General features: G+C 39.3%; 4 protein-coding genes across 13 annotated transcripts in view; 3 read left to right on the top strand and 1 right to left on the bottom strand.

Annotated features, from left to right (window-relative positions):
• Positions 1-3674, top strand: part of LOC135448836 (alpha-1-antitrypsin-like) — a 9314-nt gene extending 5640 nt beyond the window's left edge. For all 8 annotated transcript variants that reach the window (XM_064715130.1, XM_064715128.1, XM_064715131.1 and 5 more), the window contains 3 exons: positions 808-1078; positions 2704-2851; positions 3427-3674. In XM_064715130.1, coding sequence (XP_064571200.1) covers positions 808-1078; positions 2704-2851; positions 3427-3615 — 608 coding nt within the window. In that variant the 3' untranslated portion in view covers positions 3616-3674. The remainder of the gene's footprint in view (positions 1-807; positions 1079-2703; positions 2852-3426) is intronic.
• Positions 3675-19464: 15790 nt separating this feature from the next.
• SERPINA10 (serpin family A member 10) lies at positions 19465-27463 on the top strand. Its single transcript, XM_064714964.1, has 5 exons — positions 19465-19529; positions 21887-22662; positions 23623-23896; positions 24607-24754; positions 27250-27463. Exons 2-5 carry the CDS (start codon positions 21927-21929, stop codon positions 27439-27441), a joined length of 1350 nt encoding a protein of 449 aa, XP_064571034.1. The 5' UTR covers positions 19465-19529; positions 21887-21926; the 3' UTR covers positions 27442-27463.
• Positions 27464-29826: 2363 nt separating this feature from the next.
• Positions 29827-88177, bottom strand: PPP4R4 (protein phosphatase 4 regulatory subunit 4). Of its 3 annotated transcripts, XM_064714773.1 has the most exons (24): positions 87427-88177; positions 86849-86922; positions 65255-65357; positions 58431-58578; positions 57679-57752; positions 56579-56685; positions 53988-54095; positions 52413-52534; positions 50753-50875; positions 48466-48635; positions 47315-47434; positions 45777-45854; positions 44884-44967; positions 43593-43775; positions 42775-42880; positions 41864-42011; positions 41218-41362; positions 40311-40352; positions 38207-38282; positions 37703-37783; positions 37281-37374; positions 36776-36846; positions 35875-36010; positions 29827-30963 (listed from the first exon to the last, which is right to left on the bottom strand). In XM_064714773.1, exons 1-24 carry the CDS (start codon positions 87538-87540, stop codon positions 30939-30941), a joined length of 2532 nt encoding a protein of 843 aa, XP_064570843.1. In that variant the 5' UTR covers positions 87541-88177; the 3' UTR covers positions 29827-30938. The 3 variants fall into 3 exon arrangements, 2 of the variants coding, with proteins under 2 accessions (XP_064570843.1, XP_064570844.1); XM_064714774.1 differs by lacking the exons at positions 65255-65357; positions 86849-86922; positions 87427-88177 and adding an exon at positions 60764-60861; XR_010440517.1 differs by lacking the exons at positions 29827-30963; positions 35875-36010; positions 36776-36846; ... (14 more) ...; positions 53988-54095; positions 56579-56685 and adding an exon at positions 60764-60861.
• Positions 88178-96808: 8631 nt separating this feature from the next.
• DDX24 (DEAD-box helicase 24) lies at positions 96809-112693 on the top strand. The gene is made up of 9 exons (XM_064715440.1): positions 96809-97146; positions 98174-98901; positions 101888-102265; positions 103901-104054; positions 104419-104934; positions 107020-107095; positions 107447-107635; positions 109986-110119; positions 111575-112693. Exons 2-9 carry the CDS (start codon positions 98181-98183, stop codon positions 111792-111794), a joined length of 2388 nt encoding a protein of 795 aa, XP_064571510.1. The 5' UTR covers positions 96809-97146; positions 98174-98180; the 3' UTR covers positions 111795-112693.
• Positions 112694-144179: the final 31486 nt, after the last annotated feature.

The following is a 144179-nucleotide window of genomic DNA, read 5'->3' on the forward strand; positions in this document are numbered from 1 at the left end:
ACTGGTCTGGGGAAAATTTCCAATGCTCCTTGCTGAAGGCCAGAAGATCCCCTAATGGCACAGTGGAGATGATGGAGGGGTAACAGCCACAGCCTCCTATGCAGCCTGAGCTGGTGTTCCTGGGTTTAACTGTAACTCCAATTGTCCCATATTCTTCTCATTTTCAGTGAAGGCACTTAGACTCATATATGACCTCATGACTCTTTTTAAATTATGCATGATTCAATAGCCTAATTTACTACATACTCCTTTTTTCCCCCTATCAGAGTCCTTTATACAGGCACACTAACATCTATATATGGGAGAAGCTAGTGACAAATGGGGGGGGGAACATTTTAAGGAACAAAGCAGAAACAATGTGCATTTCTGATGTGGGTTAGATGTGTCCTTAAGCCTGACATAACACCAGTCAGATATGAGATCGTACAATATTTTATCTACAAATATTATTAAAGTCAATAGAAATTAATTGCATGCAGTATATGAGTACATAGATGATGTTTACAGAAAGCCCACATAGATCTCCTGAACAGAAAACCTTGTAGGTTTTGGTAGGTACAGAAAACCCCACCTAATTATTTCATTACTGGCATCTGAAACATAAATTGAAAGTGGAATATAATGCACTTTTTTGAACAGGTAAAAGATCCTTGCATTAATGTGATACACATTCTAAAGTGTCACATTTGAAAATTCAGTATTTAATGCATGGAGAAACAGGTGAATATTATTACTAGCTATAAAAAACTTAGACTATGATGAGATAAAACACTGGATATTCAGTTAAATTCTCCTTCTCTGTATCAGGCAGCTGGGAAAAGCCTTTCAAAGCAGAGCATACTGAAGAAAGGGAGTTCTTTGTGGATGCTGAAACAACTGTGAAAGTCCCTATGATGTACCAGATGGGCAGATTTGACTTCTACTTTGATGAGGAGCTGTCATGCACTGTGGTACGGCTGCATTATAATGGCAGTGCTACTGCATTTCTGGTTCTGCCTGCAAAAGGGGAAATGAAGAGTTTAGAGCAAACTCTGGACAAGGAAACCATCCAGAAATGGTCAGACCATCTCTTCCAGAGGTAATCTCCTGCCAGTCAGCTGGAGTGGCACCTAATTTATAGTATTTTTTCTTTTTGGGGAATGCAAACACTGTGATTGTGGTGATTCTGGGAACTGAGTGGGTTATTTTTGGCTCGTGCGCCCTAGTTGTAAAAATCTTGCAACTGGTTGGTATTTAACTATTCTTTTGTTGGTGGAAGAGTGACTTGCAGCTCTCCCAACCAGAGCAGAGACCATCCTATTCCTCTCTAAGGAATAGCAAGCATATATTGGTGTTTCTAAAACACTCCACGGACTGAAAGGAATGGTTGCAATTTTAAGTCAAATCTTCCATACTGAGATTTCAGCTAGTGTGTTTTTCCTCTCTTATGTCACTCTTATGGGACTCAGACATAAGTCTGAACCCTAAATAAAGCATAATTTACACAGTAGCTAGTAGTGCTTACAGGCATGATATGTCCTACACAATTATCTTGCAGCATTCAGTTGTTGTTAGAAATTAAGTGATTAATTGTGGGTGTCCTGATTTTCTGGCATTTTATTTTGAAACTATAAATATCTAATGAGTTTCTGTTACCTTCAACCATTGACACCAACATCAGCTAATGCATTTTACAACCTTGTTTGTCTGGGAGAGATCTTAGCAACAGTAGATGAGTAATATCAAGTTAATACATGCTTAATTTACCAAGCTCTGCCCTAATTCACAATTAATAAGGCTGTGCAGTTCACACCCATCTATCTCAGTGCATCATCACAGAAATACCAGCACAGTTAGTAAAAACATAATGGGTAGCAAACTGAATATGAGCTAATAATGGGATACCTCAAATATCAAAATTAGAATGTATCATTCTCAGCTGCAATATCAGAAAAACCCTTATCTAAATGAATTTGTGGTGCAAGGTCATTGAGGATGAATATAGGAATAAGTTCTCTGTGGAAGAAACTGTGAGAACCAAATGGCAATTTCTGTTTTACTGTTCTGTTGCAAAGCAGCAAAAGACTTGAGCTACCTAAAGGGTAATCACTGCTGTGGGTGACTGAGGACCCCTGGACAGGGTGTGAAAAGAAACCCAAGAGAAATCACACTGAGCAGGAGCTGCCTGCAGACAGCTCACAGTCAAAGGCAAACTTGATCATGGCCAGCCCAGAGGAGGAAGACAATTAGAGGACATGGAATCCAAATGTGCAGGGAGCAGACCTTTCCTGGGGACATGCCAAATGCCCCAGTTATGCCAAAAATACTTATTTGATTTGAAATGCTGGGATTTGCCACGCTTCTCCCCAGGCAGACTTTGTCAGGACTTCTTTTCAGCTCTCCACTTTCCTGAGCATCATGGGCTATCCTTTATCTCTGCCTGTAAAGAGGGGCTCTTGCTACTGTTCTACTTAGCAGAGTGCTCTCAGATTTCCTGGAAAAAACACCAGATAAATACTATTATGATTGCTATTTTTATTATTAAGTATGATAGTTCTTCTATCACCATGAGAAGCACCAGCAATTGAATTGCTGCTCACTGTACACTCAGGGTCCAAACCCCTGGGATTTGATGCTCATGGGAATTAAACAGATTTCTCACCATCCTTTATATTGCTGAAAAATCCTTCTCACCACGCTTTGTGTTTCTCTTCTACCTAACAGATCTATGAACCTCTATTTCCCCAAATTTTCTATTTCTGGGAGCTATGAAATAAGTAACACCCTTAGGAAGATGGGAATTGTGGATGTGTTCACCGACCAGGCAGATCTCTCTGGCATCACTGGCGCCCCAGATCTGAAGGTTTCCAAAGTAAGTATTTTCCATTCATGCAGGAAAACCCATCAGTGGTAGCATCCAGGAACACCAGGTATATACAGCTCCCAGATTCCCACCTTGCCTGCAGCTGGGTCACCCAGGCCTCAGCCTGCAAGCTACAAAAGGAGATTGGCCCTTGGTGACACTGGAGATCAGATTATATTGCTGCATGTCTGTTTTTTACCAAGAATAGTATTGGCCAAAATATTTTTGGGCAGTATCTGAAACATGAGAGGAGCATCAACCCCTGACTCCTCAAGGAAAACCATCAATGCTTCCAGGCACAGCACAACCTGTCCTTCTCACCCTGCAGACTCAGTTTTGGAGGCACAGACACACAATTACAGGTGGAGCTCTATCCTTCATCCAGTATTTTGGACTTTTTTTAGGAGATTTCCATAGCCCCATCCTAACCCTCATTTAAGCAGCCATGACCACAACAATAGAGTCTTCTGCCTCTACTCACTTCTCAGTGGATCCCCCAAAGCAGAGCTGCTTTAAAAGGACTCTGATTAATTTCTCAAGGGGCTGTTGACTGCCCAGAGTGACTCTATTTTCTTTTTTCCTAGGTTGTCCACAAGGCTTCTCTGGATGTTGATGAGAAAGGTACTGAGGCAGCAGCAGCAACTGCTGTTGAAATAATGCCAATGTCTCTTCCTCCAACCATTGAATTCAGCCACCCCTTCCTCATGCTGATTTTTGACAGAGATACAAACAGTACACTCTTCATAGGAAAAATAGTCAACCCAACTAGTTGAAGTGACATATGAATTTTGTTTGCTACTACTAATTAAAGATGTGAAAATGCATGACATGATTTATTTCCATTTGTACCAGCTCATATATCGTTCTTTGTTAGTAACAGTTTTTATTTTATGTCATCAAAATCTATTGGTATTGACCATGACATTTCATGAAGAGGAAGAAAGAAATTGTTTTAAATTCACCTAGAAAATAATGCCTTTTTTACCTGACTGAAAGACAAGGAAAGACCTAAGCTTTGCCAGCATTTGGAAAGAAATGTTTATATTACAATGGAAGACTCCTGTTTAATGCAAGGTAGTCAGAGGTAAAATTATGAACATTCTTGCAAACTAAGCAGAAGTGGTTGCAATTTACCATAAGTAAATCTGAGATGGGAACACTTGGATCAACACTGCAGGGTCACAGAAACCTGAAGCTCCTAATGGAGACAGCACTGGGAATGTGAAAAGCTGCCCTCAACAGCCTTCTGTACCAAAAACCTTTTATCATTCTTAGTAGCAATCTAGCAGCAAATTTTCCAGAGTTTCTGCAGCTTAAAAGAGAGCAGGAGGATCAAATCTGCCTTGAATCTGATTTTCACCACGTGTTACCAATTTGACAGATTTAGATGGAGTTACTGGCTCCTCACATATGTATCCATCAGTGGTGAGGAGGAGGGTGAAGCTGAATGGGAAGGTGAGGTATTTGGATGGCAATAACTCAAGCATACTGTCAGCAGAGATTTGTGGAAAACCTAAAAGGAGACTCTGGAAAATTAGAGATCTTTCAAATGCTTTTGTCCTTTTACAGCTAAAGATATGAGTCAGGAGCATGCAATAAGCAAATCATCTGACCCAGGTGGGGGTGTCAGGCACCTAGGCAGAACATAGGGCAGCTTGGAGGCTGGCTGGGAACCACCTTCAATGGACTTGCTTTGGTAACTGGTATTGGAGGGAGTACAATTGGCTCTGTTTCCCTAAAGTTGTGGGGTTTGGGAAGAAATGAAATGGTGTCATGTCATTGCCAATGATGCTGGGAGCAGTCAAAGGCTTGGGAAGCCAACACAACCTCAGCAAGTTCTTGTGTGCCTGCTGTGAAATTAAGAGCAAGTGTGATTTTATTAGTGTGGTGCAAAGCATTGTCTCCCCTGTTGCAGTCTAAAGGAAAGCTCCATTTCTGCTCTGTGTTCCTAGTGAATACCCTCCTCTAACAGGATGCTTGAAGGTGTTTTTTGGCTAAATACAGTCTCATTATAGATGAATATATCAACAACTCATAGTATCAAAGGCAGGACTCACAGTGACAGAATTCCATGCACTTTTCTGGCACATTCCTGCATACTCCTCTATCTGTTTGGGTGCCTTTGCAGCTCACTGCCCACACAGCAGTAATTAACAAAATCCCCACCTGACTGCAGGCTTTTCATCACTCTTAAATACAGGAGGGTGCAACCTCAGTGGGGTCAATTTCAGCTGTTATCACTCCTGCTAAACAACGGGCATCCAGTAAAGCCACAGTAAAACCTTTAGGGGGTAGAGAGCTCAAAGAGGCGAGATCCTTATTATTAATTTAATTCCCTAAAGTTCCAGTTAAAAAAAATGAAAATAATTGATTTCAGTAGGGTGATACTCAGTTGACATCAAGAAGTGTGGAAGAAACAGAGGCCACAGATGAATTAAATATTCCTTGCTCCCTTGTAAACCACTTTGAAGCGGATGAAGACATAAACATAAAAATATAGCATAGTAGGAGGAAAGTTGTCCCCATGTGGTTCTGGTAGAAAATTGAAGAGAATTTCTCACCTAAGCTCAATCAGCTTTTGCAGGCTGTTAATCCTTATTTTTGGAAGGAGATTCCTTCCCTTCCTACCGTTAGTGCCTTGGTGCCCTCATAGACGTGCCCCCTTCGCAAGCGTGCTGGAATTGTGTTTCCCTCTCACATTCCAGGGAGCAGAGCCCACGGGGCAGCAGGAGGGAGGCACAGGAGCAGCTGGGCTGCTGCGAAGAGCCGGCACTTCTCAGTTTGTGTCTCTCCTCTGACTGCATCTCTTTCTTAGCCGATCTCTGCGTGTCTGTAAATGTGTGGGGAGGTTACGGGGACACCGAGCGGCGCCAGCCGTGGGAGGACAAGGTGGCAGCGGTGCGGAGGGGCGCCTGCCGCTCCCACACGGGATTTCCTGCCCATCACTCTGTGTCCAGGAGCTGTTTGCTAGACTTGCTTCATCAGGCAATAGCTCCTGCTGTACTGACACCATGCTGTGATTTTCCACTGCGGGATTTGCCAGAGACAGTGCTGAGAAGAGGCAGGCACCACACTTAGCACAAAAGAGCAGCAGACAGCTTGCTCCCTGCCTACATCCATACTGTGCTGCTGGTTACGTGGCCCCTTCTCATGTCTCCCCCCATCCACCAAGTCCTACTCTCTTAATCCTGCTCTCGTCGCTGCAAGCAACAAAACAGGTTTTCCTCATTACACTCACTCTTCCCATTTCCTCTCCGGAGCACCTCCTTTTCGCAGCCTCCCACTCTCCCTCCTGCAGGCTAACATTTCGTCCCTCCCACTCGCCGGCGCCGTTTGTTCACGCAGGAGGGAATGCTGCCGCCTCAGCTGTGGCGCCGGCCCCGCCAGCAGGCCCTCCTCTCTCCTGCCCAAAAAATGGAGGGCAGGAAGAAACAGGGTCCCCTGCCTTCCACAAAACACCTCCAGGGCACTTAAAGCACAGTGAGGGAGACAGGGCTTCAGGTCACTAGGCTGTTGCCATTTGCGGTGATGGGCAGTGTGGGAATGTAAATGAGCCAGGGACACATCTCAGGGACAATTAGTGACCAGGTTCATTAGCCATTGAAACAGCTGATACAGCTATAGAGTGCAATGAATGGAACTGACGTTTGTGCTTCTGGTCATCCCAGGTTTGGGTGACCTGCCTGTCACTGGGCCGGCTGCCAGCCCTGTTTCAGTGACTGCACCCCAGCAATGCCATGGGCAGCTCTGAACGGCCCATCCCGAGGCTGCCACACGCTCCTGGGCTCACACACTGCTTGCTGAAGCAGGCACTGAGGGGTTTGCTCTTCTCTCACCATCACTGAGGCTGTACCTGGAGAGAGGGAACCAAAAGTCCCCTCACTTCCCACCCCACACCCTTCAGCCTCCCTCAAAGAGGAGTCAGGGGAGAGACGCCCTATTCACGCTTCAGGCAGGTGTGATCTGATAGCTCTTGCTCCGCAGGAGGAAAGATACTGGTCACTAAAACCTCTAACTTTGCAAATACAGCCGTGCTGGTATTTCTTGTAACACAGTGCCCTGCTTTTTGTTAAACTTATCAGTACAGGCCTTGATTCTTTGCACTTGCTAGGCTGGGCTTGGACCTGCCCAGGCCTGCCTAGGGTTTTGTTTTAGCTACTTTTTGTGTAACAGTAACTATCCAGCAATTAAGTGCTATTACCCACTTAGTTTAAATTTTCCCTTAGCTTTGGACGATTGTATTCAGATATTTATGTAACCAGGAGATATTAAGAACAATGAGTTCTGCATAGAATGAAGTGGCTGTGGCCTAGAATGAAAAATGAAGGTACACAGACATGGTGGAATGATAGCAGGGAACTGGAGAGTACAAGCAGAGGATGATGCTGAACACCACAGAGCTGAAATCATCTTGCCAGTAGTCAGTCACTGGTCATCAAAGCTTTACAGACCTGGGAGCTGGGTGAAAACAGTTTGGGGCTGTTTAACTAGGAATAACTAGGAACTGTGAGAACAGAGATTGAGTACATAGTATATGTGTCCAAGTGTACTGTGTCCAGGTACTGTGTTCAAGTGTACTGTGGACCTGTGAAACATTGAAGAAAATCAAGGGAAAAAACAGGTGAGCAAATGTGTAACAGTGATCCCAAGCAGACCCCAGAGGACAGAGTTTACATCTGCGCTTTGTACTCCTCCTGGCAAGGATGTGGCCATCCCTTTCCTGAGGCTTATGGTAGGTGAAAAACTGATGTTTTGGAAAGAAAACACCCCCCCAAAACACCCCTTTGCAGTCAGTTGGTGATCTCTGCCAAGCACTTCAAACCTTGTGGATCAATGTTGGACAAAAGGCAAAAGCTGGTGCAACAGGGGGAAGAGGAATCAGAGGCAAGGAGCCAGCACTGTGTGGCAATCCTGATCCTCCTCCAAAGACCCTCCCCTGGCCTGCCCTCCCACCAAGCCTGCTGCTGAGTGTGGGCCACAGGACACTCAGAGCTGGGCAGCAAGACCGTGAGGAGGGCTGGCAGAGGGGCATATCACAGAGGGGCAAGGGGACACCCCCAGGCAGGAGCCTGTGATCTGCAGCCCAAGGACCTTCTGGGTGACCACTCTGGGGCTAACAGGCACAGAGTTCTGTTGAGATCTGTCCCACAGACAGAATTTCACACTGCTTTCTTTGTTAGTCCAGAAACCAAAGAGAGCATCAGTAGGACTCCTTTTTCTGTGCCTCCTTATCTATTATGCTGATACTCTGTTATTCAGTCACTAGATGTTTAGCAACTCCCCTGGATAGCTACAAGAAATAAGATGTCATCATTATTTATTCTGTTTTATCTTCAGGAGCTGAGCCAGTCAGCTACAGATTACTGGAAGGCACGAGCATGGCTCTACTCATTGACAAAGGAGAGGAGCTCACTGAGAAGAGGTGAAATCAAAGCTTAAAACTCTAGTAGGTTGCTTTCTTCATGGTTACACAGAAAACCTATTTAAAAACAAATCTTCACAGCTGTAAATGACTGTCAGTCCTGTGACAGCAACACAGAAGCTGCTGTGGCAAAACCCCTGTGTGCTCCTTCACATGTGTCAGAGTTCCCAGCCTCTGACCAGAACTGATGCTGAAACATCCAGTGTTGTTGGTGTTGGGGCACTGAGAACAGCCAGCATTTTTAAGGACACCTTGTTGCAGGCCACATTTGAATGTGGTTGTGCAGGATATTGGTTGTAGGAGACAAGCATGAGAGTCTGGTTTTGTTTGTCATCGCTCCCTAGGCTATCTAGGTATAATTTGAAGTACTTGGATTACAGCTTGATCTAGTTATATCCATTATTTTATATCCCTGGGTTTGCTATGTTAATTACATAGAGAAACTATTTGCCTGGTAAATGGTGCAGCTGAGAGATTATCAGACTACCTGCTGTGTCGAAATAGCTGGCTTCAAAGCACAGGAAATAACTGTTTAATCAATTTAACATGTTTGGCCACAGGTAAAAGTCTAGCATGACTTAATAATTGTATAGCATTTAAAACTTTAACAAAAGCTTGGGGGATTTATTTTGTTTTATTTCATTTTGTCTTATTTCTTGGTCAGTTTAACTTTCAATATTCTCAAAATATGTCCTCAATCCCTTATACAGTCATGGGGAAAAGACCTGCTACTGGAGTGGCTCTGCAGTGGAAATGAGCTCAGCCTGTCATGCTGGTCAGTGAGGGTGACGCCATCCCACAGAGCCCAGCAGCATCAGCCAAGAAAACCTGTCTGAATCAGCAGTGTTCCCAAACAGGCAGATTTTGTGTGCATGTTTCTTTGTCAAGCTTGCATCCTTTGAAGAAAACAGAAGAAAAACTTCCTAATGATTCCAGACTTTAGTAAAATGCAAATGCAAAGTTCAAGGATGTGTTTAAGCTGGTGGCTGCAGGAAAGCTCAGCCTCTTTGGATAGCACAGGAGGTCATCTCACTCTGCTTCTGCCCATGGCCACCAGAACTGGCAGTGCTAGGGCTCAGCCTGGCCATGTGTGAGGCCACTTGGGCAGAGAAAATGGGGGTATCCCCTACAGGGGGGCTGATGATAAGCAGGAGTTGAGGTGAAAAGAACCTTGGGTTCTTTTCAGCCTCACTGCCAGGCAGGGAGCCACTGACCTGGTACAGAATCCCAGTGCCATCCTCGGGGTGTCCCTGAGTGTGCTGTCTTTGCTTGGGTAGCACAGACAAAGGCATGAGGGGAAAGGAGAGATTTCCATGAAGCTGGAAGTCTGAAGTCAGGAATGTGGTTTTGCTGCCATATTTGTAGGCATGATCTCCCCTGTAGAAAAACCACCAATTTCCAAATGTGCCCTCTAACACGACACAAGCAAAGCCCACAATTTTTAGGATATGACAGCTGAGATCACCTTATCACTGCAGAATCAAGAACAGACACTTGGAGACAGCCAGTGCATTTTGTGTCAGCTCAGCTCTGCCTGCCATGGTATCATATTGTAACCCATGCAAGTCACATTTACCAACACAGGGCATATCTCCATGCCTCCCAAAGTGCATCAAGAAGAGATGAGCCTCAGACCTCCTGCAGCTGGGAAAGTGAACAAAACCACACATCAAGATGGCACAAAATCTGGACATTTTTGAAATTATTGGGAGTCTGTGATGACAGCACTTTATAATACAGATTTCTCCCCAGCTCAAGTGCATCACCATTGAGATGACAAAAGCAACAGTAGGGTTTAGGACTCTGCTCCCTCCTGGCTGTTTCCCCACACCACTGAGCAGTGCTGCGGCTGCTTGACATGTCAGCGGGGCTCCCCATGTGGGCTGTGCTCCAGCAAGGCATGCTGTCTTCTCAGATTCCTTCCCAAGACTCTGCACACAGAGTGACTTCAATTTGCCATCATTCCTAAGCAAACCCTGGCTAATGGACAGAGAGACACAGCCCAGGTCCTCCCAGCTCTGCATCTGTTTTCTTAAGTCCTGGCACTCAGGCTTAGTGTCCCATTTCTTTCCCACAGATGCACCCACACATAGATACACTGGCACACACTGATCTTTACTGTATGGTTTGGGGACATCAAAGTGTTAACCACTGTTAGTACAATTGAACGAAATTACTGTAAAGGAGATGGTGGCTAAGGCACTCAGTGCACAGAGGAGGTTCCAGGAGAAAATGCTTTGCTAGCTTATACCTTTGTTTTCTGCTCTCTCAGGGCAAATTTCAGATAAGGCTCATGTTTGCTTTGCAGTGAGTATGCTGACGTTGCATTGTTCTTCCCGACGCCCTATTGCTTGATTTTAAACTAGGAGATAAAACTCTGGGCAAAGACTCCATTGCACAGCTCATTTTTCTTTTCAGCAGACATGAAAAGAGATGAGGCATTTGCATTTCATATGTGCTTAGGACAAAATTTCTAGCCTGGCTTCAACTTTTGCTTTTGCAGCCTCATCTGTTAAGAGCTTGTTTGCTTGCAGACTTTCAGTGTCACGCTGTGGACTGGCCTCAGCAGCTGAATCTATCACAACTTCTTGAGCTAGACATGCTGTTACCAACATAAACTGCGGCATGTGCATAATTAATTACTGAAATGGTCCTTGCCTGAGCAAGGGCAGTTAAACCCACAGCCTGCTCAGTGGAGCGATGGAGTTATGTCATTATACCACCGTCTCATAGGGAGACTGTTTATGTTGCCTCCCTGAGCTGCTGAGCTGCACTGCTGCAGGCACAGCTGTAGTGGTGCAATTGCTCCTACAGGGAGTCTCCCCCTGGCTCAGCTCTCAGGGAGAATTCCAAACACCATGGCAGGTCTGGGCAGGCCAAGAGTAAGAGCTGCTGTGCAAGTCAGCTGAGTATGGAAGTCACACAGCCACAGAGGGACCACAGACCCAATCCTGTGGTGCTAGCTAGCAGTGGAAGCTGTGAGTTTTACAAGGCTTCACATGTTGAATTTTGGTCAAAAAGGCAGAAAGAGTTAAATCAAAATTATATTCAGTGATGTGCTGAATCATTCCATCTTCCATTACACTAGATGCACACAAAACCAAGGTTCTGCTATGATCTAAAGGATTGGTTTAAAATAATATAGTTCTAGATTGAAAAATATCTGTACAGAAGCTTTTGTTCTGACATAAGAAATCTTTTTTATTTGTCATCTGCTGAAGAGTTGAGAGTTTAACTTCACCCAAGAAGTCACTCATGCTAGAACAGAAATTCACACAAGGATTTAGGATAACACTTTCCCATCACAATTCCACTGCATTATTTTCTTAGGTAAACAGCCCTATGTCAGTTAAAATTTACTGAGATAACAGTGAAACATCCACAGAGAAAGCACTGGTAGTTTTTGTCCCCTTACTATTGGAACTGTCTGTATCTTGTACGTTTCTTTTTCATATGAAGAGCATCAGTTGTCTAGTTTTGATCTTTGTTTTGTGCTCCTGATCTGCTGCAGCCCATGATGTCACACTTACCTGGGAGGAGCAATTTGATCTGGTCACAGCAGCAGGAGGCTGAGGATCTGAGCACATTGTCACACAAGATCCACGTTGGTTGTACACAAGCCTAAGGAGCTGAGACAGGATGTCTGCAGCAGGTTAAAAGCAAAGATGTTTGCCAGACCAATCTATATGGAGTGGCAGGGTGGATTATCATTGGGTCTGACCTCCCACAAGCATCACAGTGCAATGCAATGACTATATTCTGCCTTTGGAATGGGAGCATCTTTGTGTCCAGGCTTAGATCTTCCAATGCCTACCATGGCTACCTTGTGCCTAAGCTGTAAGATAACTACAGTCAAGCAGAAGATACAGGTTTGGATGGCAAGTGTATGAACCACGATTTTAAAAGGCCTGTTCTCTTACAGTCTCTTCATACAGTCCTCAATTCTTTGCTATTACTGCACTGTGTGTTCACAAGAGCACTTGTTTGCTTTTTGGTCAGAGAGAGCAAAGTCTTGTTAAATATAGCCACTTGCTCAATAAAATGTAGCTGAAATATCATATTCACCCCACGCTTATCTTCTACTGAACAGAAATGTTGGCTGACAAGAAGTCTGACCACAGGACTGGCTGTCCTTTAGAAGGACAGTGAGTGGAACTTGAAGACACCACTGCTCACTGAAGAAGAATGAGTGGTGGCTTGTAATTTAGGCCTCCTGTCAATGCAAATGCTTCCATGCTCATTACAATGCCAAAAAGAAAAATGAATACCTCCATCAAAAGCAAATTATATGATGCAGAAATCTTGCATTCATTCTATAATCACATGCTGACCAAGGTTACTATCATTTACTATAGAGTAACTTCAGTGGGATCCAAAAATTGTTTCATTATATAGGGAGCAAAATAGGTGCTTTCAATCAAAAATGCCTGAGAAGGAACAAGTAAAGAGGCTAGATGAGGCCTTCTGGGAGGTAAGAAGGATGGCTTGGATGTGTTCAGGCACTTATTCTGATCTGGCCACAGCCCCAGGAAGTGTCTGAAGTAAGACTGCTCCCACACTAGAGATACCACTCTCTTTAAAGGAATATATAATACAGTGTATTATAGGCTTTTAAATGCTTCAGTTTGGCACAAAATCCTGACTGTAGGAGGCTAGGAATCTTTCCAAGAAGAGGCATAAAGAACAGTGCTGATACTGTAGTTATGACTGTAGCACAGAAAAGCAAAACTGACCTACAGCTGAATTGCCACTGGGGTCCTGACAGTGAAGGTGCTTTGAGCTGACCCATGGTCCACATCCTGTGGGAACACAACTTTCTACTCCAAGTGACCCAGAGAGTTCCCTGAGAGACTGCATTGTCCATGCCAACCTCATGGGAATGTGCTGGTACTAGCCAAGGAATAGACCTTGTACAGGCAGTTGTGTTTCATGGATTGGTGGAATCTTGGGCCATGCTTTGGGTACCTACAAGGTTCCTTTTTCTGTTCAATAAAGTCTCAGCTTTCTGCAGCCTTGATTGTCATGCTTTTCTTCTCTCCTCCTTCCAGCTGTCCTATCACCCTATAGGAATGGATACTTATACAAAAACTGTTAACCATGAACATATCTCACTACTCTTTGTTATCCCAGAAGTGAATATTAAGATTTTATCTGTCTCTGACTCATTGATGGGATTAATTTACCAGCATAAAAATAAATATCTGAAAGCAAATGTATTTGCACTTTTTTGGTACATACAAAGAGTTATCTGGCCTGCAGATTCAGTGAAACCTGGTTTCCATAACTTCTCTGGTGTGGATTATCTGATGTCTGACAAGGATGAGCTCACCACTTCCTCCCACAGTACAGGCTGTAAAAATGTCTGCCCTGGATCAGGTCATTCAGCTTGATGAGCTTGGTATATTTCAGACCTTTATCATTTTGTAATGGTGGATGCAAAAAGAATACTTTCAAAATACATAAAATGCAATTGAGAGAAGGCAAGAGAGAGAGAATGAGATAAAGAGAATATAACCTAAATCTCAAAAAACCCAAGCAGAAAATTTATTGACTCAAAGTTCAGAGTTGGATGGCATTTTAACCAGAAAACATCAGGAACTGGGAAGAGCAGTTCTGGGAGGAGTAGCAGCCTAAAAAAAAAAAACCTTTGAAAAGAGCTTTAAACTTAGCACCTGGTTTCCATCAGGACTGAAAGTGGTTCATGCATTTGCTCCATTTGCCAAATTTTTTTCCAATACAAATTATCCTCTCACTAGCAATGTATGTGCATCCTTAAGAAGTTCCATTTCAAAGATGAGTAAGGTTGCTAAGTGACATGAGCGCCTAAATCAAGGAAGTGAAAAATTAACACCTCACATCTGGCATTGCCCACATATTAAATGCAATATTCCTATGAAACATCAAGAAAGCCATATTTGAGTACCTATACAGCTCATAGGGGTTGCTTTCCACTTAATTATTTCACTGTCTAAATAATTTTCCTTATGAGAAAGAAAATGGAAATGTAGATACTGTAGATACTGTCTTCACAATATGGATGTAGAGATCACAACACGGATACTGTCTTTAAAAACCTCAGGAAGGGCCTGAGGTTTTTAAAGACCAGCATGTATAATGAGTAGAATCAGAGAGGCATGGAAGTCTCATGGAAGAACAGGTAGTGTAAAGTGCTGGAGCAGCTTAAACAAAGTCACCAAGTGCTGTATGAAAACTGATTCCTGCTTAAATACTTCATGAGAGCAGAGCCAAGTGGATACAAACTTTCTTGAGGAAGAAGTGTTGCTTTTGAATATCCAGTCCATGCATCCTCCAACAAGAAGAGCACACTCAGAGCCAGGCCTGCACTGGTTACTGCATTGATAATTCTGTTCAAATGGAAAAACCCCTGAGAGGCACAAGTACCAAACCCCACAATGCAGAGCTCTGCCAGTCACTCTGGACAATGCAGGTAGCACTGATTTGCACTCATTTGGTGATTAATAACCCTCAGCACATTTCACAGGTGCCAGAGGGCACCTTTTGCTACAGAGGCCACAGTGCAGAGATTTCTTCATTACATCAGGTAATTGCTTCAGGCCAGACAGTCAAACACTGCAAGTCCCAGGGACTTAGATTGATTATCACAGCAGTAAGGAGATGCATGGGCAGTGCATGTAAATATAGAATTTGGATAAGAAATAGTGGGCAAATATATAATTTTTCAAGTTCAGGTCATCAGAGGTTATTGACTGTAAAATTTTATGTCATTCTGAAGGTGCAAAAAAAAAGGTTTTTTACCCCTTAGACGTGCCAGTCTCTTACACACTTTATCATTCCTGCCTTTTGAGTTGGATTTTTTCCAGGAATTTAAAACAGAAATGCACTTGCATTTCACATCTCCTGGAGAAACTTTGAAATTCCCTCCCTGGAGAACAGAAATATCTACCAGTACCATTTTCTTAAGTTTGTGTCTCCTGCCTGCTCAAGTCCTGTCTCGTGACAAAAGCTTAGTAAGGCTTTTGAGAAGGCTTAGTAAGAGAAGGGCAGCTGTCCAAACACACAAAATTATCGTTCTTCCCATCTGAGAACTAAAGGTTGTGATGACACCTGCTGGCTCCATGGGGACTCGGCAAACACCAGCCAGCCCCTTCTAGAGCTTTGCAATACTTGCAGGTAAAAATGGAGGATAAGTAAACAATGGTGAATTCAAATTTTTCATTGCTGCAAGCCAGAGAATCACAGGGAACAAGGCTAGGCTAACTTTAAAAGGTTATTTACTCAGTTTCCTGGGAAAAAACAGGGTTTGTGCTACTTCCATCATACATCATGAATGATTGCCTCTTTTTACCTCTTACTGAAAATTGATAGTACCTCTCTGGACACGGTGTTACAATGTTTCATCATTTTTGCATTTCCTGTAAAAGATTCCACAGTAAGATGTGTTATTAACATACAATTATACTTTCATTTGTGTGTTCAAGGACAGTTAGACAGCCCTTGACTGTGAAGTTGAAAGCATCATGGAAATACTTCTGCCCTATTTATGAGCTACTGCAGCTTTGCTGCTTTGTCCAGCTTGTACAGTAGTACACCCATCCCACCCCAGGTGACAGGCAGGAATAGGTGCCTTCCAAAGAGGCTCTCACTACAGCAATCCTGTCACATGAACAGTGGCACAAAAGGGCTCAAGCTTATGAACAGTGTAGGTCTGGAGCCACAGTTGTGTCCTGATGATTTCAATTATTGTTGTGCATTCTTGGAGTGGGAGAAGCAGCAGTCACCTTGATGAATCAGCTCGTTGACAAACTAAGTGTGTTCAGAAGACTGAATAAGGAGCTGTTTCATAACTGTTGGAGCATGTTAGTTTATGTGTTATGAGTAATTTCACAGTGAGACTTCAGAAGAAGTACAGATCCCTGCAAATCATCCCTGCAAGTCATCCATTCCCTGCACTATTCCTGGGATTTTGTTTAGTCTAAGAAACATGGAAGAGGTTAGATCACATTCAGCCTAAATATTTTCCTGAACTGACACTTTTTACTTTCTCATCACTCTCCAGTATGGTCAGTATTTCTGACTGATTTCACCTAGATCCCTCAAGACAGTTGTAAATGCCCTGTGTCTGCCCTTGAGAACCAAATGTGTAGCCATTAGCTGGGGACAGAAATTTGCAGGGTCTTGACAGAAATGTATCTGTTTAGTTACTACCTTGTTTGAGCAAGGCAAGAAATTCAGTTCCCAAAATCTCCCACTGGGAAGCTGGTACAGATACAAGTAATTAAACACCCGTCTCCTTCCTAGAACCTGCTCTCAAGTAGTGCAGTCATGCCCACTATATCTCATAGCCCACTTTGCATCTCAGCTGTGATTGAGTTACAAACTGCTAAAATGGGTCATGGAATGTGGAACAGAGGCATTACTTAGTCAAGAACTAAAGGAGATTATAACTGGGAGGAATCAGACTCAGCACAGGGAACCTAAGCCCTCAAACCCTCAATATTAGGATGACGGGTTTCTTCATGGTCACAGAAGGTTTCCTAAAACTGACTGAGGAAATTAAGTAAGAGGAAAAGCAGCCATTGAAATAGAGGTGTTGCCAGTCCCGCCAAACTGCAAAAGGAAGAATTCTGTCTGTAGCAGAAACTCTCTGACTATTTGGAACAAGCAGCTGAATCTGCCTCTGCAGTATCTACCCCCAGGTACTCAGGAGTCACAGGGCTATGTCAAACAGATTCGTGAGAACCTGAACTACATCATCACTGCCAAGTTTTTCAGAGTTGCATATGCATCCAAAAACAGTTGTCTATTAGAGAACAGACCGTCTTTAGCTCAACTGCTGCCCAGCCTCAGCACTGGCACAAGCTCCCAGCAGAGACACAAATGGGCAGCAGTGCACTTGTATTGGCCTTGCTTATTCAGGTTTTAGAGATGGTTCTGTCCTGATGAACTGTGGAAAAGTGCAATTTGCAAGAGTCACACACTAGCAATCCTCTCCCAGTAAATCACTCTGAACATGTATAGTTTGGCAGAGTGTTACCCATATGTTGTGCGGAGTTTAACTGCTCAGAAAGCTCTGTTGAATCCAAAGGGCAACTGACAATATAAATAGGAGTTGGTGGGAGGAATACGTTACTCCTGATAGTGCATGGTGGATACACTCAGCAAGGTGTTACCTGGCATAAAAAACTAGCTAGGGCTTTGTGAGTAACTACAGAGAAAGACAATTTTCTCAGATCACTGTACACAGCCAATACATCTCATAACAGCCTCCTATTTCCTCTGGGTTAAACAGGATTGATATGGGCTTTGTGGTCCAGCAAAGATTTAGCCTAGAGATTCAAAGAATTTAAGGTTTCTTCAAGCCCCTCTTTTCAGTACCATACCACCTATAAACAATCTTAATATTTTGAATATTAAACATCAATATTGAGTCTCTTATCTTCCAGCAGTGACCACATGTGTCAGCATCATGGTGCAAGGAGGAAGAGCTACTCTCATTGCAAATAACTGCTGATTTTGCTGAGCACAAAGGCCAGGATCTGTGTCCATCAGGTTTTCCTTGTATTTTCCTTTGGGCCACAACCACAGCACCACAGTCTCCAGAAGACACACAGATTCAGAGGCACACCACAGTAATGCAGCTTTGTTCAACCATATCAGATGCAAATTTCTTCCATGCGATGAGAGGACATTTGAATTTCAAATCCAACTGAATTAACCACAAATACATATACACTAGGAAGTAGGAAAAAAAAGTCCAGTCACATGGAGAACAGAAGTTCTGAAGTCACTGGGGCATCCACAGTAGAGCTTTTTCATGTTTAGGGACTAGACTGCCTGACATTACAGGGCCTTCAGTTTGTAACCCCATCTTATTTTCCCATATTCTGTAATACAATGCCTACACTGGGGACCTATTATGACTGGTATTGCTTCTAAAAGGAAGAATATTTTAAATTAATTTAAACAAAATGTAATTTAAGAAGCTAGAGCCTGTGACCTCTCTGTTGAACTCCTTAAGAGCATAAACCCCACAACTGCCCTCCACTATGGTATCCTTGCAACAAGGATACAAATCTACTTAAACAACAGAGGGACTACATTCAGTTCTTAAGCCCTTCCTAATGAAATCTTGCATCTTGTAAGCAAACACTCTTATAGAAGCAATACTCATCAGCAATAAACAGAAGTCTTTTTAAAATTGAGTCCTGGACGCCCTAATTCTTAATGGGCTTTCTACAATGTCTAATACATCCATTTAGACTGCATATTATATTTATTTTTTTCAATTCAGTGAGAAATTAGAGACTAGTACCCTTATTTCACATTTTAAAGCCAAATGATTTTTCTTTTACAATCCAAATCAAAATTCAGTGTTCTATTTCATTTGGGAGTATTTCTGAAAACTATTTAGGACCACGAGGGGAAGATAGGGAATTCCATGTGTATGTTTTATCTGGAATTAGGCCAATGATCAAAATAGTGAAGAGTTTAGACCATCCCATGCTAGAGAAATTGTTGAATGAGCTATCTGTCTTAAAGAATGTGCCTTGCCCAACTAGTAAGGCTCAAGACCCAAATCTGTTCAAGCAAGACCAACTGAAAATTGTTAAAAATTATTGATGCCTCCCATAGCTCTGTATAAGTTTTGCATGGATATCAGCTTTGTATTTTATGGGAGAACATCCCTCAGTGGTTATCAGGCATTGATGTTGGCAGACTGATACATCACTGAATACCTGGCACACTCTTCAAAGAGGGAGTGGAGCCCTGGCCTCTCCTCTCAAAGCACGGCCAAATTGCAGGGCAAGGATGCTGGTAACACCCCTACCAATGTTCTGGGCCTTCTCCCTCTCTCCCTCCCTCGTGCTCCCCCTGCCTTGGTGAATATTGACATTTTCTTTTACATAAGGGGATAATTTAAGCCAGATTGGATACTCTACTGAGTAGCTCAGATCCTGCCTAAAAAATAATTCTTATGGGCTATTGGATGTGGGGGGCCACATCCTGATAGAGTGCTGAAGGGCTAAATGCAAAGAATTTATTGTTCTCTTGTTTCTCATGAAAGAGAACATATTTACTGGAATATAACCCTCCCTTATTATGCCATTTATAGGAAACACATAATCAGTGTTTATAAAGCAGTTAATTTATAACAGACAAAACCAGATTATCTGTCTTTGGAAGAGCAAATATTTGTTCAAAAACTTCTAAATGGGACAGACATCTTCATCTCATTTTTAAACATAACTGATTGAGAAACATAACAGAAGAGCTACCTAATAGGTAAGATAATATTTATATGAAAAATTTAGATTGTAAAGGAAAGATTATTATATCTTTTATATATATATAATGCAATTTTATACATTTATCAATGATTCTCTAGATGTGATGCTTTAAATGATTGTAGACCTTAATCAGCTTCTAATGGATTTTTCTCTTGCTCTAATGCCTTCAGAAGAAAAAGGCATTTGCACAAGAAGCTTCTTTCTTTGATATTGATATTACTAAAAATAAATATTTCTTTAAATGGAAATAATATTCACTTTGCTCTAACACACATTTATTAATGAACTGTCTGCTCTCCAAATAAAGTGAGTTGTCCAAAATTAGCAATAAGCTTCACTCGAATCTAAAAATACAAGTCTATAATGTACATAAATTCTACTTTATCATTCCCAGAACTGTTTTTGAGAGAACTGTTTTTGAGAACTCCCAGAACTGTTTTTGAGAACATGTCCTCTAGTTCTAGAGGACATGCTCTATTTCTGTCAGTAAAGGAGAATGATACAGCTGCTTTAATGTTAACTTTAAATGTTTGCAATCTCAGATGATTACTTAGTGCAACTGCAAGGTTTTTATTCCCATGTTCATTGCACCCAAATCAGCAGCAGATGTGTTTGTGTTTGCCTGAGGATTCAGGAATCTTTTCTTGAGTGTTGAATAGTTTAGGATAAAACTGTAAGCAAGAGCTTCTGTGTTTGTCCTGCCCTTTCTGTCCAAAACCTCTCTGTGTTGGGAAGGCAGAGCCCTCTGGAAGGCAGCTCAGCACTGTGCCCAGCCAGTCCTTTCACATCTCCTGGGGAAAGCTGGTGGCCACTTGAGCCAAGTCTTGTTCCAGATCTCCCAGAGAGAAGCAACAGTGATGTCTGCCAGATGCAACACTGTGTGCAGGAATTGCACCCTGCCTAGAAAAGATGAGGAAGGGCTTGTGCTCTGCAATACTTGGTGAGCAGTTAGGCCTGATGCTAACTGCATTTAGAGGGACAAATTGGTGCTGCACTGATTGAATATGATCAAAAGCAAAATTTTCCAGTCTCTGCCTCTTTGCTAGAGCTGACTCTACAGTCCAAGGGTGTTTCTTCAAAGCAGGGATGATTCCCAGAGGAAAGAACCTCCTTCTTTGCTGCCAGGGCAGGTGCAGCACTGCGGCAGGAACAGGACCCCTGTGCCTGTGCTACTTCCCACAGAAGTGGGTCACTACACAAGCAGAGGGAATGCTCAGCAGTTACTGCACTAGCTCTGAACTGCACTGCTTCAGCCTGCCAGGGGCCAGTGAGTGTCCCAGCACTCCAGATGTCGCAGGCACCGCTTTGACCAGCAAGGCAGGTCAAAGTTATCCCCTATATGAAGTCAAGTTATCCCCTTCCCTACTCCAGTCCTGAAAATCCAGACACTGGGAATCTCATTAGAAATAAATCAAGAGTTAATGGGAAATAAAAATAAATAAATAAATAAATAAATATTCACAACATATTTGCTGCATATTTTGCTCTGTTCTCTGTCTGCCATGCACTCGAGAGCAGGCATAACATTCATCGAATTCGCTGCCTCCCGATTAAGTCATGACAGCCCATCTGTGCTGCAGCAAGTACAAAACGTGACCTATTATCTCCAAAGAAAATAGCACACCACCTGACTGCCAAAAGCACCTCGTGACTTGGCACCCAAATGTCTCAGTACTCACATCAACATACCTTTTCAGGACTAACTCCCACAGCCTGAATCAGCCAACTGTGAAATTCAGCTGAACTCTGAATAAACCAGATAAAACCAGCTTTCCCATATGCCAAATCACAAATTATACAGTGACCGTAATTTGCTGTTACAGATCCTTAGCTTAAAAGGAGTAGTTAACGATTGCCACGTGATTCTAGGCTGTTGAATCACTTACTACTTTAATGATGGGCCATATAATCCATCTTTTAGTCTCATTTATCCCTTTGCCCACTGCTATACAAAAGGAATCTGTGCAGGTTTGGTGGTCTTGAACATCCCATTTAATTTATAATGGGAAAATGCATCTCCAAAGATTGTAGCCATTCAAAAATTTTCCATGAGGTGCAATTCAACATTGCTGTATGGGAGAGAATTCATATATTGCTTTATGGAAAGATGGATGATAATCATATTTGCACTATATGCAAAGTGCATTTCATTTGCAAATTTACACAATGTTTGATGCTAAGGTTTGCCTTGGGTGTCCTGTAATATCTGCCTGGTCTTCTCTAAACATTTTGTTGGCCAGGTTTGGAGTATATACCCTGAAGATGCAGAAAGACCACTACATCTTTTACCCTTTGCATTGTGAATGGAAGAACAAACTAAAAAGTCATTTTGTTGCCTTTCTTTTTTTCTAGGAAAAAACCAACTCTAAATAGTTCATTATTGGATGTCAACATGAAAGCAGGAATCTATATACTTCTCTTAAGTGAAATATGTTTTGAATTCATCCGGGCTGATATCAAACCTAAATTTCCAATGGTGGAAAAAGAGAGTAATTTCTTGGAAAGAAATGACATCAGTATTTCCAAAGAGTGGTATCATCACAAAAATATCTCTAAGCCTTTTGAACACCAAGGTTTTGAAGACCAAGGTCTTGAAGACCAAGGTCTTGAAGATTTCACTCTTCACAACTTCACTGAAAAGACCACAAATTTTGGATTTAACCTCTACAGAAAAATTGCAATGACACATGATAACAATGTAATCATCTCTCCATTTTCTGTGTCAGCTCTCATGAGTGTCTATATGATGGCAACCAAAGGAGAAACACACAGACAAATTGTAAAAGGTCTAAACCTCCATGATGTGAAGGACAGAGTGGATAGCCAACATTTACCAGCTTTGTTTAAACAACTGACAGGTAACATCACAATGAATGAAGAATTTCTCCTCATGCGAGGTGTTCTTTCTTTTATTCAAAAGGACTTCAAACTCAAGGAGTCTTTCCTGAATTTATCTAAGCAGTACTTTGACATGGAATTCCTGAAAGTAGACTTCGAAAACTTAACACAAGCAAAACTTTTCATCAATCAAAAAATTAACAAAATGACAAAAGGAAAAATCCCAAAACTTTTTGAAGAGCTGGACCGCCATAACAGAGTGGTGCTTGTGGACTACATTTTCTTTAAAGGTAATTGCTGGTTTTATTATGCAGAATAATTATTTATTAGGAGAATCAAGACTCTAACTTCAGCTACATTAGGGGGAGTTTAAATGAATTTAGATGTCCTATTTTCTCTATGTCTTTATCTAAGATTACTTTTTTCTATTAAGCTCATATAATAGGAAATTATTTTTTATGATAGGAAACCACAATTTTTCTATGCTATCTTCCATAAAATAGAGTCTCAAAGAGAACAAAAAGCCCTGTATCAAGCTATCTCAGTCCATCTCCCAGTTATCCCTCTTTATGACAGGAAACAATGTTTTATTTTAATTCACCCATTAAAATGAAAAAGTCTTAATCATAATAGTCTTAAATGCTGAATACTGGGCATAAAATCATGCACTGATTTAACATAGTATACAAAATCATTGAAACAAAAATAATTTCCCTATTTTCATCAAGAATCATCTGTCCCATAGGAACCCAAGAATCCCATTATATTACCTTACAATGGGAGGGAAAGAAATACCAGAGATGGTCAGAAACCATTTTATGGAGAAGTCAGTGAATCCTCATCCAAAATATTGGATAATTAAATTAAATACAGGATACTGAACAGCTGGTAGACAATTTCAGAGAAGGTTACATGTTACAAAACGTCAGATGCTCACCAGGCATTGATAAAACAAAGATAACATAAATTCTGAACTTGAGTGGCAACTAACCAAACTTAGAAAAATACTTCCCTTCTTTCTGTGCAAAGGAAGCAGTTTATTTTGTGGATTACTTTGGGTTTTTTTCTGTAAAAAAATTTATATACAATAAACATAAAATATACTGAAATTGTCATCCACTTATCCCAGACACAACTGACAGCCACTTCAACTAGATACAGAAAATATCCTATAGGTTTTTTAACTTTTTAGAATATTTTTCTGAACAAATCTAAACACACATAATGATTTAATTTCTTTCTTTCCTCAGGCAAGTGGGTCTATCCATTTAATTCCAAATTCACGGAAATTGAGACTTTCCACATAAACAAATACAGAAGCGTACAAGTACCCATGATGTTCAAGTCAGATAAAATTAATTCCACTTTTGATGAGAACTTAAGATGCACTGTGATAAAGATACCTTACAAAGGGAATGCCCACATGCTGATTGTTATCCCAGAAAAAGAGGGAGACTACATTTCAATTGAAGACCATTTGACTGCAGAGCTTCTGGAATCCTGGCTTGGAAGCATGAAATCCAGGTATTGCTTTGACACCCACGGGGCCCTAATGTCTTTGATGTCCACTGCAGAAAAGCAACAAAGCCCAGCAAAGATTAGCTGGGCTTCCTTACCCTTTTCCCATGGTAGCATCTCTGTGGCAAGAGCTATCTACAGAGTAGAGGTCCTTTAATGGTCCATCCACAGCCCAAGTGGTATGTGAAAGTTGTGACTTACAGGCAACAAAACTTCAGCTCATCTCAGTTAAAAACGTCTCTCTGTGAGAGAAGGCATGAGTCTTTCCACATTCTTCCTTAGGTCTCCTCTCTCCTTAAATTTAGTACTGCCAAGCAAAACCCACTATAAATCTAGACATTTATTAAACATTTCCTACCTGGGGAAACCCAGAGGGACTGATAAATTAGAATATAAAAAGGTAAACCCAAATGATTCCTGTGAAATGTAGTTCCTGAAGTGAAAATTCTTTTCAGCAGTCAAGAAATTAGTGTGTTGCCCTGGTATCAGGGCACTGTGACTGTTGGTGGAAGTATTTTTACAGAGAAGAAAATTATTTGTAACATCACTGGCAGGCAACAGGTTAGAAATTATTTTCTGCAACCTAAATGCCAGCAGAGACTCTCCAGTTTTTGTCCCTTCTTTTTCTGTGTAAAGCTTAAGTCCTGAGTAGTGTGCATTTCAGCAGTCAAGTGACTGTTTGCATCCTTTGCATTAATTAATATTTTTTTTAACAGAAAAGTGGATATTTCATTTCCAAAGTTTAAACTAGAGCAAAAATACAAAATGAAGAAACTGCTTCAAAGTCTTGGAATTAAAAAGCTTTTTACGCGTTCAGCAGATCTTAGTCATCTGACAGATCACGAATATGTAGCGGTTTCACAGGTAAGCCCACTAAAATTATTTGTTGTTTGGATTATAATAATATATAAACAGCCCAGTCAATATGGTCATATAAATTTATAGGGACACTAATAGCAAAGTACCTCATCAGCCAGGTATGTGCAATCTACACATCTTAATCAGGATGGATCCCACTTCAAGTATGAGGTGTGTAAGGGAAAGAAGCAGTGACATCTCATAGGTGCTCAGCACCTCCCAGAGCTAACCCATCACAGGAGAAAAGCTCTGCCTCAAGAGGAATATGGTTGGCAGAGAATGGGCACAATTTCACAAAAACTGTGAACAAGAAAGACAACGTAAATGAGAGTCAAATGGTAAAATCCAGGGCAAGGAAGGAAATTCAAGGAAAGAACTCCTTATATGCATTCCAGAGACAGTTATACTTCTCAAAAAATAAAGAACCTTTGAAAGTTTAAATAATAAAATCTCAAAAAGATAACAGTGAGGAAGAGAAGTCAAGGCACTCCTGTTTTTCCCTTTATATACCACGGAAGAGAAAAAACACAATCTCACAGGCAAGGATTGGCACAATATAGTTGCACTCCAACCCATACAGATGTTCCACCTTGTATGCTGAAACTTTCAAAGAACCTTTAGACAGGTAAAGGCAAGGGCAGTGAATGGCCAAGGCGGCAGGAACACAGCCCCATGGAAAAAGAGGAGCAGGAGGAGATACTTTATGCCACTGTTTAAGGGAGAGCAAAGATGAAATTCAAAAGACTGATGCAAAACAGAGGCAAAACAAGAAGCAGAACAGAATGGAAGACAAAGGACTTGTCAATCACATCAATATCAAGAAGGAATAGGTCTATGTAACCAGAGATATCTTATGAAAAACAAACAGCTAGTCTATAAAAAGGACAACTTGCTGATAATAGAAGATTAAAATGCATGGTCAAAGAAAGGAGATGAAAGACAAAACACAGAGATACTTGTGCCCACAAGAACGGAGTGTGTGGAATGAGATGGAAAACAACGAATTCTAAATACAGTAAAAGTTTAAAAAATTACTGAAACAAGATGAATTATAAACAAGATCCAAATAAAATTACTCTGGCATAGGATTTAAAAATGTAGTTTTATAAATTTATGTAAGAAAATTGTAGCATGCAACTGCTCCTGGTTGTGGAGGGTTGTATGGCAGAGACAATCCAGGACCACAACTCCAGGAGAGGCTTCCCAGAATTACAGAATGGTTAAGGTTGGAAGGAACCTCTGGAGGTCACCTCGTCCAACTCCTCTGCTCAGGCAAGGTCACCTCGAGCAGTTGCTGAGGTCCATGTCCAGACAGCTTTTTATTATCTCCAAAGAGGAAGAATTCAGTGTGCCAGTGCTCAGTCAGCCTCACATGAAAAAGCATTTCCTGGGGTTCAGAGGGAACCTCCTGTGTTCAAACTTCCTCTGTTCAAACCTCCTGTGTTTCACTTGGTGCCCACTGCCTCTGGTCCTGTCACTGGGCACCCCTGATGAGCCTGACTGCACCTTCTTTGCACCCTCCCTTTGGGTATTTGTACCCTATGAGAAAGAATCCTTCTGGTGCTGCTCTTACAAGTCTCCCTACACCATATAGAAGCCTTTGTGCTTAGCCAATTAACAGGGTGGGATAATAAACACTTCTATACAAGTTTCAAAAACTCTCATGCTTGATGTAAAGGTTTTCAAATTTGCAGTGGCTTGAAAAAAAAAAACCTTTCTGAGAAGATCTGACATCCTAAGAATAAATATTTAATGGATGAAATTGCAGAGATTTTCAGTTTGGTATGAACTATTTCACTGTTGGGAAATATAATGGCAATCTGCAGCACTTTTGTCCCTTCCTCTTGATCATGTAACTTTCATGCTGATTCTCAGCAGTTAACTATTGTGTTATCAAAAAAATCACACTTTAACAGGAACTGCTAACTGATATTAGAAGCAATATGTGCATCAGCTACAGAGTGCCAGAGGAGCATCCTGTCCCTGGGAATTGTGAAAGACAAAAATATTATTTAAAAATATGTAGCAGAAACCTCAACACTGGTGAAGTCCTTCAACTGTTTTCACATAAGTAATTCCTAGAATTGGGAGTTTAGGAGCTGTAAATCCACTCGATGACCAGGCAGTTCACCAGTACAGACACTAACACAGCAGAAGCACTCACAGGTATAAGCAGCCTGAAAGAACAAAATGGAAAAGATGAAAAAATGAAAAATCAGATTCTGCCAGGCTGCAATTTCAGTGAGAGTGGAAAATATTCTAACCAATCCAGGACTGTACCTCATTGCTCTACATATTTAGATAGACTACCAAATTTGTACATTTGGTAGTCTGTGCTACCAAATGTACAAAATAGAAATATGCAGGAGAAAAAACAAAGATTAACTGCTCATTTTAGTCCTTCACAGAAGCCTACTTCAACTGAATACCTTCAGCTGGAAAAATACTCTTTAGGTTAGTATTTACTTCTGTCACGTAGTTATTTCTGCCTTGCACTTCAGGTTGTCCAAAATGCAGTTATTGAAGTGGATGAGGAAGGAACTGAGGCTGCAGCAGCAAGTGGCTCAGAAATAACAGCATTCACAGTGCCTCCTGTCATCAAAGTGGACCGGCCATTCCTTTTCATGATTTTTGAAGAAACTTTTAAAACATTACTGTTCATTGGCAGGGTGGTTGATCCAACAGAAATGTGAATAAAGGTAATAGTTTCTATTCTTTGGTATGTAAGAGGCTTTATTTTTAATAATTTAGTTTATAATAAAAAGACAAATAAATGTGAAATGTGAAAATCTGTTCTGTCTCTCCTAGCTAGCACCAGATAATCCTAGCAATATTTTATTAATGCCAAAAAACAAGCTAACTTCATTAAGGCTCAAAGCAACAAAAACGTGACTTGTAAAATCTACCTTTGGTAAAAGAAAACCTAACAACCACAGAAGAAATTTCTAAAATCAGTATTTTAGTGATAAATCTGAATAAAAAGCCCCATTCAAATGCCAAAATATTCAGGAAGCTCAGATTCCTCAACATTTTCTTCTGTTACAAAGAGACTGAAGAGCCCAATGACCTCAGTGTTAGCAGAATTTTGCCAGTTATACAAACAGAAGCAGTATCAAGTCCTAAAAGAGAATTTATAACCTTTGTCTAGAGATCTTTATTACTGTAGAAAATAAGTCTATCATGAAGTCTGTGTTGTGAGTCTGACCTCTTTCAAAGCATTTATGCAGACTATCAAATCATCTCATTTTCTCAGAGTACATGATGTGTCTTGAAAATATTCTTTGAATTTAAAAAAAATAGTTCTGAAGAATAACTTAGGTATTATGATTTTAAAAAATCTGGCCTGTACTGTTTCATAGCACAAAGCTAGCCCTCTCCTAACCTCAGAACTTCTGCTGTAATATCATCTAGACACCAGGGTGAACTTTGTAACAGGACTCTGTAACTGAAATAAGGTAGACTTTGGTAGGATAAAACATACGTCCATTAGAGTGTAATAAATCCATTTACAGAGTTGATCCTAAAGTCCAAAGGTGTTGCCATGATGTTTCAGAAAAATATTTCAGAAATATTTTCAGAAAAATATTTCCATGATCTAACAACAATTTCCTTTATTTGAGTAGAGCAGTGCATCCAACCGAATGACAAGATCTTAACATTTAATAGATTTTAATTAGCAGAGTCCTATCTATAAAGTACAAAACAATGCAAAAAGCCACTTCTAGGTTTATGTAAATAACAGATGTCAGCATAATTCTGCTTGCTCATACAACCTTCACAAAATAATTGCCCAAAAAGGAGCAGAAGACTTTTCAAAATCATTTGGCAAGGAACTTCACAGGTGTCTATCAGTAAACACAAGATACCTCTGCTAGAGAAGATACAAAAGATACCTTATAGGATAAAACTGGTAAATCTCTAAAAATCACCTCAGTCACCATTTGGTGTCTGCCCACAAGAGCCCAGACACTGATGTACCCCACTCACCAAAGGACTTAGGAGGCAGGCTCTGCTGGCTAGACTATGAAGGTGCATCTAACCTAGCTCCAGATTGCATTTAATGAATCCAGAAAGAGAATCACTCCTTCTGCCACTCGTCTATATGAAAAACAACAAATGTCACTGCACAGTTGACCTTCAGCTGTTATTCCAGCACGTATAAACAGTGCTCTGAAGGGTTCAAATGCATTGGTGCTGTTTAACAGAACTAACCCAGAAGTAAGTGGCCCCTAAAAAGACTGCTTGGATGGAGGTCTGCAGTGCAAAGGAGTGATGAAAGTATGCACAAGACACCAGAGGTATTGCACAAGGAAAATGACCAGTCCAAAAATGTCTAAACAGAGCATTTCAAGATTACATTGAAGGAATTTCAGGTTATTGAGTAGAGCACTGTTATCAGCATTAAATAAATTAATCAGTTTAAAATGACAGACAGCGACAGCCAAGAAGGAACAAAAGACAGACAGTTTACAGAACTCATTACCTGCTTATTAAGGGGAGAAAGAGCTTTAATTTTCTGAACTTACTGGTTGTTCTGCATTGCTCTGCAAGGCATGAAAAGAGCAAACACAGTGTTGAGTCCTGCTCTACAGCTGGCTACTGATGATCTGAGTTTGGTGCTGCCAAAGGTCACACTGAGAACAGCCTGTGTCTCCTGGGGCCCACGGGGGAGCAGCTGTAGCTGGCACCTGGGCCAGCTGTGCCTGGGGAACTGGGGGTGTCTGCTCACATCAGTGCAGAACCCAGGAGGAGCCAGCCCGGGTCATCTGCACACCTCTATCAATACTGAATGTTAAACATCATAAACTCAAAGAAGCTTTTAAAGAAATCTGTGATTTACAGGATCCTATCCCAGGCTGCAGAACAAACTGAAAAATTAAGTATTTCCAGAGAACCCAAATAATGCCTGTTGACTTAAGACAGAGAATACTGCTAAATCTAATTGAGGTGTAGGAAGCTTAAGCATTCAGATAGTGCTTAATCCAAAGAAACATTCTGTACTTCACACAAGACAGCACACACCCAGCATTATTAGTATTTTAAATAAATACCCTCCATAGGTAAGTGCTTTTATTAATTTTAATTATAAAAGATGCCCTGAGAATTTTTCTTTCAAGAACATGCATGTACAGCATTGTCCTAGGTTTTATTTTGAGTAAATCATCATTCATGTTTTTACATTATAAAAAGTAACCACACTCACATATGCATACACAGACCAGATTATCTTTATCATACACCAATAAATTTTAAAAACCATATATTTCTGATATCAATATATTTATGCTGCCTCCATTTTGAAAGAGAAGCTGACAATAGCTTCATAATCTCCCTCAAGTATTGGCATAAATAGAACTCTTCAAAATATGATTGCATGTTTTTCCACATAAATTTTGATAGAAACATTAGCATTAATACAAACAAATGCAGATGACATCACTGAACCATGACAGCTTGCAATAGCAGCTGATTAAAAACTAGATTCATTATTATAAATTATTAAAGTGAAAATACAATTTGAAATACTAAAATTAAAACAAGTATTTATACAACAAAACTTATGAAATACAGCTTTTTTTTTACATCATCTGGAGACATTTGCTTTTAGATTGCTTTGAAACTCACACAGGATTTTTATGAACTTAGCACTTGTAAAAACATTAATTCCAAATTCACAGCACAATGCTTCAAAAGTCTATGTTTTTTTTATAATGGTTCTGGACTTTGGTCTTAAATTAGGTTTGCAGATTCTTTAAAATATGGGATCCCTTTTTCATATTCATAACAATTCCTTCTATTTCTTCCTTAAAATATGGGAACTAAGGGTTGCAAAGATTGTAAAGAAGCCAATTAAATAATGTGCATTCTAAATCCAAGACTTCAAACTATAAAGGCCTAACTGAAGAAAACTAAATCTTCTCCGTAGCTGCAGCGGTTAAGAGCACATAGCTGAAGTTACAGTTCATATCATTTCACTACGATGTTAGAATTCTGCAACCATTACATTGTTTATCAGAACATATTTTACAGCTTGGAGTTTTATATAAAAGATTTATTTTAAATTTTTAACATTGCAGGATGCATTTTATTCAGTTCAGGCATTAGAGAGTCCCATCTGCTGCTCCCACCTTATGCCACCAGAACGTTGTTTCCTCCAGTCTCTGGTTCCCTCATTTTTCTGTCAGGTGATCTAGGAGTTTGATTTTCTGTTTTTTCTTCATATAAAAGAAGAAAGACACATAATATGTTGTTACTATATTACTAACTTGCATAACATATTAAACTGCTATCATGCAGAACATTTTAACATAGCTCTTAGCTGCTGTACTTTAAAAATTATGAGCTGTTCTATTGCACCCAGTGAAAAAGCCAAATGGATATATTCTGAGGGCATTCTTCTCAAGAAGGGTGAAGTTCTCCATTCAGGTGTCTAGAGAAGTTCTTGTAGAGATGCATCTGAGTGAGATGATTAAGGTGGCACAAGCAGTCTATTAATGGCTATTTTGGCTATGCCAAAAGTCTGGCACATTGCTCTGTGATTTCTAGCTGTTCTGTTGACCACAAGGTCATTTAGGTAATTTCTGGATTTTTCATGCCTTAATTTTTTAATCTTTAGATATATTGTTTTCAGTTTCAAAGAGTTGTAGATGTCAATTAAAAACAATTTGTATCAGACAGAAATATTTCCAAGATGGGTGTAACTTTTAGAACTCTTGGAAAAACTAATTTGCATCAATATTTTACACTATCATTTACAAATAACACAATATATTGTTCTGTTTCACTGCTTTAAAACTGCATATATGATATGATAATATATCAGTGCCAGGATACCTACTAGCTCCATCATAGAAATGGGACACAAAACACAAGCCAGTCCCACTGGAACTGGGAACTTTCAGCATCTTAAATGCCATGATGAAAACATGATTAAAAACTGTAAGTAACCAACTCCAAATGTAGCATATCAGCGGCAGAGCTATTTCATCTTGTGCTTAACTTTGTAAGCAATTATATGACTAGATGAAAGACAGTTTAAGATACTTATCTTAAACATATAACTGGTACATGCATCAAACTGGATGTCTTATAGGTCAGTTGTGGGCATCTTATAAAATACTGATATTTATTTAGATTTATTGTTGCATTAAAAATTAACTTACTAATAATAAATTAGAATTTTATAATAATAACTTAGAAAAATATTTTTATGCAACAATAAATCTACTCCCTCTTTTTAAAAGATGGAAAACCTGTACCACACATCCTTAAAGAAAGTTTTGATTAAAAGTGAAATAATATCAGCCAATATTTGTATGTCTATAGGCAAGATGCAAAATACTTAAATGCTATATATATATCTATGAAGTGGATCTATTCATTGACAAATCTATAAAGTTTCTAAATAGTTTTAAATAATTGCATGTTGAACCTTTTCAGTCATTTTACAGCAATATAAACTCAAGCAAAACATCTTATATCTAACAATCTCATAAAACTGAAAACATTCAAAAGAATATAATAAAGCTACATGGCCTAATGATAGAAGATCACACTGCTTGACAGAACACAGTGTTCATGATTTACGTCAATGTCTGCGCTAGGACGATTCATGATCTAACTGGCAACTCTTCAACAGAAAGTCAGAAAAACTTCTCTGCTCTGCATATTAAGCAAGATCTCTTGTGGACAAAGTACTCAACCAGGGCTTTTTCTGATTCTTTCCTGTCCATCAGGTACTTTAAGCAGGTAGTCTTCTCTTTGTGATTCCCTCATTAAGTTATATGGGTGCTGCTTTAGCATAATTCTGGCATTTTCTATGGCCTAAGTATTACCTAAGACCTAGCAACTGACCCCTACACTAAAACAATACTTCCTTGTCACCTCCTTGTGAGCACTGGATCATGATTTACTATTTTTTTTTCTTGCAGCTGTGTTATTTTCAAAAAGAGATAAAACTTTAATTGGCACATAATTGAGAACTAGTTCAAACTGAATGTTTGAATGCATGAGTGTGGTAAGAAAATACTTCAGTTCTCCACCAAAGTAACTCTGAGTTTTGAAAGTTTCCTAGAGCACTATCATATATTAAATCAGAAATTCTTCATCCCTGCAAACTGCACTATATTGTCAAAAGTGAATACTTGCCAATATTCTGTAGAGCAATTTTATGGGAAATATTAGGCTTAAGCAATTAAACAATATTTAATCCAAACATATACCACTTCAAACCAAGAATCATTAATTTTATCTGTTTATACTTTAATTATTGTGTTACTGCCCACATATTTACTTAGAAAAAGAAACATTTTAGAAGTTACCCTACTCAAGCTGCAGAGCCAGGAAACTAAAAATTAGGTCTTGCCAGAATTGAGATGATCAGTGCAAATTTTAACCAGCATATACATGAATCTGCATGATGATACACTCTAAACAAACACTCAATTATTGTTTTCTCACCTTAGTGAGTTTTCTGCCTGAGTCAGTCCACTAAAGGTGGTGCTCATTTATGAGCATCTATTCAATTGTACCTCTCACTGTACAATTGTCAAATTCTTCTCACAGAGTCATTTCTGTCAGCTGCTTATATATTTGGATATCATTTTTTTCCATCATCAAACTTAGAAAATAATGCTTCCTTGAAACTGATCTTTTTGCTGTTTTGTTGTTGTTTATTTTTAATTTAAGTGTGCATATATTTAGCACCAGGCCTGATTTCCTGAGTAAAAGATAAAAAAGTACAGCTAAACATGTGTGTGATTGAATGTATTTACCACCAGACATTCCTGTATCTGTATCTCTTAATATATCCTCATAGAGCTGCTTCATTTTCTTATGAAAACAGTTAAGTATTGGGTCAGTTTACAAAAGAGAAGTTGAATCTACAGCACAGCAGACATTAGACCAGCTTGAGAGATGTCTTTTCCCATAAGAACACAGAATACTAAAACTTATTCAGAACTAAATGTAGGACATCCTAAGCTTCCTCTTCTTTTCCCAAAAATGTTTTTTTCCCCCGATACATCCTCTTTAGCTTCTGACCCCATGCAGTTCAGGGACTTTCTGAACCAGACAAAGCACCCAGATCACTGTGTTTGATCAGATACCTACTTTCAAATACTCTGCTCTGAGGGTATTCGTTTGGGAATGGTACACAGAGACTTGAAGCTGTGTTTCTTACATCCCACTCTCCTGCCTGAAGACAAAAGTGCAAACTGCTCTGTGTGAGCCTTTTCCCATCCCTCTGTATTTAAACAAAAGATATCAGTTTTATTTTAAATGAAAGATAAAAAAACCTTTGAAATTTGGAAATGTTTTATGTGATAAAAAAATATGTCTAACTAACCTTTGCACCTCACAGCTTCGTGAATATTAATCTATTAATTTTCCCCAAATCCTTGTGGCACAGCAAGTAATTGGAATTTCTACAGATTGCTAAAAATATTGACAACATTTGAACTAATTTTCTGTTTTTTAAAGTGAGGAAAGGAGGCCTTCAGTGATTAGGGTGAAAGAAAATGAGGTTTTGAGCACACCTAATTTTTTAAACTATGCACCACTCCATTAAATTTTATGTTCTCAAGATAAATGCCCCATTTACTTTAGAGATAACTGAAAATGTCAGCATGTCTACTAATCTAACTGCTGACTTTGAAATGGTGCACTTTGAAATAAGTGACCCCCTAATGATCACCTACAGAAAGTCTGAAGTGCTGAGGGTGGTATTAAGAGAAGCCATTAGACGCTAGCAAAGACAGGGACAGAGGGCAAAGTGATTTGGCACCTTTAAGTACTCTTCCTGTGAAGCCACTTACTTAACAGAGGCCATCTGCATTCACAACTTACCTTCCAACCTTCTCTACAAAATAAAAGCAGTTTTAAAAACTACAGGTCACTGTGCAAGCTTGAGTTCATTCCAGAAAACAATTTATCTTGTAGAGTGAAGACGGTAAAATTCCAGCAGAAAAAAAATCATGTACACAAGGAGCTAAATGAATATTGTCCTGAGAATTTCTTATTTTAGTGCTTTATATTGCAATTTAGTAATTTTATTAACTTAAAATACTGACTAAAGCTGGCAAGATATTTTGGTTTATTTTTTAAAGGAAACTGAAAATACAGAAGTGGAAAAATGTGTTCATCCAGATATTTAATTCACCAAAACAGATCATCACTATTGTTTCCTCTCTCTACCTAGCAAACCAGTATAAGATGTTTTCTCTTTCCTATCTTAGCTTCCAGCTGTAGTTTCATTATACATTGAAGTCTGCTTTCCCAGACTCCCTTTCTTTCTGTAGCTGGCTCCTTCCAAGGCATTCTGCCTTGACTTAGAATGCAAATCTCTGCTAGCAAAGAAAAGTCTCAGTTTGAGCCCACAAAATTGCAGCTAGTCCAATGACAGTAATTTAGTTATAGTGTAAAAGGAATCTGCAGGGAATTTGCTGCTAGAGTCTACAGGGATCTGGGTGAGTGTGTGTCACAGTGATTTTCTATGATTTACAGTTTTAGCACAGGAGCAAAAAATACATCTTTGATTTTGTTCTTGCAAAATGCTGAACAGCACTGGCTGATGTTTAAAGGAAAGCAGCCTGAGGGAGATGCCTAGCATTGATTTTTTGGTTTTTTGTAAATGGTAAGGCAAAGGAGTCAGCATTAATAACAAATACCAGCACCAGTTCATTGTAAGGCTCAAGGTTCATAATGGAATTGTTACATAATGATAAAACATATATAAGTCCACAAAATGAAGGAAAATCAGAAACTAAGTAGTCTAAAAATACTTCTATTTCTCCAACTACAGGCAGCCAAATCACTGTGACTGTAGTTATTACACATCAAAGGCACTAACCTTCACTTTTTCCCATTCCACCCTCTCAATTATATACCAGTGAATGCAAATATGTGCAGGAGAAACAATGTGGAAGACTAATTAGAAGGTAATGCCATCTTAGAAACAGTTACAATTACATACATCACATTTCTACCCTGCTATTTTAGTATTTCAAAATCCGTGTGCAGAAAAAAGTATAATAAATACAGGCCTAATTTTTTTTTACATGGCTCTTTTGAGTTCCCTTTGAAAATGTTACCCCTAGGCTCAGATTAACATCTTGTCAACAACTTACATGCTCATCCTTCGGGTCTGACTCTCCTTATTGCCATTGCTCTTCTGGTCAGCTGAGTTGAATAAGTTGCGAGAAGAGCTGGAAGGGAAGGCAGCACTCCCACTATTGCCAGCAGCATGAGCCCTGAAGGAGTCATCTGAAATACACAGGGGCAGCTTAGACAAAGAACTTTTTTGAAAACACCGCACAGAAAGTAAACAGAATAAGCTGTTTGTCCTGTGACAATAGTGGCTTATTTCCTATGGCACTAATCCCAAATTTTAATGGAATGGTTTCTACTTAATATTTCTTCAAGCATTTTTATTAAACAGTCCCACTAAATAACTGGAATACACATTTTCAAAGAAAATATTCATATATTTAATGTATGTAAAGAGTGTGATTTCTTAGGCCAAATTTTAGCTGCTTAAAATTTAGCTCTTTAATGTAATTTAATTGCCTAGTGGCTAATGGTAGTGAATTGAAAGACAGGTTTCTCTAGGAAGCCATTCATCTCAATCTTATCTTTAATCATCCAAACTCTTTAAAATTTAGTGTACAGAACTCCAAACAGTAGTTTCTCTCTCTTAATTCAGTAGAATTTTTACATAATATTCATTCTCCTCATGTAAAATAGGTGGGGAAAAACTCCAAACTCAACCTTTTTATGATACCTGAAATTCCAACCAGGACATGGCAAACTCAGTTTATTTTTACTATTTTTAAATGTAAATTAAAACAAATGTGTAGGAGAAAAAAAATCTGAAAAATACACTTACTAGACTAGCACTTAAATGCCCATATAAATTGGATACCTATTATTCTGTTTTCTTTAGGAGAATGATATCTTAGAGTATGCCTGCCTAATTGGGCCCTATTGGCAAAAAAAGTGAAGTAAAACACATTCTAGTAACCTACTTACCACTAAAGGATAACATACAACTCTTTCCCGTCCCTGGCACTGAAGATGTATATCCTGTAGCAGAACTTTTACTTTAAAAAACAAAGCAAAACAAAACCAAATTGGTTATTTCCAAAAGTGTTCCTCTCAATTATATCATCCTGCAGTTTAATAGTATTGGAGGTTATTTCTGAGTTTATATGAAGAAATTAAATGAGAAAGTTGTGCTGAAATGTCTTTAAGAAATGTAGGAAATTAGATTTAGCAATTCATATGGAAAATTACTTTTAATATATGATAAAAGGAGACATTTATTAACTTAAAAGGAATTCATAACCATTTCTAGGCCTCAGCATGCCTCAGATGTTTCTTCTTCAGTTAATCAATTAAACAGAAAGCTGAAAACATAAGTCACAACTCAGTGAGCACATCACAGCTTTCAGAGATCCATGAGCATTCATTTCATAAGAGCTGACTATTAGCAAACATTTGCCTAGGAGGTAAGCAATGAAGATTATAAAGATACTTAGGGCACTTGTCTATGTTGCTGTATTTTGGATGCAGTACTTGAGTACTGAAAGATTGGCTTCGAACCAGCTTGGATTTTTTTTCTTCTTTGCCTAAAATTATAAAGAACATTTTTTAATATGAATATTACATTTCCTCAATAATTAAAAAACACTTTAAAATATATTTTTCTGTCAATCTATGGTAAATGAAGGAACGAGATTATTTAATACTTCAATTTAAAAAAATAAATCTTAAGTCACTATTTATATATTACAGAGTGAAACAAAACTAAAAACCATAGAAAATACATTTAGTTCTATCTTTTCCTCTGTGCAGTAGGTGTAACTTGGGTCCAAAGATGTCAGCAGCAGTTTTACTGGGGTTTAATCTGATGATGTGAAATCAAAGTGTTTCAGTGAGTTTTTGAACTCTTCTTACCTGCTGATGTACCAGAAGAGCTTCCAGAAATAGAGAGATTGATACTTTTTGCCAACACTGACGATGTTTTACTGTCTCTACCTACAAAAAAACCAAAAAACAGTCCAGTAAAATCCCTTCCCTCTTAAAACTTAAATTTTTATAAAAGAGCAGACATATCAGTCCTGGAGCAAAGAGTAATACTATCTAATCCAGTGCTACTAGCACTTCAGAAATACCACAGACAAGTACTTACACTATATCCCAAAATGAAAAATAACAGAGAACTAAAACTGTAATGTATTTTATTAATAAAGCCAAAATAAATATATGTGTTATTATCTATTATACATAATATGAGGCCATTTTTCATAAAAAACTTCATTAATACATAGAAACAATTTTTATATCCAATTTCTAAATCTCTGTTTATTGTATATAAGAGTCTCTTTCCTGCTCCTTTCTCTACTACCTTTGTAGAAGAGTAAAGCATGCATAAACATGTACACAAATAAACAAACTTACGTTTCTTTTCAAACATTTTATCATTAATATTTGTAGATCTTCCTTCATTTTTCTGCTTCTCTTTTTCTAATTGTTCCTAAAAGAATGAATAATTTTCTTAGATATTACCCAGATAAAAGTAAATGTGTTTCCAAGTAACAGTTCATTTCTACTTTCCTGCTCTACAATTCCTCATGAATATCCAGAGAACCAATTAAGTAATACAGAAAGAAATCAGGGTACATATCTCATTTTAGAACCACAATCTGAAGAAAGCTCACATCTAGAACTTATAATTAAAATTATGCTTGGCTTTTGGCATTTTTTATATTCAAAAAGATACAGACATTGGCAGCTGGCAATGTAAAAATTTTCTGTAACACAGACACCCTGAAAACAGAACAGGCAACACTTTTATTTCATACAATTCAATGAAAATGTTTTTCTTAGATTTTAAGCTGTGTCACATATATTCAAACTTTATAAAGATCTAAAATTAACATCTACAGTTGATAAATCTTTATGACAAAATCAACTATGTAAAATTGTTCACGTTCATGGAATTTATTTGCCCTTCTGTAATACTACTCAGCCTAAAAATATATTCCATTTGATGAGTAGATATCACACCAGCTTCAAAAAACTATACAATATTAGCTAATATTCTATACCATTTTCACAATAAAAGTTAAGTGAACCCTAACTGCTCTAATCTATATTTTTCATGTCATTCTACTTACTACCCAGTCAAGAAAAGAAAGAGGTAATTAATTCAGGTCAGGGTTGCTGGAAAATAGTTCCTACAAAATCAGCTACTAAAATGAAGGAAACTTACTAACATATTCAGTACTAAAATCTTTTTTAAGTGGGTTGCATGGCTCTTCATATGTTTGGGACTGCAACATGTCCCAGTTCCCTGTGTCCCTCTCAGGTTCCCCAAAAGCATCACAGACAGTGCTAATGAGGCCTTTGTGATACAGAAGGGCTGCACATATTAGTGGCCTATACCATAAAAATTCAGGTGCTTTTCTAAACTGCAGCTGTAGAAACAGGGCAAAAATTGATATCATACAACACACAGGAGGCTCTTTTGCACCAGGCAAACACTTTCAGTACAAAAGCATTGACTGTATCTACCTGCAGACTGCCTGAGCCAAGTTCAAGACTTTGAGTTGAGTGTGTGTGTGCAGGTCTGAGAATCCAGCTGGCTCAGGACACTGAAGTGGCAGGAAATCTGTGGCTCAGGTATATTTGCTCATACTGACCTGCAATACCCATTGACATCAAAGTCGACCACAAAGGAGGAAACAAGGACATTTTTGGGACACTCCTGAATCTCTTCTGGTTCACTACAAAGAAGTTTATTTACTACAAGTCACAGGAACCATACTAACAATTTTAGGATCTTCTGAATCCTGTCAGCTGCTCAGCTTCTCCCACCTCAGGCTGGAGGGGAGGCAGAGACAGGAGGACTGCAGTGGTCTAATTTAGGCTTTGTGGAGATGAGATGAAGATATAAGCTGTGTGCTGAAGTGCCTACTGCACCTTTCGCTTTTCTCTCTTTCCTGGCTAATTGGAAAGCCTGTAACACAGAGCATTCTTTGGCTTCCTTAGGACAAAAGAAGTTACGAGATTAATTTCTTTGCCTAGGGAAGCTGTATGTGAACTCTGAGGTCTTTCATTGGTCAGTTTATCATGATATGCATGGTATTTCTCAAGAAACTCAAGTGTGCCTTTCTAATTGATACAGCAAAATTTAGGTAGTAAAGAAAAAAAATGTTACATGTTACTTTGAAGGACTTAACCCTATTATTAAGTATAAAATGAAACCACAGAGAGATAATAAACCTATTGAGTCTCTCCAAAATACAAATTTCCCCTACACCTTAAAATTACTGCCTCCTTAATATGGAGCTAGAAACTATTTTAAAATAATTACAGTGTACTGATAAAATATACCATTTCCAAAAGGAGATGTTCTTGCCTTTCTTTTTCTTGATCCAATAAATCATTTTCGTAAAATCTTTTCTGAAACTTCAAAATGAAATCAATAAAAACAAAAAGTCACTACACAAAAATGGAAACTAAGAGTAGCTGGTAAGTATTAAAGTTAATAAGTACTTACAGCATCTACAGAGATCTCCATTCTGTCCAATTCTAACACTGTCTACAAAGAAAATGAAACCATTATTTATTATTACTCTACAGAGTGTCATACCATGAAGTAAAGAATTGCCTTTTCTTCCTACATATTTAAAGCCTATGTTTTTATTTTTATGGCACAAATGCAGTTTAAAAGCATCAGAGAGTATTCTCAGAGCCCTGCTGAGACTCACAATGAATAGATTCACGGAATATCTGCATGGAAGTCAAAATACACTCAAGGAAGCACCACAGCAAGAATAGCTATAGCACAGGCATAGGAACCAGGACTGAAAAAAGCAACTCAGGAACCTGTGTCTAACTCAGAAGGTTCCACACAGGTGCTCACCCAGTCTCTCTCCGGCAGACTGGTCCTGTAAGGAAGCCACCTACTTGAGCTATTTCACTTCATGGTTTCTAAATTTGAGACTAAGCATGGACATTTTGAAAGATGCACTTTTTAAAATATTCGCATTAAAAAGACATTTGTAGCATTTCAAAATCCTGCAAATGCTTTGTCTGTATATTGAAAAATATCTAGTCTAACAAGATATCTCTGTCTCACAAACCTGATGAGTTCTACTAGAATCAACGTTCAATCTTTCTCTAGTCTTTTTATTTAATAAATGGTCATTGAGCCAAAATCCTGAATTTGATTCACTACAAAATAACTGCAATCTAAGTAACCAAGGAAACATTAACACTCCTGAAATTCACAGAACATACTATACTACATCATCTTTTAATTGTTCAAAATTACATAATAGAGAATGGAATTTTTTATCTCCTGTTCTTACATTGCGAAAATCCACAGAAAGCATAACTTTAGTCATCTTAGCTTTCAGTGATAAACCCAAGATTAAACACTGCTTAAAAAGAAAAATGCTTACTCTTTTCACAATAGTCAAGACATCTTTGTCTTTCTCTTGACACAGAAGTTTCCTTATACATAATTCCAGCTGCTGAAGTAAATGTTTATCAGTGGGAATCTTCAGAGTAGATTTGACTTTTGGCAATAAATAGCATAGCTTCATTCTACAAAAACAAACAAACAAACAAACAACCCAAATATTCACTTTTTGATGCAGATGCTTAATATATATTATTAATTCTCAATGTATAACAAGCTAGCATTTGACACAAAATAATTAGGTGGTCTAATTTTTCAGAAGTGATTGTTACTTATGTGTTGATTCCAGACATACTGTTTTCAAAAAGTCTCCATAGATCATGAATACAGACCATAAACATCTTTGGTTTGTCTGGGTTTCTTTTTAAATCTAGAAAAATAAGGAGACCTCTGGATTTTCCAAGTGATATGCACACCTAACTTTATCAGTTACCTACTGCCCTGCTTCTGGGATTTTCTAGCACCATTCCCACACTCCCCTGCATCTTTTGTACTGGTCATTCTGAAGGCTCTTTATGTTTTCACTCAAGTTCCATTATTTAAGCAAAATATAAAACTTTTAACAGTATTTCTTAATATATTATTTATAGCTTTTTTTCCTGTACACTGGTACATATTCTACATACCTGACATTTGCCACTGGGTCATGGGTAAGTTCAAGCACAGGTAAAAAGAAGTATTTACAGAAGAATGATTTTGAAAACAGTTCCATAATGAATTCACAAGTATCTAAAAAACGAAGTCTGTTCCAGTAACTTTTTCCTTGGCCCAGTTCTGAAAAAAAAAAAAATTTGCATATATTATCTGTCAAATTTTCAATGTCAGACAGAAAACATTTCACAGGCTGACCTTTGACTTAAAAGATGATAATCACAGGCATCAAAAGACATATTCTCAGCCTATCTCAATTCTTTCTTTTAGTAAAAAACTAACATTCTAAATTCAATCAATTCTGTCAGTGAACACTTGAAAAAGCAAAAGAACAAGGGAACTAGCTACAGTGTTAACAAAGTCCTGTATGCCTTTCAAACCATGTCACAGGAATATCAAAATTACTGTGTGAACATCAAGGAATGTTAATGAGGATTGTTAAGACTCCTAAGCTATCTTTAAAACACACAGCATACACCAAAACATCAAATATAGGTGACTGATTAATAAATTAATTTCTGAGACTTATTATGCTGAAGTCTCTAGAGAATTTTACTTCTACAGCAGAACTCTGTTTTTTATATTGCTGCACCAACAACTTAGTAATTTTGGCTAAAAGAAGTAGGGCTGGAAAGGTCTTGGCATATTATCAGTTTCTGCATTGCCTCTTCCTCAAGCCCTTTCTATAAACTTATATAAGCTCCAGCTCTATTCCTCGCACATGCACAGTACATTTTGCTGGTGATAATATGAGCAACTGAATGTTTTCTAAGCATAGGCCCTCCGATGATGGAAGGAAATTACACTGAATAAATGTAACTGTAAACAGATCTTCAGCCAAAACTAGCTTTCATTTCCCAGTAATGGAGGAAAGATCATCTCTTACGTTCGATCAGTTTCTGAATAACCTCGTGTCTCTGTTCCTGTTTGCGATTGTAGCGCAAATAAACGCACAGAGTCCGAGCTGCTGCTTTCTGCACTGGCAGCACATTCTTGAAAGAAATAAAGGAAACACAGTTAAATGTATCTGCAAGAGTATGACTAAAAACTTCTAGAGAATTAGAAAAAAAATAGCTAAAAAGTAGACTAACTTTATAAATTTTTAAATAGATGTCATAATGCAAGACAGAATTAGGAAGTTTGGCCTATTCATGAAACACCTGCTTTTTTATTCCTTCTGCCCAGTTTGTAGATTTAACTATTTCATAAGCACCTTAAAATATTCCATGTCTGCAAGGCACCTTCTGTATTGCAGATGTTAGAAATAAAATTCACATCATCTTCTTTTACAACAGTTTTATTCTTCAATTAACTCAGTAAAATTTCAGACTAGTAGCTCTAAATGTAAATTTACTTTAGAAATGCAGAGTTCTTTCATAAAGAACAAACCAAGGTATGGAATCGGGAAAAAGAAGGCATATTTCAGAGGAAAAGGTTTTGATTTAACTAGAAACAAACTGATGATGAGCACAAGGAAATGAAGAAGTCTTGGGGAGGAGGAAAACTGTCAATCCAAATTTTGCTCCTCAAATGGGGGCAAGTTTTCAGCAAAAAATCTCATAGAAATAATGACAGGGCTTGATATACCATATGAAAAGGATAGGAATTTAATATAACACAGGAAGAACTACACATAGCAAATATCCAGTGGTCTAACTTGCATTAACAAATCAAAACAAATGAGAAAGCGACAGGTGGGCTCACATTTGTCAAAATGATTGTCAACATCCTGTGAAGAAAACGGTAATAGATCTGATCGCTTGATATGATATGAGGGAGACAAGCATATTTTTGCAGTAACTTCTCGTGTGTTCTCCATTTTAAAGAAGTCGCTGCTCTCTGTTCTGCTGTCGTTAATGCAGGAATCAAGTCAGGAATAGAGAGTAACTAGAAACAGAAAGATAAACAATAATTTTACATTTTCAAGCTGTGTGTCTTGTCACTATACTTAAAAAGAAAATCACAACAATAGAAGAAGGGAAGACTAATACAAAAGGTATTTTAGTACCTAGCTAAATACACTTTCATCTCTAATCCCTTCTCCTGACAAAGGAAAACTAAACACCGTTCTCTTTGGAACACACTTTTACAGATATTAAAACCATTACGCCAACTCTCCTCAGCATTCTCTTCCTCAAACCAAATGAATCCCAATTCTCTTTTATCCTCTTAATCTTTGCAGTTATTGTTCTCAATCCCCTAATTAGTTCTAGTAGGAATTAATTTTAGTAGGAATTGTACACCTTTTCTCAGTAGAAGGCAAAGAATTTTTAGTAGCCAAGCTAAATTCCCTCTAATATTAGGAAAAATTAAACAAACTGCCACACCTGACACTGCATTTGCTATATGTTATATATATTTACAGCTGTAAACAACTGACAAATTCAAATTTTTAAATTACACTGTCAACTTCTTCACGTACAAGAGAATTAATTTCTTCAGTTCTTATACTACTGCAATATCTCAATTAATCATACATTTAGGAAGTATTCTCAAAACCAGCATCCTTTCTGTTCCATCTTAGAGGTGAGGAGTCAGGGAATAAACCATCATCCAGAGACACATACAATTAAATTAGAAAAGATGGGAGCTGAGTACAGATCTCTTAATTCAGTGTCTTCACTTCAGGAAATAGATTTCCTTCTAGCAGAAGCCTGAAAATGGCACCCATGAGCAACTGATACATCAATATGAAAAAATTTAAAACAGGTATTAGCTATTGATCCCTTAACACAAAACCAAGTTTTGTTTTCACTTAACTGTGGTTAATTAGAAAAAGAACATGTATAAACTGTTCATTTTCATATTAACTCTAATCTTTCCAAATTTTTTTAATGTTAAAGCTTATAATGTCAACAATAAAAAAAAATTGAAACTTTGTATCTCTTCAAAGCAGAAACTAAACATGAAAGCCTCTTCCTACAAAATTTGTCTGAAATTTCTTACTACCCTCATTTAGGAAAGAAAATTTGAAAAACCCCATGAGAATACCCACCTTGCTTTCTGATCCATTGTTTTCTCCTCTATTAGTCATTAGTTCAAGGATTTCAGGAAGGTGACCTACTAGGGCATCTAACACCTATTTAAAGAAAGGCTGCATGAAAGAGGTCTGTAAATTAACTCCGTTTTTAACTCTCACCAACATATCCCTGCTGACACCTTTCAAGTTACTGCTCTCTCATATTGAAAGGAAAATGGAGATTAATTGCATTGATTAGTTGCATTAATGACTGATATTTTAATGCAGTAAGTAATATAAGCATTACAGGTCTCAGTTTTTATGTATGTGATCAGACAAGTTTTCTAACTGGAGTAGTCTAACTTGCTACCAGAGAAACCAGTATCAGAGGAAATGGTGGGGTTTTTTTCTTGAACATGTATCTTTTTTACATCCTAAAAAGTCTTACTGTGCTAACTGCAATATAACTGATCCATGTTCTATGCAAGTTACCATGGGCCAAAACTCTTTCTGAATATTTTGATCTTCTAACCATACACAACTTCTTAATCTCCTCCTCAACTGGACAATAAAAATGAAACAAAGCAAAAGACCTTGAATGCTCTCAACTATTATTTTAATATAGTACCAAACCCAAAGCTTTTTAGAGTTTGCAAGGTAATAAATAATATAGCAATTAAAACTAGTTAGAATTACTATTTTTAAAAGCTAATAAATTTAGTGTGGGTTTACTAAATTCAAACACCTTCCTATGTTCCTCCTTTTTATTCACAGAAGGCTGGCGTCTTTATGCAGAGTCTGTGCAACAGAAGCAAAAAGCTGTTAATAATTTCAAATTGTTACTCTACTTTGGTAGTGAAGAGTTATTAAACATGAAGATTATCTGCCTCAATGTAGCAAGCAAAAAAGTTCCAATTAAAGTGTGTTACCTCCAGTGACTCATCCTGTAATAGCGTAACCAGTTCTTTATGTATTGTATACACATCAGAATTTAAAAGCTTAGCAACCTAGAAAATGACAGAAAGATAGCAAGGTGAAACATTCTTTAGTTCTATGGCTCAACACTGCTTTCTTACTTTACAGCAAGCATGAAGAGACACAGAAAAAAGTGTTTAATATCAGCTTCCTAAAGTTGTGTACTTTCCCATGGATCACATTAAAAACAAGCTTATATAAAGACCATGAGACAAGAAACAGGTCTATTATCTAACTATGAAACCTGCTTTTGAAATTAACTCTATTTCACATTTAACAAGAAATTTTTAGGCTGCACTGCAAGGCTAGAAATTTCCTTGAGGAATATTCAAATGCTGTAAATTACGAGAGTTAAGAGTCAGCCTGCTGAATAACTTACAGAAGATGAAATGCAAAATTTTCTTATCCTGTGCTGGATTTTAAGTTTCCCCAACCTTCCACCTGAAGTTTCCACTCCTTACTCCTTTTGGTTTTTGACAGTGACTCATAAGACTCAGAGATTCATAAGTCTCATGCAAATTTTTAAAAAACACCAGCAGTCCATGCTATTAAAAAGCTTTTATAGCAAGCATAACACAAACTTGAGGAATGAGATTTTTTTTGCCCCAAGAAATATTTAGGTGATTTTTTTTTTAATGCTCCTTTAAGCCAAGTGAAAATAAGAGCTTACTTCCAATCAAGATGAAGCTTTAAGAAAATGGCTACAAGGACTTATATTTTTTGGAAAGTAATCCAGCTAGCAGGGAATGCTATAAATTACTCATTTTTGCCTGTCAGGTGGTTGCCTAGTTAAACTGTTAAAATTAAATCAAAAAGAACTAAATGTTCATTTAGAACAAGGTATAATTTTACAGGTTTTTTTTAAATGAGCTAAAATACTTTCCTTATATTCAGGCAGTACCTTAATAGTGCGATGCAGCTAAAACAAAATATTATGTAGAATTGATGCTAATTTTACAATTTCAACAATTATGCTGGACTATCATTAATTAGAACAAGATATCAACAGGTAATGAGAACTGAAAATCCATACATCTTTCTTACAATGGTGAAAATAAAGCCATTTTCCCCTTTATTGTTCATTTAAGGTTTTCAGCAAACTGCTTAATTTACCGATTTCCCCAGCAAAAAAAATGGGATCAAAGCTAAGCTCAAAGACTGAAATACAAGAGTGTTATGAAACACATTTTAATTTCTGGAATTCACTCCATATAGTTAATAATACCTATGCATTTGTACATTTTTTCCATTGCTCCTTACAATCTGACCTAGCAGCAATCTCTTGTAGACAAATGTCACACAACTTAAATAAAATAATGTTTGTGTATATGGGCTATTACAGAGATTAGAAGGAACCGAATTCCCTTGAAAAACTAAATAATTTCAATACATTTTCTCATCTCTTTTTATTTTGGTTGAATGTAAGCTTAAAGACAACAACAAAATAAAATAAAACCATGTGAGCAGTAACAAAGAACCATTGTAGACTTACTTCAAAGAAACTAATGGCCATGGTATATCTGACAGGAACTTCAGGGTCATGACAAAGGCAGAAGAATATAGAATAAAGTTCTAAATGGAAGTTCTTTGGATCCACAAAAACAATCATGGCCTGTGGAAGGATAAAGTCCTTTTTAAACTATGCAGCTAAAGCATGACACTAGCAGAGACTTTCAGATGAACTTGAGAGGCAGCATGTTGTTATTTTACAGAGCAAGTGTGGAGGTTTTGTTGGCCTTTTTAAAACACCAGGCAAAATCCAGAGTTGAGAACTAAACTGAATTTATTTATTTTCCAGACATGCTGCAGGCTGTTTTTTGAAGATAAAGACTAAAACCATGAGATATAAAACTTCAGATTTATAAATACTGCTAATGTTTCTGTACTCTAGCAAAAACTGCAAATGTATACTTCAAAAACAAAGAATGTTTCAGCAAGCAGCAAAGCAAGAATCTGAATTTCATTATGATTGTGTTTGTACATACCTTGGTTTTGCTCAAATAAACCAACAGATGTCTACCTACATTTTTGCCTTTTTGATTGCCTTCAAAAGGCAGAAGAAAAAATAGCTGTCTACTGGCTCTTGGTGCAAACATGTTTTCATTGAATACAAATACAGAATGTCAAAATAAAAAGTAGATTTACAGAAATATGACTGGTGTATTTAAAGACCTCACATAAAATTGAAAAGACTTTCTGTACTCAGGCAGGAACATGACTAAAACATCAACCTGAGCATTCAGTTTCAATCTCCAACTCCCTAGAATGATGTGACACACAATGAATGTGGAAGTGTAGATTCAAGTGGGTTGAAACTGGGGACTCTCTTTCACAGACCTTTTCCCAAATCCTTTGTGCTAAGCATTTGGAAAAAATGTGCAGGAAAGAATAAGACCAGTAAACTCTCAGAACACCATTTCCTCAGTCCAAATTTGCCAACAGTTTTCTGAGGCTCTGCAAATAGTAGTATTTCCTGCTAACTCTTTTGCACAAGGTCACTAACTGAAAGTTTGCAGGAAAGAGCTAAAATCTAGCTAAGAATGAAAAACTTGGGAATAACTCCTCTATCACTTGTGTAGTCCTATTCAGTGAACTATATGTACAACACAAATTAATATTAAACCTTAAATTAATATTACTTACTGGGAAATTGTAAGCACAGTTCTTCCTCACTGAAATATACTTCTTTTCCTGTTCCAGAGTTTGCAGATGTAGTTGATTATCATTATGCCCATTTTCCTGCTGTAAACCCAGTGTGGAAAGCTTCTTATAAAATTCCAAAAACCGCAAGTGCTGTTCAGGAGTAAAAATGCCTCAAAAAAAGAAAAAAAAACCAAACAAAACAACAAACTTTCCTCATTACAAATGCTATTAATAATGTACCCAAACAAATCTCACTTTAAAATCTATCAAATATCTTGATTTTATCCCTCCTCTTCCTCCTACCCCCCTTGAATCTAGCAGAGTATAACAAGTACTCAGGACAAACTGGAATGTAATTAGCAAGAAGAATTTGAAAACTACAAGTACATTAGTAATAACAGAATAACCAAGAAAAGCTTCAATTTTATATTCCAGAGGACAGGGATGACCTATCATTGACTGGTATCAAGAACACTGAAATTCTTAAGAATTTTTCTTTTCAAATTCCACTAATATCATAAGGCTGAGTACAATTAATAACTCTGACAGAAATTCAAGCTTCAAGTAGAGAAACAACAGGTCAGTGGATCTTAGACAAGAGGTTTTCAAAATGTGCAGTCAGATGTGCTTCATTCCAGTACTCAAAGTACTAGTTGTTGAAATCTTAAATAACAGAATAGAAAAGGGCTAAAGTGGTACTTATATTTAATAGCTGGAGACGGAATGGACAAGCCATATAATTATGTAAATCAGGTTACTTTCACATGTTTGAAAGAATTGAAACAAACAAAAAAAAAGAAATCTACTACTAAATACCAACGTACACACACACACATATATCCCCCCAAAAAAAATAGCAATAGCCAACATGGCAAAAGGAAAACTTGTCAAACTGATTCAATTTCCTTCTAGTACGGAATAACAGGACCTGTGAAACAAAAGAGGCAATAATGATCATGTCTTTCACAACAAGGGAACAGGAATGATAGATTAAAAACTATAAAAGTGCTCCAAAACTGCTTGGAAAAACAACTAGGAGAAAACTACCCATATACTAGTGATAAGATAGGCAATGGTATAAAGTAAGTTCTATCCTAGTTGTGGTACTATTTGGTATTTTCATTCTGGATGCTACAGAAGAGACTTTGCTTATTCAGCATTCTGAAAGCATCAACCAAGGACAGAGACTGCTTATTCTTCAGAAAGACAGAGTTTAAAATGATCTTCAGTAACTGGACATATGGTCCTAAAACTTTTATACTCTTATTCCATTAGAATAGCAGTAAGGTACCACGCTTAGCCTGATCTGCATCACCTGCACAAGGCCAGGAAAGACTAGCTGCTAGATTTTTTTAAAAAGGCAATTTTTCATACTGAAAAATGTGAACAGCTATATATTTGGCAAGATGTGGGAAGCAATCCTTTCACTTCATTCAACTGCTCTAAGGCGTAACACTTTGAGAAAAATATGAACTTGTCAGATGGAGTTCAGAGGTGAAGAAAGATCATGAGTTAGTCATTCAACCTAGAGAAAAGAAGACTGGAAAAACATGATAAACACAGGATGGACTGTCCTAGCTCTCTGTCTCTGAAAATAACATTTTGACACTGTGGAACAGCCATTTCAAGTAATCAGCAGTGAAGCAATGGTCACTTTGATCATCTCTAACATAATCATTAAGGTTCATTTTAAAGAGCTGTAGGAAAGATCAAAGGTTTTAAGAGTCTAGGGGGAAATTATAATGTAAAGCCATGATTCTGTGCTCTTCCTCCACAGGTAATACATGGTGGGCAGAATTATCAAGGAAAGTTGTGCTGTGCTCAAGTGAAAATTCAAGCACAGATTTTGGGTATAAAAGTAATGGGCACAGATTTGGCCTCAGCTGCAGCTGGGAAATTCACATGGCATGTCCTTTCTCCCCTGAAATTCTTTAAGGGGCACACTCTGCACTGTGCCTTAAAAAGGAGATCAAGCACGGAAAAGAACAAAGTTAATATCATAATGTTTTCAGAGGTTTCTAGTTTCAAAAATTCTATCATCCAAATGACAAGCTCCAGAACACCCCAAAAAACCAGTCAAACCAATAAAGATGAAACACCATGTTTCCATCTTTGACCATGTCTAAACAAAACAAAACCAATAATAAACAATATGTAGATGGTCACTCTAAGAGGAAATTTCCAAAATCTAACTAACTACCATTTCATTCCCCCCCCCATTCCAAGGGGTTCAAATTCTCCAATCTTCCCTCATGCTTAAGATTTTAAAAAAGAAATTAAATCATACCATATAATCCATTACAGAGTTTCCCTAAATGAAAAGATAAGGAAACTAGGATAGATTCATCTGTTTTGAAGGATTTTTCACAGAACGATTTCACTAATGGGAGAACAGTTTGACTCCGATCATCTGAAAAACAAAAGAAATTTGTAGAGATAGCCATTTGTCAACATTTTAAAAAGAGCACAGACACTGAACTACTGTAATAAATGGATAAAAATTTCTTTTAACATTCTCAAGATTACTTCTGGCAGGCACCCACTGAAGGTTCAAAACCAGAGGTAGAGAGAATGATCCTAAATTTAGTTCCTTTCCTGTTATGTCCATTTTTTGTTTGTTAGTGAAAAGGCATCCCCAGTAAAGAATGAGGCAGAGAATAAATAAACAGCGACTACCTTCTCCATTCACTAAGAATATAGAGAGAGAAAGAATACTGCAGTACTCCTACAACAAGATTTCCTACAATAGTAGGAATACAGGGAGATCAAGACTGAACATGACTGTGACAGTAAATAGAAAAATCAGGATATTCTGTACGTTAATTTTTTAAACCTACTCAGAAGTGTTTCCACATCTTTTGGTATACAATAAATTCACAGAGAAACAAAATAATTCAGGACACAGGAAATAAATTAAATCATTTAGAAATTAAAGCCAAATCCAAACACTCTGTGTCCTTATAAAATAAATGAGCAAATGTTTGAAGAAATTTATGTCTTTGGACTTATTTTAAATAAAATCATTGTATTAAAATGTTTGAGTTTTAAAGGGATAATGACTTTTAATGGTAGATCAACTGCAAAATTCAGCAAATAATTGTGCCTGAACAAAGTTAGATTGGCCTGAAGAAATATTTTGATATTGTGGGAGAGACACTCTAGGATGTAATATTGGGTCATCTGCCTTCAGAAGTGTTCATTTTCTAGTTCAGCCATGAAAGCAAAACCCACGCAAACCCAACTTCTAGAAACATTCCTTAAAAATCTGTAAATAACCCTGATTGCTTTCTCTAAGCTTCTTACAGTATCTCAAAGCAGTAGTTACAGCAGGGGGTGGGGGAGGAGGAGTGAAGAGTGAGAGGTACAAAGAGAAGCACAAACTTGATAGCACCAATACAGAGGCTCAAGAACTAGAAAACTAACCTACTATCATAGTTACTGATATAAACACTCACTGCTAAAAAATCCATTTACAGTATTCTCTCCAAAGCTATCCTATATTTTTCTTTTCTTTATCCACACCTCTATATGGCTTAAATACGTATATTGTAGTTGTTCATCACCAAGTTGCTGTACAGTACATTTTTGTTGAGCTAACACCTTGTATTTGGTGTACTGATAGCACTACATTAATTAATTAAATACTAGCAACACAATAGTCCCATAATTTATGCAGTAATTTTACTCATTCTATTTAGGTGTATTATATTAGAAACTTGGAATATGATAACTGATTTCATGGACAACTAGCTCACCTCCCTTAAAACTTTCTACATATAAAGCACTGCAAGACATGAAATATATGGAAATACAAAGGACAAAGCAATGAACAAAATAAAATCAGAAATGTCTGAATAATGCAATCGGAACACAAAGGATTTAAATACAATTTTAAGATGCACTAGAGCACTAAGAATTGGGCTAGGAAGCCTAACTTGGGATCTTACCTGCATCAAACATATCAAGCAGGTTCACCAGGGTCTCAAAAGCTGCCAGGCGTACACTGCTGCCCTCATCTCTTGCCAGCTCCACCAACTCAGGAAGCACCACAGTTTTTGTTAGTTCTGTCCTGCAACGTGAAGCAAGCAGTCAAAAGAAAACTTACAATGAAACAATACTGCCACTGCAAAACAGAATTCTGCCTTGAAATACTCATTTAGATATTTTTTGGGTAGTCAAGAAGAAAAAACGGACCAAGTTCTAAGGAAATTAAAGTTCAATAAAAAACCTCCAGACAATCTCAGGACTTTTCTTCTTTGTCAACCAAGGAAACATGCAAACTTTATATGCAGAACTTCATCATTAAAAAATCATTCAAATTAGCTCAAAATAAATTAGAGAAAATGTAGACCAATAAAAAAAAAATCAAAGGATTCCAGCTATTTCACTGTATCACTAAGAAAATTCCTATGATCAAATATGCTCAATATGATGGTCCAAAGTCAAAATTTAATAAATATTAGCCATGTTGGATTGAAGTGTCTGGAAATTTTACAAATCAAAGATGAGCCTCCTGCTCAGAAAAAATGCCATTTCCCAACTAGTCTAAACACTGACTTTTGGCCTTAGTTTAAAGTAGTAAAAAAAGGGTTCTGCTTGTCCTTTTTTGCCTTGGTACGTACTGACCTGCTAACATACTGCTGATAGTTAACTCTGGGATGCTGAAATGAAAATGCTCAAAATATCCCTTCCAATCAGACTAAAGCAGTAACAGCTGCCCCTTTTGTAAGTCAATATAAACAATAATCCTTTCAAATGTTTATAAACAGCATCAAAATGATTTGCATCTTACAGAGTTTATTATACCTACAAGCAAATCAAGAGATGTTAACAGTGTTCTTCCAAGAAAATGATTAAATATTCAAATAAAGTTATGAGAAAATAACAGATCATTTAGTGGCAATAACACTAACTAGTAAAAATAAGTATTTGGACTGCTGTCACATTATACCTTCAATATTTACCTGAAAATTTGCTCATGTCTGTTTAGTTATTTTTTCATTTACCTACTACCTATTTATCCTCAACATGATACACTGGAATAGCTTCCATACTGAAAGCCCTCAATGTCCAATCTCATGAGATTAAATCATCCAAAGCACTGAGAAGGAATTAAGCAAAAGAGATAGAACAGTCTATGTGAATACATTAATGCTAAAAATAAAAGCTGGTGAGGAAAGAATCAAAGGAAAAATACACAGGAAAGATCAGTAATTGATAACAAAGTATTTAGCCCTATGAAACCCACTCTTCTAAGGTGGTGTAAATTACCAGTAAAGCTGTCATTTGCCACTGCATAATACCTATTATTTTTTTAAACTTTCAACTCCTAGTATAAGTGAAATTTAGAATAAGTGAAATTAAGTTCATTTTAAAGACACTAAACAGAATTTACAACACATCTGCACATTCCAAATTCATAACTGAGTATGCATGAATTCAGCAATTTTAAAAGGAGATTTTAGGCTGACATTTTAGAGAAATATTTTGCATTTTAGATCAGTCAGGCAAATTGCACTCACCCTATTCCTCGAGCTACATGTTCCAGCTGCCGACACATGCAAGCTCTAACTTCATATTCCACATCCTGGCACAGTGATTTTACCAATGGAAGCACCTCTCTTTTAACACTAAAAATGTGAACATTTTCTATTAGTATACAGAAAAAGAATATATAAAATCTATTGAGTAATGCTGAGCTTTACTCACATATTATCTGTTTAACCCATGTATTACTAATTTATCACACACAGTAAAGGATTTTTCTGATAATCAGCCATTAGAAAAGAATATTGTACACTGGATGCAAATATGTGGTATAAAGAAAGAGGAAAAAGAATATTTACTGTCATTATAATTTGCTCATATTCATCTATTATTTCTTATAAAAGAAATAATTTCTCTACAAAAATAGTAGGTAGGCTACTTTAGTAGGATGCTGTCCTCATTTAATAACTTCTAATCTTCAGTACAATTTCTGAACAGCCACTGAAACAATAAAAAGATTATATAAATGGAAATGCAAATCCCAATTAAATGTCTGTAATACCTCATCTTTGATTTGCAGGTATCACCCTAGACATAATTAGGAAGAAAGGAGAAATAGAATTTAAGATTAAAAGCTTGAATATTTCAATGCCTTCAGGCAAGTAGACCAAGTATCATTCTAAATCAATGGCAGATACAAAATAAAAATTTTGATTCTTATTTCAGTAAAAACATATTACAACTAGGCAGAATCAGTCATTGTGTTTCCTTTTACTGTTCAAGGTTCTGTCATAATTATTCATAAAATATTCCTATAAAAATCCTTATGTTATTGCAAAACTCAAGATAAATAATATGTAGACACTGACAAGCAAATTTTCAAGCCAGCTTCCACAGCCTCTATTCATTTCAGTGGAAATTAATTTACTTCTTACAGAAAAAATTTAGCCTCAAGTTTCAAAAATTGCACAGTCTTGGAAGTTTGGAATTTTAGAATACACTAAATTAGGGACTACATAAAAAGTACTTTTTAACTTGGAACACTGGAGGGAAGAAAAACTAATGTTCCATGACAAGGACAGGATATTAAAACAAACTAGGAATAACATCAAATACAAAGTTTTTAATTATAGCATAATTTTATGAAGAAAAACTGTGCCATTCTGCAGAAGAAAGTGAAGATATGCTTATACATTGCCTACTCCTGAGGATGGGTATGTCTTCTGGGCCTGTACCAAGAGCCCTTCTGAAAAGGGAATGAGAATGAGACCTGAATTTTACTCAGTCTGCCACATTCTAAACCTGAGGACCCAGCTCTGAACTGCACTCAAGAGCTCTCTACCAGAAGAACAAGATATCCCAGAAAATTCTGAGTTATCTTCCTAAAATGTAGTGGCTGTGCAGAAAAAGTGCTTACTGAAAAAAAAAAGTTTTTACTGAAATGTGGGGATTCCTGCTTCTGAAGAGCAAGGAATCATGTTGAAGAAACATCACAGAAGATGTGATTGTTATGGCTACCAATTAACACTACTATATTTCACAGAAGATTCCAAGTAATCCATAAAGTCACTTATTTCCATGAGACTGTAACATCAAATAAATAAATGCAACTGCTATTCTGACAGAGTCCTAAAGATTTGGAACATAAAGATTTGGGAACATTCTCAAAAAATACTACTCTACCATTTTCATTAAATTTTGCATGTTCAACAAGTATATATATATACATATATACATATATATACAGCAAATGAAGATTTAGATAGTTTCCTTTTGGGTGCTTCTAGCCCTTTTTTATTGAAGAAAAAAACCCAACATAACCTGAAGAAATTTATTCCTAAATGTCTTATCATATTGGCCTCTTCTTCTTTTCTGTTATGCTGAATTCTTACATTTTGGGGCAGATCAAAATCATTGTTAGAGTGGGCTTCCTCAACTAGACAGTTTCTGAGCATTTGGTGGCCTACAGTGGATTTCTGTTGTAATTCAAAGTCATGTTGTGCTGGATTGCCCAGATACCAAACACATTTGGGGAAGTGGTCCTGCTATCACAGGCCTGGGTAAGCTGACCAAGGAATGGAGCACACCAACTGCTTTGGGCAGATTTGCTTCCATCATTGCACTCTATTCCATCCAGGCTCCCAGACACTGAATCTAAGGGCTGGAAAATATCAGGGAATAGCAGCAGTTCCTCATATATCTACATTTTAGTTAGGGATAGGAAAAAAACCCATATCTACATGCTAGATCTGGTTACATAATAAAAAGTTAGGAATGGAATTACTCTTCCTATGACAAGAAACTCAAAGGAGATGAAGTTGTGTCTTGTGCCTGTAAGTTTGCAGAGAAATCCACTGTGTGACTTATTTTTTAGTAAGAAAAACAATATGGACGAATGGCCTGAAAATGGTATCCATTCAAATCTGTGAAAAAACATACAAACTCAAGTTATAAAATGATGAACATCAGCAAGTCTAAACATGCTAGTTAAATAATGAAAAGTATCTGTGAAAAAAAGTATTTCATTTTTGCAATTAAGTCTACTTTTCTTGTAGTAATTTGTGTCCACTAACAGAGAAATACTCGTTTACACTTTGGAATTAAAATATATTGACAGTCTACTTACATATGAGCTTCAAATTTGTTAGCTACTTTTCCCATGATTTTACAACTAACTAAGCGGGACTGAAGTGTTTGAGAAAGTTGTGCTTTGGAAACAAGTGGATTCAGTATCTACATGGAAAAAAAAGAAGAAATATGAGTGAAAAAAATTGTGAGCATCAAATAAATTATTCCTCTTCTTAAAAAAAAATCTATAAAAACATGTCCCAAATGTCATTAACCTTTTCACTGAATTAATCAGTACTAACAATAATGGCACCTATGCACATCAATAGTCAATTTTGTTTTAATTACATCTTTTAAATTACATTGTAATTAGATTTTGAAGGTGACTAGAATAATTTCTCTGTTTTTGTTCCAACCTTATTTTTTTACCCTTTATAAGTTGAATTTTTAAACAGTTCTGAATTTTACTCTTATTTTAATGGGATTTTTATACTACACAAAAAATTGTTTATTTAAATCTCCATATTGTTTTAAATTATAAACACAGTCAATATGTCTGTTGCAAAGCTTTTGAACTTAACAAAATACGAACACTTAGAAGTGAATAAATTAGCTGACTAAAGGGGACTGGCACTATAACTTAGTGACAGATTTTATTCTTTCTTTCTTGAGCTACACAGTGAAAAATGAAGAGTGTTTGCAGTGCATTAGAGTTTTGGTACACCAAGAGCTACTGGAATACACTAAGCAATGGACCTCTAGCATTCAGTTCCATTTAGCAGATATTGGAATTTTAGTCCAATAGTAAACAAAATGTAGTTTCTTCATGAAGACATAGAGTGAGATACTACCCTGTAAACCAAAACAGGATGCAGGAAAATGTGCTACTGAGAATACAAAGTGCAGTGGAAATGTTACAGTGGAGTGTAAATAAGTGTAAAGTAAACTTTATTTGCTGAAGAACACTACTTTTTTTAAGGTGACCTTCCTGTCTCGCCTTTTTGCCCATTTTTGCATACTCTTACAGTGTGTTCCACAACCACTACCATTTTCACAGGTATGGAAGTGCCACAAATCTGACTGAGGTGAATAAAACTTGCAGGGAAATACAATCTTACAATTTTAGTATTTTTTGTGATCATGAGAAATCAGTATTACCTCATGTCTGACAGTTTCTTTTGGTAAAGCTTCTATTACAGCAAGAAGAGTTTCTAACCATGCATTGCTGACACCTGTTTAAAAGATATGAATTATATGTGATGTCTTATATTGTACATACAACAACTAAATAAAAACATGTACCAGTTTTACAAAATTTGCTGTAACTTTTTACACACATCTTCAAGGAGCTATCATATTAACATTCAAGGCTTCAGAGTACCAAGTAGGACAGGTAAGAAGCAAGGTCTGACCCCATTTCTTTTCCTTTCCAATTCCTATATAAAATTAATAACTACTCAAATTGCTTTTTAAAGCTAATTTCCCTAATTTCATTCTTTTCTTACGCCCACTGAAACATTCTAGTTGCACAACAGTCCTTTTCTTTCCTTTGTATTCTAAAATTAGTGTCAAAGAAATTAAGGGAAAATAATCAACACAGAAGAAATGTCAACCATCCTCCCCCCATTTTCTCAGCCGCAAAATGTTGGTACTTCAGGAGAAGCTCAGACTCAGAAACAAGTTTGGGATTTAATCCTTCAGACAAAGTGAGAGGGGTTTTTCTGCTTCAATCAGAATTACATTCAAATATCAGTATGAAAGTGGTAATCATGCAAAAATCTTTCCATTCATGCAAGTCTAGATACAAAGTCCCAGTGACTGCACTCACTGTTGACACAGTATTGCAGGGTCACTAAGGAAACAGAACTTGTAGAGGTCATGAGCCATCAGAGTGGCTGTGCAGCCCTGACCTGCATCTCTGTGTTCCAGGTTCTGGAGAATGATGTGTAGGAAGGAGTGGGAGTACGTATGAATGGACACCGACTCCTCTTGCAGAACAGTCAGAAAAGAAACAGCAGCTGTTAACTGCATTTCCACTCCTGCAACATGCAGAACCTCCTGTACAATTACAAATTATAACAATTTAGAGAGTGAGGCAGAAATGTACTGAAAGAACATCCAAATTTTTACATTCACTTTTAGAATTAATATGCAACAACCAGGATAAACTACAAAATTTGCTGTAAAATTATTTTCTCTTAACAGCAATTTATTGCAGAGATTAAATCTTCTTATGATATATCATGAATCTTCTAAGAAAAAAAAAGTTACTTATAATATTCTTTGTGACTTTAAGTTTCATCAATGCAATGTGTGGATTCTTCTACTTTACAAAATGAGAGATAGAAACAGACCAGCCAACAACTGCACTCCTCTTGTTTATGCACATGAATTAAAAATAAGTATTTCATTCATTCATTCAGTAGGAGACACTAAAATAGCAGAAGACAATTTAAATTTCATCCCTTGACTAACAAGGAATGCAAATAAAAAGTACATATATATAGTCTTAAGAATAAAGCAAGATACACTAGAATATTTATCTAGCTAACTAAACATTTGTATTTCTGAGCTCTGACACACAAGAATGTCATGAATTAGGCTGTCTTTAAAATCATCCACTCAGAAGTTAAACAAAGTTAATATGTTGAAGTGAAATGAAATATCACTATTTTTTAAATTTAAAAACAGGTAATTTAAATTTTAAATATCAGATTTATGCACAGACCTTGCAGGATGCAATCTTTGACACAGCATTCATTATAAGTATTAGTAACTGTAAATATCTGTCAACTAAGTGAACATTCTATTTGTTTACTTTCCTAAGCATGTTTATTTCCTGAGAAAATAAAAAGTTCATTATTCTACTAGTAAAGCATTACACTCATTTTACAAATTACTCCAACTTCAGCAGGAGTCTAAATCCCATACTTCCTACTTAGCATTTTATATATGTGGTTTTGTTTCTTTTTTAAACTGCTTGATCTGAACAGTGTTTTCTCAGATCACTCACCAAAAATCAAAAATAAGCCAAAATTAACTGAAAATAAAAATAAGCCTGGATCAGATTAAAAAAATATATATTCATTTTGCAGCTAAGTGCATAGTTGCTAATGGATTGTACTCTTCACTGGGTTACAAACTGTCTGCATGGCCAGGTCCTCAGTGCTGGTGAATGGAATTACATCCAGTTGGCAGCCAGTCACAAGTGGGGATGCCCAGGGCTCAGTGCTGGGGCCAGTCCTGTTTAATCTCCTAATTAATATCAAGGCCAATGGTGTGAGGTTCAACAAAGGCAATCACTGGGTCCCACACCTGGGTCACACAAACCCCTGAGTGCTACAAGCTGGGGACAGAGTGGCTGGAGAGCGGCTTTCCTCACTCAAAGGGTGGTCAGGCACTGGAACTGGCTGCCAGGGATGTGGTGGAACCACTTCCACCATTCCTGGAAATGTTCAAAAGGCACCTGGATAGGGAATCAGGGACATGGTGAAAATAATGCTCCTGGGTAAACAACTGGACTTGATAATCTTAGGGGTTTTCCAGATTTAATGATTTTATGACTCTAAATATTGTGTGTCAGAGGAATTTTGCTGAGAAAATAGTTTGTAGAGAACATCTGAGAAATTACTATTTGACTTGGTATAAAACAAGTTCTCATTTTACAAATGTCAAACCATTTGTACATACAACTGTACAATTATTAGCTATTTCAAGGAGAACAATAACTTATCTCTCAAGACCTGTCCCAGTTAACAATGATGTTTCTTTCTCAAAGGATTCTCTGTGTCCTTGCTCGCACAAATGAAAAAAAGAAACAGCACTGTGCTGCTTTCCAACAAAGTATTTGCATTCAACACCCATGGAAACTGCCTTCTTCTTACTTCCACAGACTCTCTCCTTGTTCTACCACTGCTCTTACAGCCACAGCCAAGAAAGAGTAAGAACACCTACCAGTTTTGTATTTTGAATATGTTTGGGATCAGAATACACATCCATACTTTTCTGGGATTCTGGCCTAACACTTGTTCAAAAAACCATCCCCAGGAGAACCAAGAGAACTATCCACACACTGTAGATGCTAACACAGCAGTGTAGACCAGAAAATTATGGAGCAGTGCCAGGTTAACAGTTGGACTTGATGAACTTAAAGGTCTTTTCCAACCTAAATAATTCTGTGATCCTATGAATTCAGTTTTCCGTACCTATTTACTTTGTATGCAATACAAACAGGGTTACTTACCAACAAACAAAGTTTCCAAATAGTCTCCTCCACTGATCCACATAACTCTGGATAGTCATGTGTGAGAACACATTCTCTGGATGTGCCTCCTCATGGACCTCGGGAGACATTGAAATATAAATTTCTAGACTGCTTACACACCTGCCTGCACTGATGCTTACACTCAGAACTATACAGTTCTGCATTTGGAAAAACATGGGTCTCCTCTTTCCATTTTCATACAACCCAAGCTGAGTAACTTAAATTTACTTAATATAAATTTATTTATTTAGAAAATAATGTATTTTTCTATACATGGATACTCCACAAATTTTCACTCCAGACTAAAAAAGCTCTCCCTGTCTATCTTATTCAGACAAGCATTAAGTATTTAATGGAATTTAAGGGTATTAACATGTTCTTAACTATTCTAATGTCTACAAGTTAAACTCAGGCCTCAAAACTTAAAATTTAGAAAGCCTAGTTTATTCCATTAATTGGAAAACGGAAAATTCATCTCTACTTTAAATGCAGATTTTCTCCTGCAACAACAGAATTCTCTTGAAAGAATGCTGCAAGCAGAGACATAGTCAAATCATTTTAGTAATTCCATTGGCATGATAGAAATTTTAGACTAAAAGACTAAGAGACACAGAAATAATGGAGATTACAGAAACTGAAGGATATAATGAGAATGGACCTTAAAATTAATGTACAGTATAAGGAAGGATAAAAATCACCCCACCTTTTCTTAAACCATAAAATCAGCTACAGAAAAAAAAAGCTTTCAAGAGAAGGCTGATATATTAGGAAAATAAGTACTCTGAGAATTAATTTGGAATTAATGAGACAACACTGAATAAAGCTTGATATATACACAACAACAAGAATAATCATAGTTTGCTGCAATCACAGCATTTGGAAAAATCTTATTAGTCATTTGGATAGACACCTGCAATCTCCCTCCATCACTTTCGGTTGCAGAGCTCAAAGATGGAAAGCAGGAAAAACACTATTAACATCATTTGAAAAGAGCCATTTTGTGCACAAAGAGAAATGCTTTTAAGAACGTCTAAGCTTTGCCTAAATCCGCATTTCAATGACTTCCAAGGTTCATGAGGAGGTGCATGCAGAAATCCAGAGTGGGCTTCTCTATGCAGAAGAACACATACAAGGATGCAACTTCATTTAAACAGCAGCATTTTAAAAGAAAACTTCCTAATCTCATTCCTATATTAACATCTAAATTATATACTGTATGTTTGTTTAAATAGCATAACCAAAATACTGACATTTTATTCAATAATTACTTATGCATGTCACATACATTGGTGTATTGATTTTACTCATCTCAAATCTAAAACATGTTAAACATATAGTGTCTTTGACACAATTTTAACTAGATTTCACAAAACTATAAGCAATTTGCATACACCCATTTCTATACTTCTACAAGTAACCATTTTTATCAATTTTTCACAAATGAAATACAAATTTGCAATGTATTCAGACTGAACATTCCTTGTATTTATTTCTTTCTTCATCTGCTTTACCCTCAGCTCTAATAAAAACATTAATTTTCCTTTGGGTGTCTGCAAGTATGCTAAATAACTACACTGGTTTCCTTATGCAATTATATGGTAACAATACCTTCAAAGAAACAGCCCTCTGAAACTACTACACAATTCATTTTTCATGTGCCAATTTGATTTCACAAATGATTGCTCCCAAGCTAAAGAAGTAGAACCAAGTGCAGTAATTTAAATCAGTTTATTTCCCTGCAATGGCAGATTACATTTGCAAGACTCTGAGTGCAGTGGAGTTCAATTATGCTTTTACAGACTAAAAGTTTCCATTTAATGGTCAGGATTACTCCTCCAATAAAAACAAGGTTAAGAAAAAAGTAATAGGTCAAATTAATGATGTCAAACACTGTTTTGAAATTAAAAGTGCAGTGCACATGGTTACAACATCACTTTACTTCTACTACAGATAAACAATATTAGATACCATTGAAGGACTGGCCTTGTAAGAGCAATGGCACAGAAAGGAACTTAATTCATATACATTCCACAACACTTCAGTTTATAAAGCTTAAACTTTAAAGGAACTATTGGATTTAGACTGACCTCATTATATTTTACGTTTTTACCTCTGTCTGGAGCCCATTAACTTAGGTTTCATTTAATTTATCATCTATGAAGACATCCAGTTTTGTTTAAATGATACTGTAAGATGAAATCCACACTACGTTTCTCAATAATTTGCTCAAATATTGATTGCATTCATTATTAATGTTGTCTTCTTCATTTCAAATATTTCTATCTTCAGTTCCTACTGCTTCTTTCTTCCTATACTGTTTTCAGTTTAATGTCTTCAATATTATACAGGAAGACACTTTTACAAAGTAACTAAGTACAGCCTGATCAAATATCACACTGAGATCCAACTTCCACCGTACAAATACTTTCCTATTCATGTAAATGACCATATTTCCAAATATTTTCTTCATCCCTAAATAAAAAAAAACTTAAAACTAGAATCAAAATCTGTATTCCCATACTAGACTTTTTACTGAAGACACGCCAAGGCCAGCACTTCTCTACAGCCTGAAAAATAAAGGTAGAAATTCCCTAGTGTTTCTTATTCCTCCTTAATTTTAGGAAGAATTCTGCTCTCAAAGTAGAAAACCAGAGGAAAAAACTGGATTCAGTATGGTAAGCATAAAAAACCCAAACAAACTTTTCTTGAAGCCAGTAGGTTGGCTCAGAAAAACTACATTACATATGTCAGATTAATTGGTGGTTGTAACTGCAGATATTTGGTGTAAGTTGAAGGGTCACCAATTACTTTGCAACTTCATGTCATTCTTCTCAAAGTACTTTTACACTCATACATATTTCAACAAATGCCTATTGACCTGCATCTCATAGCGCAGAATGCAACCAGAAGTACTTTAATGTTTTCTAAATAATCTGTCAGTCTATTCCAGTCCTTAGTCCTGAAAAGAGCTATTTCTTGACCACTTGCTGAATCTAAATAATCAGATAAAAGTTGAAACCGCTCCTTTTAAGAACCAGAAGTCTCCTGAGATCAGGACAGGACATTTCAGGACATAACATGAAGTTGAGAGGTGATGTCTGATATTCACAGAATGCTTGAAGGCTGGAAGGGTCTTCTGGAAGGCATTTTGTCCAATCCCCCTGCTCAGACAGGGCCAGTTACAGCTGAGACATGCCCAGGCTGCCTTTGAACACCTCCAAGGAGGAAGACAACAACATCTCTAAGCAACTTGTGCCACTGCTCAGTCACCCTCCCAGTGAAGAAGTGATTCCTGATGCTCAGAAGAAGGCTCCTGTGTTTCTGTTTGTGCACATTGCAACAACAGTTGCAGTTCTGTCACTGGGTACCATTGCAAAGGCCCTCTCCAACCCTCTTCTTCTGCAGGGGTCCTAGGGGTTGTTAGCATTATTAAGTTTTGCGTTTGCATTTGTGATTTAGTTTGTTCTTATTTGGCCAAGGCTGCTCCTAAAACCACATCTTAAACGAACTTTTACTTTTCTTCTGGGTGCATATCTGGGACAGAGTGGAAATATGGAGACAGGTATCTTCTTCACAATCACATAATCATAGAATAGGTTGGGTTGGAAGGGACCTTTAGAATTGAGCTAGTCCACCCCCCTAGCAATGAGCAGGGACACCTTCCACTAGACCAGGCTGCTCAGTCCCATCCAGTTTGACCTTGAACATTTCCAGGAATGGGGCATCCATAACTTCTCTGAGCAATCTGTTCCAGTGCTTTACCATCCTCATGTCAAAGAATGTATTCCTTATATCTAGTCTGAATCTATCCTTATTTAATTTAACCCCATTGCCCCTTGTCATATCTCAAAAGGCACTGACAAAAAGTTTGTCCTCATCCTTTTATAAGACCTTCTGAAGAACTGAAAAGTCAAAATAAGATGTACCCAGAGCCTTCCCTTCTCCAGGTTAAACAACCCAAATATCCCTTATAAAAACACATCTCTATATAAAATTACTGTAAAACATTACATGGTCAGCATGCATTTATCACAACTAGCAGTGATTTACTACAAATGTGGAGGGCAGAACGTGAAATTGCACAGACAGCTAAAAGCAAACTATGCTCTTCTGGACAGCACCATGAAGATCTTAATGTTTGGATGAAAGGGGTTTCAGAACATCAGAATCAACCATTATGACTGGATAGTCCTCAACAAGAATTCTCAAAAAAGCTGTCAAAACACTGGTAAATCTTTTAGAACATTTAAATAATACTAATTCTGCTTTATTTTCCCTAACCTAACAATTTTTAAAAAACTATAATGCCTATTATACTTCATAAGTTCAGTGAATTAATGCAGGAGACCTATTGGACATACACCTCCTAAAGACTGAGTTTGCAATAAAAGTGGGATATTTTTTTTTCTTTGTTAAAATAATTAAACTGGCAGAAAAAGATACATTCAAACCTCAACACACAAAACTTACTCTGATTTTTGGTAAAACCCGACGAAGTGTTTCTGCAGGATTCTGTCGCATAAGGACTGGAAGATTTGCCACCACACTTGTTCCTTGGATATCCTGACCAGAACTTACAAAAACATAAACATACAATACATTACTCACTATGACGATTACAAGCTCACGGCTTTCATTAGAAAACAAAACAAAACCAAGAAGAACAAACCTACACTACTCAGGTTTTTCATGCAAGCAATGAGGCTTTTTTTTTTAAATAATATGTGGTAGAAGACCACATTTAAAAAAACAACCTATCAAGTTATTATATATCATTTTCTACATGGAATGTTTTAATTTTTAGTGTAGCTTTGCATAAAAATGTGAAACTTCTGAAAGTCTTTTCAAACCAGATGATCAAGGCAGTGGTTTCATGGAATCTTTTGCCTTATGGCAATACAAGGGATAAACCATAAGAAGGGGGTAAATAGAAGATATACATGAAAATAACACACAGGGTACAGCATTTTACCAGAAACCTACCATTATTTCCTTTTTGTAGGGAAAGCAGCCAGATGTATAGTCATATGCACGCAAACATGATTAAAAAAGGATGTAAAGAACTTGTTAAATGACAGATCTTGTACCTTTCTCCTCATTCTGTCTCTCTCAACGGTATCCCACAATTGAAAAAGGAAACAAACAAAAAAAAAAAAAAAAACAGGATGGGAAGGAAATGGTAGGCAGCAATGAAAAAAAGTACGAGGTACTCAAGTAGATCAACTCCCAGAATAGAATCAGAAAGCAAGAGGGTCTGGATGCCAAAATTAAAACTAAACATCAACACATCCTTTTCCTTTGGCAAGGCATGCATATCTTTGTGTTATCCAGCAGTAATGCAAAAAGCCAAGGTAAATTGGAGAAGATTTTTAATTTAAATTTTATTCATTTTGTATCAACATGGAAGAAACCCATGTTTCTTCCTGCTAACCCATGTTCTAACTGCTAAAAAATGCAAACAAAATGCTACTCTTATCCTTCAAAACGTAAAGAAAAGGGAAGCATTTCCCTTTAAACCAGAAATTCTTAGTATCTGGCCTACTGCCAATTAAGAAAGTGAAGCAGGAGGCATTTCAACACCTACACAGTCTGTAATTTTCCAACTGCAGAAGATTTCTATTTCTACCAAATGAGCTGCACCATAGATTTTCTTTAACTATTAAAAACTCCAGAATTATAGTGAATTATTGCTAAATGCTCAGCTGTACACATTTTGTACTAATAAACAAATTAAAATAAATCCTGTATCTTTTCTTCAGAGTCACAATAAGCTCAGTGTTTTGAAGGCACTATTCCTTTATTAACAATGCTAACTATAGAAGAACACAACAGAGCCCTATACTTAGAAGCAATTTAGCTCAACCTCTTTTGTGCTAGCAAAATCCACATACCATTTAAATATAAAACTTCAGGACTCATCTTCTGAGTTCATCCTACAGGAGATCCCAGTGACTTAGCAATGATGGGAATCCTCATGCAGGAAAGGAAGCTCTCAGGCCCCAATGCTCCTGTCCAAATACTTCCTTCCTCTACAACAGCAGCTGCTTGCTGCTGGCCAGTGGTACCAGACCTGGTCTAACTGTAAGACCCCTTGTAAAGCACTTTTCAAACACTTCTCAAGCACAAGCATAGCACTAAGCCTTCTCCTTCTAGCCCCTGCATTTGCTTTTACTTATTTCTTTTACCATCAAAAAATGAAGTCCACATAATAATTGTGATGTCTTGTGACTGAAGCAAATCCTCCTAGAAACCATTTACAAACATTTGAAGGACAGAAACATGCCTGCCAGCAGTCAGCCTGGATTTGTGAAGGGGAAATCAATCCTGACCAGCCAACTTGACAACATGTGACTGGCTGAGAATGTGGAAGTTGTTTAACTTATTTTAGCAAGGCTGCAGACATTGTCTCTCATCATAAACCCCCTAGATAAACTGATGAAGTACAAGCTGGACAAATGGAAAGTGATGTGGACTGAAAACTGAGTGAACTATTGAGCCCAAAGGGCTGTGATTAGTGGCAAGGGAGCCATCCACAGGTGGTTTACCTCATGGTTTACGTTACTGGGGGCAATAAAGTTTTCCTTAATGACATGGGTGAGGGGACAGTGTGCACCCTCAGTACGCAGATGACACAAAACCAGGAGGAGATGTTGACAGACCAGAAGACTCTGCAGACTCAACAAACTGGAGAAACAAACCAACAGGGATCTTATGGAGTCCAGCAGCAGGAAATGCAAGTTTTGTAGCTGTGGCAGAACACTCCCATGCACCAGGAGAGGCTGGGGCAAGCCAACTGGGAAACAGCCTGGCAGGAAAAGACCTGGAGGTCCCAGTGGACACAAAACTGACCTGGAGGGAAAACCAGCTGACAGCACCCTGGGCTGCACTCAAAAGCATCTCCAGCAGCTCAAGGAACATGATTATTCTTCTCTATTCAACACAAGAATCTCAGGCAGGGGGTCGCGAGTTCATCGCAATATTTGTGCAGAAGTTTAGACAAAAGGGATTTTTAACCTTGAGAAGAGAAAGCTTGGGAGCCTTATTTGACATGTATAAACTCTAATGTGAGACAGTAAAGAAGACAGAGGCAGATTCTTACCAGCAGTGCCCAGTGATAGGATGCAAAACAACAGGAAAAAATTCAATACACAGGAAATTCCACTTAAACCTTAAAAAACCCACAAAATCTTCTGTGTCAGAGTATTCGAATATTGGAAAGAGTTGCCCACACAAGTGGTGCAGTCTCCATCCATAGGACTCAAAATCCTGCATTCAAGACAAGACTCTGAATACATTGCCACTAATTGACACTACTTTGAGCAGGAAGATGATCTCCAGAGATCCCTTCCCACTATACTATGATTTTATTCAGGGTATGTGTGGCCAATTTTGCAAATTTTCATGAAACTCAAGGAAGACAATAAGATTTCTTATATTAATTTTTAAAGCATTATTAAAAACAGATTCTACAAGGTAAGAACAAATAAAATTTTCAAAGTCCCTGGGTAGTGAATTAGAAACATTTCTTTCTGGAAACGGATGCATGACTACAACTCCTTCTGCAGCATGAAGAATGAAGATTAGTCACTGAATGTACTGCAAAACAATATTACCACAAAGGATTTTGAGAAAGAAAAGACAGATTTACATTTCTCTCTCCTTCATTCACATTAGCCACAAAACACGACGGCAGGAGCAGAATACAGTCCTGTTAAGAAGACTGAGGTACAATGTTTACCCAAGCTCTAACTGAAGCTCTGTTTGTGTAGAGGCTTTTCTTTCACACTGTGACTAACTGCAGCAGTTTGGCAAAAATGATTTGTTAAATAGCCATTGTTGAATCAACCACTCAAGTCTGTGCTCTGTGTAAACAGAAGTTCTGATGAGTGGCTGCAGGGAATTACAGTTTTACCTCCACATCCCTTAAGTGACATTATTTTCAGTGCAAGATTCTATAACATTTTATGTTGGTCCAAATCTGAATTTGTTGAAGACAGAAGTAAAAATTTAGCAACTTCAATGAGAGAGGGATTAGAACACCACAATTAAAAAAAAATATTAAAGTATTCAGTAACTAACTGGGTATTAGGAAAATGAAATTCACAAACACTCAAACTTGAAAAAGAGTGTCCACAGTTGTGGGAATCTTTGGACACATTCATAACTCATCTGGACAAAGTCTGGAGCAATGTGAGCTAACATCAAATGGCATCAGACTTGGAAGCTGGCTCTGCTTTAACCAGGGCATTGGACCAAATGACTTCCAGTGGTCCCCAACCACCTAAACTATTCTGTGACTGGGATTCATAAATCCTAGACTTAATTTCCTATTTGTATAAAAGCTCAGTATCTGACAGGATTTAGCCTTTTCAGAATTATTCCATTTCAATTCTCCCCACAGGATTTCTGTTTTCCTATGCAATCTACAGTTGCCAAGGCAAATTAGAAATCCAGATAAGTATTTCTGTCAATAACATAAAAGTGTGTTGCTCATAAGACCTCCTTTGAGAATCATCTTTAGTTTATTGTGAAAAATCTACATGGTCTATATATTAAATAAGAAGAAACGAATAGTATTTTAGTACATATCTGAACTTACACCACTACATGTGAAACTTCTGCTATAATTAAAGTAAGAACTGAAACCCAAGATTTAGCTGCACAGTAGTTCTGTGTTCATAGCAACCTTGTTTACCAGGATAGGTTGGGTCAACTGAAGTCTCTTATTTTTGTTTCCTTGCTGAATATCTGTCAAAGAGAGAAATGAGAATTTCTAACTCACACAGATACCCTTTTCTGTTTCTGAACCAAACCAAATACCTTATAACGACACAATAATTTCTTTGTTCCTAATATCATCAGATCCATGAGTTTATACCTTAATTATTATGAGTAAACATTGAGCTTGTCTCCCTTCAATTTTAAGAAAAGTTTCAAGAATGTAAGTGCCTCAAAGGAACACATTTTTCCTCTAAAATATTACCTCAATATCAACATTACAATCTCCTAGAAGATAAATGTTTCTTCTTCCTTAGAGGACTTATAATACATATTGCATTTTATATGGTTTCTAGGAAGAATTTATTTTGGCATTTTTATTTTGAGTCTGAATGTAAAAAGTAAAGCCAGTCTTTTTACTTCAAGATCAAGGTAATGCCATTTGCCATTCCTAGGTGATATAGCAAAAATGAGCTATGAGCTGGTATTATCTTTCATTATGCCAGTCTTCATTCACTGACCCAGAACTTATAATTTTCACATTCAACCAGATTTGTCATGTTCACAGCATGCTTTATGTGCTATAAGAAGTCTTCTGAAAAAATACAAGGACTGTAATTTTTCTAAACTGAAAGTGGAAAAAAAAAATCACAGACGCTAACAGAATTCTAGAAGGGTAAATGACTTCTGTTGACCTAAATTTGTCTTATAGTCTAATTTAGACACAGGATATCTTTTCATTCTCCAGTCTTATTTTTTTTGTCAGTATACTTCATTCACACAGAAAGGAAAACTTTAAATTACCTAGTAGGTACTAAAATCTACTTAGAGTCTTCTTCAGTTTGTGGGTCTTACCTGTGTGGAGCATTATAAACACCAGATCCCAAAGCTTGCACTTTATTACCGTGTGTATTTCTATCATGCCCTCTCAGCCTTTCTGACTATAGCGTATTCCATCTTGAATCAATTCCATACTTCTTTTTTCATAGCAACTCTAATCTAACAGCCCTAGAAGATTATGAGAATTTTTTTTAAAAAAAGAAAGCTGTAGCTGTACGTTACAACCTCTCCTTTCTAAACTGACTCACAGGTCTAAAAAAATTGTTTATTTCTTCAGGATTTATTGACAGCTCTAACAGAATCTGCCACTTCACCTCAACCCTTGCAATGAGTCTCTTCAATCATTTAGAAACAAATTATGCCATGCTAAATCTACTTGCAATTCCTCTGCATGCTATTAAGAAAAGCACATTAAAGGTTAGGAAAGCAACTCTTAACTGGTTTCTGCCTATATCTGCTTGGCTTCATAAAAAAGTGCTTTCCGTATTTGCAAGAGTCGAAGACAATGGTAAAAGCCTGAATAAGCCTAGCCTTTTAGAATCAAAGTACAACTAAAACTTCTTAATAACCTTTCAAAAAATTCAAACTTTTTAGAATAGGCTTATAATCCCCATAACAAAAACCTAGTAACAGTAGAACACAGACAAATGGTAAACAAAACATACTTTGTACATGAGTTGATCAGCCTTCTTCAAAAGCACATGGACTGGATCAAAAGAAAATGCAAATATAAAAGAATCACAAAGATACTAAAAAAAACCTGAGTACAGAATGAAAGTACAGAGTATTAGTACAGTGACTGAATGAAAAGCCACAGGAAAATAAAAATAAAAAAGGGTAAAGAGAGGGCTTCAAGCTTTTGATCACAGCATTTTCCTCATATACAAGAAAACCATAACTAGGTATCTTAGATATACTTTATATAGATATCTATATATTGTAAGTAGATAGGCATTATATCTAGTAATACAAGCTAAGCTTATGTTCTAAATATATAAATATAGGAGTCAAAATGTGAGCATTGAAAAATATATCTAGAATTTTAGAAACAATTTGAAGTTTTAGCTGTAGAAGCAGCTTTATTCCCAGCCAAGGAAATCTGTGAGCTCAGAATGACTTTCAACAGTTCATATTAAATTTCTATCAAATTACTGCTGTAAGGGCCTGATGACTCAAAAGCAAAAAATAATTAGGAAATGAAGATGAGCAGTGAACTTACTTCATATAAGAGCTAGATTTTTGACAAGTTAGAAGTGGAAAGCTTTGCTGGTTCATATTCTATTCATTATTCAAGGAGTATACATAGCTTCAATACTCATACTTTCAAGTAATTTGGACTCCTATTTTCAAGTATACTCATATTTTCAAGTATATTGGACAGCTCCTTCAGACTGATGCAGTTCCATGCATCAGCAATACAGCTTCAAACAGCTGACTCCAGTGCTGCTTTCTCATGTATCAAAAGCAACCATAGATCGAAGTCAGCTTTCTGAGGCAAATACACAAATAGCTAAAAACTGCTTCAATTTCAAGCTGTTCCTGATTCGTATTTTAAAAAAAAGTGTTTTACTTGCTTTATGTTCACTTTGGAAAGTAGGATAAAATTTGGCTACTTAATTAAATAGAAGAGCTAGAGCCACGTCTCTCAAACAAACGTAACATTTGTTCCATTTTGGAGTGGACAATCAAACCAGGTAATACATTTAACGTAATAAATTGAAGTAGTGACACAAATCTTTCAAATTTCCAGCTGTCTGACAGAATAATTTCACTCAGTAGATAAAAATGAGCATTACATATACAGATAATTAATCCATATCTTCATTCTTTATAAAACCATTATCAGCACACCATCAGAATCCTCCTGCCTACCGGTGCTGGTTTGGCCTGGGGTACAGTTAATTTTCATTTTCTCTCCAGTGGCTGGTGCAGGGCTGTGGTTTGGACTTGTGCTGAAGACAGGGTAGATTATAAAGAGATGTTTTTATTATTGCTCAGCAGGGCTTACGCAGAGCCAAGGCCATTTCTGCTCCATGTTAGGGAGGAGACTGGAGGTGCATGGGAGACTGGGGGGAGACACAGCCAGAACAGAAGATCCAAACTGACCAAAGGGATATTCCAGACCATATGGCATCATGCTCAGTATATAAAGTGGGATGGAAAGGCGGAAGGAGGGGGTATTTAGAATGATGGTGTCTCACTTTCCAAGTCACTATTACACATGACAGGGCCATGCTCTCCTGGAGCTGGCTGAACACCTGCCTGCCTGTGGGAAGCAGTGAATTTGCTTTGCTTGTGTGCATGGCTTTTGCTTTCCCTAATAAATTGTTTTTATCTCAGCCCACAAGCTTTCCAGCTTTTACCCTTCTGATTCTCCCCTAGTGAGTGGCTGCGTGGGGCTTGGCAGCTGTCTGGGATTAATCCAAGACACTACTCAATTATGTTTAGGTAACTGTAGTAGTCCTAGTAACATTCCTTATCTTCAAAAACACTAAAATAATCTTAAATAGCCTTTTGCTACACTATTTTTTCCTCACACAGTCATATTAGCTTATTTCTAGTCATACAGTTATCCCAAAAAGAGTTTGACGTTCTGCAATGGAAAGAATAAACAAAAACATTTACCAGTAATTCCACCCACATTTACTAAAATTAGTCCAGAACCATCTTTGAAGAAAAGAATCTCTCTTTCCCTTGAATGCATATCAAATATGCTCAGCTGCATAGATCCTTCACAGCATATATTCAGTGTTAAGCACCAGAATTTCTGGCTTGTGTATTTACTATGTTGATATCAATATCATTCTATGGAAGAAAAAGTAACACAAAAGAAGAAAAATGTTTAAAAGTATTGATACAATACTATTTGCATGCCATTCCCCTGCCCTTCTCCCTATGGTTTGTTTGTTACTGAAAAAGAACTTTAACTGATCACTGAAAGGTTTAGAACAATACATTTTTAGGCTAAGTAGTATTAACACAATATATTATTTTCATGAACAATACTTTTGTTAGCTGTGTGAAGAGGCATCCATGCAAATGGATATTGACTGCCAGAATTTGCCATACACAGCCCACAGTGCTGACCTATCAATGTTATTCTAGTGCATAAAGAACTCCAAAGTTCTACACAACTTCCATTGGGCCAACATCATCTTTACAGATGTCACAAAAACCATCTCAGTTGGTTGGACTTCACTGCGCAGTCCCCTGAAAATAATGAGCTTAAGGCAAACTCTCAGTCACAGAGGGCAAAGAAAATGAAAGTGAGAAAGGGGAAGGAATAACATTTGGGGGAAAATACTCCCAACATCCTTTACCAAAAAGCAGGTAAAGTGAGTCATGAACATCTCAAATAACCTATCAAATACTAAACTCTAGTTAGAATCTTTTTCAGCTTATGGGTTTTACGGGTGTGGGACATTATACCCAACAGATCAAAAAGCTGCCACATTCCAACTGTTCATTTAAAAAGATCAAAACCACGTCCTTCATTTAATAAGGAAGATGAGACACTGAAGAAATTTTTACTTGATGCCCTCAGAATTTGCAATCAATATGCAAGATACAAAGATCTGTATATCAACTTTATTGATCTATCTACTCTCTAACACATCATTCTCAAATAGATGGGAAAGTTTAAGTGATGAAAGCACAAGTGTATTTATCCACAATAAGAGTTGATTTTTACATACAAGTATACATCTAATGATTTATTACAAACTTAAGGTGCAGGTATTTTCTTGCAATGCAGCAAGCATGCACAGTTCAAAAGAATTAACAAGTAACCCTTAAAATACACCTAAGTTTGCTTTACATGATGATAAAAACAAGAAGAAATAGGCATACTCTTGGGTTAAAACCTGTAGTAAATAAGCAGGTTAATTTTAAGTATCATTCTTTTCTCCATTGATTTAGTGACTATCAACTGCTGCAGTTGGAAAATAACAAAAATAAAATTGAATCTTGTTCTGAATCTAACTAACTATAGCCTAACTAACTTCTAGTTTCCCAATATGGCAGAGAAATAGGTGTTCTAGTCCTGAGCTTTGAAATGAAAGTACATAAAAGAGATTAACTGTTTATAACAGAAAAATTTTGGTGCGAACAGCAATCAGGCAATGACTCATGTTTTGCTATTTAATATGGACATAAATCCTCCCCCTCAAAAAGCTCAGTTACAATTTCAGCAGTGAAAATGGGATCTTTTCTGTTTCTCCATTTAAAGATAGGATTTTTATCTCCAAGCCTGCCCAACAATGTAAGCAATATTATCATACAAAAAAGTGTCTTAAAGCAGACACCTTTCACATTTCTCTTTTACATATGTTTATTCTGCTAGAAACAATACAATCAACCCCTACTTACAACAAAAATACAATTAGCATATTTAAAGCATTTTATTTCTGTCCTTAGTTGAGCCTTCTCAATATATGCTTGGTAACAGAAGTTACCAAGCAATTTCACTAAGGAGGAGGAAAAAAAAGCCAGTATATACACTTCAGAAAATCTGATTACAAGCTGGTGAGCTGCACTTCTCATGCAGCACAGACAAACAGTAAATCATCCCATTTTGTAGGCATAAACTACTGCAAGCAAAATGCAATGGTTTTATTGAGTGCAACGCCACTTCTGCTGCACAGCTCTGTTAATGTCAGTTGTGTTACCAAATGCTTTAATCTACCTGGAATCCAACTTTCCTGGTCAACTCCAACTGGTAGAAAAATGCTTTGGAATTAAACAAGCAGCTTTGAACAGGCTTTCTTTAATTGTAGCATAAACTGGGGGCTGCAGTGCTTAATGTTGTTCTTTGTTGTTCAACAATAGCCAGGGGGAGGCAGCAGGGGTGGGGAGAGAGAGAAGCAAATTGATACCTACCCAAATTAATTTACTGGTTTTACTTCAAAAAATGTTGAATTTTTACTAGAGGCATAATTGACAATTTGGACACAAAGCTACTTGGATAAACAAAAGTCCTCCAAGACTTTCTGTTTATACCTTTTCTCTTAGACTATCACATAAAACCCTGTGGAAGCTTATGCAATTTTATTTAAAGTTGCATTGCTTTGCCATTTAAAAAAACTAAAAAAAAATTATAACATTCTGATTTAAGATAGACTTGGGGAAGAAAAAAAATATTTTTCCCCTAACAATCAAATAGGAGATTTAACTTTAAAAACTTATGAGAAAAATGCCTTAGGAAAAAAATCTCATACTGATCCATTTCCAAAGTTAGAAGTATTTTCTTAAACCGAATGATTCTTGAAAAATGGATAAGGACAAGAAGAATGCATAAATTGCTTTTTCTTCCTATTAGAAAGAATGTAGGACTATGCTCTTTGAGACTGCAGCCTTTCTTCCCCACTATACATCATATTGACTTAGCAATGTGGGTCACCTTCATTTACAGAATGTTACAAACATTGTCAGTTTAAAAAAAAATATCTGAAGTCTTACAACAAACCTCTGCTACTATACTCAGCTTGGACTCACACACACTTAAAATGATGCAATTCCATTCATGCCAGTTCATCTATCCCTGCTTGCACACTGCCTACACCTGACTTTCTTATAGTAAATTCAAGAACAAGTAGAAGAACGTCAAAGTAGGAATTATATAGAAACACTGAGGCTAAATTTACACTGTAGCATGTTTCTGTAAACAAAGCAACTGCAATTTTGGAATTATGCAATGACTAAGAAGGACTGTCTATGTGTAGCCTGTTAGGAAAGGTAACATGTAAGGGATAGATGGGCAAGATGTTTCCAACAACAGTGAATGAGTTCAGCAAAGCAGAGCAATTACCCTTGGTCCTGCTCTGAATTGATACGACTGACAAGGAATGACTCAGCTGCACTGCACATGAGAGTTGTACACATTCTCTCAGCCCACAGTCACGTAACACAGAATAAACAAAACTGCTGCTAGAACAACTGCTACCAAGATACAGGGACATATCCCAAGCCTGGTATTTTTATTTCTTAACATTAACCCCTCACAGGGTAATGTTTTGCAAAGAGAAACATGCAGAAACATTTATCTGAATGTAAAAGAAGCTAAATAGAATAATTTAAATAAGAATACCTGCATCATGAGTCCATTCAAATAATAACACTGACATGAAACATCTGGTACCTTCTGCTCGTGTAAAAGTATCAGGCAGCAGCAAAAAAGCCTCAGACAGATGTATCCAGGAGATCTAGCAAAAGTTTTCAAGTGGTTCTTTGTCCCTTTCCTCATTCTGGTTAATTAACACTCTTACTCTAGAAAGACATTTTTCTTCCATATACAAGGGTGGATGGCCATAGGGAATTAGCATTCAAGGCAAAGATTCCATCTTGTCAAAGTTTGGTTTTCCAAGCCTGCAAAGGAAACTGTTACTGTTCAGACTGCAAAGACACATCTACAACCTGATCTAGGAAGGTAAAGATTCACTGGGGAGAAAGAGAGGAGAATCAAGATGTAAGAATGCCAGTGACACATCAATTCTCAAAGGGTAAATTTCAAGAAAAACTCAGTTATGAAAAATTTCCATCAATGTGCTTTTGTATTACTGGTGTTTTTTAAAAAAACCTTGCCTGAGGACATAACTGTCTTTGGCTAGAGATGCCAGTTTTGGCCTGTTTTTGAATCTGAATTGACCTTCTTATTCAGGCACAGAGTCCTATCATTGTGTATAATGAAAACAGTTGGTTCTTTAGCTGTAATATGAGTTTTACCAGACTATGTCAATAGAAGCCCTTGCTATAGAAATCACTTCAATTTCCTGTTCTGTTTATCCTCAAGAACTAAAGAAAACTTCTCTTATACAAAAAACTGCCCCTAAAAGATTGAATAAGATGTTCCTACCAATGCTGGAGAACTTCTCAATGAATAATGTAGACGTCTTTGAGTTGCTTAGTCTCAAGGACTGTCTACATTCCCATTCTGTTTCCACTAGGAAAAAACTTCTCTCTAAGTGATTAAATGATCCTGGTTTTGTTTCCTGTGACATAAAGCTTTGGGCTCCAAGGCTTGACAGAATCCAGGGTAACTCAGTGTTGGCATTTAGAGTACCAGCTGGTGGAACAAGGAAAAAAACATTAATATTACTAAAGTTAACTCTAAAAATAGCTAAATGAACTATTATACAAGTTTACCCCAGAGAGCAGGATTAATTTGAAATCTCAACAAAGCTATGTCTTGTCTTGTTCCTAATTCTTGTGTCACAGCATATCTGCAAAGGCACAGATACAGGCCCAAGACTGCAGTCCTAGTTCCTGAAGTCCTAAAATTACAATCAGAATTTCACCTCAGTAAAACAACTTCACATAAAGTTTACAGTGTAGAAATATGAACCAATATATAATGGAGTTCCATCTACCTTGCTTTGCAGAGATTCAGAAAAGCTTTTAAACAGCCTTGAATGCAAAAATACAGGGTGTACAAGCATATGAGCACTAAGAGCCACTCTCTGAAGAGTCTCAAGAGTACTCAGATGTTTTGGGACAGGTAGTTATGCATGCTACTAACCTGCTTTTAGGGAAAGAGCAGCTGAATCAGTACTAACTCCTGTCTCTTCTTTGTGCTAGCAACATATGGAATCAGAGTGCAGGGCCACGGAAGCATCACATCATGACATGTGAAGCGTTTCCAATGCCTACAATAAAGCAGTCCTCAAAACACTAGAAGGAATTTGCAAGAATGACATGCTCAGTAAACAAGCAATCAGTGGGATGTTCACATTTAGAGGATAGTGGTCACTCATCAATGATGAGTGGTGTCCCTGAGAGGTCCATACTGGGACCAGTGTCATTCAGTATCTTCACTAATGGTACAGACAACAGGACTGAGTGCTGCCTCAGCAAGACTGCCACCAACACCAAGCTGAGCTTTGCTACAACATCATGAAGTTTAACAAGACCAAGGGTAAGGTGCTACACTTGGGTCAGGGCAAACCCTGGTATCAACACAGGCCAGGGGATGAACAGATCAGAGCAGCCCTGCTGGGAAAGATTTGGGGGTGTTTGTGGGAGAGAGGCTGGATACGAGCTGGCTACACGCACTATGCAGCAGCCCAGAAAGTAAACTGTCTCCTGGGGTGCATCCAAAGCAGTGTGACCAGCAAGGCAACGTGACTCTGTACCCTGCTCAGAGGAGACCCAGCCTGGAGTGCAGGGTCAGGTTTCCTCAGCAGAGAAAGGACATCAGCGTTTTTGAAGAAGGGTAACAAAGACCTTGTCCAGAGGAGGGTCACAAAGACAACTAAAGGGACGGAGCACTTCTCCTGTGAGGAAAGGCTTAGAGAATTGGGGTTGTTCAGCCTGGAGAAGAGAGCAGCCTCTTAGAGAAGCCTTACAGTACCTAAAGGTGTCCTACAGGAAAGCTAAAAAAAGACTTCTTAAAAGGGCATGTAGCAATAGGACAAACAGAGATAACTTCAAACTGAGAGTAGGTTTAAATTGAGTATTAGGAAGAAATTTTTTACTGTGAGGGTGGAGGGGCACTGGAAGAGATTGCCCAGAGTTCCCAACTCTGGAAGCACCTACAGCCTTGTTGGATGGGGCCTGGAGCAAAGTGGCCTAGCTGAAGCTGTCTCTGCCCATGGCAGGGGGATGGAATTAAACGACCTTTGATCCCTTCTGACCCCAGCCATTCTGTATAAACTGACTAGAGATTTGTGTTTTGGTCACTAGGATACAACAGTCATTATTTTACATTGTACTATCATGTGAAAGCATATTCAGACTGGCCAAAAATGGACAGCTTGATCTACTCTTTGAAGAGTCTGTACCTTTGATGTATTCTAACACAAAATATTACACTTTCCCATCTACATCTTCATTTCCAGGACCTGACAAAAACTAGTCCAATATTATTATCTCTTGCCAAGGCAGGCAAATGATAAAATTTAAATTAGAATTATTGAGCAAGCATGAGGATAAAAGCTCCTTATGCACACAAAATGGTTTTTTGTAAACACTTGGCAATTTCTAAGGAAGGTGATATAAAGAAGAATTATGATATTTATACATTAATTATGTGACATCAAAAATGAACTGTGCAACTGTTAAACCTATTCATTAAATGCCAGTGCTCATCCAAACAAAAAGAAAAGAAACTCACTCTCCTGCTGGGCAACAGGCTATTTATGTATGGGATCCATCATTGTAGAAAGAAAGAAATACGGGAAATATTTTCCTGGATATTCCTATGTCAAACATTTCTAGGAGAGGATGATAAGGTTTTCCTAGGACAACAGAACAATTTTTAGAAGTTAAAAAAACCCACATATTTTTCAACTGTGTTTGATATTCAAAAATACATCTAGTTTCTCCTTATGTCATGAGCAAAGATGCTCTGAAACACAAATATAATTGACATCTCCAGAGAAGAATTTGACAACACATAAGGAAGAGCTACCTGGTCTCACACATCACAGCTCAGGCAGACTTCCAAATCTCACGCAGAGCTGATCTCCCTTTCATGACCCGGTGAACCATGCAAGGGTGGTGTAGGGTGTGTGCCTTTGACACTGTTTGCCACATCTTTCTCCTGGAGAAGCTGACAGCTACCACTCGGATGGGAGTGCTGTTGGGTGGGTTAAAAAGCGCTTGGAAGGCTGGATGCAGAGAGAGGAGTGAATGGTGCTGCACTCAGTTGGCAGATGATCACTAGTGGTGCTCCCCAAAGCTCAGTGTTGGCGACAGCCCTGTTTGACAACTTCATCAATGGTCTGGACAAGGGGATCAAGGGCACCCTCGGTCAGTTTGCAGATGACACCAAGTTTGGTGGGAATGTCAGTATGCTGGAGGGTAGGAAGGTTCTGCAGGGAGATCTGGACAAGCTGGATCCATGGGCTGAGGCCAGTGGTATGGGGTTCAACAAGTCCAAGGGTCAGGTTCTGCACTGGGCTCACAGCAACCCCACACAGCACTACAGGCTGGGGCAGGGTGGCTGCAAAGCTGCCTGGTGCAAAAGGACCTGGGACTGCAGGTTGACAGCAGCTGAACACGACCCAGCTGTGCCCAGGTGGTCAAGAAGGCCAATGCCATTCTGGCCTGTGCCAGCAATGGTGTGGCCAGCAGGACCAGGACAGGGATTGTCCCCCTGTACTCAGCACTGGTGAGGCCACACCTCAAATGCTGTGTTCAGCTCTGGGCCCCTCATGACAATAAAGACATTGAGGGGCTGGAGCATTGAGGGCAACAGAGCTGGGGAAGGGTCCAGAACACAAGACTTGTGAGGAGCAGCTGAGGGAGCTGGGGGTGTTTAGCCAGGAGAAGAGGATTACTCTTTTGTATTATTCTCCACACCCACCTGAAAGGAGTTTGGAGCCAGGTGGGGACCAGACTCTTCTCTCAGGCACCAAGTGGCAGGATGAAAGGAAATGGCCTCAAGCTGTGTCAGGGGATGTGCAAGTTGAAGATCAAGAAGAATTTTCCTTAGTTAAGGCTGCTCAGAGCAGCAGTGGATTCTCCATCTCTGGAATTGTTCAAAAATGACTGGGTATTATATATATATATATATATATATATTATATTATATATATTTATTATATATTATTATTTATTATATTTATTTATTATATTTATTATATTTATTATATTATATATTATATATTATATATTATATTTATATTTATATATTATATATATATAAACTTAGTGCTATAGTTTATTTGACATGGTGGTGTTTAGTCAAAGGTTGGACCCAATGACCTCAGAGGTCTTTTACAACTTTCATGATTCTTTAAGTCCATTTTATGTCAAAGGCCTTGTTATACAAACAACAGCTGATACTTTCTATCCTCTGCTCATTTCAACCAGTACTTCACAGATCCAAAGTATACATTCAAAATTAGAGTAACAAAAACTAAATCTGGTTTACTATTGGCAGCAGAGCCATGTATCAGCTGTGACTTCTTGTTTACATTCCCATTTATAGCAGCACGAGCAGTTGCATTTTGTTCCACACTTTGCTGGAACAAACCATCTGAATATTTTGTTAGAATTAAAATGTATTCCCTAATCTGACTGAGATTGCAGGGCTACAATAGCATCAGTGCTGGAACACAAAAGTTATCAGTACCATGCAGTCACATAATGAAAGGAGAGGTGAGCTTCTCTCTGATATCAGGAAAGCTTCTTCCAGCTTAACTTGACTGTGAAACCAGACACCAGGAAACCCTAACTTCATAAATACCATAAACCAGTCAAAGTTTCAGGCATTTCACCCCCTCCCAAGCATTGTTCCCATGCTGCTATTCAATTCCTTTGCGCTGGCACAGGGCTTCTTTAAAGTATACAAAGTCCTGGACCACACAATTGATCAGTTTAAAACTAACCATCATTTCCAGGATTTGCCTCAGGTCAAGTTCCCAGTGTGCTGTGCAGACAAAAGGGCAAACATAGTTCAAACACTAGAACAGGGAGAGGACTGGCATTGCCATCTTCCTGCACTGGAGCCTGAGAAAGAAACCTGAAATTTTTCTCTCTCCTTTTTTTTCAATGCTTCTCAATGCACTACAGTAACTCTGCTCTGTATATTCACAGCTGGCTCCTCAGCTGCAGTTTAAACTCAGCAAATATATGATTAACAGAAGTATTTGCACCAAGCTAAATTTAAATAAAGGTATGTGACTTAGCAACACTTTAGGAGTCTACAGGTGCACCTTTTACTTTAAGGTGAAAGACACAATATTATACTCATTAGTTTATTTCCATAACACATTTAAGATCAAACAAATTGTTCATCTGTCCAACTAAGTGAATCAGAATGGAACTTTTATAAAACTTAAGTTGCAATTTGAAAAATAAAGGATGGGGAAAATGAAAAAATACTTTTTACATTGATATTTACAGCTTGACAGGAGAGATGGAAGAACTATTTGCCAATATGCTGAGCATTACAGCTGGATCATTTAGCATACCATTAGAACCATAAACTGTATAACAGGAATAGAATGGCAAGTTTTCATGATTATGTAACACACCAAAAAAAAATCATAGTATGCAGAAAATCAGCTCCTAAAGTTACATGTAAATGAAAGTTTTCATTTAAAATCAAATTATTTTTAAGTGATTTGCCTGAACCTACAGAAAAATTAAATTTTCCAAAATTAACACCATCACTAAAAACCAGACCAAAAAAAAATCCACAAGCTTTTAAATAGTAGTGGCTTTGACATTCACAATCAACAACATATAATGCATTAAAAGATGTTTAGAATTTGAGAATGCTCTAGCTAATCAAGGATAGCTTGTACAATCAAGTACAATTAATTACCTTTTCTTCTTGTTGCTGTGGCCTTTTTAAGTCACCATAACTTTAGAGGCATTGAATTCTTTCCAGTCTAGACAGAGTATCTATTGTGTCTTCAAGAACTGTGTTAAATGTTTTAGAAAGGGATTGTGTTGCTTTCTACACTGATAGATAGGATCTCTCCAAAAACAATGGTTTTGTTCCTAAAAGGATGAATAATTCAATTTTCCATCTTGATAACTCATTATTACGTTATTTTGAGTAAGACACAAATGTCAAGGTCTGGAAGTTTTAAGACTAAGCAGGCACAAATGAAAAAAAAAAAAAAGTAGCTGAATACAAAATCAAAAATCATACAGTACACACAACAATGCAAAAGCCCTAGGGAAATCTATCAGAAAAGTCCTCAGAAAACAAACCACCCTGCAGTGCCTACGCCAGTAAGCATTCAGAACCAGATTCTCATCAGGCAAAGCATACTTTGGGCTGTATACCATAAGAGAGTGAGCTACAGTAAGACAAATCAATATAAGTAATAACACCAATCAAGCATCAGAAAACATGGAAAAACTAGTTACAGGCAAAAATTCACAGCAGGAATAAAAATAATTGTCCCCAAGCTGCTTATTGCCACTGTCCTGGTAGAGGTCACGATGCCCTGAGGTGGAATGCAAACTATTCAGTTGCTTCAATGTGTTCCAGCAGCTCCTCTTAATCTGCTGATGGTTTTATGATCAGCCATCAATCTTGACACTGACCCGGCTGAGACACACAGCTGTTCTGCTGTCTTTGTTCTTCTGCTGGGCCAGCATCATGCAAAGTACAGACAGAATACAACTCTTCAGTGGTTCCTGTTAGAGGCTCCAGAAACCACCAAACACACAAGCTGAAGTTCTAATACATAGATCTGAGACACTCAAATGCCTCTCCCTCCCTAAGTCCCTAAACCCATTTGGTTTCAATGAGAAGTTCATAAACATCCCTGACAGTCTGGTCTAAGGAAGCCCAGTTCATCTACCAGAATCAAGGTTAAATGAGATTAAAATAAATTACAGTCCACTTTGTTACCACATTCTTATTAAATTAGAACTTGCTCAGTCTAATTGCAGAATGTTACCTAATTAAAACTGAGTATTCTGGGCATCAGCGGTTTAAAGCAGAAATTCACTTACACTAATATGTACACTAAAGTCATATTAAAGTAACCCTAGCCACCAGGAGAGCTGCTACAGCCTCTCCTTTTGCTTGCAGAACTGTTTCTAAATCCACATGATGTAGTAAATCAAAGAGCTGATTTACCTGACAATTAATGCAACTAGAAATTATCAACTTTACCTAGATCTTCTTATCAATCTACCTCATTACACAGTTATCTGAAAAACAGTACTAGCAGAAAAGGGGAGACTGAAAGCAAAGACATTCACTAGCAATAATAATGAGAGAGAGACTACCTTTTCAGGATTATCAAAATTACAATTATCACTTTAGAATGTGAAACCAAATTATGATAGGCAACAGCAAAAAAAAAAAATGGAATGAAATTATGTCACTGTGGACCTGAGATCTCACATAAGATCAATCTATCAATGCACTCACCACACGTTAAAACATTTGTAGGTATATAATTACATCACACTTAAGAGAACACAATGAACCGAAATTTACAAAATCTGTGACCATACATCATGGCTAGACACAGACAAGACACTGTGGAAATACAAAATAATCATTAGATGGTCACAAATATACACTGGATGAGTAAAGCAATTAACTTTACAGTATCAAGTAAAAGTTCACACCAGAAACTGTATGGTACTACTGGCAAATAAGAAGCAAAGAACACAAGAAGTGAAAAGAGAAGAATAACTGATGAAACTCTGAAAGTTGGAACATTAATACCTTCTCATATATACAGTAAGCAAGAATCAAGTCACTGGGGAAAAAAAAGAAAATCTATCCTCTCCAACTTAGATCTCAATGTACCCATTTTCAGACTACTATAGTAAAAGAGTTCAGGAACAGAAATCTTCTAAAAACAAGTATCTAACAAACATACAACAACTCTGCATATAAGGAAATTGAAGCTCAAGAGTGGGAAGGAAAAGCTGGAGGCAGGTTTTAGATGGAAAGGATGTGAAAAGAGAAGAAACTAGTTGAGTTTTTTTGTTCAGAATGAAAGCCTTTAAAACATGAAGACTCTTTCTGAACTTTCCCGGAAAATCACTAGTAAACATTAGCTTTGCTGTAGCATACAAAGCTTTTACCCATTATTAATCAGCTCCATTGCACTGTACAAGCAACCCTGAAGATACTCACCTCAATAATTTAAAATCTTCAACTTGCAGATTAGGGTGCAAAAAGTAAATGACAATACAAAAACCATTATGACAAAAGTAGTATTCTGTTGTCACCTGTAGATATTTAAGATGAGAGATCTGCTTTGTATTATTGTTCTTGTATATTTTAATGCATGTGGAGATAACACAATCCTTTCCAAATGGGAAAAAACAGAGGTGTCCTTAACAATTTGTTTCAACCTCAGCAATGCGATTTCTATAGACAGATTTCAGAAAAGGCAGTGGCTTTTTTGCATAAGATCAAGGTTAGTCCTACATAAGGAACAACCTGAAGGACAGTGAATAATGCATTTGTGTGAGAAAATGAGGCCCAGAAAGAATGGACTGGCATTACTATCAAACCGCAATAGGCAGGTATATTGTATTAAAACAGATGAAAAATTCCTGACAAGCCAAAAGTACATACTCTTGTACATTATATAAAAGGTACTACTAGGTTACAGGCAGCTTTTCAACTCTGCTTTTACTCCACTCAGTACAAGGACAGCAACATGCTATTCAACAGCAACGGCTTCCACTGGATGACTGTATTAACATACATGCACAGTAAGGCCAGATTACAAAAGCCATATCAAGCAGAGCTGAAGGTTCCTTTCAGCAATGAGAACAATGCAGAGGGAAAAATTAACACTTCCTTAAAAGAAAAAGAATGTTATATCTCAAACAGCTGCTGGAGTAGAGAAAATCATATAAAGATGTCAGGAGAAGGTCAAGGCAAAGTTGAAAAGCAATTGGTAAGATGAAAGCTATGAATGCCATTTAAAAAGGCAATTATCTAGTTAAGACATATATGCTGGAAACATGGATTTTTAAGTGGAAAAGAAGCAAAGAAATTTGCTACACACTGGAAGAGAAAAAAATAATCTATGCTGGTTGTTGTGAGGTAAAACCCAGAATGGATACATATCCTTTCAGCGATATGTACCACATGCAAACACTTTCCTCTGAATTTCCCTGCAGTCAACAGACTGCTTTGATTACAGCAACTAAGAGCAAAGCAAGTTTTAAAAGCCTCTATTTAATAAATTTCAGTAGTCAGTATCAAAAGCAGTATCAGCAGTCAAAAATGATTACTTACAAATACTGCCATGCACCCCAAAAAGAGAAAACTTTATCACCAAGAATATCTACTCTAAATACTGAGCACAGGCTTAGACTAGAAAAGCACTTAAAATAGCAGAATAAGCAAACTGAGAGGGAGCTGCAGCTGGTTCTCCAATTACTAGGTATTGTTTAAAAATGCATATTCAACTCAAAATCCCCCCAAACATTTGTACTCTCAAAGATGACTTACACAGTAGTTGAAAGATCCATACTTTAAACTACCAAATTTAAGTTATTCAAATATCTGCAAATAAATATTTTCAGCAAAAAGGGGGAGGTAGGATGATGAAAACCAGAACAGAGGGAAGTATTAACACAGTATTTTCTACAGTTATTTCTAAGGACTATAGAAGTAATGTCTCAAGTTTTCTCTTCTGAAAGTCCAAACCCACACAAGAGGCTAGAGCAGCTCTGTTACCAGCCTGTGTTAACTGCCCATGAGTGAATATTTGCTTGGAGTGAGTATGAACTCCCTAAATTAGTGGTATTAATAACATTGACACTCAGGGAATCCTGCAAAATCAACTACAGGGGGAAAGATGATTAAGTACAACTCTGTGCTGGTGAGGAACATATTAAAAGATCAGAAATTCTTATACATGTACACAGACACCCCTTTATAGGGTGATTATTTTGTGAATTACAATACCTATTTTCATCTTGCCTATATGCTTAACATAAGTTGAAGGCAAAAGAACTACTAATAGACAGAAAATTAAAGGAGTGAAGAGTAAAACACTAAAAAAGCTGTATGTAAACACAATGGTCAGCAATGTTTCACAGCAACATTTTAGGAAATACCTGAGTAGATAAACAGCCCTTTCAATATCACTGAGTTCTTCATCAACTGTCAATCTTTCTATTTCTTCTGGTGTCTGTCAAGTGTGAAACAGAGATTATGAGTTTACAATGCCTGACTACTTCACTGTTTCAATCTTAAAACAACCTGTTTCTCCCCACACATACAGGGATAGCTTCATGAGTAATCTGAATTTATTCATGAACCTCCAGCCAACATTTCAAATTCAATCACATAAATCTTGCACCAGGAAAAGACGGAACGTCAGAGAAGTACAGTTTCAAGTCAGACACTATCACTATTAAACAAGTTGCATATAATTTAATCTAAAGACCCAAGCTAATCTATTTGTTCCCATCTTAATATTTTTATACTGAAAACATCAAATCCCTGCTATACAGAATTCGAGATTGTTTATTACAAAATGACTGAGAACAATGTTTCATATCGTGGTGCTGTTCAAATAAACAAACCCAAACAAACGCTAGAAAAACGGTCTATTCACTTATCTGTGCATAATTAAAACAGACCCAATTTAACATGGATTTTAAAGCACCGTTCTTTTTCGAGGTATATATACCTTCAGGCTCCTGCGTACTGGCCTCTCTATAATAGTTAGTTCCTGCAGGTCTTCTATGTATCCAAAAAGACTGCTATGACTAAAATCCATTTTGGAGAAGATTACTGGGCGCATGTAATAACTAAAGCCTTCGGCAGCCGTCGCTGTCCCCGAGCCTCACATCGCAGCGCAGGTGGCAGGAGCGAAGCCCCGGGGCGCTCCGGCGGCCGGCAGCGGCCCCGGCTGGGCGCGCACACTGCGGCAGCGCCACCGGCCGCCACCGCCGCCCGGCCTCCTGCCGGCAAACTTTCCGCTCCGCCCGGGCGGCCAGGCGGCGGGGCCAGCGCCCGCAGCCCCGAGAGCCCCCGCGGCCGCTGCTGTGCTGCCTCGGCGGGCGGGAGTTTCGAGCCAAGTTTGCCCTCGTCGCTGGCCACCCCCGTCCGCAGCGAGGGCGCGGGGACCGCGGTGACCCCGGCCGCGGGCTCGCTCCTCCAGCGGCGGGGCAGGAGGGCAGGGCAGGGCAGGGTGAGGAGAGGAGAGGAGAGGAGAGGAGAGGAGCGGAGCGGAGCGAAACAGCCCAGCCGCGGTGCCCGCGTGCCGCCTCCCCGCCCGCCCGGGAGGAGGGACGGTCGCTGTGGTGCAGTGACGCTCCCCGCCCCCGTCCCGCGGCGCAGCCCCTCGCCTCCCTCCTCGGGTGAGCGCCGCAGCCCCCGGCCGGGGCAGCCCCAGCGCCGCCGAGCCGGTCTCCGGGGCAACGCGGCGCTACCGCGGCCTCCACGGGCAGGGCACGGCAGCGCCGGGCGCAGCAGCGCCGGGCGCAGCAGCGCCGGAACGCGCGGAGGCGCGGCCCCCTCAGCGCCCGGCCCGGCGGGGCTGCCCGGCCGCCGTGCGGCTCCGGGAGCTTTTCCTCACACAGCGGCAGCGCCTCGACCCCTCCCCTGAGGGGCGCCGGGGGCGCTGGGAACCCCACCAGTGTCGCCTGTCTCACCGCTGTGTCAAATTAAATTACACCGGGGAAACTGAAAACAGTGCTGTTTTTAATGAAAAGTCCAAACCAGGTTCCTGCCCCAATGAATTATATTAATGTTAAAAGGACAAAAAAATACTTCTTCGGCAGTAAACTGTGAAACTCTGACGAAGACATGACTTATACTCTTCATAAATTCTTAGTCCTCACCTTTTGCATTCTAGACCCAGGTTATGCACCACTCACACTCACAGCAGCAGCACAGATTCCAATAGGAATAGTTTGCCTGACGAATGCAGTTAGGCCTTGGATGCCTTTACCATTTTGGCTCACAAATGTGGATTGCCTTGGGGGCTAAAGGGAGAGTACTTTTTTCAAAATAAAATATGCTAATTACCTCTGATTCATATACAAATAAGCATGGATAATCTTTAAAAACTTAGTAAGAGAGCTTCTTTTGGAGTGCGTAAGTGATGCAAAATGCATGCAGGACAAGAATTATCATACAGAGTTAGACTCAGCATTTACTGACATAAGTAATTCTCCAGACCTCTAGACAGTGGCCTTTGCAATGGTTACATGAGCCCATCAGTCACACTCAGACCAGGAATTAAAAAAGCTGTAAATATTTCACAAGGGCTCGTTTGAAGAGGTGCAATTGTTTTTTATCCTTGGGAAATGCCCACGTGACCAAGTCAGTTTCGCTGATAAAAGATTAGAGGTAATTCCAGAAATTGTAAATATTATAGGATACTATGTAGTATATTGCCCAGAATTGTATTAATTTTTATTCTATGACTGGCAAGTACCTCAGCTTTTATCTAGCAAAAAATAAACATTGTCCCCTATGTGTTACTTTTCTGCCTACCAGTTAGGCCAAATCCTGTGCTTGGACAAACCAGTAAAACATTAAAAATTAGAGGATCTTCATTAATTTCAAATGTACAACAGAATTATTAGCAGAAAAATCTAATCCAATGTACATATAAGTAATTAAAGTATTATGTAATAGCAAACCAAAACCATTTGGCATTTTCAAGGTATGATGATGAATCAAAATAAGAAACACTTTTTTGAACATCTCCTTTCCAAAATCTTTTTAACCAGGGAGCATCATTAGACAGAAAATATAATAGCTGTAACTGAACCTAAGTCCTCTTAGAGTAGGTAAGGAACTAGCTCTATGAGAGGAAATAAAAAACAAGTTTTAGACAATGTTCCCTCCTTAAATATAAAATCCTGGCATGCAGTCTTCTGCCAGTGGTAAGTATTAGGAAAACATACTGAAATCCCAAACACAGTTAGGAAAATCTTTTTGCAAGTTCTTTCACAGCCAATTTGTGGTTATTTCACCTTGCAAGTAGTTCTCATGAGTCATAGATATCGTCTGAAATCAAAGGTATTTTCTTCTGAATGCCTTGAACTAGTAACTCAATGAAGTTTTCAAACAAGGAATTCCAGAATTCAGTTTTATTGACTGAATAATACAGAGTTTAAATATGCAATTAGGCTGATTACTCATGTTACATTTTATAACATTTATTATAAACTTTGTAAGCCACTAAGGAAGAGAGTTTTTTATAAATGTGTAAACATTTAGAAAAACATCTCTTTCTTACTGCCTTTAAAAAACTGTCCTTCTAACTCAGTCCAGGAAACACTGAGCAGACATGATTCCCATTAACTTTAAAATCTGTAGATATGTCAAAGATATCTACAAATATCCTGGAAATATGAAAAACAGAATTAAGAAAAAAGATTTTTTTTTTCCACTAAATATAGTACTGGACTAGAATAAAGAACACAGAAGGAATTAGATTAAATATATCATATTTTGAACCATACATTTGACAGAAAACATAAAGCTTGCATATTTTGTTCCAAAACCACATACACAAAAATGAATCCCCTCTGATAATAAACCTGCAGGCAAGTGGTCTCTCATTCTCATCTGTGACTAAAGTCACGTATGACTTCCCTTCCAGTGCTGCTGCTTTCAGCTCCTCCCTTTTCCACTCCTCTCTTCTCTCAAATAAAACTCTACTCTCAGCTTCATTCCAACGTTGTCATAGCTATTGTATTAAAATCAACAGCTATTTCATGCTGCTTTAATGAAGTCCAGACTGAATTGGAGCCTTCATTTTAACACAGGGGCTGTGTAACCTTGGAAAGACGGTACCAGGCTGATTTCAAATAATCCTTTCTTGAGGAAGACAACTGCAGTGCACCTGGGAAAGTGGCACCCATACCTAGTGGAAGAAGAGAGAGAGTGTTATTCCTGCCTTCTAAAGCAATGAGCTCTAAATTCAATGCAGGTGAAGATAAAAACAAAAAATAAAAAAAGACAACATACATGAAGGATTCTTCAGGTACTCTGACTTTACCTCAGGATTCTGGGGTGAAGTGATTTCTCAGGTTGGACAGATGCACAGTTCTCTTTGCTACCCAGCAGTGAGGTGTCTGCCTTCTGGAAACTGCTCTGAAAATGCTGTTTTTCTTACCGTACCTGTTACATGTACCAAAAGAATCTACCAGTAAATTAAACTATTCACAGAGAAATTGAAAACTTGTGAGGTCTCAGAATGCATTGCAATGCCTGAATCAGCTGAAATATGAAGGAGCTGAGGAACTGGTTTGGGGGATACAGAAAGACATGCCAAGAAATGCTTTCAGGCAAAAGGTGTGTGCTCCTGATTAAGAGTCAGAATTTCTCATGCAATAGCCAAACCAAAAAAGAAGGAAAAATTCAGCAAATTATTTTTTAGTTATGTTGGGGAAAAAAATAAAAACCCAACAAACCAAAATCATTCTTCATTTCTCATTTTACCTAATTTAACAGTCCAAAGAAAAAATAAATACCACTTCATAATGCACACAATGTAGGTTATGCACTGTGTAATTACAATTCTGCTCAGGACTCAGCACCTGAACTGTGCAGAAGTTCAGTTCAGGATTTTGTCTGTTCGCCACCACTGAGATACAGCCAAAGCTGCAGCAGCTGTTGCTCACCATTTCCAAATGAGTGACCTCTGACTGAAATTGGTTTTTACAGTCAACCAGACTCTTAAAAAATGCAATTTTGATGTTCAATCTAATCCCTTAGCCTTACAAAACAAGGTTGTTTTTATTCTATTTGTACTCCAAGTAAAAATGTAGCCATGAACAGTGGCTCTTCAGGAAATCTCCGTGTCAAGGCAAACCTGTACAAGAATAATGTAAAAGAAACATGGTCAAAAATATTAATCTACTTCAGAACACTGCTTGGAATGTAGCACACACAAACCTCACTAGGAAAAAGATATTATTTAGTGTATTTTACAGTTTGTTGCTAAGAAACTGTTGCTTCATTTCACTATTGTCATTTGCAGAAAAATTTTGATTGTTCTTTTGCCATTTTGGTCATCTCATTGTAACAGCTATATAAATAAATGGGTTATAAAGGGAAAAGCACTGAATTGTGTTCCATGTGCTTTCATCTGTAGCCTGGTCTCCCATAATCTTTCTTGTAACTTAGTTCCCTCCAAAAATATCTAAAAAATCAAATAGATTATTTTACAATAACACAGAAAAGATCCTTGAATTTATTTTTATGTAACATATAAAATCTGCAAGATCACAGTCATTGTGCTCACCCTTTCTCTGAAAACTAGGAATGTGCTCCTACAGTGTCTAATCTGCTGCCCTCTGTCCAAAAGCAGTTAAAAGCACATGCAAAAAGATAGAATAACAACAGAGAAAACAGAAAGTGTTGTTTTTCTTCAAATCTTCCAGCTACTTGTATGAATTTTTTACTGGCAGTAGGACCTAATACCCAACTACTTTACAAAGTTTAAATTAATGATTTTCTGTTGTAAAAACTGGCTCTGCTGTATGCATAGAAGGAAGCTGATGAGTCCAGTTCCTTGCTATGACAACCATGAACACTGTCACACTCATGTCAAATATTATATTAAAATTAACAACTTTTTGTCTTCAAGTATTCTTTACTCATTAGTTGTCATAGAAACTTAAGATTTCCTACATAAAAGTACTGTTGGTCAGTTTACCAAGTTTTTTCCTACATTAGTGTCCTTTACTTTATTCTTCCTTTCCTGGTATGTAAAGACTGCAGTCATATCTGCTCTCATCCTGGATTAAACCAGCTAAACTCAGAATTTAGTTTTCAGTCCTAAAACAGCCTCTTCATTCTCCTGCCCACCCTAGCAGATCCCTTGGCATCTGCTGCAGTTTGACTTCAACAGTGTTGAATTAAGGTGATCAGAATATAGTATTGAAAATTAAAGATATCTGGGAAATAATGCCTTTTGCAAAGAATGAATATTTGTACAGGAGTTAGTTTACCAAATATATTGCATTGGCAGCTCACAGTTAATCTTGTGGTCAATTACTACTGTCAACCACAGTAACCTAAAATTAATTAAGTCCCATCTTAATGATATACATTCTCAGGACTTACTTTAGCTGAATAGTGCTGTACTTTGGATAATACAATTCATCCAATTATACTGGTCCTCAAGGTCCTTTCAATCGGCCTTGATATCATAATTCCCCTCTGTATTAATAACTGTGTCATCAGCAAATTTAATACTGTATAACACTTACTCATTAAATAAGATTAGTACACAAGACTTTAAGAAACTCAAGCAAACTCCATATAGCTGATAGGTTAATCTATCAATATACACACCAATGTGCTACCCCAAAGGAAACACACATTTCCCTTCCTCTTTAGCCAACTTCATTCCCCTTGAAGTTCTGTCCTATTCCTTTTTTCCCTAATAAAAATATTTTGAGGTTGTCCAAGATTACATGCACTTTATTTCTCTGCCCAGAAAACCGGTTAGCCTCTTAAGGGACATGGCCTGATTTCCCATTTCCCCTTGGTTAACCAATATTGACTTTTATTTAATTTCCTGTTATCTTCATAACTTCCTTTAGCGTTTTTCCCTTGAAGATACATTCTGAAGTATCTACTGCATTTGACTGCAATTGCAACCATTCCAAATGTTTCTCTCATATTAAATGGAGTTGTCTTTGCTATTCTTCAATCACCGGAAAAATCTTCACTTTGATAAATCTGTACTTGAAGAAGTCTTTGCTACTACAACTAGAGTTAAACATGCCAGTACTCTTAAATCTCATCCTTACAGATTATCTTGTTCTGCTGGCTTTATGAACACACTCTCTGAAGGAGAGCATAATGCTTGACAAAAGTAAGAAATGCACTTGTGAAGTTGGAAGAACAGAGAAAAAGGAAAAAAAGGCAGCACAGGCAAAGGAATATATATTTTCAAATGAGGTTTAACAATAGAGAGTTATTTTTTCCATAGTGCTATGCCATAAAATCTTGTCAGTCCTAGAACAGTATTCCAGAACTTCTGAAAATGACAACAAAGGCCTTAAGCCCAAGAACCAAGGCTTTACCTTGCCTCTTCAGGACCAGGACAACAAGCCTCATCTGGCTGCATGACAGAAAAGAGAGAAGAGCAAATTTTACAGTCTGCAAGGCACAGGAGGCATCAGGTCCCCCACTGGCCAGCAGCTGCAAGTCCTTCAGGTGCACAGAGCACTGTGAGTATTAATATAAATCACACTACTGTGACATTCCTTTGGTAGCAGAAACAGCTATCAAAATCAGTAATTAAGCACATACTGACATTCCTGCAAGAGACAAAAAAAAAAAAAAAAGGGGGAGAGAAACCAAAGAATTTGATTACTAAGTGAAAGCCTACATCAGTTGCTGACATGCACATTCAACTGTTCCTGGTGCTGAATTCAGCTACACGAACCCCAAAATTAAAGGTACTGGTCAAAACATTCTCTGGCTTACACTTCCTTAGGAGAATTCTTCCATATTTTATAAAAAATCAAAATATTAACTGAAAAAACATTTAATATCTGTTATGTAATACTGCACAGTAGGGACCAAACCACCATCCCTGGGCTACTATCTGCAGGAATGAATATTTACAGCTGGGAAGAACAGGATCTGTTACCAGGTAAAGTTCTGTCATGAGGACATCAAACCCTTCAAGTTCTCTTGGGCTCTCAGACATACTGGCTTAAATACCTTGGAAACTATTGATAAAATAACAAAATATGCATGTGCTGACATGAGTTATGCAAACAAATGACTTATTAATACAGATTATTATCTTCAATTCACAGTTTCCTGGTACTTAAATAACTGTTGATCTAAAGAAGCCCTAGGGGGGTAAAGCAGACCTGTTTCATTTGCCATTTATAGTTTTACTAAGAACTCACTCTGCACTATTGATAATGGAATTGTATTTACCAGGAATTTAACAGCTAACTGACAGTTAGACATGAAGGTGAACTTCTCATTGACAAAGCCTTGTCACAATATAGCAAAGCTGGGCCTCTGTCAGATCGCAAAGACTCAGAAAGATTAATGCTACAAAGGCTTAGCAAGATTATTGTTACTGTAATACTGAGCAAATATTTCGTTCCCTTGGTTATCCCATTTCAAAGCAACTCAAATATTACCAGAGAAAGTGACCATGTCTGTGCAGGCTGTTCTGAAGCTATTGCTCATTACAAACAGGCACATCCCTTCTTTCACATTGAGATTTAGGGCCTGCAATTCAGTCCCTCAGTCTAGAATCTAGAGCTCAGTACTGATCAAGAAGAAAATCAGCTCACATGAATTCTTACAGAAAAAAAATCAGAATACTCCTTTCTCCCATAAAAACATGTCCACAATTACACTAGAAAGCATAATTCAACATGATTTGGCAAATAATTTCCACGATAAATCTTTCTTTCAGGACAAAGCTGGAAATTCTACAACTACGAAAGGACATGTAATTATACCTAGGAATAACAGGTAAGAACTCTTCTGTCCAAGCTTTCTCATTATTTTTATTCAGTGTCAGTGTTAAGTCAACCACACCAGAATTTCAGAGTAATCTATTTCTTTTGCTTCTGCAAATTTACTTTTGCTTACAAGCAGTAAATGAAAGAAGAGAGAAAATGAAAAATATTGTAAAGAAGCTTTTTTGTCACTTACAAATTTGAATCTAAACAACCTTTAGGGAAAGGCACTTTTAATGAAGGAATGCATGAAGAGTGCTGGGAGCCTTCCTAAAGGCTGGCATGAGGATGCAGTCCCAGTTCCTGTCAGTGAGTCCTGTTGGCCATCTCTGCCTCCCCCTCAGCACTCCATAAACAAGGTTTGATGGCTGTAAAAGGTGCCATGTAAACTATGTAAACCATGCACACCAAGGAAGGAGAGTCTTCTGAAAAAACTGAATTCTCTAAGTGCCCCAGAGCTGAGCCTGGGGAGTTTTGCTACATGCCAAAGTCACTGCCTCAGCTCACAGGGCAGCAACGCTCGCTCTGGTGGCACAAGTGACACTGCTCCCTCCTGACACTGACTGGCAGCCTGACCTCCCCCTCTCTGCCAAAATCCCCTCACCAGGAAAACTCCTGCAATGTGTCCTCCATGCCACGGAAAGAGCAATTTACTCCCTGGGGTCTGTTCTGCACACAAAACCAGCAGCACTGTCTCCATCTCCACACGCACATTGCTCTGGTATTTCTGTGTGGGAAGAACAGTAATTTACACTTTTTGGGGCAATTCCTAAGTATTTGACACATGTTTACTGTGCACATCACAAGACATACTTACAAGCAAGTAAATTCAAGGGTGTGTACATATTTCTGCCCAGACAAGCTCAGGAAAAATTCTAACAAGACTAAGTAGTGCCAAAAAATGCACTTAATCCTGCTCTAATAATTAGATTATTAATAAACTACACTGATATATTTTACAAGAACTACATCATAAATTAATTACAGGGGAGTCCCTGCTCCCTGAACTCACTTCCTTACTGTCACTGATTTAAACTCATCTCATACAGAACATCAGGACCAAGCATCAAAAGCTCTTTATCCTTGCTCATGGAATATGAATTGGGAGAAACTCCTCATATTGTGCATCGCTAAGTCAGTAGTGATGACTACCTGGAACTGAAACTGTCATTGAAAACATTTAATATGCTTATTTCTGCCCTTGGCCTTCAAACATTAAAAAGAAAAAAAAACAGGTAGAGAAAACAATCCTCTGTTTTGTCATCTTCTCACAGAACCAGGAAAGACCTGTAAATACCAAGTAGAAGAAATAACTGTAACTGTTGTTGTAATTGCACTAGAACCTACTGTCCCAACCTCTATCACCTCCAAAGCTCCTGGTTTTTATCTCACTCTGCCCGTCTCACAGCAAGAGGCTCTTCTGAACATCAGCCAACCTCTTAGAAGAGACAAAACCTTTCCACTATAATTTATGCCGAGCTCTTCCTACGGCAGGACCCGGCTGCGAAGCGCACGGATCACACAAGAGGCAAAAACACCCTTCCTGGGACCTCGGTGGCGTTCGCTCCTTCCCTGCAGCTATTTACAACACGCAACTCTGCCCGTAGAAGGCATTAAAAACAGCACCGCACGCACACCCAAGCAAGCGCGAGTAGCCAATCTCGGTGTTGCGGCAGTGTCGGTGACACGGAGCCGCCCCAGGAGCGGATCCCGCCCGCGACTCCCGCTCCCCTCTCGGCACCGCACCCGGCCGGCGCCGCGCACTGACGTCACACGGTGCGTGACGTCACACGGCAATGGCGGCGCCCAGGGGCGCACGCGGGTCGCAGCGGCGGTAGCGGAACGCCGGGGTTGGGCAGGGCCCGCTCTGTGTCCCTGTGTCCCTCTCCGTGTTCCTCCGTCCCTCTCCGTCGTTCTCTGTCCCGGGGCTCCTGAGCGCGGTAAGCGCTGGGCGGGGCGGGGGGAGCAGGCTCCCGGAGCTCCCGCGTGTGGCGGCGGAGGCCGTGCTGGGCCCCGCCGCGGCTCCGGGGCTTCCCGGCGCGGGCAGGGCTGGGAGCGCTGCTCGGCCCGCTGAGGGGATTTATCCAGCGGTCCTGCTTTTACCTCCGGAGGTGTTCCAGGAGGGACGCAGTAGGCCTGGCCTGCCGGTTGTATTTAGTAATGCCATAGCTAAAGTTATATTTTAGCTATTCTGAATAACGCCAATCACTTGTTTTTAAAATTTTTAAAAGTTTAATAGTAATAAAATGGTTTAAAAAACAGTAACATAATTAGAGTAATAACAATTTGGACAAATTTAATTAAGGCAATATGAGACAATAAAAACAAAGAGTTACGGACGTCCGGGTACCTTTTTCTGGGCATCACGAGCCCGAAAAAGGACACCCGTTAACAAAGGATTAACCTTAAGAACAATAGCCCGTTGCATATTCATATATGATGCATAAATTCCATTCAAACACAGGATTCCGTCTGGTCAGTGTCAACTTCTTCCTTTTAATCCTAACAGCGCCTTTGAGGTGGGAAGAAGTTAGTTTCTTCCGATAAGAAGGCCATACATTCTTTTTCTCTGAAAGATTTAAGTGTCTTGTGGCTGCTGTCTCGCTGCAAGCCCTTTCTGTTAAACAAAGCATCTTACATAGTATAGTTTCTATTTTAACAATTTTTATAACCTAAAACTGCATTTAACACAGTACTTAAGAGAATTAATACAGCATTACTTTCTAAAACAACACATATAATATTCATTTTAATATTTGCGAAAAGCCTATCATAAAATACATGCATTTTTCATATATATATATATATATGATATATTAGCTCGAAGTTATATATAAGTTATGTTATTGGTCTATCTAAATCAGAAGTAATATAATAATTCCATGGATTCCCGTTCGCGTGAATATCAATGTGGTCTCCATTCTTTGTATTTGAAGGCTTTTTTTTCTCCCTCTGTTTCTTTTTTAGGTAAAAAATGAAGGCCAGAAAAGGAGGGAGATTTAGATCTTCCTTTAAATTGAAGCGAAAAGGCATTGAAGTGGTAGGGGAATGGAAAAGCGTGCCGATCGACCCCAATCTGTTTGCTGAGGAGGAGTTTCGAGATATAGTGTGCCTGGAGGAACTCACAGAGTACAAGCTAGTCAGTTCTTCCAAAATAGGGAAAGTAAAAGAGAAGAAGAGAAAGGCTGAGAGTGCTTCTGAAGAAGGCAATGAGGAGGTGGAAGAACCTGTTGCTCCTCCAAAAAAGAAAAAGAAAAACAAAGATTTGAGGAGCCAAACAGATAAAGGCAGTATTCCTAATGCAGCAGAAATTGATGACAAAGAGGCAAAGTGTAATGAAATAATTGAAGAAGCTAATTGTGAAGACCGTGGACGTGTGACTGAGAGCATGTCAAGCAGAGGAGACACTCCAAAGAAGAAGAAAAAGAAGGTGCCTAAAAACAAGGATTTTCAAGCACAGGAAGCTGTTCCATCAGTAGCTACTTCTAAAAAAGTCAAAAACTGGACAACAGAAGTTTTATCTGCCTCAACTGATCAAAAAGCTGATGTGTCTGCTTGGAAAGACCTGTTTGTACCTGAGCCAGTGCTGCAGGCCTTGAGCTCCCTGGGGTTTAGTGCTCCAACTCCTATCCAAGCCTTAGCCTTGCCTTCTGCCATCCGGGATAATATGGACGTTCTTGGTGCTGCAGAAACAGGTACAAGTCTGTTCAGCCGATCCTGTGTGCTGGGAGCATCCCTTTCCCTCCTTAAAATGTAGCCCATAGCTGCAAGATTTTATATGCAGAAGAAGCAGCTTTTCTGTATTATAAAAGAGCTTTCATCTTTTGTATATTCAGAGTATTAGTAGAGTTTTAAAACTTTGAATCTTACATGTTTGTAAGCATGGGAGCTAGATGTTTGTAAACTTACATGTTGACAATTACATGCTTGTAAACGTGGAAACTTCTATCTTTACAAAGCATGCAAAGCTTTGAAACCTCAATGAGTTTCTGTGCTTTTGGCAGAAGTCTCTTTTCCTGTTTCTCAAACTGTTTCCTGTTTAGGGAATGGTAAGGTGATACTCTGCAAAAATTAATAAGCAAACAGGGTCATTTCTGCAGCAGCCAAACACGTGCTCCCAGGCTTGTGGAGATAATTCTTTCTAGAGTGGAGCAGTGAATAAACCCTGGGCACAGTGTTAAGTGTGAATATGACTCAGGTCCTGCTCAGAGCAAAACGGGCCCACCCTGTGCTCTGTCCCCCGGCTTTGCCTTTTTGTTGTCACCTGCCCTTCTCCCTGCTTAAAGTGAGTTATTACATCAATGATTTGAGAGGTATATTCACATCCATCTTGTGCTCAGCTCATGCTTTGAGAATTGCTAGCCTTCATGAAATTTTTTACAGCTTCTTGTTTACTTAATGCTATGAAGTCCCAGAACGTGTGTTCCCTCAAACTTTGCAGTTCATACCTTTGAAGTTTTGTCTTTAGCAACATTTTTTCCATAAAACACCTAGAGATAGGAAACACAATTGGAAGCTGCCTTGGTTTAAAAGCTTCCTTTAGACTGTCTTCATTTGTTCCAGTTGCTTTATCTCACTGCTTCTCTGTAAAGTCATTTACTGCTCTCCAGCAAGAAGGTATAGTAACTAATAAGATATGCAGTCATTTGCATTTTTATTTTAATTAGAAGCTGTGTTGATGCTATTAGCTTCAGTAAGATTAGAAAGCCCTGCAGGGAGTGTTTTTAAAAATGGAACTGAAAATTTAAATGGTGTTTTTGTACTGCAAAAAAATTACATTGGCAGTGCTGGTAAGCAAGTTCCTCTCTAGCTGCAGAATGGAATGCATGGTCTTTGGCAGGCTGTGTTGTTGCTTTATAATTTTGCATAACCCTGAGGTAGTAGGAATATGTTTTGCTCATTTATTCTTTCATGAGTGAAATCCAGATTCTCCCCAGAGAGTCCATCGGATCTTCATGTTCCTGGGAGATCTGGACAACTGCCTGTCAGGAGGTGCTGCAGTTGGGAGAGGTTGAAACTCTCTAGTTCTTTTCTTCTGCATCCTGCAGCACCTCTTAACATTGGGCCTGAGGGAGGAATATGCAGAGTTAAAGAACTAATAAAGAATTAAATAACTAATCTTTTCTAGTAGCAACATTGGGAAGATTTTGATATGGCAGTAGATCCATGTGCAGATCAGACAATGGGAATGTCAAGGCTTGTTTTTGCAGTGGGTCTAACCCTTGCTGTTCGTTACTGTGTAGAACCAGTGAAGTTTCTGGTTAAGGAGCCAAATCTATGTGAAATTATACAATATGAAACTGCTTAAAAGAGCACAAATCAGCTTGAACTGTAGTACCAATATATTCCTTCCTCCTAGTTTTGCATGCCTGTCTTTGTCTGTGGTTTGTGTGTTATAAGGATAACATGTCCTGTGAGGTGATAATTTGTTTAATTTCTGGGTGAATCTAGTGCCTGTAGAATAGTCCTGATTATCACAGCCATAATCTGTCTGGGTGCAGTACTGACATTGGCAACAGCAAACTGCATTACATTTAATTCAAAATCAGCAGTGCTCTTCACCTTAAAAACAGATATTCTGTATTACCAGACCCCTATTGTATAAGTGGTCTAAATACAGGTTATAAACCTTTTCCACTTCAAGTGCAGGCAGAAGTCATAAAATGACTCCCAGCCATGCAGAAAGGTGAGTAAGTGGATACGAGACTTTGCAGCAACACTGGTCAGGATGATGACACTGGGCTTATCTGTATTAACTCATATTAAGGTTCTCCCCTTAAATAGGCAAAATTCTGTGTTGCTGAATTGGCAAACCTTTACAGCTTTTTGATATGGAAGGAATTGAGATGAGATTTCCAGAGGACTGCTTTCCAGCAGTGGCCTATTACAGGCATGGTGTAATAGTGTCTTGTACTCTGGATGCTGCTTTCATGATTAGTCAACTGCTACATCTGAAAAGCTTAACTGGGGTGGATGTGCTACCAGGCTTTTCCTGATGTCTTTATTACTGACAGATAGTTCAGAAGGGAATATTTGACCGGGATGTAACATGCAGTTAGTACAGTGAACTCTTGCAATTAAACTTGCTTTTTACATGCCCTGTCTCCCCAAAGTGGATTCTCTCTTTTAAATTGGATGTATGTGTTCTGATCATAAAAATGTGACTCAGTGCTAGATCAGGAGATTAAACAGTGGAGTGTTTAAAAATACAGTATCTTAGAAAGTTGTAAATACAGGACTATACATTGAAGATGGAAGCTAATCCTTCAAGTGCATTCCAGTTTGTCCTTGGCCTCATTTGCTATTCCTTTATTTGGAGAATGTTGATTAGAACTTTCAATTAGGGCATGGTATTCTCCTTATGGGCATGCAGTTCTTTAAAAATATCTTGACTGCAACTGCAGCTTTTTAAAAACACTTTTAGAACAAATAAATGTGCCTGACCTGCTATAGATTGGAAAAATACCTGTTCTCCAGGAACAAGGGAATGGAGATGTATAAAGGGAACAGGAGAAAAGATGCTACTGCTGCAAGTTTATGGTCTTCTAAAGATCATGAGTTTGCATCTGTTACAATGCCGTGTTTTAAGAACAGTGTGTGATTGGCTGTTGCTTTTCTCATCTTTTCAAATAAATGACTTGTCAGTCTGTGTTATTTTTCTTGTTTGTTTTTTTTTTTTAGGAAGCGGCAAAACGCTTGCATTTGCAATTCCGATGATTCACTCTGTGCTGCAGTGGCAAAAATCAAATAACTCAACAACCAGAAATGACAGTGTTTCTAAAGAGTCCCATCAGCATCATGATGAACCAAGATGGGAAAATGAGGATGAAGCAGAAAAACGAACCCATCAGCAGGCTGAAGATAGCGGAGATGAAGATGATGCATCTTTCACAACAGGCTGTGTGAAGGTGCTGGAAAATGTTGAATTTGATTCCAATGACGAGACACTCACTCTTGGCTCCAATAAAAACAGACCTCTTTTAGGACTGGTCCTTACTCCTACAAGAGAATTAGCTGTACAAGTAAAGCACCACATTGATGCAGTTGCAAAGTTTACAGGTATGTAAATCCCAGAGGCCATGTTCCACAGCCAGAGTAGACTGTTTGGATCTTGGCAATGGTGTTGAGCCAGAATGTGTGCTGCACTTCCTTCCATAAAATCATAAAATGAGTATAACTTTTGAGGGGTTAGAGTTTTTACCACTGATGTGTGAGAAATGCATGGAGATTCTTCAGTGAGATGCACATGGAGGTAAGCAGTTAATGTGAGCTATTTTGCTTTAAAATGTGTCTTCCTTCAAAGAGGTATTGATTCATGCTCTCACAACACAGAATCAGTAATAGATACGTGGCGACAGCTAACCTTGTTCTAGTTTAGGGTAATGTAGGCTCTATAGAATTAATAATTTCATTATATATAAAATTTTATTTATATATATATTATAATAAAAATTTCATTTTTAACAAGTATATCAATCCTTGTATATACTGTATATGTATAACTTTGTTCTGTCTAGTAAAAAAAAAGTTAGGGCCATAAATGTTTAGGGTAGATAGCATTGCTGGATTGTCTGGCTTATCTCCTGCAGCAATCAAGGCACAGAAGTGTTACTAAATAACGTGCCTGACAAAAGCAGTTCTCCCCTCTTCCTTTCCCTTCCAGACCAGAAGTCAGTACATCTGTTAAGTGAATGAGTGAGGACATTTTGAAGACAGCGAGTTTTTCCCAATTCTCTCCCCTTCTCCAGTACCAGTAATTGTTTGTTTATTAAAGAGTAAACACTAGTTTTAAGCCCATCTTTCTTTGGTGTCTGTATGTCCTGCTGTGCTCCTCAGTCTGCATCTGATTACAAGGCTTATTTTAACTGCTAGGCTGAAATAATCAATTTATGTCATACAGTTCTGATAGGAGCAGTGCTATTTATGTATAAAAATCTGCTGCCCAAGTGATAATATAGTTGCTGCAGTAGGAGAGGCAATATTTTGATGTGGACTTTTTATTGCCTCAAACTCACTTGGGGAAAAAAACCTGCTGTAGTGTTTCACAAGTAGTCCAGAAGAGAATCAGTGGAAGCTGGGATATTGTAAGGGTCTTGCACAGTAGCATTGGGTTTACCAGGAGCCAGTGTATTCTTTGAAGAAATAGGGTGAAATAAGCCATGTGTGGAGTCTGCTTCCAAAGATAAACTCCTTTTAGTGCCTCTGCAATCTACTTAAAGCTAACGAGGTCTGTGCTACTGTGCAAGAATCAGTAATCAGGTGGGAGCATACTTTGTAGGATTATTCCATAGCAAATGAGCAGCTATTTAGCAAGACAAGCGTTTCTCAGTCTTATTCTTGAAAGGAGCTTCTGCTTATTCTTAACAGGAATATGTTTGTCCATGCAAATATAAGGGAGAAAAGACGACACTCTGAAATTTGTGTAAACAAAACTAACAGCGATGGATAGGATTTTCATGCTGTTGAAAGACCAGTGCACTAATTCCTGGCATCTAACTATAATGAGAATCTTTCTGTAAAATTGAGTGCATTTCTGTATGCTCAGTGTTACATAAAACCCCTGAAGTTTCCTGGCCAAAATGCTTGCTGAAAGTTGCAATGTAGACTGTTTAAAACACTTCATGAAGCAAATATATATATAAAAACATTCACTGGTAAATGAGTGAAATAAAATCTGTTATTTATATGTTCTAGGCATTAAGACTGCAATCCTAGTAGGAGGCATGGCTGCACAGAAGCAAGAACGTGTGCTGAATCGAAAGCCAGAAATTGTAATTGCAACCCCAGGCCGTCTGTGGGAGTTGGTTAAAGAGAGACACCCACATCTTTCAAATCTTCGTCAACTCAGGTAAAGGTGGCTTTTCAGATAACTGCTGGATACTGAAAGGACAGCCCTGCATACTGGTTAGGTTTACTAACAGATTAAATAGCTTAGACTACACAATGTCACCTATTTCTGTGTCAGTGTTTTCTTGAAATGCACATTGGTTATTTTGATGGAGCGGATATGTCAGTTAAAGACAGTAGTAAAAACCTGATTTTTCAAAAAAATGCAGAAGACTACTGTAGCTGCCCCAGCATACCTGGTGTTCCTTTTGGTTTTATATGCATAACATCCTTTATGTGTTTAGCAGGAAAAGTTGATCTTAAATGTATCAGGTTTGCATTTAGCTGCACAAGTGTATTTTTACTGTGTGTTTTCTCCTTGACAGGTGCCTTGTGATTGATGAAGCAGACCGAATGGTTGAGAAAGGTCACTTCTTGGAGCTGTCTCAGTTGCTGGAAATCTTAAATGATTCACAGTATAACCCTCGACGACAGACTTTTGTTTTTTCTGCCACTTTGACTTTAGTCCATCAGACTCCTGCAAGAGTTTTACAAAAAAAGAATGCTAAAAAGATGGACAAGAAGACCAAACTAGAATTGTTAATGGAAAAAGTAGGAATAAAGGGCAAACCCAAAGTAATAGACTTAACAAGGAAAGAGGCTACTGTTGAGACACTGACAGAAACCAGAATCCACTGTAACACCAATGAGAAGGACTATTATCTCTATTACTTTCTTCTCCAGTATCCAGGAAGAACCATGGTCTTTGCAAACAGCATAGACTGTGTAAAACGCCTCAGTTCTCTCCTCACAATCCTAAATTGTGATCCTCTTCCTTTGCACGCCAACATGCACCAAAAGCAAAGGCTGAAAAACCTGGAAAGATTTGCTGAGCGAGAGAGGTGAGTTGGTTTTTAACTTCCTAGTAGAGAAAAAAAGAAATTGCATGAAGGGTGGTGGTGAGGGGGAACAACTCTGTTAGAGTAGGAGCAGGTTGGGGAGTTCACTGAGGATGTGAGTCTGTTCATGAGCCCAAGATATTAATGATTAAGGATGAGGTTTCACAGTTAAGGTGATGAACTGGAGCAAGTTCAGGGGAAGGCCACCAAGATACTCAGGAAACAGGGGCTCTGCAAGGGAAGAGGCTGAAGGGACTGGGTGTTTGTATTACCTAGGAAAAGTATTTTGTGGGGAGCTAGTGGCAGCCCTCTGACACAGTAAAAGGTTATCCAGAAGATGGAGCCAGGCTTTTCAGAGTGGTGCTTGATGGGAAGATGAGAGAGAATGGCTGCAAGTGTAAATAAGAGATTCAGCCTGGATATGAGAGAGCTTTTTCTCTGTGAGGACAGTTGAGCATGGGAACAGGCTGCTTATCTTGGACTTTTTTGAGGCTCAGTTGGATAAAAGCCCTGAGCAACCTGGTCCAGTCTTGCAGCTCATCATGCTTTGAAGAGGAGATCTTTCTAGAGATCTCTTGAGAGAAGATAGAGAGCCTGTGGTCTAGGAGCTTTTTGCTGCTGAAGGAGCTGTGACTCCCCTTGTGTTCAGACATTTTTTTAGAACTGTCCTGCACAGCTCTGCCCAGATGTGTGCTCTGCAGCTCATTTGATCCTCTGTAAGTTATTGTATTCCCCTAAACCATCAGAAAATTAACCACTTATTACTCATTTGCAGGTTTAATTACAGAAACCAGTATCCTGAGGGTTGAAGTATCTTTGAGCAATGCAGAAGAAAGGGCAGTTGTGCCTTTCAGCAGTAGTGGGCAGCCAGGGTTTACCCAAGCAGACCCATCCTGCCATTGTAGGAGACATTGTTTTGGGTTGTCTTTGACATGGCCTTTGGGAGGTTTTTTGTGTCATTACTTCCATAGTGCAGAAGGCTCACAGTTGAGTCCTGCTGTGAACTGCTGCGTGCTGTCTGGGAGTTTGTTCCTTGTTAATACACCCAGGCATGGAGAACAAAGGTTGAATTGCTGTGGTGAAGCTGCAGCATCCCTTGGCAAATGTATTGATAGCATTTGCATAGGTCAGGTGAAGTGTTTTCAGAGACTGCAGATTTTCAAGGCAAGAAAGAAATTTATGAGACCATTTCTCATGCCCTTCTGCAGATTGCAAGCTGTAGAATTTTCTGTTGTTATTTCTGTTTTGAACCTTGTAGCAATAGAGTATGCAGTCAGATGCCATAAAACCTTTACAAATTTCCGTTACCTGAAAGTTATTCATTTCAGTTGCTGGGAGATGTTTTTAAAACAAACTGTTCCATATCCTGGGGTTACTTCTGTCTCTGTAGAGACTGCTTATATAAAAGAACAACTTTTTTGAGTAGTTCATTTTGTCTAACAATAAAGAGAAATAGTAATTGTTAGAACAGAACTCCCCCCTTTATTTCTAGGTTTTAAATTACTGAGAGTGTATTTGAGTGTAGGTTGGTAGAAGATACTTCACCCCCAAAAAACTGTTATTTAAATAGATAATGTTAATAATGTGATTTTTCTCAACTGGTGAAACTTCTAATAACATGTACTGCCAGAGGATCAACTGTGTTGTTGATGGTGGGGTTGTAGCAAGCTAAAGAAATTCTTTAGAACTTAGACACTGAGCAGTGTAAAGCAGAGGCACATATACCCCCTTCCTCATTGAATAGCAGGTTTTTTTCCAGCATTCTTGTGAACTTAGAGAGAAGAAAAACATAGGAAAACAGGATCCAGCAAGTTAGTGCATTTACTTATTGGTAACAGAATAGACCTGCTGAAGGCAACATATGCATTTTAAATTTTACTTTAACAATTACTGTTTCAAGACCACCCATTAGGTATATTGGGAATCATTTCTGTAAGGGCAAACAGAATGCATATGTCCTACAGATAATACAGTATAAACCTGTTTCTTAAACTGCTGGGGTAGAATTCTTGATTGCTATATTTTATGTTCCTTGGCAAATTATTTGCTCTTCAATTTTACATTCATTAAATTTTGTCACTTTCTCAGCTGTGTCCTCCTGACAACAGATGTTGCAGCTCGTGGTCTTGATATTCCTAATGTCCAGCATGTCATCCACTACCAGGTTAAGCATTTTTAATGTTTTTTCTTTTACTATTTTAGTTTGATGTAAGTTTTTGCTGATCCAAATCCTGAATGCTGTAAAGCTGTAATTCTTGGTCCCATATATAGTATAGTCCCAAGTACACAGATGAAATCATTTAACTGTCCTTAATGCTTTGTACTCAAAGATCTCATTTCTGCAGTGACTGTAGGTAGCACTTTATGAATGTGTGATTATGTATCAGAAATGACATAATAGATACGATCCCCCTTGCTTTTTGCTTACCTTTGATATCCAAAGGTGTCAAATTACTCAGCCTTATAACTCTTCTCTTAGGACACATAAAAAGTTGTGTTCTCTGCGTTCCCGCAGGTGCCTCGCACCTCGGAGCTCTACGTGCACCGCAGCGGCCGCACGGCCCGAGCCGCCCACGAGGGCCTCAGCCTGCTGCTCATTGGCCCCGAGGACTTGATCAACTTCCGGAAAATCTATAAAACACTGGAGAAGAGTGAAGAGCTGCCATTCTTCCCAGTTGATGCCAAGTGCATGACTTCTATTAAGGTAAAGAAATAACAGGTTTTTTGCAGCCTGAGTAGTTGCTTCCTTATTTATATTATTGATATGGTATTGCCTGTCGTGTTCTTTCCAGGTTTCAGGTGAAATTGACTCTTGAGGATCTGGATTAGAAAATTAAGTTAATTGCACTTTATATTTTTTTAAGCAATATCTATGATTCCTCATCAATAACTGGCCCAAGAAAGTTGTTCAAACACTGACATCGCTTATGTTTTTCCAGAAACAGTATAGGGAAGTGGATATGTTTTGTGGCTGTGGAGCTGGGATGTCTCTGCTAAGTGCATTGTTTAAATCCTCTTATGTTAGGAACAGACTAGAGAACAGTATCAGGTTCAGGGATATTCAGTGATCTTCACCTGCCTCTTCCTATCTGAAGTTGTGGGTTGTCTGCTTTTCTGAAAGTTTTTGTACTGTGAGGCCACAGCTGCCAATGTGTCAAACTGTGTTTCCCTTTCCTAGGTTATTGCTCATTTTTAAGAGGATTCAGTCACTAATGCAGAAGATAGGTAATGGTTAGAATTTACAAAACAGTGTGTTTAAGAAAGCATCTAGTCACTGCAGATTTTCTACTTCTTTAATAAGAGACTATTTCATGTCTCTTAGCAGTTTGGATGGTCAGTCATACACAAATGGGACATATTTAAATACTAGATTTTAAAGGAATCCAGCTGGGGTAGAAATGTCTGAATATTTGACAGTCATTGAGAACCAGGAAAAGTGCAAGCAGTCAGATAATGCAGCAGGTGTCTTCCTCATGGTATTTTAATTCAGGCTTACCTCCTTGGATTGGACTGAGCCCAGGGTCTACCCCAGTGGCAACAACAGTATCCTCACCTTGGGAATAATGACAGGAAGTTTCAAAACTCAGGCTTATTGTAGAAAGGGTATTTCTGTTAGGAAATGCAGCTTTCTGAAAGAGGAAAGAAAATCAAATAAAATCAGTGGAAGCACTGATTCATTTTTTTCTCCTCTTGGTAGTAATGAAGAGAAACTGATTCCCACCCTTATCTCCCCCATTGTCCCTTCCACCCACTAAATGTTACTAGTTACTGAGAGAGATCTGTTATTTTGAAGAGTCTTGCTTCAGAGGTTCCTTCTATGTTTCTTGATGAGTAGTTGTTGGCTCTTATCATGCTCTGTCAATTAATGGGCAAATAAATGTTGTTTCTACACTTTCTTCTTCCTGTCACCATCTCTATCTGTAATAGTGCTTCTCTCCCCAGAAGAGATCTCTGTAATTGTAGTTTCTGGACTCCAGCCTCATAAGCCCTTGCAACAGTCCTGTCTTGTTTATGTTTTTGTCCTGGGTTTAACCACAAAGTCATTGTAGTTGGGACTAAAAGTGTTGCTGGTTCTTTGTCTGTCCCATTGGCACACTCCTCTCCTTTTACATGGCTTCATTCAAGTGCAGGAAAAGTCTGAAGGGGTTTGACTTGAGAGGAAAAGAATTGTTGAACCAGGAGAGATTTAAAGAGGACTTAAATTTTACAGAGATGGAAAAGGTTACTTTAAATTTCTTGTAATGATCTAACAAGTGACTGACTCGGTAGTCCACTGTGAGTGTTAATTCTCCCTCTCTCTGCAGGAATTACCCTGGCAGTCCTGGCTGCTGTTGTTACTGTGCAACACCTGACTGTTCTGATTCCTGCATGATTTTGCTTTATGCAACTTCAGGCACATTCCAAAGAGCAGAACTTGCTTCTACTTGGTTCATAATTTCTGTTAGTGCAGATTTTCTTTCCACAGAGAATTAGTTATTTGTTTGGCCCAGCTGGAAGCCTGCAGGTCAGGTTAAGTTTGCTGGACATCTTTGTTCAACCTGAGTGCAGCTGGGAAGAAGGACAGGACATTCTGTCCTGTACCTAAATAAGATCCAGGTGCATTCCTGAAAATATGATGTGTTCCTTCCATATGGCCTGCAGGAGTTTACTTTCTTCAGAGTGGAATGAAAGTACTGGCTGCTCCTTACTGCTGAGACTAATAACTCTGAGATCAAGCTGTACTATGTAAGCATGTAACTTGGAAATGATTGGTGTCTGAATCATGATTTGTTCTTGATGTCTCTCAAGTGTTTATAGTGATTCATTCATAGAAAGTTGAGTTAACATTCAGGTATGTTTAGTAGTTGAGATGTTTAAGAAGTCAGATTCTGTCATGGATCTAAGGACGGAAAACACTAGTGAATGATGATGTGTTTATTAGGTGGGACATGAGTAGGGAACAAAAGTGTCTCTGCACCCCAGATGCATTGCAGTGCATGCTCTCAAATACTTACTCTGCTGAAGTACCCCACATTTAAACCTGATCATTATGTCTAAATGTACTTTCATTGCAGGAACGGATGAACTTGGCAAGGCAGATTGAGAAGGCAGAATTTTTCAACAGTCGGGCAAAGCAGCACAACTCCTGGCTCCAGCAAGCTGCAGAGGCTCTTGAGATGGATCTTGATGATGACATGTTGATGGGCAAGTAGAAAATGTTTTTCCATGTATATGCTCAGTAGGGCCCATAGTGCTGGTGTCCAGAAGAAGCCTCACCATGGCAGAGAAGCTTCAAAAGCTGCAGGGCAGGAGTTGAGGGGAATGAAAGGAGTGTTGTTGGTGCGTGGTGCTAGTGCTGTTTTCAGGATGGTTGTGCAGCTGGAGCTGAGGAAGCGAGGTGTGACTGTTCTGGCAAGTTGCAGACAAGTCTGCATGTTGTAGGACCAGAATTGGTGAGCTTCTGGCAAACATTTCAGAGTAATCTAAGCAGCCCAGTATGTCCTGATTTGAGTCTTGTCCCCTCTTGTCATAGAGAAGGCTATTTCCACACTTCTGCTTCTCTCTCCCACTCTCTTGTAGTCAGGCATCAGGACAAGAGCCTGACAGCTCTGTGTGGGAGCAAGCAGGAAGTGCTAGGGAACACCAAATATTATGTGAGCCTTAAGTAGGTTGAGCTGTGTGGGCTAAATGGCCGATACATATATTGAAGTTGATGAGGTTTTTGATGGTTTGTTAGAAGTAAATAATTTCTTACATTTTTAAAATTAAATATTTTTCAGGCTGTAGCTGAGAGAATTTGTAGGGTTGTACAACTGCAAGTGGCTATTTGTTCATTGCCATGAAATTTTGCAAAGCTTAGATGCCCCATTGTGTGTTCTTATTTCAGGAGCTGTAGGTATGATTTCCTACCAGTTCTTTGAAGGCAGGCTGAATAGAGTTACTGCAGAGGTCTCTTCAGATTAGTCTGGCTCTAACCTGTTAGCTGCTAAGATGCCAATGTCTTTATTTTGAAACATGTTTAGATTAATGTCTTTATTCATGCCTGGACTAGCTGCTTCTCAACCACTTTGCAAGCAAACACTAACCATCTCTGTCTGCATTGTTCAGGAGTGCTTTCAGATAATTAGCACTCTGCTGTCTTGTTTTGACATAATCTGAGTATGCTGTGTTTTGGAATGAGTTTCCAAATAGCACATCCAGTCCAAGTAAGTTGTAACTCTCAAGTGAAACACTTTGTAATTGCCTCCCAGAAACTTGCCAAGTTTATGCTTTAAAGTGTACTCAGTCTCTCATTCTTGTGTGGCTTGTTGGAGCCCAATTAAACTCCCAGTCATTCGTGCCCTTAGTGAAGTGCCTCTTACACAGTTACAAAAGATTCAGTAATGTGCTTTCAATTTTACCTTACAGCAAGCTTGATTTCATTTTTCTCCTCAGTTCAGGCCTTAACTATGGTTACTCAGTAGTCAGGATTCTTCTTGACCTCATTATCTCGTGAACAGCCTGGTTGATCTGAAGATGTCACAGATGACTGGGAGTTGAGTGACCTTGTTAGAGAGAGAAAGCTGGGGTCAGCATCTGCCCTTATCAGGTCTTACAAACACCTGCAATGCAAGTTTTTTTCATGTTGTAACATTCTGTATCTTTGATTTCTGCCCCAAGGGAGAAAAGCGAGTGAGCAAGAAGAAAGCCAGAAGCAAAAGATGCTGAAGGGGATGAAAAAACAACTGAAACATATGTTGTCCCAGCCACTGTTTAAAGTCCTTATGAAAACCAAGTACCCAACACAGTCTGGAAAACTACTCTTGCCTCAGACATCAGAGAGCATTTCAGCTCTAGGTGCCATGTCCAAAAAGCAAGCCAAGAAGAAGAAATCAATAAAATAAAATTAGATAACAGCAAGATCATTCAGTGTGACAGAAGCAAGGACTATCCTCAATCAAGGCTGTCAGTGCTTATGGAGGATCCCAGCTAGAAGACAGATTGTGTAAGGATGTTGCCTGTGTATTGGTTGTGCAGGCACAAAACAAAATGCTGATTTAAAGGGCTTAATTATCATCTGGTTAGTTACTGTTGAATCTTGTCTTGGATCTTGGTTTTTTATGTTCTTATTTTTTTTCACAAATCTCTATATTAATAGAAGGTAATTAGTTTTCACATAGTTTTGATAATTACTCCACTTTGTGAGATGGGTAAGAGTTACTGAGTGGAATTCACTGTGGGCATACTCTAATGGTAAAACTTGATTTGAATATTAATGTTTTTGAAGGACAGGGGAAGGGTGGTAGTGGGAGGTTTGGCTTTTACTGCCTCCAGCTCAGTATGGAAGGCAGAAAATACAGATTATGTTACCAGTAAATCTACAGTTCTGGTTATTTAAATGTCCCTGTTTTCTTTCTCCTCTGATAATATTTCTGTTCTGTTCTCCACGAGGTTACATTCTCTTAGTCCTGTGTTAATGCATTTGAATATGCAAAAAAAGTTAGGGTGGCAGTGAGTCAGGACTGACTTTGGGAGATGTGTAAATTTCTGAGAAGTGTTGCTACTCAGTGTTTTCATGATTAATATTTGAAGTTAAGCCTGTATTTGAAAACATGTTAGAACCATGATCTTCACTGTAATAGAGGAGATGATGTTTTGAAATGTCACTTTTGAAGATTGCTCCATGATAATTGTGCTTTTAAATAATTCTAACCTGATCTAAGCAAATATTTTTTAAACTGTTTTTTAAAATATGTCAGAAAAAGATATTTTGAATTTTTTTTAAATTATATCTGCCATAAACTTCAAAGCCTGTGTCTGTTTTCAGTTACTTGAAATTTCTAAATCCATCATAGCTGATGCTGTTTACACTTAGCAGGCAAGGAGAGGGGAAAAGTACCCAAAAGATAAGACAGTGGAATCTGTATTGGTGGGAGGACAGGTAACCTTCACCTGCTGGCTCTGGGTGAGGCTTAGTTTCTGTGTCTCAAACAGTGTGGAATGAACCAGTGTCACTGCCATGACAAGAATCACCAATTTACTCAGCTACCCAGGGAAATTTGTCTGTGGAGTTGAGACTTGCTAGTTATGTGAGAATAGCAAACTCTTTATTCTTTCATGTGTGTAAATAATTGAAGCCCTCTGTCTCTGGAGGGCTTTTCTCTTGTTTTCATGCATTACTGAAGAAGAGTTCTGACAGTGTAATCATAAGCATACAGAGCTTGTCAATGATGTATGAGACTTTCCTTGCAATGCACTGTTTGTCTCATGCCCTTGGGAGTAGAGGGGAAAGTTTTGGGGAGCAGAGATGGGAAGGTTGTGTTTCCTCTCTCATGTGAGGAGATGCATCTTTGGAGTTAATGTGACATCAGAAAAATAAAAACAATTTATGACAGTTCCTTGTAAGGAAGGCTGAAAAAAGGAACTGAACAAAGGTAAGCATACCCTCATTTTCTTTTGCATGCCATTTTAATCAGACTCTTACATTATGATGAGGAAACCTGTATTGGTTTTGCATCCTGAAGGGTTTGAAGACCAGGTAAGCCTTTTCTGAATCTTATGATGCATTTCTGTTTCCATTTCATTAGCAAAATCAAGGCTGGATCCTGACAACAGAGCTCAGCATCTCCCCATCTGAATCTGCGTAAGTTTTGGCAGTTTCTAATTCCATGAGATCATGAGGAGAACTAAGTTGAGGACAGTGAGAGTATTGTTATTTCATTTCTATCATTGCTATGAAGTTTTTCACCTGCTTCTGTTTCCCTGTGTTTAACCCAGCTCTCACACTCTCAGCCCACTGTCTTGCCAAGTCTCCCCAGGATGGAGCATGGCATTTGTGCCCTCCTTGCCACTTTCATAGAATCATAAAACCTAATTCCACCATGCCCAATAGCAAAGTGCCACATCCATTTGTTTTTTGAACACTCCAGGGGTGCTGACTGCACCACTTCCCTGGAGAGCCTGTTCCAATGCTTAATGGTTCATGTTTGCTTGTGGGACATGCTCTGGGGCTGGTTTTCTTCTGCAGCCTCTTATGTGCTCTGCATGAACTCTCAATGCTTAAATCTACTGATGCTGCACCCCCACAGGAACTAAAGCAGAGATTGGACCCTAAAAATATCTGTGTCTTAAAAAGAACACTTGTCTGGAGCTCTGAAAGCTCTCTTGTGGCTGCCTGTTTTGCCTTGTCATTATCTTACCAGGATACCCTGAGTCTTCTAGCTAGAGGAAAAGCCTAATATTTGCTTTAGCTAGTTTTAAAAAATTGTTAAATCTATAACTGAGAGATACTACCATTTAGCAGCCCCACTCCTATGTGAAAGAAGTTACTGCAGAAAGAGGACAGTAAAGTAGAATGTTTTCTCTATCTCTCTTTTGTATGTGTACTACTGGTGCATATTAGACATGAAGAGTTTTACATCAAGTCCATATGGGCAGTGTAATCTTCACGTTCATCAAATATGTAGTAGCAAATGTTTTCTCTAATGCTGTGCTGGCACAGCAGTTATACTGAGGCCTCTAACCAGTAATCTCGTGTTTTGTGGCAGCTTATGTCTGCTGAAATACCCATAATTAAAGGACTTATTAAGTCTCTTTAATCTGTCAAAGCAACTTCCAAGTAGTTTAATAAAAGCATGACTTCAGCAGAGTGTCGGTAGGCTTCAAGCTGATACAGAGCAACCAGTGCTACCTAACAGAGAAGTGAAACAATAGCTTCTGAACCTTCTTTTTTATTTTCTGAATGCATGGGGCCAGTTGACCTCATCCCTGCCACAGAGTTCCTGCTCTGTCATACTCTATAAAGAAAAGGAAGAGTCCCTGCAGTTTAAGGCATCTGCTGAGGAGATAGTTTGGACAGGATTTCACATATTAGACAAGAGAGTTTCCTGACATGCCCCATGCTTTTTCTTTCCTCCCCTGTATGTTAATAAAACAGTAAATTAGCAGAGCAGAAGCTGGAGTGGTGCCTTGCCATATGCCAGCAGCCCAGGCACAGGGCTGGCCATGTGGCACAGGGGAGGTAATTCACACCTTCCTGAGGGAGGGCTGGGTACCCCACACTTTCTGCAATTAGTCTGCATCACTCCCTGAGGGACAGGAGATAGGAAAGGGACACTTTTACAGCCTCACCTCACACAGCCTGACAAGCAGGAAAATGTGGTAACAAATGCTGTGCTTTTCTGGGTGCTGAAATGCTCCCTGCTATGTCCTGTGCTAGCAGGATGTGGGGTTTGGGTGCCTGAGCTATTCCAGACTTTTTGATGAATGGCTTGGTGAAAGAAGGAGCTCAGAAGACATGAAATGCATGACTGATGATATAGCAAGCAACAATCTGTAAGTAATACCCAATAGTCATTGCGGAAAAGTAGGATGTTGTCAGTGGTCACAGGTTTGGGAAGTAGAAGGGAAGCACGAGACAGAAGGGGTCTCTTTAGGAAAATTATCCTGGTTCTGTAACCTCTGTAGATCCCCTCTATATAGCCCCCTTCTGACACTCAGGAACATGTCTGATACTGTTCTGGCCTGTGAGAGATTTTCTATTTCAGCTTCTTTTTGTTTTCAGCTTCTTCAGTGTTTTCTCAAGTCAGTCATAAGCTCCTCCTGGGGCTGGCCTCCCAGAGTGAGTAAGAAAGAAGAAAATAATCTATCACTCCTGTGGCAAGTTTATTGGCCTGGGGAAGCAAGTAAATAAGAGCTGCTGTGCTTCCTTGCATTGGAGTTCAGTAGCTCTTGCTGTGAAACTGGCAGAAATTGTAGCCAGTTTCCAGAGCAACCAACTTTAGATGGTACAAATTGCCAAATTTCTGTAGGTGAGAGCTGCACATACAAAACATAAATGCAAAACCTGGCTTGGAAAAGCAGAGCAGGCAGTAAAAAGTACATGTGGGCTTTAGTACCACTGGGCTAATTAAAGGTCTGATTATTTTTTATTATTGATGTGATTACATCAGTCTAATCACTAGTGTGGATGGTGTTTTAGAAGTAAAGTTTCTCTTTCTTTACTCATGGAAACATCTGTAGCAGTATGAACTGACAGGTGTTATTGAATTACACACACTGGCCATCTTAACAGGGTCCAACCCTACTATCCCACTGATTAAAGTCAATTCCAAGTGAAGGTTTCCATTTCCTCTTTTGTTAGCTCTCAGGTTACAGGTGTGTGCCTCTGGACAGGAACCCCTTGCCTAGACTGTGGTCCTCAGTTGTACCCATGCCAGCCATCCCCCAATCTACACATCACTTCATTCTGCTCAGCAGTCTCTCAATTTCATATAGTTTTCACTATTGCTGGGCTGGCCCTTCTTAAGTTACCTCATTCTCTCAGAATTGTCTCCTTTGTCCTTGCATTCCAGAAAACAAAAAGAACTAAAACATCTATACAATGAAGAATTTAATTCTAGTATCTTAAGGTATAGAAGAGAGCCCAATAATAAAACTGATTGAAACCATCTGTCTTGAGCCTTTTTGTCTTGTAGATGTTTTTGTGTCCCTGGTATAAATTTGGTAATTCATTCCTCTCCATCTAAGAGGCTGGTCATAGCAGGGACAGTGGTGGCAGACACAGCTTAGTACCTGCCAAACACTATTTCTGTTGGTGGCAGGTATTTCTAGTAGCCCAAATATCACTTCAAAGCTACCTGACTACAAATTCAAGTAATTTTATCTTCAAGAGTCTTACTCATTTTTTTCCCCTCTCCTGAGGACTGTGAATGATATTGAATGTGTAGTTGTCACTGCATTCCTAAAATTTGATAGATGTTGTTTAGTATTCCTGCTGGAAGAGAACTAGCAGGTTCCACGTTTTCAGGTATTCCATATCTGATAGGGATGTTTGAATCACTCCCACAGTAATAGTTTTTCTGGTGGGAAAAGCTTCTATCCATTCTGAGAGCTGATCCATGATTACCAGTGCTCATAAGAGGCATGTCAGCATAACCACTTTAAAAATGGGAAAAACAAACATGATCATACTTCAATCTCTTGTTTGCGTTTTGTGTTGGAAAACTTTCAATGTGTGGGACAAGAAATCACAATACTTTCCATTGTCATATATATTCTGGGGACTGCCCACATTTTTTCCATCTGGTTAACAATTGCGATCATCTCTCCAGGTATTTTATCATGAAACCACTTAGCCAAACTCATTAAATACTTTCTTGGTAGAATAGGTTATCTCCCAATAGTCCAAATTCCAGTTCCATTTTTCACTGCCTCCCAACTTTCCCATCAAACCCATTCTTCCTGTGTAACCTCTGCATATATTTGTGCTGGATTACTGATCTCTAGTCAACCATCAGCAGACGGAGTTATTAGGGTGGCACACTCAGTATAGGTTGTTGGGCAGCAGTTTTAGTTGCTTTATCTGCCAGTTCATTATTTCTTCTGCTTTTGCTGGACAGCGCACTACAGCAACTTCCCTTGGAAGCAGAATAGCTTCCAAGAGCATTCAGATTTCAGTTCCACAAGGAATAAACTTTCTTGCTGAGGTAAGGAACCTTCATTCTTTCCAGAACATACCCATTGCATGACACTATCCAAAAACTTAGAATAAGAATAAACACTGCTGATGTCCCAGCCAGGCTGCTCTTGCTAATGCAGTTAATTCATCAAGGGTTGTGGAGGTTCTGCTTCAAGTACCTATGGCTTTTTCACCACTGTGTAGCCTACATGTCATTTTCCATTCATGTAGCATAAAGACCTGTCAGTGATAAGGGTTAGATTTGAGTTCCCTAGAAGCAGATCCAGCAGATCTTCCTGCATGCAGTTGGAGTGAAACACAGCCTCAGCACAATCACGACAGGGCCCATCATCCTAAGGAGCAGGCAGTAAAGTTGCTGTGTTCAAAACACTGCATCTCTTTAAAATAACATTCTCATTTAAGATAATTAAATTGTTTTAAATCATAGTGCTGAGCCGTTTTGGGGGACATTGCTTGCGAAGCATGTCGCTTCAAAATCAGTTTTACTTCATGGGGGGCATTCAGGGTTGAGGGGCGAGCCGGGGGTGATGCTCTGCTGCTCTCCGCGACGGCCCTCGCTCCCGAGGAGTTTGTCCCGGCAGGACCCGGCGCTGAGCCACGGGGCGGCGGTGCGGCCACGCTGCGGAGGAGCGGCTGCGCCCGCTGCTGCCGCGCTCTCACACCTCGTTCTGAGGACTGGAATAATGCAGCAATCCCTGGGCAGGAGCAAAAGCTCCTTTTATACTTAGAAAATCCTTTCCTCTTTCTGGATTCCCACGGTATAGTATGTACAAAAAATGAATATACTCATATTATATATATAATATACTCATACATAATATACTCATATATCATCTATAATACAATATGTAATGGTTATATATATTATATCTATAACACAATATAGAATATATAATTTAATATATAATATATATAATATTTATATATTATATCTAATATATATTTCTATACATAGAAATATATCTTTTTTATATATATATTTCTGATCTCCACTGCCTCTGCCTTTGTAGCTTTTCCCCCAGTATCTAGGGTCTGCAGTATGCTGCTGTGCCTAAAAATCCACACTATATCTTTCAAGTTATCTTTAAACGAACTGAAGAATATAGTAGGAGAGCCAGTGAACTCTTGGGGCAGGAGGGTCCATATAAGTTGTTGATTTTTCCACATAAATGCAAACAGGAGCTGGCTGCCTTCTGCTGCAGGAATGGTAAAACCTAGCAGTCCCTGGAGGAACCCCTGACCCAGAACAAGCCCCTCAGTTATACCGATACCACCCACTACTCAATCCATACATCCAGTCCCTTAATCCTGGTCAGTGATCTCTTGATTTCTTATTAGTTTTCACTCTTGCTGGGCTGGCTTTCTTCTGAAGTTACCTCATTCTCTTGGAATTGTCTTCTTCCTTCACTCACATCTGCTGGACTCTGCTGGCTCTGTGTTAGCAGCACTTGTTTTCTCAAAAACCTTGCTCTCAGTCAGCCCTTGCAGCCTAGAGCTTCAAGTGCTTTATTTACTGGTGATAAGCAATTAAAGCTAAATGAATCTATTCAGAAAGAACAGTTAAATGTCTTCTATAACACATGAATAAGGTACAAGGTGCAGTCACTGCTCTTTCTCATCAAATTACGTCTATGCTGGCTCAAGTGAGACTGTTTCAGTCGTTGAAGTTCTGAGATGACATCCCAGGGTGGTATTCTTGGCAAGTTAAAAAAATTGTGAGAATTAATTTGCTGAAATATTTCTCACTAATTTTCTTTCTTTTCTCCTAAATTCAAGCTGGGAAAAAAGCTTATTCTTGCACTCATATGCAGGTATAAACATGATTGGAAATAATGTCCCTTTAATCACAAAAGTTTTCAAAAGTCTATTTTCCAGTACATCATTCAGCTATATATGTGTATATACATGCACATGGTGTGACTTCTTAGCTAATTAAACTACATATTTTTATATAAGAAAAATTATCATCATTATCTCCATTCCCCTGGGAGTTGTTTGTTTCATTCATTAATAAAATGTAGTATATGTTTACCAAATGATAAATGAAAGTGAAATGGAAAAAGTGTTGCCATCACAAATTTCAAAAGAAACAAGAAAATTTCAATGGTCTAGCTCAACTAAATCCAAGCTAAAAAAATGCAGCTTCCTTTAAGCCTTGAAATATGATTCCTCTTATTGTCTTACCTTTTTTCTTCCTATTTTCTATAAAAGGACAACAAAAATTACATTGATTTATTCCCAAAAAAAAAAAAACCAACCAGGAATAAAGAACTGATATTTGGGCTATAAAAACCCCAAGATGATTTAACAAGTTGAAATTTAATGTTATTTTATTTTTTAATATGATCAGTGTGAGCACAAAAATAAACACTGAGTAAATTTATCAGGGACTGTTGAATTAGAAAAAGGTACCACCATTTCTGTACACAAAAGTCTTGGTGTTACCCATAACCAGGGACAACTTCCTCTTTCAAATAAAGAAAATGTTTGCAGTTTCCATTATATGGCATTCATATTTTACTGCAATGCCCTGTTATTTAAAAACAAAACAAAATAACAACCCAAACCCCTAGACTAGAAGAAGTTTATCTATTATATATAACTGGAAGCTGTCTGTTATTTCTGTATTTTAATTAAACTGTTTCACAGATGGTGAAACCAGAGCCCAGTTTATGATAAATTACGGCCTCCCAGAGCTGAGTTACTGTGCAAGAGCAAACAGCCAGACACTGATTCCACTGCTGGGCAATCAATGCCATAAATTAACATTTCTGCTCCTTGGTGTACTTACATTTGTTGCCATTATAGTGCAAGAGTTCTATTGTCATTACATTGCAAAGGTTCCACATGGCTAGAGTTTCACACCTCCTTGATGGTTCTCATGGGCAGCTCCTCCAGGCACTAACTCACTCATACTCACAGCAACCAACCAACCCACTCTTGTATAACACTCTTCTTTTCGGCTACAGGTGCAGCCTGATAAACTCAGGCCTGTTCCCAATCTCTAATAATTGGCTCAGCTGCAACTCATTAGGGGATAAGATTACTTTCTATTCTACCTTTATTTACTTATATTTTATCCCCCTACATACATTTATGACCATTTTATATGCTCTGGAAAGCAAGTCAGGCACTTGCATGTATGGCCCTGTTTCCCCAGCGGAGGATGAATGGACAGGGCACAGGTACACACAGGGGTGGTAAATGTGCCTTGCTCTACACAACAGCCAAAGCAGAGCAGTTAGCAAGGAAGCAGTTCAAGAAAAAAATTCTGTGACCTTGCAATTACTGGAGCTTCATGTTCTTTTTCTCTGTTTTATTTTTAAACTATTAGCATAACTTTTCAGACGAGTTAATGTGAAAAGTAAACACTCATTTAGAAAAATTTATTAAATATCTTAAAGTGTGCAGAGGGAACTAGATTTGAGTGACAGCTTTCTAAGTGGTGCTTGCTAATTCCTGTCAGCTCCAATCAGTTACTGATTCAGTACTATTAATGCAGCCAGAACCACCAGCTGCAGACCAGGCTCCTGAGTGCTTAACAACCACGGATCAAAAGGCTGTTCACACCCCCTAAGTCAGAACCCATTTGGGTGCCAAATCATTTGTCACTTCAAACCGCTGTTTGTTCAGCAGGCTGCATGGTGTCCAGGGGATAGACAGGTGTCTTCCACTAATATCTGGTGACTGGTGAATATCAGGCATTGTGGCCGTGTGCCCTTTGCAGAAAAATTCCATGATCCTTCAAATCTTTTCACAAGTTTTGAAGGAAACCATCAAATTTAAAAGGCTGCTGTTGTGAGTAGTAAACGGGTCTTCTCTCTACTTTAGCCACTGGTTTTATCCATCCTGGCAAATCTGATAGTATATTTTTTCCCTTTAAATGGAATTTAAAGCAAACAAATTCCATTTGGTGTTGCACTATAAAGTGCATAGCACATTGCAGCAGTGGATACATTGAGAGGTAAAGCTGGTACAGTGATTAAGTCCTGTACTAATTTCACACAAAGGTCTTTTGTGGACAGACTGTTTTGTCCCATGTACAAAATTTAACCAGAGCGATGCTGCTGTACAAGCAGTGGTTATCCTGTGTGGAATCCTGCCTCCTTCTTGCAAAAGGGAAATGAAATCCATTAAGGTGAAAGGAAGAGCCTTGCTCTCCTTGTTTGTCAGTCTCTCACCACTGCCTGTAGTTACCACCCACCTTTCTGCCTTGCTTCCCTGGGCCTTATCACTATAGAAATCCTTCTCCTTTTATATTTTAGCTTTCCTTACATTTATTTGTTCAGTTATTGCAGTAAAACCAAATCTTGCCAAGTGTTGTTGCATTGCAGTGATGGAGAATACAAGGAGAGGTCCTGAAAGATGATAAATACTCATAACAAAAACACCTGTTATCTCTTGTTAATATTATTTAAAACAAAAATTGTAATAGGACAGTGTTGTCTAAACTCAAGTGACTACAGCCAGGGAATTCCTACTCTCGGTGATGTGTTTTCCTTCAGTATCTCACTCTTTAAAGCAAAATGCTCTGTACCTGTCTGTCAGCTCATCTCTGAAAAGAGTCTCTTCCTTAGCCCTTTTCCAGTATGCAGGAGCACAATAGCAGAGGGATTAGGTTTGGCCTTTCTCCTGTTAATCCAGCATAAGGCAATAGCTATTTATATTGCCAGAACCTCCCACATTTTATCTCCTGGACAGCTGGCACACCTTGAAACGCTGACTGCTGTTCTCATCATCCTTGCACTGGCAATGGCTGTGTTTGTGCTGGTGGCTGCTGCCCTCTGCCAGCATACACCTGCACCTCCCACAGCAGAGAGAACCAAAATGGGGCAGGATTTGGGACAGACCAAAGCACTGACAGAAAAAGAGAAAGGAGAGATTTTCACAGGAGAGTTGAATTTGTTTCAGATCTACAGCATGGCTCCACCTACCACAGCTGTAGTACAAGTAGGAGAGCTTCCTGAAGTCTTGCTGATTTCTTGAAGTGCCTTTGGTCACATTCTGTGTCATTTTCTGCATCTGTTCATTGTTCCTTGTGTCATGCAGGTGATCCCTCAGGCAGTTTGTAAGGCACAGCTGCAGCCTGGTGTGGAGGTGCAGCCACAGCAGTGCTCAGCTTAGCACCTTACTCACATGGAAGGATGAAATCAGCTGCTCTGCCGATAAACACCACAGTCTGCCTGGGCTGTCTGGTGCTTTTTTCCAACACACTGAAAGCATCACGTGGCAATAAAGGTGTCTCAAGCTGCTGCATGTACCAGCTTTGGCATGTTCTTTAGGTTCCCATCAAAACATCAGCACTGTTTGCAGTTTTATTTGGTAGGTGATTCTCTGTTTCTGCCTGTGTCAGGCAGTGCTCATCGATGGCTTCTCTGGCCAGGTGCAGGCCTGCCTGAGCCACTCTCCTGTCTCCTGCAGGAGGCAGCAGGCTCCGTTTTTCAGAGTGTACTGATCGTCTGCCAGCCTCAAAGAAGGACTGTTCTGTAATCCTTAAGCATTTTCGTGTGTTCTGAAGCCATACAGATGTGATGTCAGATAAAATGCTCTATTCTATCGGATTGGAAAAAGAATTCAGAACTCTGATGTCTTGTTTAAACAGCTAAAAGTAAAATTCAGGCTAAATGAAATTGATGGATTGGAGGAGGAAGAATTTTTCAGGGCTGTTTTTTGGGGTTTTTTTTGTTTTGGTTTTTTTTCTTCCCTGTGTTGTGGAGTATGATTGCCTTTTAGGTGAAAATGTAGGATCATAAAATTGCTGGGGTTTGGAAGGGACATTAGACATCATCTAGTTCCTGCCCTCCTGCCATGGGCGGGGACACCTTCCACTAGACCAGTACCTAAAGGGCACAACAAGAAATTTTACATTAGCTATTAGGAAGAAATTCTTTCCTGTGGGGGTGGTGAGGCACAGGCACAAGTCGCCCAGAGAAGTTGAGGATGCCCCATCCCTGGAAATGTTCAAGGCCAGACAGGACAGGGCTTTGAGCAACCTGGTGTAATGGGATGAGCCTTTGCCCCCCTTGCACAGGGGCTGGAAGAAGATGATCTTTAAGGTCTCTTCTGACCCAAACTGTTCCATGAGTCCATGAAATAACTGGCCAGCATGCATCCTTGGTCTTTAATGTCACAACGGCCGCGTGTCTATGGATGCAGTGGAGCTCGTGCTGTTTCTGTGTCGGATGTATCTTCACCCAGCTACTCTCATTAGCACACAGGCAGCTCACTCCCGACTCCTGCCTGCTCGGGGCTGCTGTCGGGCAGCGGGCGCTGGGTGGCACCGCTGCGCTGGGAAAGCAGCGGCAGCCCGGCCTGGGCATCCGCATCCCCCTGCTCCGAGCTGGGCCGAGCCTGCCGCATCCCATTGCCCCGAGCCGGGCCTGGGCCTACCGCATCCCCCTGCCCCGGCCTGCCGCATCCCCCTGCCCCGAGCCGGGCCTGCCGCATCCCCCTGCCCTGGCCCAAGCCTGGGCCTCCGCATCCCCCTGCCCCGGGCTGAGCCTGGGCCTCTGCGGCCAAAGCGGCCTGAGGGGCTGGCACCACTGCGAACCCCCGGCGTCATTCCCTCTGCTCCCGTAATTCCCCTCTCCCTGCCTCTGAGAGACGTGTCCCTGGCCAAGTTTACCTCTCTGTAAATCTAACTGGTTTCGGTTCATGAGTGAAATGAGGAGCATTGGGTATTTGCACTGCCCCTTTTACCTGGCCAAAATCTGCCAATTTTTGGTAACTAGTTTGTCTCAGCAACAAAGGTGAAGCAGACTGCACTTTAACCTCATGTAAATCTTCAGAATACTTCAGCCATTTTGTTCTTGTGCCCTCAAGCTGATCTGGTTGTGTTTAGTCCTGGGGATGACGATGATCACAGTTGTTCTTTATGTCCTCCTCAGCAAGGAAGGCTGAAGGAAACTGGAAAACTTCAGAGCCAGACAGCAGAGTGAAGCAAGCAGATGTGGGTCCAGACAGCAAGGACTGGCATTTTGGTTTCAGATGGATAAACCTGGTTCCTGTCCCAAAGCTGTGGGGAGACAGCAGCTCTGGATTGTTTTCCCCATCTACCTCCTGCCTGAAACAAATACTGTTTAACTCTCCTCACTTCTGATCATAACTAGTCTCAGCAGACACTTCTTGTGGGTTTCTCTTTTGGAAATGTCACTCAGATGCTTCAGTCTGGCACTCTGTAGACTCCTAATTGTGATGCTCCCACAGTCTGAGACCAGCTCTCCCTTTGAACTGGTTGCCTGTAGATCCTTGTGGGGCAGCAGCCAAGCCATGGGAATCTGGGTCATGCAATGGGGTACAGTGGGGCAATCCACAGGCATGAGCCAGAGGTGACACTGCTACCCTCTATTTGGCTTCCCCCAAGAGGCTGGAGCAGCTAAATTCCAATTTGTTCAAGTGTGTAATGACCTGGGCTAGATTAAATCATGTTCCTGCAGTGGGCAATGGTGAGCATCTGAAGACAGGAGTCTTGATGGGAGCTGGAAGAAGGTGGTGCGGAACAGCACGTAAGGAATAGGAGCACCTGGTTGCCAATGCCCAGCACCCAGAGCTGCCTGGGGACAGTGCAATTCCATTGCATTTTACACTGCACAGGTTAAACAAAGGTGCAAAGAGGAGGAACAAGACATTTCTGAGTTTTGTTCATTTAATTGTCAGAGCTCCTGATTTCCACCAGAGGAACTATGTCATGGTGGAATGGGCATGGGCACCATTCTGACTTTGCAGGTCTGTCACAGAAAGAAAGACCACAACAGCTCCAAAAATTTGGTTTTCTTATTAAAAAAAGATTTAGTGTGGCCTAAATAAAAAAAAAAAAGAAAATTAAAAAAAAAATTATGTGGTAGTTTACATTTTTAATTGAAATCCTTCCTTCCAAGCATTTTGGTAGAAGAAGAGGGAAAGCCAGGGAAAATGTTGCTGAAATAGAATGTTTCATTCAGTGGAAAATTCTGATTTAATTTCTGAAAACATGAAAGACTGCAGTCAAAACAGGAGCTGTCATGCTGCTGAAAAGTCACATTTTACATTTGCAGCTGTCATTCTTGTCTGAAGGCTGAGATCCTGAGGGGACCCCTCAGCTTCCTTTCCCTGGGAGGTGCTGGCCTTGCTATTTGCAGAGACAGGGTGATCCTGGCCTCTAGGAAAGCTGAAGGATACAGAGAGCAAAGTGCAGCTCTAGTCTACAGACCCTGTGACTTTCATTATTCAGGTATTTACATAGCTGTTGTAGTATCTCAAGGGTCAGTTTCATTTTCTATCCAACCCCACAGTTTCAGAAAGTCCTGTTTACATTCAGAAGCAGTTTCATTCATTAGCAGTGCCTGTTAACACTTAATGAGTTAATGAGATTCACTCCAGGACTGGTGCACAAACAGCCTTTTCCAGGTGCCTGATGCTTTGACCCCACAAAGCAGTTTTGGGTGAGGACACTCCCAGTAAAGAGAGGGGGCCAGGAGAAGGACAGAGGCTGCCAAGCAGTGTGGGAAGCATGCCGTTACTTTAAAATCTTATTTTTTAAGTCCTAACGAAGCTGATCACATAAGATGTGGTGCCCTCCCTGGTAAATGAAATTTTGCAGAGCACAATGGCTGTCCCTTCCTGCTTGTCCCTTCCCAGCAAATCACACTGTCCCTCAGCTGACTGAACTGGACACAGTTACTGGGGTCAGGTTTCATATGCACAAACTGTCCTTCAATCACTTGTCTTAACACATCAGCAACAGGAGCACTTGCCTTCCTCAGGTCTTTAAACACATTTATTTTACTGTGCAACTTAATTTGCAGCTGGTTGATCTCCTGACTTGGTCCTGGTTGGCTGTACAGACATTTGTTATATAGGGGATGTCTTTTAAAGGTTTCTAAGTTGTGAACTGAGCTTTGATAATTCCTACTTATCAAACAATATCAGCTTCAAAATACTATTGAACTGAGCCTTCAACACCAAAGGAAAATCCATGTCCTTCTCCAAATGAGCACAGGTGATGTGGTTTCAGTGATTTTGTTTGGGGTTTTCTTTATATCTGTACAAACCATAGCAATACTGGTTCATTCTGGTCTTTGGCCATAGAGCAGCACTATATTAGTAGATATGGCATCATAAAATCACTCAAAAATCTGAAGTGTGGCACTTAACAGAATCTGGGGGTATTGAGTTGGGGTGAGGGAGGTGATTCTCCCTCTCTGCTCCATTCTTGAGACCCTACCTGGAGTACTGCAGCCAGCTCTGGGCCCCCAGCATCAGAAGGACATAGACCTGTTGGAGTGAGTCCAGAGGAGGGACACAAAGCTGGAGCACCTCTCCTATGAAGACAGGCTGAGAGAGTTCAGGTGAGGGTTTTTCAGTCTGGAGAAGACAAGAATCCAGGGAGGCCTTATACCTTCCAGTACCTAAAGGAGCTCAATAAAGCTGGAGGGGAGCTTTTTACAAGGACAATAGCTTTAAACTGAAAGAGGTCAGGATTAGATTAGATTAGATTAGATTAGATTAGATTAGATTAGATTAGATTAGATTAGATTAGATTAGATACAGAGCAGAAATTCAACCCTATGAGGCTGGTGAGGCTCTGAAACAGGTTTCCCAGGGAAGCTGTGGATGCCCCGTCCCTGGAAGTGTTCAAGGCCAGGTTGGATGGGACTTTGAGGAACCTGGTGAAGTGGAAGGTGTCCCTGCCTATGGCACAGGGAGTTAAAACTAGATGATATTTAAGTTCCCTTCCAACTCATTACATTTCATTATATGAATTAACTGCTACACCACACTTTTTTGAAAGAAGGAATTGTTATTCATTTGCCAATGGACTGACTGGACATAGTGCTTGCCCAGGGCCCTGTCATCAGGCTGAGAGGCCAAATGACATCTCATGGCAGTGCCTGGGCAAAAACAAGGTGGAGGCAGTACCAAGCCCTGCTTCTGCAGCTACCCAGGGACAGCTCAGGATTCATGAGGTGGGAGGAGAGCAGGATGTGCAGCGCAGTGGTGGGACATTTTGGAGAGCATGTGTGAAGCTGCACTCTGCTCTGGACACAGATCCACACCTGCCAGCCAAGGCACCAGTGCAAGCTCTTACCACCACTTGCCTACCTGTCCTAAAAGTTGGCATCCTTGGCAGCAGTACCACTCTTTGTTGAGTTTGACAATAAACATGGAGCACGAACTGCTCTCAGCTGCTGTCTCACAGGGCATTTACTAGCTGGGGATAATTTTTTGTGACTCAAGGAGGGCTGGTCTTGACAAGTGGTTTGATGCCAGAGTTATTAAGCTGATGCTACCTTTGGACTGAGACAAAAGACAAGGAGTTTGATGCTAGATCTGAAAGAACTCTGCTGCCTGCAATGAGTGCCTCCAGCTTCATCTGCTGGTGAGTCACTTAGGAGTGTCTAATTCCATGACTCTTAGGAAACAAAACTTCACCAACCAGCTCTTCTGTTTGGAATGGTGTGAGACAGAACTCAAGGGCTTGGTTCCCTGTAGCATGGTGCAAAGCACTGTCAGATACTTCCTTTCCAGTTTGGTAGGGTTTTCTAGTGAGCTTGCCCTAGTGCAGAGATTTGGCAGCTTGCAGGAAAACTGAATGGAGCATGCAGCATGTTATGCTGCTGGAAATCCTGGGTAAGGCATTCACCAGGTATGAGCCAGTAGAGCCCCTGTGTTTCATAGGGAGTGAATAATTTCCCATACAGAGTGATGGAAGCTGTGATAACACAATGCAGTGTGTGTTACTGGCCAGTACCAAAGTACTGTCATGAGATCGGTCATTCTGGGTTTACATCTTTCCCTTTCTTGTTCCTCCATTGCCATTCACATCTTCTCACCCTGGAGAGCCTCTGGTCCTGCTGCCCTCCTCTCTCTTCCCCCCCTGAGCTGAGGAGTCCCCCAGAGAGGAGTGTCATCAAGCACAGAGTGTAGGAAGGAGGATGAGCAAAAGGGAATTGCACCTCACTCTCCTTTTGTGGCTTCTGGTGCTCTTGGAGCTACTGGCTTGTGTCAGCCTTGAATAATGGACTGGGAAGGGCACTGTGTGCACTGGGCAGAGGGGTGAGGGCCAATTTCAGCACAGCCTTGTTCCACTCCGGGTTAAAGGGAAGTTTCAAGGGAGTAGCGTAAATCCTATGGGCAAAGTGAGCTAGTGAGGAGATAGTGTGGGGAAACAAAGAGGCCCAAAACATCTGAACACCACTGGCCTCAGCCTGAAAAGATTCTGAAGTACCATGATATGGTATTGACACTGTGAATGATTCCAGTAACACCTTCTTTTTCCCAGAGAAGGAATTAAAATGAGGAGTCCTGTACTAATTTCAGAGTGCATGCCCTGAATCAGAGTGCACAAAAATGTACATTAGTCCCACTGATTCTCATCATGATCAGTGTAATGACAATATTTTCTATTACCAGTGTGTTTCCATTTTGCAGCAGTTAAATCTACTTTTACCAAGTTGGATATGCAGGGAAAAGAAATTAAAAGGCCATTAGAAGAAGAACTGGTTAAGAAAATCAGTTAGCCTAGTGCTGAGGTTCTCAATTTTAAAAGCAGCAGTACATTCATCTAAAATTGTGCCATGTGGATGCTTTCCACTTTTTCTCACCATGTTGTATTATTCCATCACTACCCACTGGTAACTTGTTTTGTGCCTTCTTTGTAGCATCTTGCAGAGTCTGGTCTCCAACACCAAATGGTAGCCTTCTGGATTCATCTCTCTGTGTCACTAAGTGTATTATATGAATTTTTTCAGAAGTAAATTCTAGTGATGAATAGGAGAGGAATACTCTGCAGAAAACCATTAATTTCTCTGAGTACCCTTCTAATATATGGGATTGGTGTTACAGTTCTGCTCTCCTCAGCCTGTGCCTTCACCATACTCTTGTCATGGGGCTGTGCTGTGTCCCTTACAGGCACATGCTGCAGCCCAGAATGCAGGCAGAGAGAATCACAGGAAGTGATAGGTACACTATTAACTAGTACACATTAACTAGTATATCTTTATGTACACTATTAACTAGTCCTGGCCAGTACTGGGACTATTTATTGTTATTAGCATGCCCTACCTTTAGGATTTCTTGCCCTTGCTATGAAATGCATATACACACAGACTAGGTCCATAATCTGAGATTTGAGACCATAAAGCTGAACTGATTTCCTCCTTCCTCTTGATTTTTGCAAGGTAAAATAATTGGTCTTGTCTCAACAGGGCCAGAATTTCAAGTGAAGGTTGAGAGACCCAAAACATGGTTCAGAGTAAGACCCAAAGGGGTAACATCTTGGGAACTGTCTGGATGCTATTCTTTGCCCATTCCTCTGACCAAGCATGTCTCCGTGTCTCTGTTATCTCTCTGTTAAGACTGGATTATTCTTCTAAACCCCTTTAATACAGGGCTTTGGAAAAGGCTGGAGAGAACTCTTGAAATACTGATGGAAAAACCATGGTACTTCTCACTTTCTAGAAATGTCCTTATATAGCTAAACTTAGACAGTCTCCAAGTGGATTTATTTATTCTAGCAGATTGCATGTTCTATGGCTTTCTCTAACACTGCTCCCCAGGTTTAGATTCCCAGGGGCTGAATTCTGAAAAATCAGTTTTGAAGAACATGTTGTGACATATCTCAGCCAAAAAGTACAAGTCTCCCTGTCCTGGTTTGATGACCTGTCTGTTGTCAGATCACCTAAAAGGAGCTGAGCCCACCAGCACTGTTTGGTTGCAGACTGGCAGCAAGATGAGACTCATAATGGGCTATGTGCAACGTGCACACCACACATGCACAGGTGCACGTGCTGCTGGTGATATGTAGCCCTTTTTAGCACATTTCCCCCAGTATTTCTGTTGTTTAATGTATCTATTAATTTTCAGAGAAAAAGTGAGAGCTGGAGAAATATTGTTCTTTGTGAGGAAATTGAAGCATGGCATTATGTCCCCTTTCCCAGTCTCTTTGTAGCTTTGCTGGTAGAGCAGAGAGACAGTTTGGAGCCCCTTGTTCCTGGCTGTTTGTACTCCTGCTGTCATCAGCAATGCTGCTAATCTGAGGATTACTGCAGCTGCCAGAGTGCTTTGGTGAGCAGGGCAATTCCCCAGAGGTTTAGCTGACAGGGCTCTGGGTGTAGTCCTCATGAAGGAGTGCCACAGATGTGCCATACTCAAAGTTTGTTACTTACCTGCCTCATCTTGGGGCTTGATGAACATCCCACCTCCTTGCCAGGGCTGCTTATGGTGGGATGTCTGACAGCAGTCTGACTTTCTCCTGGTTCTGCCCCAGCACAATAGCCCTGAGTGAATTTCTGCCCTCTGCAGAGAATTGAGGATTGCCAAGTTCCCAGAAAAGGGCATTCTTCCCATGCTGACAGAGCAGGGCTTCAGCCCAGTACAGATCCCTTTGGGAGATCCTCTCTTTCTTCTGGCAGCTGGCCAATGCCACTTCTGCTTGTGTCCCTGTGTCCCATTTCCTCCCTGTGACTCTGGCTGGCCTTGTGCAACCTGCTCACCTGCTCTCTGTAATGGCCTGGGTAGTGTGTAGCTCTTTGGATTTTTTCCACAAGATGCTGCTTTTCTTCTGGAGTGAGAAAACTCACTCATCAGCACCTGGATGAAGACAGCAGCAAGCTGACCCACTCTTGTGCCTCTCACTTGCAGAGTGACTGCTGGCTCTGGCAGCTTCCAGTTACCAAATGGATTTCTTAGTGACTCCAAGAGGTTTTGCAAACTGGCCAGTCCTGCTCTGGGGCTGGGCAGGGACAAGCATAGGCCTGGGCTGCTCCACAAACACCAGGGCTCCGCACAGGGTGGTGCAGCTCTGTCCTTCTGGCAGGACCAGCTCCTTCTCTCACTGTCAAATGAACCAAAATGAACCGTGAGCAGCTCTGGCATCAGCACTCAGCCATTGCTGAGCAGAAAGGTCAGTGATGAGCTTAGTGCCACCCAGACACAGCCCACACCCAGTGGGGCACCACTGGAGCCTCCCTGGGACCTGGAGCATTGATCAGATCCAGGGGGATAATGTGTGGAGATGGGCTTTTTGGGGCTGCTTTCTCTCCCACCAAGTGCATTGTTTCTCAACTTATCCCAATTGAAATAATAAATAAGCATGATTGATCAAACCAAAAATATCATGAGTATTCTTTTAATCATAGAAATCAGCCTCAGTAACAACATTTTGTAAACATATGTTCAAAATAGGCTTCAGTCACCATGTTTGTGTATCACCATGGCCTGGATTGCACTTGGCCTCCTTCCAGGAACCCACTTGATATCCATGAGAGATTCCAACAGGGATGGTATCCAGACTGTGCCGTGGCCACTGACACCGCTCATTTGACAAAAGGGATTTTTTTTCTTCCCTGTTCAAATGAGGGAGATATATTTCACATTTATGGTTAGCAGGAGCTGAAGAACTGTTCCCCTGTTCAGCTGTTACATGTGAGTCTGAAGAATTCTTGCAAGAAGATGAAATTCAGCACCACTAAGCATTTGATTTTTAGGCGGTGTGACTCGACCTAAATAGCACCTTATAAACCATAAATAACCTGCTTAATAACATTACAATTTTTGTGGTATCATGTTCCCATGGCTTGGCTTCAGGGTCATGCTATTTTTGTGGTCATGGTATTTTTGTGGTCATCTGACAGGATGACTAAATTCTTTGTCCAGATCAGGTTTGTAGGTGAGTCTTGTGTTTCCTGATGGTTCCCAAATGTTCCAAATAAACAGTAAAGGACACAGAGAAATGAAACACAAAATGGACAGAGGTGCCACCTACCATCTATCCCATATACATGATGGTCCTTTCATGGCATGGTAGGAGCCAAATCCTACTGATGTACAGATTTCTTCCTGCAGGATTCTCATGGACCTCCCAGGAAGTGACTGCACTTTACAAAGTCCATGAAGGACCAGGACCTCGGCATAACAACCTAATCTCACTTTTGGGGAGTAAATCTAGTAGTGGGAAGCGGTTCAGGATGACTGATTGGGAGCACTTGTGTCTCAGCTCTCAGTTTGCTCCCTCTACTGCATCTGAAGGTCATCTCAGAACACTGAAGAATTCCAAAAACGGAAACTGGGAATGATTTGTGCTTTGTATTGACTTTTTAAATATGGGAGTTTCACATTTTCAGGTGCAACTGCAGGTTTCCCTGCTACTTTGAAGAGGCTTGAAATAGACTCCTGTGGGAAAAAAAACACACAGTTTTTTTTCCCACCCCCACCTGAACGGGGGAATTCTGCTTAACCTGCTGAGTCCAAAGCATGAGCTAGATTGAGAGGTGAGAAAATTATGTAAAATGCCTGTGCTGATGAAAGTCTGGCAAAAGGAAACAGCCTGTTCTACTCACAGAATGTGAAAGGTAAGAAAACAAGACAGGTGAAGTGATTTCATGTTAAAGTTTTGTCAGGGAAATGAGTGGGACTTCATACCTCTCCTACTGAGGCATTTAAACTTCTAATCTCAGGGAACTTAATCTCTGTAAAACGTGGTGATAAGGACAGAAAGAAGGAAAACTCTCTCCCAAGTAAAATGCTGCTCTATCAATAGAAAATTAATACAGTGGGATTCAATAGTGATTCAACAAGGAAATCAATCCATTGTGAGACTTCACACCAATGAGTGAAATGGGTTTTTAAGAAAAGCTATTTGGTTTGGATTTCAGCTTGGTTTTTGTAGGTTGGATGTTTTTTGTTGTTTTGGGTTCTTTTAATGTCTGCATGGGTACTTTGTGTCCTTTAAATAGGCCACACCTTCAAACAGACTTGACCTGACGGTGAAAACAAGCCAGTGACTTTTCTTAGCTCAAGGTCTAAATGTTGCCAAGAGATGAACTATTTATAAGCTTAACACCTGACTAGGTGCTAAATAGCTCTGGTTGATAGAGCTTTTGGTGCAAAATTATCACTCCAGATTAAGACTGGACTGGACACCCAAAGACCTGAAATGCTAGAATGGATTCAGGTAGGATTTAAGATGCATTTAAAAGGTGTATTTAATGTATCTTCTCTAAGGTTGTGTAATTCAGCAGGATTATGGAGTTTGATAATGACAGACAGGTCTTTTACCTGTATGTAAACAACACAACAGGGAATTTATTTGAAAGAAAATCACCTAAGTGTTTAAATACAGCATTAAACCACAAATGGATTTATCTACACCCCACAAGCTTTCTGCAAGCTGGATCTGTGTTTAACAGACTCCACTGATGATGGCTCCCTCATTCTAACATAAATATTCCCCTGACCCCAGTATATTTGTTGTAAAAACAAGAGACAAAAAATTCAAAGCTTATTGGACTGATTTGCTTGCTTGGAGAAGCTGACAGAGCATAGTTGACCTTAGACGTGGTGGGGAGGGGGCCAGGGAGCAGGACTGTTTTCATTTTATAGTGTAATAAAAGTTCAAACATATCACAACCCTCTTGCATGGGACTACAGAGGTCACATCCAATTTACTGAAAAACACTGAGCAATAAAACAGTCTGGAGCCTCTTCTACTGCAGCTCTAATCCCCTAATAAAGAAGTGTAAATAATCAGACTGTGTCATTCACAAAAGGGCAGAAGTAGAATTTCAGGGCTTTCTCCCATCCACACTGCTCCCATGCAAGCATGTGCTGCAGAGCCATTTTAGGGCAATATTCACAATCACCTGCAGCAAGGGAAACCAACCATAGTCAAAACCCAAGTTCTGGGACCTGAAGATGTGCCTGTGTGATCTGAGAAACGTACCGAGCAAGGCCCTATATAGGCTGCAATTTGTCCAGGAAGTTTTCTTTAGGTTGGTCTCACTTGAGTGTTGCATGGCTGTGTGGAGCCAGGAGAAAAACAGAACTAGCAGCCAACAATGGAAATGGGAAACAGGGGGGTCAGGAGGCTCAGGATGCTTATAGTCACTTTGAGTCCAGTCTGTGCTTGCAGGGATAATGTGGTGTAGCCATCCAAGCACCACTGCCCACTTCTGCAGCTCAGCAGACCTGCTGCCTGTGGTAAATGTTGGAGTTGCAGGTCTAAGAGCTCCCTGTGCAAGAAGCATGCTTTAGAGCCCACCTTCAAAAGCAAGCCCAGCAAGGCAGAAATGAACCACACACTTTGTGAATCCTTTTAGCACCTTTATGTCATCTTGGTCCAAACCAATTTCTGAGTGGACACCATCAATTAATTGTGGTGATGCTGCTGAGCTGCACTATGCAGTCCTTTCTTCCCAAGCACAGTTGTATTGGTAAGCTGTAGAATTCTGCCCCTTGTGCTGGTGTCAGCTGCAGGAGTTTGTGCTCCTAGTTCCCAGCCACGAGGCAATGCAGATCCCAGGGTCAAACTGGGCTGCTGCTGTCATTGCAGGGATTTGTCTCTCTCACCCCCTACCTGCCCCTGGCCGTGCTGCCCAGGCACAGAGGCTCAGCCATGGAATGGGTCTGACTGGCTCCCCACTGTTCCTGCCATCAGCTGCCAGGTGCACCCCAGCACAGCCCTGCACAGCTGATTGCTGGTAACCAGACCCAGCTCAGGAACAAACTGAGCACTGCCAGTTGCTGTTATTACAGTAAAGGAGACAGCAGGTGCCTTGGAGTAAAACTGCCAGGCAATTTGCCACTGTTTTTCAGCGGGAAATCCTTCATATACTTTGTATTTAGCAATTTTCCTCTCTAGCTGTTGCAGCCTGCAAAGAAAATTGAGAAACACACAAGACAATTCTAGAAGAGTTAGTTCAAACAGTAAGAATGAAAGGTGTTGCTAAAGGGACCTTTTATTGTCAAAGGAGCTTTTAATCCTGTTATGCCTCATGAAGAGAATTTCTATGATGTTGAAGGAGTATATAAAACAACTATCCTTTGAGGGGGAAATCCAGCAGTTCTGACAGTTCAGACTCCTGAGAAATAAAAAGAATTTTAATAACCATTATACTTACTAATAGCAAGCATTAATGTTCTGTGGTACCAGACATGTATAAGATCTATTCCCAAATACTGCATGCAATGTGCCCAAAAGGCTGCCTCAGACCACACAGGTGCAGTAGGGAGATCTGAGCAGAGCAGGGGAGCAGAGAGCCTGGCTGGAACAACGGGAACTTGGCTGGCTCACCGCTACTGAGAAAATATCCCAGAGTGGATACCAGTGCTTTCTATAAATAAAGCAAGGGCATAACATCAGGGAGAATGGAGAGCCAGCTCAGCTAAAGGATAGAGTTGGCAGCAAAAGAAATAGAGGACCATGAGACAATTAAAAAGAACCTTGTGATCAGTGGAAAGAGGTTTTGAACAATATATTACTGGGTGTAACAGGAGCTGAGGCTAGAGCCATGTTGGACACCATCCCTTTGCATCCTGTCCTTGCAAGTTACAACCTCTTGAAAGCCCTCTAATGCTGGGTGTACCTAAATCACTTAGCACTCTCCCACAGGCATTAGGAGCTTTGTTCATCGCTCATCCCTGAGCCCCTTCAAAAGTGGCTGATCACCAGCAGATATCCTGGGGATTAAACCTGGAGGGCTTCTCGTCATGGTCAGGAGCCGCTGTATTTAAATCATGACTAGAGGAGGGGGAGAGAGTGTTCCATCAGCCACATTTTTTAGGCAGCTGCTTTGTTGATAAATAGGCTAGATAACAGAGGTTAATCCCTGCTGACTGCAGAAGGAACCTAAACTCCCGAATTTCAAACCCCCTTTCAGTTTAAATCAGCATTTGTCTTGTCCAGCTCAGCTGTTTTTGAAGCCTCTTAATGTGTTTCACCCAAATTTCCTTGCTCCTTTTTGATGGGTCTCATTATATTCTGAATGAGGATTGTGCATGATGTTTATTTACAGTAGGGGACAAGACCTAAAGATGCAATGAGTCCCTTTTAGAACCTTGCTCCTATTACCAATACTGTAGCACTGTGCTGATTTATTTTACTGACAGAACAGATGAAACAACAGACATGCAGGATCTCAGCTGGTATCAGATGAGACTGTCAGAGACAGCCCTGTGTTACAATCTGACATTGTCGTAGAGTGAGCTTAGCCCTACCTGATTCTCAATTTTCAAGCTCTGATACCAGTTTATTTTTCTCTCCCTCTGTTATTTCATTCAATTCTGTTTCTGCTCAGTAATTTGTGCTGCCTCATTTCCTTTTCCCACTGTTAGTCTTTTAAAAAGTTACTAAAATAAAAGTTTGCTTCTGGCACAAGAGAAAAAAAATGCTGCATTTAACAGGTGAATGAGGCACCATCTTTTCCTTCTATGATATTGTTAGTTACTGACTTTCTGTTGAGACATCCTTATTTAATTATTTGGCCAAGTGATAAGTTCAGTGATGCTAATGCAAATTAAAAGGGAATTAGTTGCATTTGTTGGTGTTATAATCAGGTTAGTTAGAAGAGAAGAGGGCAGGATGCATCTACTTCTCTAAAGTACATTTGTCCTGGGCATACTCAATGCAGTGATGGCTTGAAAAGTTCTTAAAACAATTTTGAATTGATAACAGGGAAGTTTAGTATTCTGATTTATATATAGATGGATTGGTTTCAGAAGCAATTACAGGACTTGGAAAATTTTATGAAGCAAGGTAATTTCAGTATTTTTTGTTATTTCAACATATCTTTTAGGTTCAACATTAAGTTTAATGGAAATGTAGCATGAAATCTGATTTATTTTATTAGATTTTGTTTTTAAATAAAGATTACACCGCATGTTTGGAAACAGATCAAGAATTTGCTTCTGGAATCAAACTTTGCATGAAAAATACCAGCTTGCAGTGGCAAGATTTTTTTCCTAATACAGATTAGCTCAGTTGGTCAGAATATGGTGCTAAATAATGTCAAAGTTCTGGATTCTATATAGGCCATTCAGTTATGAGTTGGACTTGATGACCCTTGTGGGTCTTTCCCAACTCAGAATATTCTGTGATTCTTGATTCTGTGATCCTGATAATAGCAATGGTATGTGGTGCATTGTCATGGCATACAACCACACAGCTCTGCCTGGCACTGCATGATAGCAAAGATGAGGAAGGGTTGTGTTGAGACAAGGCAAAGAGTCTCTTCTATTGCTCTGGCATTAGCAGTTTCAGTGCCAAAGGTGTTTTGGTCTGAGTGTTTACAGAGATGACTCGACTTTGAGATGTTCTGCATGTGAAATGAATGTATGTTTTTATAAAAATATATATCCATGTGGGCAGGGCTCCTTATGAAGACAAAGTGGACTAAATGGAGACTGAGGGAATATGAAATCCACCTGTCCAGCTTCCTGACAAGTTGGTGCAAAGATTATACTTTAGGATTGCTCACAGGGGCCAGGCAGTAAATACATGATGACATCATATTGCACAATGGAGAAAGGCGAGGTTTCCAACACAGGAGGATTCAACACAGAAATTACCAACATGACAGCCTTTGTCTTCCACTTTGCTTTAACATCGCTGTTGAACTCCAAAGATTTGAAATTTTATAAATCTGTGAGTCCAGGTCCTGATAGGCAAGATTGACATGTATTTATCAGTATAATTCAATGTGATGGTCTTTGGAATGGATCTTTCAGTGTGGATGGATGCTTAACAGCTCCTGAAGATTTTCTCCAAATGAAATGTTTGTTCTAACCACCTCTGCAGAGATTTATTCAATGGGCATGATGATTGGAATATCTGAGAAAGCACCTGGTCTCATAAGGCTTACAAAAAGGAAAATGAGACATGGGCCCAGCTATGGATTTTCCACTGGGCACAGAATCTGTTCCAGGATTAGTGCAGTACAAAATGCTTTAGGTTATCTAATGTATTTCATGCTTTTCATAGTTATAAAGTTTGGGGATGAGTGTCTTAGAAGGGAAACTGCAAGACAATGGTCTTGAAACATGCAAAACTAATGGGCATGTCTGGTATGTTGCTGATTCTTTTGGAGAGATACTCTATTGGAAAAAACTGCTGCCAACACATGTGGGAAGCACTGTGCCTCTTGAACCTTTTGCAGCATTTTGAGAAGGCTGATGGACAAGTCAGCTCAGTGTAAGCAGTGAGGAAGTAGGGTTGTGCAGCAATTTAGAGCAGATGAGTGCATGTTTGCCACAGCTCTGTGCTGTGTAAACAGATACCACAGTGGTGGGCACTCTGTGGCTGAGGGATGGATTAGATGGACTCAATGCATGAGCAGCAGCTGCACATACTCAGTTTCCCAGGTCTGCCCTAAGCTGCTCTGGGGCTGAGTTAACCAGTTGTGCACGTGTCCTATTATGCATGATGTTGCTCTCTCTTTTCATTTTTATTGACTTCATATTATTTTCCATAAATTCTGATTTTGCAATGATGATCACCTCACTGTCTTCTACAATCTCACTTCCCCATGTTGCAAAACAGATTTAACTTCGGTCAGTGCCTACTGCCATCATTCCAGTTTGCTTTTCTGTTCTGGGATGCCACCCATAAATGTACAACACTAGGTATGCAGATAAAGTGTACAGATAGAGGTATTTGTGTGTACAGGAAAGGTACTACTCAACCATTCTGATGAGGAGAAAGGGGCTGCAGGGAGCCACATTCCTGGCCACAGCCACAGACCTGTTCCCCCAGCAGCCTTAGCCATGGCCAGGCAAAGATGGTGGCCAGGGGATCACAAACCTCAAGGCCTACCCTGGCAAATATTTCTTCTGCATGCCACAATGCAGAGACCTGCCAAGTCATGAAAATGTCCCTTCCTTGCTGAGTGTAAGACCTTGGGAGAATTTTCAACCTGAAAGCTTCTAAATCAACTGCAAAAAATGCAATATAACCCGAGGATATGCAATATAGTTCTGAGATAGCTTCAAAATACAAATGCTCCAAATAAAATTGGAGGGCTAGGATGAGATTTCTTTGATTTTTCAGAAGGTGTTTGGCTTTCTTGATGCTGTCCTTTTATCACACAGTTCCTAGTCCTCTCTTTGCATCTCTGGTGCAATTGTGCATATTTACTGCAGCATGTGTGGAGGAACATGAATTTTATCTATTTTTTTTAAATCTTCTTCCCAAAGGAAGTTGTCTCAGCAGTATTTTGTTTAATTTGCAGAGCAAAGTGTGTTTTTCTTGTACAAAACAAGCAAGAGGCACAGAGCCCCATGCTTATATCTGGTGTATGCCATCTTAGTTATATGGAATAGTAGCTTTATTTTGATGTGATTTCATCTGGTTCTCTGATAATATGCACACTATGCTGCCAACCTTTCTGATGATCTTTTCCTAAGGAGGCTTAGCCAGTACAGAATTCTGATCTGTGCACTCAAGGTGGAAGAGAAACAGAAACACTCCCTACAATGAACTCTTTTTCCTGCTTACTGCAATTCAGCTTCACCACCTGCAGAATGCTCACCTGGTTTTTATATTGCATTGATGCCTGGCTCAGAGAGAGTGGTAGACTCAGGTCCTTTCCAGGTGTATTTGCAATTGTGGATGTCAATAAATTACCCTGAACCACATGGGATCAGCGAAGATTTTTACTCACCTTGAAAGAGCTTGAAGTCTTTTGCCTGTTTTTATCCAACATAGGATATTGATCTGGAGCTCTAAAAGGAAAAGTGTTAATGTGTCATGAGAAATTCATACTGCAAGTCAGTGTGCACCATTTGTGTTGTTATTTCACTGATTTGAGGCACAGCTTTGAAAATCCCTTGATGGAACATCTGCCTCTCCCTGAAGAGATTGTTGTGCTCCTGGGCCTGAGCACCAATTTACTTTGGAAGCAAGTAAGTACAGTTCCATTAAAATAATCAGGACAGTACTGATTTATAGTACCTAGGGATCTGCCTGTTCCTTACATAAATAAATGCAAAAATGTGTGTTCTCTGCCCTTGTTTGTCAATTTTCCAGCAAGGACAGATGGAAATTGTCTGGAAGTAGAGTTTTAACTATATGAACAATTTCTTTATAGGAAGAAAGTTGGAGAAAGCCCATATCTTCTGCATTATTTTCCCCAGCTATTCTCTTGCCACAATAATTTGTACCTGTAATGAATGTCTCAGGTAAAGGACTTCAGTCTTTACCCAAGTACAGCAGATCTGTACTGACATATCTGTTCATATGCACATATACAGATGAAGAGAGTCCTTCTTCACGTGTCTCCTGACAGACGGTCAGCAGAGACAATAATAGTTTTTCATAAATAACAAAACATAATTATCCAAGGCAAAGAAAGTTTGGTGATGCCTGGTTGTTCTATTATTTCTTTACATATTTAAGTGTGTTATTTCTAGTGTATTATGAGACCTTCAGGGGTTTTGGCTGACAGCTCTGCCCTCACTTACTCCAGTGTGACTCCATCAGCTTCCCTGGTACTGAACCAGTTGTCCTGGGGTGACTTTATGACTTTATACCTGAGTATACCACTAAAAAAATATTAGTTTCCATGCTTTGTTACACAGATGTAATGCAGAGCAGAAACAAACTGATCCTCAGGCCAAACATGTGGAATGGATTGCAATTACAAAGATCAGTAATGAGGACAACACCCTTCACTTACTCCAGTGGTTTCTGGTAAATCCTCCTTTTTCCTCCTCTCTAAAAAATAAAAATACTATGAAACACTCCACTCCTCTTCATATCCTAAGCAGTGAACCAGTAACCACAGATGTTTAATAGAACTGGTAAAAATTTACACTATCAATCACTTTTTCTTGAGATAGGAAGGAGCGTTTTGGTTCTTGCCAGACACAAATGTGTCCCAAGCTCTGCTGCTGCCATGTGCTGCCCCGGTGAGTCTGCCAGCATGTTCATTAACAGCTGCTGCCAGAAAAGTGAAGCCTTGTGCATGTATGAGGTTTTGGACTTTTTGGTTTTGCTTTGGCTATGTTTTAGAGCTAACCACAGTTTCCTGTGCAACCTGACCTCTGTGCTTCCAGCATAGCCCGGTGTCATTTCCGTGTGACTCAGATCTGGGCTGGTGTTTGCAGCCTGGCTTTCCCCTCGGGCCTGACCCACAGTGTGCATTCAGCATGCCCCCAAAATGAGGTCCCTGCTCCTGGTGGTCCAGCCATATGCAAGTCTTCACTGGTACACAGCAAGAGGTTGTCAGAGGTTTGACAACAATAGCACAGGAATGTGTAATTTGAGGCTCTGGGACCTGTTGTTTCAAAATGTCATGGAGATAAATAATTTACCAAAGTGTGTATTTGGGTTCAGTGTTATATGAAAACAAGAATATTGAGGAGTAAATAACCAAAAAAATATTTGGAAAGGTTGCGAAGTGCCAAGTTTTGAAGGTTTAAACCAGTCATCATGAACTGGCAGGATGTCTCCATGGAGAACTTTTTATCCTGACCAAATTTTCTTGCAAATGTTGCCAAACCACCACTGTTAGGGTCAGCCTATAGGGTCTACTTAAAGCTGACTGTTGGCCTGATTGATTTTTAGGTGCCAAGCTACAGAAAATAAGATTATGTCGGAGGTTAACCCATGACACACAATAGTGACCAAAACTGATGTGACAGACATGATGTACAATTGCAACAGAGAGCAAAACCATTTTCATGAAAAATAGAACGTGCCAACCAAGAAATTACTCAGTCTTTGCAGCATTTCAGAGAAAATATCTTTGACATCCTGCATGCACCCATTTCACTCATATATACTGTGAATAGTTTAAGTCACCTTATCTTGTCTCACAATCTCGGGTCAAAAGGAAGTCACTCATTAAAGGAAAAAAAACAATGAAATTATTTGAGCACTTTTGAAAGGTGCTGTGCTGGCATGCCCATGCTTTGGTATTCAGAAAGCAAGCACAAAGTAGATGGATACATTTCCCTACACTGACATGGTGTTGTTCCTTTCTCTGGTCCCAAAGGACTGCCCCACCTGAGGGTGAGAATTTTGGCTGAGGAGACCAGACAGTACCACAGCAGCCCAGGATGTGATAGATCATCCTGTCCCAGAATGAGCCTGCACAGGCTCCCATCAGCTCCAGGGCAACTGCCAGGTAACAGCCCTCACCTGTAGCCTCATGACCCAGGGAACTGTCTGTATCCCACTTGTAGGGCCTTGAAACAAAACTCTCTCCCTGCTCAGCTACAGACACTCCCCGGTGCCTGCTCAGCACCCTGCACGCTGCCCAGGGGCTCTCAGTGCACCCTGACACCCAGCTGATTGGCACAGCTGTTGGCCCCTCCATTTGGAGGTCAGCAGCATTCAGCATTCTGTCTCATCCTGGTGACCTGCCCTCTGCCAGGCTGCAGCTCCAGGGTGGAGCTGGGGCCCTACAAGGATGTTTCCTCAGCAGGCAGCCATGGAGGCTGCTAGCTCCTGGTACTGGAGGAGAATTTGTCAGCACTGGGCATCACCCATGCCCGAGGCACCTGCAGCCCCACCAAACAAGGCCTGGTGAAAACACCCTAACCTGTCCTCAGCAGCAGGGTGGGTCTAGGTGAATGCCAAAGAACAGAAGTGCAGCTGCAGCTCACATACAGAAACTACATTCTGCTTATTGTTACAGCTCTCAGTGACATCAAAGCATCAGCTCTTTACTCCAGCCCTCCTCTGTGCTTTCGTGCTGCTCTCATCTTATCTATAAAAGTGTTAAACAGATTTTCCATCTGACTTTGTGGATTTGACACTTGTAAAACAGGTGTGGTTTTTCCTGGAGCTATGATCTCCAAACAGCACAAGGAAGATAATGGTGCTTAGATGGAGCTCTGGGTCTACCTGACTCAGCCACATTGGTTGGTGTTGTGTAGCCCTGTAGTATCTTGTAAGCTTGTATGTAGCAAGCTACTTTTTTACTGTGAAAGAATCTGTCCTCTTTTAGGCTTAAGGTAGGAGTTTTAACAGCCACTTAAGACTGATCTTAAGGAATGACTGATCTCTCACTTCAGTGGTGAAAAACTCTTCACAACTTCACTCTAATTTAGTTCATTCACATCAATTTTGAAGATTATCTGGATTTTCATAGTTATATGACAATGAAACAGCACTTACTACTTGATTTAAAAAAAAGCTAAGCAAGAACACAAACAGAAAAAATATTTTTTCTGTCTTTTTGCTTTTAATAATATCTCCTTCCAGAATATACTAGTGATTCTTACTCTTGCACTGTCTGCTCACCAGCTCAGTAGACAGAGTACAGGAGTCTGCTGAGTTAGGTAAGTGTACAGTTATTTTTAACCCAGTTAAACATTACATGTTCATATGGCATGTTGTGCAACAGATATACACTGGTGTCATGACATTCTGTCCAGACACTTGTTCTAAATTTAGCTCTAAATTTAACCTGAGATGTAGGGCAAATAATTAAATGTCAGCCTTGTGAATCAAACCTGTTGTTTTGTGATTTGAACTTAAAGGAGGCATAAACCTCTGCTTTTCTCTGGTTGCATGCTCAGTCAGTGCAGGACAAGGAAGCTTTCTCCATGGCAATATAAAGCACAGTTCATTTGACCAGGGTTTCAGGGACTGTATTTATTACATACAAATTTGACAACACACAAAACCAGCACTGGGTAAATAGAGAGGGTGGTGCAGTGTCCTTTAGCACAGCCTATTCTGGAGCCTCTGCTGCTCTTGCAACCACCCATGTCCCAGGCCTGGCCACCTCATCAGGGGAGGGGGCCAGCACAGCAGGATCAGTGTGGTGTCCCCTTAATTTCAGTTTCTGAGCTCCACAGCAGCAGAGCTATGGAGCTCAGAGACTGAAAGCAAGGGGACACCACATTGACGCTGCTGAGTTGGTCAGCAGCAACCTCCAGCATCCATCCCAAGCCAGGCTGGAGCCCAACTCCTGCACCTCTCCCCTGAGGCTGTGCACAGGAGAGTCCTGCTCTGCTAGCACCTGCCTCAGCTTCCCTCCAAGCATACAGGGACCTGCAACCCCTTGGACTTCATTGGGGTAAAAGTTATGGACATGACTGCAAGCTG

The sequence above is a fragment of the Zonotrichia leucophrys genome, chromosome 5, assembly GCF_028769735.1.
Source record: "Zonotrichia leucophrys gambelii isolate GWCS_2022_RI chromosome 5, RI_Zleu_2.0, whole genome shotgun sequence".
Lineage (NCBI taxonomy): Eukaryota > Metazoa > Chordata > Aves > Passeriformes > Passerellidae > Zonotrichia > Zonotrichia leucophrys.

What these genes read in the sequence shown, in the direction of transcription:
- SERPINA10 (XM_064714964.1), top strand. Translation starts at nt 21,927, where the DNA reads ATGAAAGCAGGAATCTATATACTTCTCTTAAGTGAAATATGTTTTGAA. An exon ending in GGACTACATTTTCTTTAAAG is followed by an intron (nt 22,663 to 23,622) that starts GTAATTGCTGGT and finishes TTCTTTCCTCAG; the next exon opens with GCAAGTGGGTCTATCCATTT. An exon ending in CTTGGAAGCATGAAATCCAG is followed by an intron (nt 23,897 to 24,606) that starts GTATTGCTTTGA and finishes TTTTTTTAACAG; the next exon opens with AAAAGTGGATATTTCATTTC.
- PPP4R4 (XM_064714773.1), bottom strand. Translation starts at nt 87,540, where the DNA reads ATGCGCCCAGTAATCTTCTCCAAAATGGATTTTAGTCATAGCAGTCTT. An exon ending in GGGTTTTACCAAAAATCAGA is followed by an intron (nt 58,579 to 65,254) that starts GTAAGTTTTGTG and finishes GTAATTGTACAG; the next exon opens with GAGGTTCTGCATGTTGCAGG. An exon ending in TACAGGATGAGTCACTGGAG is followed by an intron (nt 44,968 to 45,776) that starts GTAACACACTTT and finishes TTCTTTAAATAG; the next exon opens with GTGTTAGATGCCCTAGTAGG.
- DDX24 (XM_064715440.1), top strand. Translation starts at nt 98,181, where the DNA reads ATGAAGGCCAGAAAAGGAGGGAGATTTAGATCTTCCTTTAAATTGAAG. An exon ending in TCTTGGTGCTGCAGAAACAG is followed by an intron (nt 98,902 to 101,887) that starts GTACAAGTCTGT and finishes TTTTTTTTTTAG; the next exon opens with GAAGCGGCAAAACGCTTGCA. An exon ending in AGTGCATGACTTCTATTAAG is followed by an intron (nt 107,636 to 109,985) that starts GTAAAGAAATAA and finishes CTTTCATTGCAG; the next exon opens with GAACGGATGAACTTGGCAAG.